At 35.5% G+C, this 144179-nt stretch overlaps 2 protein-coding genes and 1 non-coding gene across 10 annotated transcripts; 2 read left to right on the top strand and 1 right to left on the bottom strand.

Moving 5' to 3' along the window:
- Positions 1–3265: 3265 nt before the first annotated feature.
- Positions 3266–3453, bottom strand: LOC116879885. Its single transcript, XR_004385120.1, has one exon. It is a non-coding gene; the product is annotated as a U2 spliceosomal RNA (small nuclear RNA).
- A 13598-nt stretch (positions 3454–17051) lies between these two features.
- Positions 17052–63269, top strand: ZBTB41 (zinc finger and BTB domain containing 41). 6 transcript variants are annotated; one of them, XM_032878190.1, is made up of 12 exons: positions 17054–17166; positions 17806–19065; positions 26738–26945; positions 27657–27726; positions 29859–30006; positions 33537–33666; positions 39561–39656; positions 41045–41151; positions 42738–42843; positions 48191–48279; positions 57422–57527; positions 60995–61075. In XM_032878190.1, exons 2-12 carry the CDS (start codon positions 17943–17945, stop codon positions 60996–60998), a joined length of 2187 nt encoding a protein of 728 aa, XP_032734081.1. In that variant the 5' UTR covers positions 17054–17166; positions 17806–17942; the 3' UTR covers positions 60999–61075. The 6 variants fall into 6 exon arrangements, with proteins under 6 accessions (XP_032734084.1, XP_032734081.1, XP_032734083.1 ...); XM_032878193.1 differs by lacking the exons at positions 42738–42843; positions 57422–57527 and adding an exon at positions 50430–50537 and having other exon boundaries at positions 17052–17166; positions 60995–61073; XM_032878189.1 differs by lacking the exon at positions 42738–42843 and having other exon boundaries at positions 17055–17166; positions 60995–63269.
- Positions 63270–69593: 6324 nt separating this feature from the next.
- ASPM (assembly factor for spindle microtubules) lies at positions 69594–135759 on the top strand. 3 transcript variants are annotated; one of them, XM_032878186.1, is made up of 28 exons: positions 69594–70011; positions 71435–71578; positions 74549–76049; positions 85316–85420; positions 85823–85969; positions 87164–87409; positions 87936–88003; positions 91121–91262; positions 92026–92156; positions 92666–92841; positions 95336–95481; positions 95572–95657; positions 96129–96350; positions 97483–97690; positions 97788–97930; positions 98027–98155; positions 102740–102934; positions 113065–117816; positions 121252–121418; positions 122812–122908; positions 124446–124655; positions 126867–127016; positions 127705–127893; positions 128347–128539; positions 128681–128835; positions 130216–130392; positions 131344–131513; positions 135024–135759. In XM_032878186.1, the coding sequence occupies exons 1-28, from the start codon at positions 69718–69720 to the stop codon at positions 135124–135126; spliced, it is 10446 nt and encodes a 3481-aa protein (XP_032734077.1). In that variant the 5' UTR covers positions 69594–69717; the 3' UTR covers positions 135127–135759. The 3 variants fall into 3 exon arrangements, with proteins under 3 accessions (XP_032734077.1, XP_032734078.1, XP_032734076.1); XM_032878187.1 differs by having other exon boundaries at positions 97785–97930; positions 113065–115440; XM_032878185.1 differs by having other exon boundaries at positions 97785–97930.
- Positions 135760–144179: the final 8420 nt, after the last annotated feature.

Genomic DNA, 144179 nt, shown 5'->3' with positions numbered 1-144179 from the left:
ATCAAAAAGACAAGAGATAAATGCTGCTAAGACTGTGGAGAAAAGAAACACTTGCAAAGTGGTGGTGAAAATGTAAACAGGTATATCCACTGCAGTATGGAGGTTCCTCAAGAAATTCACAAAAGAACTACCATATAATCAAGCAGCCTCAATTCTGGGAATATAGCCAAAGGAAATACAACCATTGTCTTGAAGAAACATATGCTCTCCCACGTTTATTATAGCATTATTCACAATAGCCAAGGTTTGAAAACAACTTGAGGCATGTAGACAAAAGAATGGATAAAGAATATTACATATATGAATATAATTCACCCTAAAAAATAGGAAGTCCTGCCCTTTGCAACAACATGGAGGGCATTATGCTAAATGAAATAAGCCAGAAAAAGAAATACTGAATGCTGTCACCTACATGTGATATCTAAAACGAAGAAATAAAAAAACAAAACCCTTGAAGTTATAGAAACAGAGAGTAGAAACTTGGTTGGCAGGGGCTCAAAAGTTAGGGGAAATAGGGAGAGATTAGTAAAGGGTACAGATTTTCAGTTATTAGATGAATAAGTTCTGAGAATCAGATGTATAGCATGGTGACTAAGTTGGTAACACTGTATCGAATAATTGAAATTTGCTAAAAGGGTAGGACTTAAATATCCTCACATAAAAAAGGAAATACATGAGGTGATGGATGTGTCCATTAACTTGATGGTTGGAATCCTTCCCCAATGTACATGTATATCAAATCATCATGTTGTACACTTTCTTTATTTTTAAAGATTTCACTTATTTATTTGAGACAGAGAAAGGGAGAGATAGAGGGAAGGGTAGAGGGAGAAGGAGAAGCAGACACCCCTGACCAGGGGGCCCAGTGTGGGGCTCAATCTCAGGACCTTGGGGTCATGAACTGAGCCGAAAGGCAGATGCTTAACCAACTGAGCCACCCAGATACCCCTATGTTGTACACTTTAAATCTAAAATTTATCAATTATACCTCAATAAATTCGGAAGCAAAATTTTCCCTGTTATTTAGCAGAGAACTCCCTGACTATGTGAGGTTTTTAGAGTCATGATGTTTTCATGATAGGATGGGGGAAAAACCCCCAAAACCTTTCTTATTCCTTGCCCAACATATGTGACAAAGCTCTGACTTTGGAGTCTGAAGTCTGTATGAGACCACAAGTACTATGACATTATCTGACACTTATTCTTTATGGTGTTTTTTTTTTTTAATTATAAAAACACATGTTTTCCATAGAAGAGTTGAAACGGTTTTTTGTTTTTGTTTTTTTAATTAAAGAAAAGAAAATCTGAGATACCTGGGTGGCTTAGTCCGTTAAGTATCCAACTTTGATATGGGCACAGGTCATGATCTCAGGGTCATAGAGCCAAGCCCATGGTCAGGCTCCAAGATCCGTGGGGAGTTGCTTGAAATTCTCTCCCTCTCCTTCTGCTCCTCTGCCCACTCTTTCTCTCTCTCTCAAATAAATAAATAAATCTTAAGAGAGAGGAAGGAAGGAAAGGAGGGAGGGAGGGAGGGAGGGAAAGTCAATCTTACATCACCCCACCACTCAGAGAAGATTTCTATTCATATTTTGATGCAATGTCTTCCAGTCTTCATTCAGTATAATTCTTTTCTAAACATGTGACCATACCATACAAACAAAAAGTACTCTTTTTTACACATAAAAATGGTTACATACTATTACAATTACAAAAACAAATATACCATTTTTATTGAGGTATAATTTGTATACCATACGGTTTATCATTTTAAAGTGTATATTAAATAAATCTCAGGATATTTGCAAAGTTATACAACTGTTACCACAATCTAGTTTTAGAAGAGTTTCATGACCCCAAAAAGAAACCTGTACCCGTTAACAGTTATTCTCCATTGCCCCCTTCCTAGCCTTTAAAAACTACTAATCTTTGTCTTTGTGAACTGCCCTGTATATTTCATATAAACAGAATCATAGAATCATGTAAACAGAATCACTTCTTTCACGTAGCATAATTTTTCAAAGTTCATCCATCTTATAGGATATATCAATAGTTTATTCCTTTTTATGACAGAATAATATTTAATGTAAAACTATACCACATTGTGTTTATCCATTTTTGAGCTAATAGACATTGGGTTTTTACCACTTTGGGGTCACTATAAATAATGTAGCTATGAATATTCATGCACAAGTTTTTGTGTGAACATGAGTTTTCAGTTCTCCTATGAGTGGAACTGCTGAGTCATATGTTAATTTTATGTTTAACATTTTGAGGAACTGACATTTGAGAATGTTTTCCAAAGTGGGTGCCCCATTGTATGTTTCCATCAGCAATGTATGAGTGTTCCAACTTCACATCCTTGCCAATGCCTGTTGTTATCAGTCTTTTTAATTAAGGGCATCTAGTGGGTGTGAAGTGGTAAGTACCTAATTGTAATTTTGATTTACATTTCCATAAAGGCTATGATGTTGATCATCTTTTCATATGTTTCTTGGCCTTTACCTTCTTTACAGAAGTGTCTATTCAAATCCAGTGCTCATTTTTAAAGCTGCATTACTATACTTTGTTTTTGATTTATAAGTTTTACAAAATATATTCTTTATACCAGATCCTTAAATATACAAATATTTTCTCCTATTCTGGGGTCCTCTTTTAACTTTCTTGATAATGTCTTTTCTTTTTGGTACTTTTACAAGATGGAGGGCTTGAATGTCACTTTCCAACTATGTTTTTCTTGTTTCCTCTAAATCTTCACTATTGTTCTCTACTGATTGAGACTAAAGGGAGCCAGCCTGCAAAGCTGAGTTCTAGCCCCACATCACAATGCAGAGTATTGAAGGGTGGACTTGAAGTCAATAAACAACAGCTTAATAAGTGGCACACAGGAAAGTAATTCTTCTAATGGGTTTGTCAATTATATGTGGTTTTGGTTTTTTACCAGAAGAAATTTTTTTTTTCATTGAGCTTGTCTGTTAAATGGTTGTTTTCCATTTTATTGATATCAGTTCTTTGTTATTTCCAGCCTTGTAATCTCTTTGAAAATTTTTTTTTGGTAATTTCTTGAAATGTATAGATCAGTATTTTCAGGTTTTTTCATCTCTAGTATATGCATTTAAATTTAATATTGCAAAAGAAAGTTAAAATTGCCCTCTAAATATGATTTTAGCTGTATCTCACTTGTTTTGATATATTTTTTAAAGATTTTATTTATTTATTTGACAGAGAGGGAGAGAGATCACAAGTAGGCAGAGAGGCAAGCAGAGAGAGGGGGAAGCAGGCTCCCCGGTGAGCAGAGAGCCCTATGCAGGGCTTGATCCCAGAACCCTGAGATCATGACCTGAGCCAAAGGCAGAGGCTTAACCCACTGAGCCAGCCAAGTGCCCCTTGATACGTATTTTAAACTGATAAGAACAGATACTACACTTGATCTTAGCCAAAAGGCCAAGAGGTGATTGATACATATTTTAAAATTATTATTCAGTTCAAAATATTTCCTAATTTTCATTGTGATTATTTTCTTTTATCTATGAGCTATTTCCTCATGGGCTATGCATGTATTAATGCATTTCCAAATATTTGAGGTTTTTAAGTTACATTTTGCCATTAATAAGTATATAATGATGTTATATATAATTAATGTACAAAATATTATAGTATTGTATCTTCTTACATCAGGATGTAAAATATTAATTATATATATATACACACATATGGATAGATAAATAGAAATGTATAAATATATGAAATATATAGATAATTTCATATGGGCATACGTATTTGAAATTGCTGTATTTTCTTCATAGATTACAAATTGTATTATTATGAAATGTCCTATCACAAGTAACTCATCTTCTGTTAAATTTTACTTTGTCTGATATTAAAATAGGTACATCAGTCTATCTTGGTTAGTACTTATATATTGTATCATTTTCCAAATATTTACTTTTAACTTTTCTTTATATATGTTTGTCTATAGTAATCTTCATGTAGCAAGTGTTGGTGTTTATTAATCCTGTCTGTCAATTATTGTCTTTTTTTTTAAAGATTTTATTTATTTATTTGACAGACAAGGGATCACAAGTAGGCAGAGAGACAGGCAGAGAGAGGGAGGGGGAAGCAGGCTCCCTGCTGAGCAGAGAGCCGGATACAGGGCTTGATCCCAGGACCCTGAGATCATGACCTGAGCCAAAGGCAGAAGCTTAACCCATTGAGCCACCCAGGTGCCCCAATTATTGTCTTTTTAAATGAATAATTTGGTCAATTTACATTTAAATAGTTATCATATTTGGTTTTAAATCTACCATCTTACTATATTTCTCTATTTTTTCACCGGCTTTGTTTATTTTTCTCTCTTTCCGTCTTCTGGATTCTTTTTTCAATGTTCAATTTCCCTCCTCTATTAGCTTTTAATATTGATTTTAGTAGTTACCCGGAGATCATAACAAACATCTTTGAGTTATTTAAGTTATATATGAATTAGAACTTTTTAACATATGCTGGACAACACAGGATTTGAGAATCTCTTAATTCCATTCAGTATATCTTGCCTTTTATGTTATTATTTTGTTAATCCCAAATTATTATTATTACTGTTTTCAGAGTCAATATTTATTTACATGTACTCATGTTGTTATTTATTCTTTTTTTTATTACTTTAGTTCCTCTATGATCATTTTTTTCTTTGCCTTAAAGTCTCCATTTGGTATTTCTGTAACTATGAGTCTGTAGCTAATGAATTCTCTCAAGATTGGTTTACTCCAAACAGTTTTTATTTCCCTTCTTATGTGAAGGGTTTGTTCACGAGGTATATAATTCTAGCTTGCCAATTATTTTATTTTAGCATCATTAAGATATGAAGATGTCTTTTGGATTCTAAGTTTGCCATTGAGAAGTCAGCTTTTGGTCTAATTTTGCTCTGATAATGCCAATACCTTTTTTGTAGTTGTTGTTCTGGATTCTTTTGAGATTTCTCTTTTTCCTTATCTGATTTTCAGCACTTTCAATATGACATGTCCAATTTTCTTTTTTCTTTTTTTATTTTTTTACTTATCCTGCATGAATTCCTAGTGTTTCTTGAATGTCTCACTTGATCTTTTTCATTAGTGGGAATTTCTCACCCACTATCTTTTAAAATATTGACTCCTCGGGGCGCCTGGGTGGCTCAGTGGGTTAAAGCCTCTGCCTTCAGCTCAGGTCATGATCCCAGGGTCCTGGGATGGAGCCCTGCATCAGGCTCTCTGCTCAGCAGGGAGCCTGCTTCCCTTCCTCTCTCTCTGGCTGCCTCTCTGCCTACCTGTGATCTCTGTCTGTCAAATAAATAAATAAAATCTTTAAAAAAAAATATTGACTCCTCTTCATTCTCATTTTCCTCTCATTCTGTGGTTCTATTAAGATTTACATTAGGTCTATTCATGTTTCACTTTTATGTTCTCTTTTCTGTATTATCCATTCTTGGTCTCTGTGTTTTATTTTGGAGATTTCTTCTGATTTATCTTTAGCTCAATGGTTTCTCTTTAGCTCTTTTTACTCTCAAGTTAAATTCATTAATTGTTTTTAATTTCATCATTTGTCTTTTCCTATTCTAGAATTTCTATTTAATTTCCATTTCTTAGTTGGAATCTTCAACATTGTCTGTCAATTTCTTGAACATATTACTCACAGTTTCTTTGTTGTTGTTGTTTTGGTCCAATAAGTTCATTTTCTTGATCTCCTATGGAACTGTTTTGTCTACTTGCCTGTTTTGTCCCTTCCTTTCTTGGAAATACCCTTTTCTGTCTATGTGTTTGATTTGATGCTGGATATTGTATATTAAAAATTAACAAGTTAAGAGTGTAGAAGATGTCATTTTAATTGAAATAGGATTTAGTTTTGCTTCTGGTCAACAGCTAAGCTGAGAGAAGGAACAATTCCAGATTGCCTTTCTCAAATGAGGAACAAAAATATTAAGGACTTTAGTCTTGTGATTTTGACTATTTCAGGTACATTTTTTTACTCACAGGTCAGGTTTTTTAGGGTCCCAGCTGAAAACAAGAGATGTTTATTAAGGTCCTTCATTTTTTTGTGATCCTTAAATTTCAGTTTTTATCTCCTTGCTTCATGAGTCAAACTTCTCTCATCTTATCAGCTTTTCAGTTGTTTTTCAATAAGTGACTGCTTTGAGGGAGAAGCTCCCCCATGTGACAGGATCATCTCTAGGCTTCTTTTTCTTGCTGATCATGACGTCATAGTTCCCTACACACAACTTCAGTAGCTATCCCATGCATTCAAAACAGAAACTTTGGTTAAAACAGCATTTTGAGCTAAACTGTGGAAGGAGCTGAGATGCCCTTCAACAGATGAATGGATAAAGAAGATGTGGTCCATATATACAATTGAATATTACTCAGCCATCAGAAAGGATAGATACCCACTGTTTGCATCAACATGGATGCAACTGGATTGAACTGGAGGGGATTATGCTAAGTAAAGTAAGTCAAACAGAGAAAGACAATTATCATATGGTTTCATTCATATGTGGAACATAAGCAATAACACGAGTATCAAAGGAGAAGAGAGGGAAATCTGAAGGGGGAGAAACTGGAGAGGAAGCATGAGAGACTACGGATGCTGGGAAACAAACTGAGGATTTCAGAGGAGAGGGGGAAGAAAGGAGGAGGTAACAAGGTGATGGGTATTAAGGAGGTCACATGTTGTGATGAGCCCTGAGTGTTTCACGTAAGTAATGAATCACTGAACACTACATTAAAAACTAATGCTATACTATGCAGCAGTTAACCAAACATAATTAAAAAAAAGAAAGAAAGAAAACCCCCAGCGTTTTGACCTAGCAGTTCACAGCAGAACTGGTTTGAGCTACTTAATATATCATTACTAATACTAGAACAACTCCCTGCAAATTTTAAGTTTATATGGCTAATTTAATAATTTTATCCCTTAATTGCTTCTGAATTCTGATTCATGTTTAGAGTGACCCTTCCCATTTTGAAGTTATTAGAAGTTTGTGTTTTGTTATAGTACTTCTACGGTTTCAGTCTTTACATTGAAAATTTTGATCTATTTGGACTTTATTTTGATCTGCTGATCAAAATATATATACAACTTTTATTTTTGATGCCCACCTCTTTATCTGTTCTCATTTACTTGACAGTCTATCTTTTTTCATAGACTTGAAATTTTACATTTTTATATACTAAATTCACCTGTGAATCTGAACCTGTGGGCTTTCTGTTTTTCTATTGCTTATTTGTATATCTCTATTCATGTGTCTTCCTTGTTTTTTAATAATTTTATTTATGATTATCATTCAATACTCTGCATGCCTGTAAAGTGTATATTTTGGTCTGTTATAACATTTGTATACACTAGTGAAACCATCACTACAATCAAAATAATGAACAAAATTTTTCTTTTTGTCCTATTTTAATCTAGCACAAACTGACCCCATTTGCTGTAACCAAGCAACAAAGTGATTGGCTTTCTGTCTTTATAATTTACAGTTCCTAGAATTTTGAAAAATGGAATTCTACAGACTGTATTCATTTTGTCTTTTATTCAGTGTAGTTATTTTCAGACTCATCTATGTTAACTTTATCATAAAGTTATTGTAAAGTAATAGTATTCTATATTTTGAATATACAACTTGTTTATGAAGTCACCTATTGTTGGACATTTGGGTTAATTCCAGTTTTTGTTAAATTTTGATTCCACTGTAGTTGACATACAGTGTTATATTAGTTTCAGGTGTACAATACAGTGATTCAGTAATTATATATATTTCTCAGTGCTCATCATGGTAAGTGTACTGTTAATCCCCTTCATGTAATTCACCCGTCCTTTCACTCACCTCCCTTCTGGTAACCATCAGTTTATTCTTCGTAGTTAAGTGTCTGTCTCTTTTTTCTTTGTACATTTTTTTTTGTTTCTTAAATTCCACATAAGTGAAATCATACTACATTTGTCTTTTTTCTGACTGACTGACTTCACTTAGCATTATACTCTCTAGATCCATTCATGTTGTTGCAGATAGGAAGATCTCCTTCTTTTTTATGACTGAGTGAAGTTCCATTGTATTTACATACTATTACTTTATCCATTTATCAATGGACACTTGGGCTGTTTTCATAATTTGGCAATTGTAAATAATGCTGTAACAAATATAGGTGTGCATATACATTTTTGAATTAATGTTTCAATTTTCTTGGGGTAAACACCCTGTAGTAGAATTTACTGGATCATATGGTAGTTCTATTTTTAATTTTTTGAGGAACCTCCATACTGTGTTCCACAGTGGCTGCAGCATCCTACCAACAGTGAATGAGGGGTTTTTTTTTCCTCATCCTCACCAACATTTGCTTTTTCTTGTGTTTTTGAAATTAGCCATTCTGGGGCACCTGGGTGGCTCAGTGGATTAAAGCCTCTGCCTTCAGCTCAGGTCATGATCCCAGGGTTCTGGGATCAAGCCCCACATCGGGCTCTCTGCTTGGCAGGAAGCCTGCTTCCTCCTCTCTCTCTGCCTGCCTCTCTGCCTACTTGTGATCTCTCTCTGTCAAATAAATAAGTAAAATCTTAAAAAAAAAAAAAAAAGAAAGAAAGAAATTAGCCATTCTGACAGGCAGGTGTGAGGTGATATTTCATTGTGGTTTTGATTTGTATTTCCTTGAGGATGACTGATGTTGAACATTTTTTCATGTGTCTATTGACCTTCTGGATGGCTTTGAAGAAATGTTTAGTCATGCCTTCAGCCCACTTTTTAATTGGATTATTTATTTGTTGTCTTTTTTTTTGGTGTTCAGTTATATAACTTCTTTATATATTTTGCATACTAACCCTTTATCATATATGTTATTTGCAAATATCTTCTCCCATTCAGTAGATTCTCTTTTAGTTTTGTATTGTTTCTTTTGTTGTGCAGAAGCTTTTTATTTTGATGTAGTCTCAATATTTTACTTTTGCTTCTGTTTCCCTTGCTCAGGAGACATATCTAGAAAAATGTTTCTGTGGCCAGTGTCAGAGACCTTACTGCCTGTGCTCTCTTTTAGGAGTTTCATGGTTTCAGGTCTCAGTTTTAGGTCCTTAATCCATTTTGAGTTTAATTTTGTGTATGATATAATAAAGAGGTCCAGTTTCATTCTTTTGCGTGTAGCTATCCAGTTTTTCCAGCACCATTTGTTTGAAGAGATTGTCTTTTTCCCATTGTATATTCTTGCATCCTTTGTCAAAGAATTATTGACCATAAAAGTGAGGGTTTATTTCTGGGAGCTCTTTTCTATTTTATTGATATATTTGTCTACTTTTGTGCAAGTATCAGACTGTTTTGATTACTACAACTTTGTAGTATGTCTTGATATCTGGGATTGTGACACCTCTTGTTTTGTTCTTTCTCAAGATTACTTTGGCTATTTTAGGTCTTTTTGGTACCACACAAATTTTAGGATTATTTGTTTTGATTCTGTGAAAATTGCTGTTTGTGTGTTTTTTAAAAGATTTTATTTATTCATTTGAGAGAGAGAGAGAGAGACAGAGCACAAGCAAGGGGAGAGGCAGACGCAGAGGGAAAAGCAGAATCCACACTGAGCTGGGAGCCTGACATGGGACTCAATCCCAGGACCTGGAGATCATGACCTGAGGGGAAAGCAGAGCTTGACTATCTGAGCCACTCAGATGCCCCTCCTTGTTGGTATTTTGATAGAGATTGCATTAAGTCTGTAGATTGTTTTGGTTAGTATGCACATACTAACAATATTTGTTCTTTCAATTGATGAGCATAGAGTGGCTTTCTTTTTCTTTGTGTTTTCTTCATTTTCTTTCATCAATGTTTTATAGTTTTCAGAGTACAAATCTTTTACCTCTTTGGTTAACTTTATTCCTACATATTTCATTATTTTTGATATAATTATAATTGAGATTATTTTCTTAATTTCTCATTCTGCTACCTCATTATTTATGTATAGAAATGTAACAGATTTCTGTGTATTGATTTTGTATCCTGTGACCTTACTGAATTTGTTTATCAATGCTAGTACTTCTCTGGTAGAAACTTTAGGGTTTTCTGTGTAGTATCATGTCAACGGCAAATAGTGAAGAGTTTACTTCTTCCTTACCATTTGGATGCCTTTAGTTCTTTTTCTTGTCTGATTGCTATGGCCAGGACTTAAAGTACTATGTTGAAGAAAAGTGGTGAAACTGGATATCCTTGTCTTGTTTATGATCTTTGGGGGAAAACTCTCAGTTTTTCACCATTGAGGACAATGTTAACTGTGGGTTTTTCTCATATAGCCTTGATTATGTTAAGATATGTGTCCTCTAAACTTACTTTGTTGAGAGTTTTTAATCATGAATGGACATTATACTGTGTCCATTGCTTTTTCTGCATCTATTGAAATGATCACATGGGATTTATGCTTTTCCTTTTGATGTGATATATCTCATTGATTGATTTGCAAATATTGAACCCACCCTTGCATCTTGGGACTAAATCCCTCTTGATTGGGGTGAATGTGTTTTTTTAATGCAATGTTGTATAATTCCCATTTTTTCACTATTACAACTAGAGTTGCTATGAACTTTTATATATAAGACTTTATAGATAGAATGCTTTTGTTTTTCTCAGGTAAAGATGGAATAGCCAGCTTGTGTGGTTTGTGTAGGTTTAACATTGCTCAACTATTTCCAAAGAAAATGTTTTTATTTTCTTTAAATTTTACATTCCAATGAGAAGTGTATGGGATTTCTGGTTGATCCACATCATCACCAACACTTGGTACCATCAGTCTTTACAAGGTTAGTTATTCTAATGGATATATAGTGGTATCTCACCGTGATTTTATTTAGCATCCTCTCTAAGATGCAGTGTAAAGATAAAAATAATCTTTCATGTGCTTATCTTCTTTCATGAAGTGTTTGTTCAAAGATTTTGTTCGTTTGCTCATTTTATGTGTATTTCCCCTTCTCATTAGTTGCAAATGTTCTTTTTTTTTTTAATTTTGGATATAAGTCCTTAATCAGATATGTTTTTTAATATCTTCTAATCTGTGAATTGCCTTTTTATTTCCTTGTCTTTTGGGGGAAAAAAAGCATATAACATTGATGAAATCCAATTTAATGATGTCTTTAAATCTACACACAAATTTGTGGACAATTGACATCTTCACAATATTGATTCTTCCAATCTATGAATATGGCCTCTTTCTTCAATTATTAGGTTTTCTTTAATTTTTCTGAGGTATGTTTTAGGGGAAAGGCTCAGAAAACAATGGCCAATAGGTCAAATTCAGCTCATGGCTTGTTTCTGTATGGTCCATGAGATAAGATTAAATTTTACATTTTAAATAGTTGTCAAGAAAATAAGGAATAAAATGGGATAGAGATTATCTGTAGCTTACAAGCCTAAGATATTTAATACATGGCCCTATACAGAAGAAAATTTGTCAGCCGTGTTGTAGAGAATTGTGTATAATGGTCTTGAACATAACTCACTAGATTAATTCCCAGGTATTTTATATTTTTAATGTTGTTGAAAAACATCTTTTTATCATTAAGTTTACTTAAAATGTTACATTCTTGGTACACATTAGTTCAATGGATATCCAATGAATAAATGAACAAAAACATTTTCACTTTCTCACATAAACTTGTGAAACAGTCTGTTAAAGGATATTGATTTAAGACTATGACAGATGAGCAAAAGGAAAACAGAGGAAGAGATTCTGGAGGGTGTAGGTTTCATTTCTTTTGTGGTTTTCTACTTTTGCTCTTTCCTCATGGGCTCTTTTCCCAACATCTACTTCCTCTGAACTTCTGACACCTTGGAGAAGTGGCAGTTGGTGCTATATATTTGAGGAAATTTAAAAGGCATTATTTTTAAATTTTTTATTTATTTATTATTCACTGCTGGTATATTGGTCAGGGTTCTCCAGAGAAATAGAAGCAATAAGATAAATGTTTTAAGAAATTGGCTTATGGAAACAAAACAGAGGATTATAGGGGAAGAGAGGGGGGAAAATAAAACAAGATGAAATCAGAAAGGGAGAAAAACTGTAAGAGTCTCTTAATCATAGGAAACAATGTGGAGGGAGGAAGGACATTAATTAATGATGGACATTAAAAGGGCATGTGATAAAATGAGTACTGGGTATTATGTAACACTGATGAATCACTGACCTCTACCTCTCAAACCAGTAATATATGTTAATTAATTGAATTTAAATTTAAAAACAAAGTAATTGGCTTCATGTTTGATTGTGGGTTTTGTTAAGTTTGAAATCCACAGGGCAGGCCTGTGGACTAGAAGGTCAGGTAAGAGTTGATGTTCCACTTGAGTCCAAATACCTCAGGGCAGTAGGCTGGAAACTTGAGCAGAGTTTCTACGTTGAAATCTCAGGGAAAATTGCTTCCTTTGGGAAAGCTCAGTCTTTGCTCACAAAGCCTTCAACTGATTAGATGAGGTCTAACGAAGATTCTTTCTTTGACCGAACTTTAATGAGGCTCCTCTAAGCTGTCCCTCAACCAGGACCTGACTTTTGAGCTTCTGAGTTGGTTTCCTCATTGTTCAATTTTAGCAAGAACCCACTAACTCAGCTTAGCCAAAATCCCTCACTTTTACTGTCCACTATTTTTCTCATCCTCCATCACAGCCCAAGTGATGACTGAACATGATGGCTTGCATTCAGCAAGATCCTGTCAGGTCTGTTTTGCCAAAATCCCCCCACTTAACTCTGAGGTTTCCTCCTAATAATTTTCCATCCACTGACATGCCATCTCCCTTAGCCTATAAATTCCCGCTATTCTTTGTATGTGAAATTAAGGCCAATATCTGTTTCCCACCACAAAGCCCCATGGAGGCAGACCTCCTAAATAAAGTCTGCATTACTGTTCTTTAACAAGTGTCAGTAATAATATCTCTTTAACAGGCTTTAACGTTATGGAGGATATTTACTTTAAGTCTACTGAAATGAACATTAGTAATGTCTAAAAAATACCTGCACAACATCTAGAGGAGTATTTGACCAATTTGACTACACTGACAGATACGATCATCTCATATAGTATAATCTCTATACTCATCTCATACTCATATAGTATAATACTATTTTATTTTCATATTAACTTTTGTTGTATAATTTTTTGTATTAATTAATAATGTATCCATAGTTTTTTCCCTAAATGTCTAATCATGTCTTCAGTAAATAATAATTTTATTTTTCCATTCCAAGCCTTATATCTTTTATTTCTTATCCATGGTTATTTCTTCTGGGTAAAATCTCCATTAACATGTCAGATTATGGGCGCCAGGGTGGCTCAGTCATTAAGCATCTGCCTTCAGCTCAGGTCACGATTCCAGGGTCCTGAGATTGAGCCCCGCATAGAGCTCCCTGCTAAGCCGGAGGCCTGTTTCTCCGTCTCCCACTCTGTCACTGTGTCTCTGTCAAATAAATAAATAAAATCTTTTTTTTTTTTAATGTCAAAGTGAAGACAAAAGGCATTCTTCGTGCATTCTCAATCTCTGTGAAAATCTTGACTTTTTTCTTTTGGTCAAGGGTATTTGCTGACTTTCCACTTATCGTACTGAGAAGATATTTTTATTCTGAGATTTTTTTTAAGTCAGGACTACATGTTTAATTTATTAAATATTTTTCTGCATCGGTTGAGTTGGTTTTTCTTTTATTCAGTTTATAAGAATTACATTAGTTCATTTCCAAATTTAAACAATTCGTGCATTCCTGTATTAAATCCATTTTTTTAAAGATTTTATTTACTTGACAGACAGATCACAAGCAGGCAGAGGCAGGCAGAGAGAGGGAGGGGGAAGCAGGCTCCCTGCTGAGCAGAGAGCCCGATGTGGGTCTCAATCCCAGGACCCTGAGATCATGACCTGAGCTGAAGGCAGAGGCTCAACCCACTGAGCCACCCAGGTGCCCCCTAAATCCAATTTACTTGCATTGTAACCCTTTTTCCCTCCCTCTCACTCCCACTCCCCATACATATACACACAACACACATATAGAACACTTGGATTTGATTTTGTTTAAGACTTTTGCACCTAAATTTTGAGTGAGTTTCACTTGTAATTTTTACTTCCTGCAATGTTCTTCTCAGATTTTGATATTATGAATATGCTGGCCTCGTAATGTAAGGTATATATTGCTCCCTTCCTCTTTTTAAACACATTTTTTGGAAGTGTTGTATAACATTGGTAATATTTCTTCCGTAAGTGATAGAATTTATTATCTGGAGGACTTTTTATAATGAATTTACTAAAAAATAAGACAGTTAAACTTTTATTTGATTCAATTTTGATAACTTGTTTTCCTAGAAATTTGTCTATTTTATATAAATTTTGAAATTTGTTGTTGTAATTTGCTTATAGTACCTTCTTGTTATGTTTTTAATGTGACTAGAATCTGTAATAATACCTTTTTTTATACCTCATGTTGTTTGTTACTTCTTTTGGTGTTGACTATTCTTTCTGGTAAATATATATTAATTATATAAAGTTGAGTTTTAGTTTCTGAATAATTTGTTCATTTTATATTATTGAATTTATTGGAATAACATGCTTATTAACTTTTAATAGTTATAGGATGTGTAATGTCTTCCTCCTTTCTTTTTCTGGGGGAGGGGTATAGGAGGAGGGAGACAAACAGAATCCTAGCTGTACGGGAAGGCTGATGCAGGGCTTGATCCCAAGACCCTGAGATCATGACCTGAGCCGAAATCAAGAGTCCAGTGCTCAGCTGACTGAGCCACCCAGGTATCCCTCTCCTCCTCCTTTCTGATAAAGGTATATGTGTGTACACACACACACACACACACACACACACACACACAAGCGCATGCGTGGTCTGTTTATAGATTTTTTTTTTTCCAGAAAGAACTAACATTTGGCTTTGCTGATCTATAAGAATGCTTCCTTTCTTTTTCATTAATTCCTGTCTTATTCTTTTTCTTGCTTTTCTTTGAAATATGTTTATAATTCCTTTATGGCTTAATACCTGTTTTTTTTTTTTTTTACCTGATTGGTTTATATAAGTGCTCCATATGTATACTGTAACTGTTAGATGCACTATTTCATGTGGGTCATTTAGGTCAATTTTGTTAATAATTTTTAAAAAATGGTATAGCTCTTAGTAATTTTTATCTTCTGATCTAATTAGTTACTCTAAGTTAGTATACTAATCTAGATTTGCCTTTCTCATTTCAGTTCTGTCCATTTTTAAAGTACAGGTTGATATTTTGTTAGAGGATTACATCCATCATCTTAATTACTATTGCATTCAGTTATATTCTCTTTACGTTTCTAGGATTTGTCGATCCATCAAATAGATTTACAGCTCATTCAGTTAAGTGTGCAGGGAATAACAGGTTAAAGACTAGCAAATTACATCAGAACAGCTAAACTCTTTTACATATTTAGACATTATTAATAATGGAATGTTTGGAATTTTTAAGGTAAATTCTAAAGAACTCATCTAAATGTCACTTTGTTAACAGTGACGGTATGTGCATTCCACACAATTTACAAAACTATTAAAGAAAATAAACTCTTGGGTTTATATTTGTATTTTCTCTTTCTTTAATAACCATATCTTCCCAGAAATGTCTCAACTTTTCAAGTATTCTAATAGTCAGATTTTTGTTCTGTTGTTTCTCTTTCTTACATTTCAGTAAGGTTTTCTTTTTTCATTTCTTTGGCTATATTCATTTTCTACTTTGTTTTAACCTTTCTTCTGTTTTAATGTAAGAATTCATAATTATACATTTCTATCTATGTTCTAAGTACTAGTATAATGATAGCTTTCATATCTAAGTTGTTTTCTTAATCTGCTTGGTTATTTTTAATAATTTTTTGTTCATTTTCCTTTCACTTTTTTTATTTTTAAAAATATTTTAAATACACTTATTTTGTTTTCTGTTTTTGAAAAATACAGTATCTTAAGGCTTTGTATATCCGAAACCTGTGGACATTGTTTTTATAGTTCTTTTACTCTCTTATTTTTTTATTTACTCACTTACTCTCATTTTAGACGTCTGGTTTTTGTGGGAATGAGTCACCCAGGTGATAGGCATCCGTGTCTGGAATTCGTATGAGTGCTTTTGCTAGGAATTTTCATTAAAAGTTTTAACTATTTTCAAATCAAAGAAAATTTGAATCAGTGAAGTTTCCTCAAGTTTCCGTTTTCGTAGGAGAAATTTTCCACCCCCACAAGTTCTTCCACTGAGAGCGGTGGCCCTTCTAGATTCCCAGCTATACCTGTCGGGGAGAGGGGTGATGGCTGGAGTGGGTAACCAGTTTGGTTACCTATTCTATTTGGCCTCAGTCTCTTATTTGTCTTGCATCTGTAAAGTCACCTGATCACCTTGCTACTAAAAATGTGGTGCTTAGAGCAGCAATTATCAGCATCTCTTGGGACTCTGTTAGAAATGCAAAATCTTAGGTACCGGCTTCAAAAGTTGTTCTTGTGGATTTTTCTTTTTGTTTTGGCTGCCCTTCCTGTCCTAGCACGTACATTTCCCAATGTCTTCTGTGTACATTAAGAAGTTAAAAAACAATTTTAGGAGCAACCGCGTTAGCCATTTAACGTAGAAAAAAAAAAAAAAACGAAAGGACATCGACATCTGTTCTGTACACGCAGTGTGTTTGCTAAGACGGGCTTATGTCCGTTGGTGCGTGATCGATCACATGCTATTAAATAGATCAGCGAGGATGAAATCCATTCGTGCTTTCGTGCCTCTGCCAGGTTCTACTAAAGTCATAGGTCTCCCCACCCCACCCCCCGCCATTCCCCGGCGAGGTTTTCTGCAAAGGTTCGTCTAGTTCAATCTCAGTAGGCCACCAAACCACCGCGAAAACCCGGAGTAACGGATTTGGGGCGTAGCTAGGATCCCCTAGGGAGCACGGAGAACTTACAGAGCATGCGCAAAGACGGATGCGCACACATGCGCAGTGGTCCGCGCAGGGCCGCGCGCCGGTCTCTCCCGGAGGCTTGGAGCTTGCGCGCGGTTGACGTGTTCCGTGGCTGTGGAGGCGGCGAGGCTCTGGGAGGGGAAGGAGCAGAGGGAGGGAGGGTGAGGTGGGGGGCTGAACCCGGAAGTGGGTAGGCGCTGGAGCGAGCGCGCCGAGAGTGGAGCTCAGCGGCTGGGAGCCAGCGGGGGAGCCCTGGGTTCCCGGTAATGGATCTGTGGGGCGTTTGCCCTGGGAAACTGGGGTGGGAAGGGTAGCGGGTTCGCGTCGGCGAGTGCAGTCTTCGTTTGGGCAGGGCCCGGGAAGGCTCTTCTGCTTCCTTTCGTCGTCCCTGTGGTTGACCCTACTCCTCCTGCTCAGCGCCCCTCCTGGGGCCGTCTCCTGCGGGGTGGTTTTGGCCGTGGGACGCTCTGGGTCCCTGAGGAGGTGTGCCTTGCCCGCCCTGGGAAAAGGCATGTTAATGGAGAGACGTGGATTTCGCGGCCGCGACGGCCTTATTGTCACCAACCCAGCTCCCCTAAACATGAATGTAGCGCGCCTCAGCCTGCACCCTCAGCGATCTTGGAGGGGGTCCTTCCATTTTTTGCCCTCCTTTTTCTCACCCCGTTCGTGAATCGGGCCTGAAAGGTGTGCCCCGGCTTCCTTTAAAATTATTCTTTTGTTGGCTGTCTTTTATAACCCGGCCCTCCTTGTTCTCCACCCTAAAATCTTAGACACGAATGAGTAGAACGTGTGACTTTATCCAAATTTAGTTCTATTTTAGAAAGGGTTAGACGAATGCCGCGAATAATTTAGGATTGCTTTGCCATGGAGTTTTTTTTTACGTGGTTGTTACTCTTTTGCAGACCATGAAATCCTCGGGCACGCCCCTCCAGAAGCTGTTAACCTAGACAATCTAGTTTTTTGTTTTTTTGTTTTTTTTTTTTAAATAAATCCTTTAAGACACTTATGAAGTTTCTTGTTCTGAAATTGTTGTACTGCAATGAAGAAAAGGAGAAAGGTTACTTCAAATCTTGACGAGAAGATCCATCTAGGCTATCGCAAAGATTCTTCAGAAGGCAATGTTGCAGTGGAGTGTGACGAAGTAACCTATACTCATTCCACAGAGAGACCAACTCCTGAAGCTCTTCACTGTTACCAGGAACTTCCTCCCTCTCCAGATCAGAGAAAACTTTTGAGTTCTTTGCAGTATAACAAGAATTTGCTGAAGTACTTAAATGATGACAGGCAGAAGCAACCATCTTTCTGTGACTTACTTATCATAGTAGAAGGAAAGGAATTCAGTGCCCATAAAGTTGTTGTTGCTGTTGGCAGTAGCTATTTCCATGCCTGTTTGAGCAAAAATCCAAGCACTGATGTTGTCACCCTGGATCACGTAACACACTCAGTTTTTCAGCATTTGCTTGAATTTCTTTACACATCAGAATTTTTTGTGTACAAATATGAAATACCCCTTGTTTTAGAGGCAGCAAAATTTCTGGACATTATAGATGCAGTTAAGTTGCTAAATAATGAAAATGTTGCCACTTTTCAGTCTGAGCTGGCTGAAAAGTCATCACCAGAAGAAACACTCAGTGAATTAGCTGGAAGACTATCAAATAATCATCAGTGTAAATTCTGTAGTAGACATTTTTGTTATAAAAAGTCTTTAGAGAATCATTTAGCTAAAACTCATAGGTCCCTTTTATTAGGGAAAAAACATGGGTTAAAAATGCTGGAGAGGAGTTTTTCCACAAGAAGATCTAAAAGGAATCGCAAGTGTCCTATTAAGTTTGATGACACCAGTGATGATGAACAAGAAAGTGGTGATGGGTCAGACAATTTGAATCAAGAAAATTTTGATAAGGAAAAGTCAGACAGAAATGATTCTGAGGACCCTGGAAGTGAATATAATGCTGAAGAAGATGAACTAGAGGAGGAAATGTCAGATGAATACTCTGACATTGAAGAACAAAGTGAAAAAGAGCATAATGATGCAGAAGAAGAACCTGAAGCTGGTGATTCTGTAGGAAATATTCATGAGGGGTTAACTCCTGTAGTCATTCAGAACAGTAACAAAAAGATATTGCAATGTCCTAAATGTGATAAAACATTTGACCGCATAGGTAAGAAAAGAAAGCTTGTTTTCTGTCTCTCATAACTTCTCCTGATATTTTAAAGGTGATAATGAAAAACTAAATTTTGAGGGTAACTTTTGAAAGGAATGCTTAACTAGGGTAGGTATTTGATAGTCAATACATATTATATCCTGTTCTTTTAAAATTGTTTCGATTCAGGAATTTATTTTTTATTAGCTTTTATTTTCTCTACCCCATGTCCCATTAAAAGGTGGCAGATCGTTAGTTCAGGTATTTGGTATGAAAAAACTCCAGACTTAATAATTATGAATGTAATGTTTTGATTTATATGTTGATTTAATTTCATAGATAAGTGCTATTTTTGAGTGATAGAAAATTGAATTCGATTATATTACTCAGTTTAATAATTTGTGTACTATTTCCCCTTGAACCTGGCTATATTTGAATTAGAAACACAGTCACTTCTCTAGAATCTAGTACTATATAGAATTGGAATGTTTCAGTTTAGCCTTGTAGTTAAGAATAAAACTGATTTGAATATAATTCTGTAGGTAGAGACTAGGAAATGTCTTGACTAGTAGTCATTGGTTATTATAATAACTAATAAATCGACTTTTCCTTTATTAGAAAAGTATATGCAGGCGATGTGGTCTATAACCTTAAGTTAAAAATGTCAGTGAACATATAATTTCAAGAGGTCTAATATTTGCTAGTAAAATAATTTTTAGAGCTGTTTTATATGAGGAGTTCTAATGTGAACTTTTAAATTGCAGCAATTAAGCTGTTTCTGTATAAATCAAAATTATGAAATTATGAAATATATTTCACCACATATAATGTTAAAAGGAACATTTAAGCGCAGTTTGACCTTGTAACATTATTATGCAGTTTAATATATCCCCATGTATTTTGCAGTGTTGAGTTACTTATGTTACTTGGTTTAGGTAGAAATTGATTTAATAAGATACTGATAATCATTTGCTCTCAAAATATAGGACAGTACATACTACAGCATAAGTGGTAACCGCTTTTTGCTTTTTATTATGCCTTGGAATCTCCGAATTAGAATTTTTGACAGTCCAATTTAATAATTACTTATCACTGTTTTTACTGTGTTTGAGACTCAAACATGAATCAAATAACTTTTTATGAGTAATTCAATTGGAAGAGCATAGGAATACAAGGAACTTGCTAAATTCAGACTGGATAAATTATCTCTCATAGAGCTGAAACAAGTACTGTGAGAAGAGAATATTTTTGGATTCAGATACCTGAGAGCACATTATCTTTTCAGTAGGTTCTGCTTCTTCGACTTTATATTCCTAGTACATGCCTCCTCTGTTCTGCCTTAACTTGGCCTAATTTGACTTGAGATGAATGAACGGGTCAGGGCACAAATGGCATTGTAGGCCCAATACTTAGATTTCTGAACTGTCCTGTTGAACACTAGGGCTGTGAGATACTTTGAGAGGATTTCTTGTTCAAGTAAGATTGGAAAAAATGTATACTACAGTTCATAGTCTGTAATAACTGTCAAATTCTCTAGTAAAGAAACTTGGTAATTTCATTTAGTCTGGCATTTCCTCAAATAATTTGATCATAAGACCCTTCTGTGGTACTTCTTTAATGTCCAAAAAACCACTACAGTTCTTTGCACACAATTTAGGAAAACACTGTGCAAGATTAAGTTCCTGATATACTAAGAGGAAGGTGTTTTGCAGTATCTTTAACCAAGATTGTGAGAATCAATAGGTCACATTGTAGACTTACCTGCCGCCTACCTTTCTGAATGCATTGGATGTTATACCCCTCTTTTATCCACCCCCTCTTTTGCTTCAGTCTCACACAGGGCTGCTTGCTTTTCAAAACCCAGGACTGAAGAGAAAGAGAGGGGAAGATTGAAAGTGAGATTATATCATACTGGCTAAAAAACATGAGCTATAGTGATTTCAGACCATCTGCATTTTTTAATCCAGGTTTTGGGCAGGTTACTTAACCTGTCTGTATTTTTGTTTTCCTCATAGGTAGAGTGGGATGATGCTAATGTAATGCTAATAGTACCATCTCATGGAGGTTGTTATGAGAATTAAATGGGATAGTCTTCTGAAGCATTCAAAATACTGTGTGAAATTTAGGTGTTCAAGGAATATTAGCTGCTCTTATTGTTAATTAATTGAATAGTTATTGAGTCGCTCTAATACCAATAAATAGATGGGAAGTTATATTTTCTGTGTTCAAGTTCAGTGAGTACATGCAAAAACACAATCATATTGCAGTGAAGGTAATCTTACCAGGAAAAGTACAAAGGACTAAAGGAATCAGTAAAGATTTCATAGAGCAGGTAGCATTAGAGCTTAGAAATAAAGAATAGGGAAGAATTTATATGGCAAAAGGACCAACATGTGCAAAGACATCATCAAGGTATGTTGTGTTCTGGAAATTGCTGAGGGGTGATTTCAAGATGCATAAGGAGGTAAAATGAAAATGATAGATGAAGATTGGCACCTAAGCAGAGGTCAAATTTTGCATGTTTTTTATGCTGTATAGAATGTTTAGATTCTATCCAGTGAGTGATAGAAAAAACTTGGACAAAGGAAATGGCAGCCTATTGAAGTTTTAGGAAGGTCATGCTGGCTTCAGCACAGAGAATGAAATTGCAAAGGACCAGAAGGATATTGTTGGCTTGGACTAGTTAGATGAGTAGCACTGAGAATGGGCTGTGGGACGAGGGTAGATCAGAGAGTTGCACTGAATATAGACTAAGTGGACTGGGTGATGGATAGAATGTAAATGTGGAAGGAGAAGATCCATGTTTCTTAAATGTCCTCCTTTTTCATCTCCATCAGAAGTCCGTTTATTCTTTAAAAAACAAAAAACCAAAAAACAGTTCAAGGACCATTTTCCAGTAAGCCTTATAGCACCCATATTCCTGTCATATGATTTAAAAATGCCTACCTAGATTTTTGGTTATTTATTTCTCATTAGATTTTAAGCCTGAAAATTTTGTGTCTTCTGGTTACTGTCCTTTGTTGATACTCTAGGTCATTTCACATATTAAGTTTTCATTCAGCAAGCTCCTGTTCAAGTGAACAAAATTGAAAGGTTGGTATCTGACTTAACTTTGGACTTTTAAGAAGCCAGTTGGGCTTCTTTATGAGCTTCTAACTTTGGTATCTTGGAGTAGGTTATGAGAATTAATGAATAAGCTGTGAGACCTGCTGGAACCATTAGCTCGACAATTTGTAGTCGACTAATTTGATTCCATTACTTTGGATCTTTTATCCTTTCTGATGTTTTTAGTAGTTGCTAGGAGTGGGACTCCAGATCTAGTTATATTTTTCCTGAGGCTACCAGCTGTCTTCCTCTCTGTGTATTCTCATGCAAAAAAAGTCCTTTGACCTTTCCCCTTAAGGTTAAAGTGGGTGAAAAAACCTAGTGGGTGAAAAGGCAAAAATAGGGAAAAGATGACAGATGGGGTGAGAGAGAAAATTTGGATAATTTATCTTTTTTATTGTTCCTGCTGGGAACTAAAATCTTTCTTTGGATTAAATTTATAATCTCTTCTAGAGGTAGAAAATGCTTTATAGCTTTTTTAAAAATGTGACTCTCTAGACCAACCTGACAGAGATTCCACTTTGTTCTTAATAGAGAAGAGTTATAGCAGTGACACAATACTTTAAGGTTAAGTATTTTAGTTAAGTATTCTTTAGAGTATGCCATATGAATAAATTCAAGGAATAATAGAAGATTTAGCAATATCAAATAAATAACAAGCTAATTTGACAATGTTTCTCTTTGTAAAAACTGCTCATGAAATCTGACAATGGTAATTTTGCATAACCCACAGTGGGCGGGCGGATAATAAATTTTTAAGCACAAGGTCAAGTGTTTTCATGTGAAAATTTCTTTATTTTAGGATGCAATTCATATTGGGATTTATCTCAGAAAAATTCTGTGGATGAAATTTGTTAGTATTATGCATTTTCTTTTGGTGATCAAGAATGGTTGGATATAGTATATTATTCTCTGAAGGAATACTATTTTTTATTGAAAGTTTATTTCAAAATGCAAATTTAGCCTTATTGTTGAATCCACCTGCACCCCATAAAAAAAAAGAAGAAACAGATTTAGATGTTGACTGTATTTATGCTGAGTACCTCCCACACTGCTACCAATTTTTTTAAACATGAAATTTCTTTAGAGATTACAATTCTTCCCCACTAGCCCCAGGAGATCTACCTGACTCTTACGGGTTCAGTGTTTCCACAGAAGTTGTGTCTCTTCTGTTGTTAAGAAAATCAAATCCATATAGATAACTGGCCTTGCAATGCTTATGTGCATAAAACTGAATTAATAACTTAAAAGAGTTTTTTCACCTTAGAGATTCTTAATGTCATAATCAGTCATTCAGTTTTATGTTATTTTCATTCATCTCTTTGGATTCTGCTGAATTTATTGAATTTTTTAAAAATTTTGTCTCTTCTGATTAAAATTGTTTTTCTTGGTTGAATCTTAAGTCTACTTGTCTGTAGGAGAATAGAAGTTGAATAGTTAAAATTGCTTTTGACTTTTAATTTAACTGTCATTTTGATGGTTTTACTATTCAGCTACATGTATCTTAATTTGTATTTGCAACCAAGAAAAAATTTATTTAATTAAAGGGAAAATGTTACTAATGATTAACATCTTTTCAGCAAAGACATTTTCATAAAAATTACAAAATTTGGTGAAATATTTTTCTTACTTTTCTTATACTTTAAGATTTTATTAGGCTGCTGTTTTTGTTCACTTGGGTATAAAAATGAGATTTAAGCATTAGATGGTTGGTTTTCTTTTAACTAAACGTGCACAGTTAATGCCCAGTTAAGAGTGGGCCTAGTCTAAAAAAAAAAACTTCAAGTTAATCACTTAAAATCACACACTATATATATATATATATACTCTTGATTTGTTTATACTTTTTTTAACCATAAATATCTGTCACTTGCATAATTTGAAATTTAATAAAAATGAAATGTGAAAACTTTCACAATCAAAGAAAACTTTTTAATTGCATGCAAAGACCTCAATCTTTTTGAAGTTAAAATTGGGATTTTAATACATAATGATAATGTTTAAATTCTATACTTTATATTTAATTGATTTGTAATAAAGGTTAAGGAATCTAACACATACATGCCATATTATAATAATAGAAAATGAATAAAGTCAACTCCCAAAGAAATATTTTCCCAAAGAAAATATTTTCACTTGAGAAAGATTATTATAACAATAATGGTCTGGTTATACCCTGCAAAAAGTAATATAAATCAGTGTTTTGGATAGTTCAAGGTCAGAGATGCATATTTTATTATGTAACATACATATTTACACATGTGCTCATACATAAATTGAAGCAAAAAACTGCACAAAATTAATGTGAATACAAAATTAATGTGAATACAGGCTCCCCGCTGAGCAGAGAGCCCTATGCGGGACTCCATCTCAGGACCCTGAGATCATGACCTGAGCAGAAGGCAGAGACTTAACCCACTGAGCCACCCAGGAGCCCCGAAAAGTGAAGTTCTTACAGCATTCTCAGAGAGCTGAAACTCCACTTTTATCTATAACAATGTATATTCATTAATCAGTTTTATCCATGTTTATATTTGAAGTATACCTACATGTCTGCACTGTGACTAGTAACCACATAATAATAGTACTAAATGACTAATATTTCTTAGCGCTTACTCCGTGCTGGAGTGTCTTAAGCATTGTATGTATAATAACTCATGTACTTCTCACAACCCCATGCAGTATTACTAAATTCAGGGAGGTTAAATTGTTAGCTTAATTAAGATCACACAGCTAATTTAACAAGTGACCAAACATTGAGTTTTCTGACTATATGTATGTAAATAATGCATCAACCATCATCTCTGTGGTCTATACATAAATACCTAATGGATTTTTCATCATACTTCTGTTTTTCTTTGCCTGTAATTGTCAGCCTTCCCCCCTCCCTTGAAAATATTTTGTTTCCCTTTCTTGCCTATTCTTTATGTAAGTGTAGTGGAATTAATTTTTAGGTAATATACTATGTGTTTATTAAATTTAATCATACATAGATATATGTAATAGATTGGTGAACTCATTTATTTTAGTAAGTAGAAAAATAATTGTGATTATCTTTTTTCTTCAGTGGTCTGGAATATTTTGTTTTTTTCCTAATTTCCATGCTATATATAGAATTTTTTTCTAAGTGTATGAAATGCTGCTACACTTTTTACATTAGCTTTGGCCTGAAGAAAAACTTATACATTTATTTTGCAGAGCATAGCTAAGCTTTTAATTGAAAACTACTGTTCTTACTGATAATATTTTTTTCTTATTTTTATTGCTATTCGCTCAGAAGTATCCTTCGTTGAAATTTCTACTTTAAACTGCTAGATGTGCACGTTCACAGCTTTGATTCCAGAGTAATAATAACAAACATTAAGTGATAGTTTATAATGTGTCAGACACTGTTAGAAGTGTTTTTGGTTTTTTTTTTTAGAAGTGCTTTAATTTGTATTGATTCATTTATTCCTATGACAGTCCTATGAAGTACATATTTTCATTTCATATTTTCACTTGAGAAAGGTTTTAGGCCATAGAAAGGTTATTTGTCCAGGGTCCCACAGCCTGTTATTTTAAGTGCTAATATTTATATCTAGGTGCATGGACCCAGGGTCTGTGCCCTTACCTATTCACATCCTAAATAATGATGTGAAAAAATTTTAGTCTAAATAAGAAAATAAATAAAAATTAAGTCAATTTTTACTTAATTTTTTATTGTAACATTTTTCCCTGGAAAGTCCATGTTAAAATTTCTTTTTTTTTCCCCCTTGCTGGAGAAACCTGTAATATTTGTATAGGATTTAGATATGTATTCAGATTATAATACAAATATCACATTAATATAACTCTGGGTATCTATGCATTATACCACTTCATCTTTTCCTTTTCCTGCTTTCTTCGATACTGCCTGTATATGTTGGATTTAGCAGTGTAGTGTTAAGCATGCACCAAGTACAGGTGATTTACTTGTTTCCTAATATTTTATAAGTTGGGAGAGATTTTATATGAATATGCTGTAGTGAAGTATAGGTTTTGTTGAGTATTCTAGATGTGTGGTACCATTTCCAGATTACTTTCTTTGGGAAGATAGATAAAACATACATATAATATACATAATATATTATTTTGCCTTTTTAAGGTATTTTTGGAAGGACTATCAAATCTGAAAATTTCTTTCAATTCATGCATATACATAGTAAAAGTGAAGTATAAAAATAGTAAGTCTTAAGTGATGAGTAGAACTTTTAGTGAAGGTTAATTTTAAATTAAAAAGTATATATATTTTAAAGTTTTATTTACATTCGGAGAATTTGCCGACAGAATTTTAAGCAAATTTATCCAAAGTCTTGATTTTTAAAATGTGTAAACATGAATAATTGGATTTTTTTAATGCCCCAAGTTTTCAAGGAAAGCAGTGAGATCAAAATAATAAGTATTGAGGTTTATTAGAGATATATATTTAGATAAACTTTTTTCTACTTTTGTGTGTAGGTCGGTGTGTGTATTAAATATGTTATTAATCATGAGATTTTTATTCCACTGTCAAATTTTAGTCACTGTGTACTAAATGTACTGAATTTAATTTTATCTCTTTTTATAGGGAAATATGAGAGCCACACACGTGTTCACACAGGTGAGAAGCCCTTTGAGTGTGATATTTGTCACCAGCGCTATTCGACAAAGTCTAACCTAACTGTTCACAGAAAGAAGCACAGTAATGAAACAGAATTTCATAAGAAGGAGCACAAGTGCCCTTACTGTAATAAACTTCATGCAAGCAAGAAGACTTTAGCCAAGCATGTTAAGAGGCAAGTATTATCTTGCTTCCATAATATACTTTATTGTGCCTTCCAATTTAAATAGAGAGTAAGCTAAAAACATCTAAGGAGTGCTTGTCTCCAGTTCTTTCTTTGCTTAATATTTTGCAAACAATTTTGATTGCAAATATATTTCATCAAGAATTTATTAAGAACAGCAAATGTTAGTTTTTTTTTTAATGCTATTGAGATGGAGGATTTTTTATGTTGAAATGAGAATTACAGAAGTTTAAGGCAGCATTTTGGTTATCCTTTTTTATTTTGGGTTTTGACAAGTATATTTTCAGAGTACATGGTTTTAGAATCCTAGGAACCTTATTCCTCATGCTCAACTCTGTCTTTAGTGTATAAAAATTTGTGAAAGAAAGCATGTTTAGTACAGTATTGCATATTTAATTTTAAGAAAGGAAGTTTTTTGAAATGTGGGCCAAAAAAACCAAAAAGTCAAGTGATTATCTGTGAATAGCTAGGTTTCTGAATGTATGACTGAGTTCCTGAATTTCTTTGACTATTTCTGCATAAATTTAGACTTATACATTTTTAAAGTGTTAACAATACCTGTATTCTTAAGGTATTTACATGTGCCTGTCTCTTTATGAAAGAAACCAGCACCTGATTCTTATAATCACTGTTGACAGATCGTATGGAATATGGACTTAACTAATACATTCTTTTCCTAATATTCTTTTTTTTTTCTTGTAGATTTCATCCTGAAAATGCTCAAGAATTTATTTCCATTAAGAAGACCAAGAGTGAAAGTTGGAAATGTGATGTAAGAGCTTTTGATTTGTAGTAGAAAACCAAAATAAATGTAATGTTACCTTTGGGGAAGGTAATTAGATTTTAGAGTAATACAAAACCTAGCTTATCTCACTTTTTTAGAATCTTTCTTTTATACAAGGTTATCCTAATTTTTGTAAATTAAGCCCCATAGAGATTAGTTTTCAGATGGTGGACCTGATGGAAATCTTAATTTTTATTTTTAATATAAGTACCCTACTATGTGCTTATAGTTATATATGTATATAAACTGACATTACCATATAAGTAGGAGTTAAAATTTATGTTAGCACCCCCCCCCCCCACTTCTGGTTATCTATCTCAAAACTTAGTGGTCTTTAACAACCGTTTTATTATATCCCACCATTTTATGGGTCAGTAATCTAAATTTGGAGCACAGCTTTGCTGGGTAATTCTGTTCCACATGGTGTCAGCTGAAATCACTCAGTTGTTTTCAGCTGATACAGGTGGTTTGGTTTGGTGTGGAGCCACTTCCAAGTGGCTCACTCACATGGCTGGAACTTGGCGTTGGCTGACAACAAGGAGCTCGGCAAGGACAGTTGGCTAGGGACCTTGATTCTTCTCTACAAGTAGTCTACTCAAGAGGCTACTTAATCTTCTTTCTATCATGGTAGCTAAGCTCCAAGAAGCATAAGTAAAAACTATCAGACTTAAAAAAAAAAAGATTTATTTTTAGAATGAGAACACATACCAGTAGGGGGGAAAGAGCAGAGGGGGGAGGGAGAGAATCTCAAGCAGATTCCCCACCAAGCATGGAGCCTGATGTGGGGCTCAGTCCCACGACACGATAACCTGAGCCAAAATCAAGAGTCAGATGCTTAACCGGTTGAGGCACCGAAGCACCCCAAAACTATCAGATTTTTTTATGGCCTAGCTTCAGAAATCAGACAGCATCACTTTCAGCCCATTCTGTTGTTCAGACAAGTCACTATAGCCAGGTCAGATTTAAGGGGATGGGGATTAGTTTCTGTTTTTCCAGTAGTAGCAAAGAATTTTTAGATAATCTACCACACCCCCTAAAGTACTTTTTATAGGTACTAGTGTTTGAATATAGGTAAATATATAGGTATATAGGTAAATATTGTTTGAGAGAGTCACAAGCTCTCACTTGTCTTCCTTATTTTCAGGCTTCAGTTTATATATACAGCAAAATGACCACCATTTTTCTGATTTCAGCTTCTAGGGATTAAAGTTGATTATTAACTATTTGGATCTACATAAGTTGCTTTCTTCTCCTTGCTAAGCTTCATCATCCTCAGCTGTAAAATGATGATAATAATTATATCTACCTCATAGGATTATTGTGAGAATTAAGTAAAATAAACCAAGAATTATTTAGCATGGAGCCTGGTGTATAGTACATGCTCTATTACTGTTTTGTTGTTGCTGTCATTGTCATCCTAGCAGCCCCTTCTCCTCTCCCCCTTTTAATAAAAAAAAAATTAAGACTTTATTTTTTTAGAATATTAAGAGTTTTATAGCATATTTTTTGAGGAAAGTATAATGATTTTCCATATGCCCCCTGCCTCCACAAATACATAGCCTCCGCCCCCATTATCAGCATTCTCCCATCAGTATATCTGTTACAATGATGAACCTGCATTGACCTCCTCCTTTTAAAATCTCATGTCTGCCAGATTTCTTTAAAAAGCTGTATCTCTTACTTTTGACTACTTTAAGAGATAAATTCTAAAATTATTTTTATGTGGTTTTTTATTCCTATTGCTAATTAAATATATGGCAACAATAAAATAAACCATTTTATTCATGACATATAAGTGATTTAAAATATAAATGTAATGGATTTTAGAAACATTGACTAGAATTAAGATACTGAGATTACTGTGTAATCCTAGAAATTAGCCTGTTAGAAATGTAAGGAGTTGAAATTCAGCTACCTTTAGTACAAATTTAAAATAACCTCATACTATAATTCCTCCAAGGCATTTTTTTCTGCACAATGAGAATTTGATTATACATTTGGTAACTTTTCTGTTGGAAGCAATTTCTCTTTAATCCTTGAATTTATATGTTTATATCATGAGCGTGGTATTTTAATTTTTAATCCATGTTCCCTTACATTTTGTGTACATTTTATTTTAGATTTGTAAGAAATCTTTTACTCGAAGACCACACTTGGAGGAACATATGATTCTACATTCTCAAGATAAGCCTTTTAAGTGTACCTATTGCGAAGAACATTTCAAATCACGATTTGCAAGGTTAAAGCATCAAGAAAAGTTCCATCTGGGTAATATGCAAATTACTTTTCCTAAGAACAGTCATGGCAATTATTTTTTTTAATTTTCCAAGATTTTATTTATTTTGGGGGAGGGAGAGGCAGAGGGCAAAGGAGGACAATCTCAAGCAGACTCTGCACTGAGGGCAGAGCCTGACATGCGGCTCTATTTCATAAACCTGAGATCATGACCTGAGCCGAAATCAAGAGACAAGATCAAGATCAACCGACTAAGCCACCCAGGCACCCCAGTCATAGTAATTATTGATTATTACATAATGCTAGAGGAGCCTGCTGCTGTTGAACCACTTAGGAAAAGGAAGTCAGATAAATTGGGAGGAACACTGGTCTTGTTGCTGTTCCTGCAGACAACTAAATATGTTTAATTTCTGTTTTGGTAGCAGATGTGCCTGTGGTCATAAACTATTTTTATTCACAGTTGATTGTTGGATAGGTCTGTGAGTGCTTGAATAAGGCATTTTTGTTTTGGAAAAAACTCATTTCTCAGGGAATGAAATGAACCTAGTATATGCGGAATTCTGTATTGTGTTTGATGAAACCTTTGTCTAGTGCTTATGGCCACAGTGGAAACTTGTGTGCTAGATGGTAGTACAGTTAGGTACATTTATGACAGTTAATACTGATAAGGAATTACTCTAGTCCAAAGTAGAGGCTGTTTGCTCTGCAGCATTTGGTGGTATAGTGGTAAGCATAGCTGCCTTCCAAGCAGAAGGCAGCCTTTTGCCTGTCCTAGTCAATGTTTTTTATTGACAACTTAGATAAAAATATATACTTTGTGCTTATGAAAAATTTGTGGATGACATAAAGCTGGCAGGGGTAGTTGATATGGCAGGAAATAAAAATGTAAAAAAACATCTTTGTGCTATAGAAAAGGTTAAAATAAATTAAGTTAAAATTAATTAAGAGTAAATACAAAGTCATAAACATAGGAATTATCTGACTTTTAGTCATTGAGGATTGCGGAACTATAAAATGGTACAGAAGTCGAACTCCTGTATTTATAGATGGGCTTAAAAGCAGAACTTTTTAGGCACAATCTGAACCAAGAAAATTGCTGACAAAAACCACTATAGTTTTAAACTATATTAATAAAAATCTGTTGTTCAAAATCAGGGAGGTAATTATCTCACTGATTTTAATTTCATCTGGAATATTGCATTCATTTCTGAATACCACATTCAAGATGGATATTGAGAAGTACATTCTCAAGAGGTGGGTAATTACGGTGACGTAGGGTCTTAAACTTATTTGAAAGAACCTTGCAATAATTTATCTGGGAGAGGTAGAACAATTGTGCTATAAGGAACCTTTAGTCTTTGCAATTTTATTATATAAGACATGTATGCTGGAAGATTATTTTCTTAGTACTTTTTGAATGGCCTTTAGTAAGTTGTTCTATCAGAGTATTTCATCGTAGCATTTCTAAGAAGCCATCATATGAGGCAGTTTTTATACTAACTAGAACTGTACTTACAGACATATTCATGATCGCATGTTCCATGTGAGAAATTTCTTTATACATTAGTACAAGGAAAAAGAATTTCTTTTGGGTAATTGGGGGCTTCTTCCTTTTGAGATGAAACCATAGGTAATCTTTTTGTCCCTTGTTACAGAAACATGCAAAATATAGTAATTTTTATGGTTAACATAGTTGCTTCCACTTCCTTTTTCTGTTCCTGATTTTCTATTTCAACATTTGTTAAATGTATCATTTAGTAAATACATAGACATATAAGACTATCAAGTGAATATCCTAAGGTATAAGTTTAGTTTCAATTTAGAAATTTTATAAAGTATTGGAACTTATAAATTGAAGTAACTTGTCTTGCACAATAGTTATTTTCCCATCAGTAAAATTATACAAGCAGATCCTTGAACTGATAGCAGTTAGAATTACTGAAGAAAGCATTCCTGAAAAGGTGGTTGAACTAGAACTATGTGCATATGTCTTATATATGTATGCTATTTGTACATATATATATAATATGTAGTATATACATTTTATGTATACATATATCACACCTCTATGCTTCTGTTTACTTGAATCACTGTATATTAGGTGAGTGGTTCAAGTCTGAGAGGGGGCCGAAGAATCTGCATTTCTAACACGTTTGCAAGTGATGCTGATGCTGATGGTCGTGTATATTACTGTGTATTACAGACAGTGTAATTACTGCTGTGTGTATTACTGCTTTAGGTTATTCAAGGACATACATTCGGATTATATATTCTATAAATCAGAGGGAGAGATTTCTAAGAAATACAGTCTGAACAGTTAGGGTAGAAGAATATTTAATATATCTCTGTGTATAAGTATAAAAATCATAGTTGGCTTTAAAGTCAAATCTTCTAATTTTATCCTATTTAGAGGACGCGGAAACTGTTTTAGTAATCTCTGAGCATAGCTTCATAAATACAAGTTCAGGGAGGTTTAACTGCATGCAAAACTGGGTATCTAATATAGGGGAAAGAACATCGGTATTTCCTTTGATGAACTGGTAGATAACTGAACTTGAAAGAGAATGCTCCTTTCTTTCTTCACCCAGCTGGAGCCTTCAGGAATACATATAATTATTTCACTGTTTGCCTAACATACACTTGCCATAATATGCTCATCTCACTTTTATTTGCTTCATCTATTTATCTTTTAACTGTGCAAATACAGAATCTCTTTTTTTCCACCTTCTTGGAATTTTTTCTGGGGTGGGAGAGGGATGGAAGAGGAGGTAGAAGGATTTTCCGTAGCACTCACTACTTTACTTAACCCAGTGCTAGATATGAATTAAGAATCAATAAATACTTGTTGAATTAGTTAATAATGAATAAAAGGCTCACACCTCATGGAAGATGAAATATTAGAGATTTTAAATGAGAATATGTTAAAGATACTTAATATATTTTGAGGTCATCTCTCAAAAATAATGTTGAAACTCCCCCAAAACTACTGCGGCTACTGAACAATTCTGCTTATAGACATGTTTCTGAATTTCAGTGTCCAAATGCCATTTTTTTCCCGTTTTTCTGTTATGATTAATTTCTCATTAAAGTTCGCAGTAGAGTCTACAATATTTTCAGTCTAGGCAACATCATTAAAAATTTGTGTTTTTGAGGAACAGCAGTTCATTTCCAGTTTACGAACTCTCTAAAGTCCTTTGTTTATTCTTCCAAGTTTCTCAGTACCTTCTTTTCCCAGAAAACTGGTATGTAACGTTTTTTACTTTGTTCCAGTCTGATTTCAAACTGGGAATTGGCCATTTCAGGTTATTGACCCATTAGATTATACAGCATTTATTATTTTAGATGCCACACCCTAAACTCAGCTCTAGGCATACAGGGATGATTGTAACTTGGCTTCTAGGAATAAACAATCTAGAAGAGAAGAGAAAACTGTTAAGTGAATAACTTCATGTGTTATAATAGATGCATTTACAGTGGTAGATAAACATTCATAATATACCTATTAAATTTAATTTAGTATCTATTCTTTAAACTTTAAATATACACGCTTCTTTCCTTTTTAGGTCCTTTTCCATGTGATATATGTGGTCGCCAGTTTAATGACACTGGAAATTTGAAACGCCATATAGAATGTACCCACGGTGGAAAGAGAAAATGGACTTGCTTTATCTGTGGAAAATCAGTACGAGAAAGGTGAGGAATTATTTATACACCCAGAAAAATCCTGGTACCCGTTATATAGAAATAATTAATGAATATAGTTTATAAGATTAGGGTAATGCCAAATATACTTAAATTATACTTTAATTTGGAATTTAAGGACACAAGAAGAAATCAAATGCTATAGAAGTTGGTATGAAAGGATATGCAGGTTTAGATGGTAAATTTTTTCTTTTTTTAAAGATTTTATTAATTTATTTGACAGAGCGAGATCACAGGCAGAGAGGCAGGCAGAGACAGAGAGGGAAGCAGGTTCCCTGCTGAGCAGAGAGCTCGATGTAGGGCTCAATTCCAGGACCCTGAGATCATGACCTGAGTCAAAGGCAGAGGCTTAACCAACTGAGCCACCTAGGTGCCCCTAGGTGATAGATTTCACATAGATACCACTTTGTCTTTTTCTGAAACCCCACTAAAACTATGTTAAAGGTTATTGACTGGTAGACTCACTTAAAAGACAGTAAGCTATGAAGACAGGGAGAACAGTAGTGTGACAAGAGTAACACAGATTGGAAGCAAGAAAGCAGATTGATCAGTGGAAACTGACTTAGCAGATCTAAGAAAATAAATCCTAAGGTGGCAGTGGGGAAATCAAGAACATGGTTTACATCATAGAATCCACAAAAGGTATAGGAGTGGGCAATGTCAGGTACTTTTGGAACTAGGGCAAAGGAGAGGCAGAATAGGGAACACTAGAGTAAAAACTTCTTAGAAGTTAGATTATTTGGATTTTCTTCTGCTACCCATACAGGTCATTGCTGCTGGGCACCTACCCCTATCCCAACTTAAAAGATCTGGACTGAAGTATACAGTGTTGTTATATGATGAATGTATTCTGAATGCTGAAAGCAGCGAGTCCCAGGCCTTATCCCTGCTGAGATTTTGGATTTTAAGATGTTAGCCCCCAGGCAGTAGATTAGAGAGCAATTCCCTGAAAATCTGAAAAACCAAAGGGCAAATATATTCCCTAACAAATAGTATACTCAGGTCACCTACTGTGAAGCCTAGTCATCAAGGCCTACTCCTGCATGCTCTTTGATTGTGCCATCTGCATTTTAGTCTATCACACATAGTCACAGACAGATAGAAGAATTAAACACAGAAGGAAAACATTTAACATGGAAGCTAGGTTCTAACATAGGAAGAAGAAAAAAAAACCTTGAAGGAAACAGATTATTCAGAAAGAAGAAAACTTGCAAGAAAATAAGTAAACAACTGGGCGCTTCATGAGAAAAATATTCATATTATGAATAGCCTCAGTTGAAGATCTAGAATCTGTTTGACAAGAACAGGATGCTGTAACAGATCAGAGCTCTCAGAAATTCAAGGCATAATAGACAAAGTAAAGACCTTAATGGATTGAAGAACAAAGGATTAAAGAACAAAGTTGAGGGAATCTCCCAAAAGATAAAGAGCAAAAAGTTACACAAGTGTAAAATAAGGATTAGAACATTAGAGAACAGTCAAGAGGTCCAGAAAGAAAGAGCAAACAATGAAAACAGCAAGGGAAAAATCGTCACTGAATAATTCAAGATAATTTCCCAAAACTGAAGGACATGTGTTGCCAGACTAAAATTATCCATCAAATGCTTAGGACATCAGATGAAAATAAACCTACTCCCAGATACATCACTGTGATATTTCAGAACACTGGGGAAAGAGTGAAGCTTCTATATGCTTCTAATTGTTCCGGGAAAAAAGTTACATACACTGAGTTATGAATTAGAATTACTTGGACATCTCTCCGAACAGCAACACTAGAGATAAGATGATACAGTGGTACTTTGAAGATTTTTTTTTTAAGATTATATTTATTTATTTGGTAGAGAGAGATCACAGGTAGGCAGAGAGGCAGGCAGAGAGAGAGGGGGAAGCAGGCTCCCCGCTGAGCAGAGATTCAGATGAATGCGGGGCCTGATCCCAGGATCCTGGGATCGTGACCTGAGCCAAAGGCAGAGGCTTTAACCCACTGAGCCACCCAGGCGCCCCAACTTTGAAGATTCTTTTTTTTTTTTTAAGATTTTATTTATTTATTTGACAGAGAGATGACAAGTAGGCAGAGAGGCAGGCAGAGAAAGAGGGAGAAGCAGGCTCCCAGCTGAGCAGAGAGCCTAGTGTGGGGCTCGATCCCAGGACCTTGGGATCATGACGTGAGCTGAAGGCAGAGGCTTTAACCTGCTGAGCCACTCAGGCGCCCCGACTTTGAAGATTCTTTTTTTTTTTTTTTTAAGATTTTATTTATTTATTTGACAGAGATCACAAGTAGTCAGAGAGGCAGGGGGAGAGAGGGTGGGGGGTAGGAGCAGGCTCCCTGCTGAGCAGAGAGCCCGATGCAATGCGGGACTCGATCCCAGGACCCTGAGATCCTGACCTGAGCTGAAGGCAGAGGCTTTAACCCATGAGCCACCGAGGCACCCCCCCGAATTTGAAGATTCTTAAAGAAGCTTATTTCCAGCTAGAATTCTGTTATTAGTCAAACTGACAGTCAGGTCTGAGGATTATTAAGACATTTTTTGTAACATCAAAAAGTGGCCTTTGATGTATTCTTTCTCATGAAGCAGCTGAATTCTCATTCACCAGAATGAGAACATAAACCAATGAAGAGGAAGACAAGGGCTACAGGAGATAGAAATTCTAATCCTATAAAGAGGAAAAGGGAATTCATAGGAGGATGGTGCATGAAGTTTCCAAGTTGTCAGATGTGCAACATGTGTAACAATGGGTGTCAGTCCACACTAGTAGTAGTAATGCCATGGGACAGATTGAAGTTGTCATTGCTAAGATCCCTGCTGGCATGTTTCCTCTTTTAAATAGGGGACAAAATGCGAGAGTAGGTCTGATCCCAAAATTTATTTTTTATTTGCTGTGGTAAGAACATTTGACATGAGATCTACCCTCTTAACAAATATTTAAGTGTACAATACAGTATTGTTATTAAGTTATAATATAGTATTAAGTTACTAATACAGTATTATTATTGTGTTATGGCACAATGTTGTACAGCAGGCCTCTAGAATTTACCCATCTTGCACAACTGAAAATACCCAATGAATAGCAGTTCCCCATTTCCTTCTCCCTGATTCAAATTGTTATCTGTACTCTGCCACTGTATAGTACATGCATGCTAGTGAGGTTCCTACTATTGTATTTATTCCTTGCTACTTGATTTAACCATACTTGTTTCATTTCACAGAAATGTTCCTTTTCGATCTGTCTCTGAAAATTAGAGGTAGTTCATAGTAAGCTTAGAAGCAAAATATATACAGCAGCCTATTTACGTTGGCTGTACTTCTGTCAGACTTCTAGTACCTGATCCACTCTAGATTGTCAGATGCTCTAATTGTGATGTACCCTCTTTTCCAGTATTCATTTTTGACCTTACCTGCTGACATGTTGGAAAGGGCTCTTGCCAATGCTCAGGCAAGCTACAGCCAGACTTTGATACAGAGACACTGTTCATACTATTTTTGTAGGCTCTTTACCTAATAGTAGCAATATTGTTAGATTTGTGCTTACTATTGTTTTTCAAAAATACGTAGTATATGTATACCGCTAGGTAGTAAAACAAAGAAGAAAGGGAATGTTTAACATAAATGGTTATCCTGAGAAATCAAGGAGGAACATGTAGAGGCATTCTAAGGTATAACAATGTTCTAGGTCTCATCCTACATTGAAGTGTAATAATAGAATTCTTTTAAAAATATGTATACATTTTATAGCCTTCATTATATAAAAGTTCCATAATTTTAAAACATTAGAAGTGCCACGATCTTAAAATATCAAATTGATATGATGGTAAAATAGGAAAATCAGTATGCTATATTTACATGAAAACTTACAGATGGATATAGTTCATTTTATGCATTATACATTCTTTTTTCTTAAAAGTTTTTCTATAAAAACAAAAAGCAAACCCAAAACTAAAACTATCTTTTCACTTTTAATTACCTAATAGGTAGGGGTCTGGAATAGTTCTAGGGATAATTTCTACGAAGCAGAATATACCTGCGGATGCACCTGTCAAGTGTTGATGGGCCTTGTAGAAGAGCACCATCTACTGGCATAGATCTGCCTTCATTTCAGGTTCAGCCTTAATACTCACTAGATGTGGGATTAAAATAAATACAAGTAGTAGAAACAGTAAAAAGCCTGCCAAAGTCAGACACATTGCCTTTTACTGTCTTTCCTCCCAAAATAACTTTGCTGTCCTTACTCAGCACTTTACATATGTAGGAAATTTCTGAGTGTTAGAACTATAGGAAATGCTAGCTGTGTGTTTGGAGCAGCAATGGTTGTACAATACCCTGTTCAGAAGTAACAGAAGTAAAACCAATGCATCACCAAAGTAGTAATTAGAAAAGCTTATTGTGCATCTATAAAAAGAGAGTTTGCAAACCAGGAACACTCAAACCAAAACACAGAATGAGACTCAGGTATGTTGTTATATGAAGCTTATATAATGAGAAAGCAGTGACTGATTATTCTTTACAGTGGTTGGTTGTGACATTACGATTTTCTGAAGTGATAGGGAATTGGTTAATGGTTACCTCACATCAGCCTTGGGAAAGGGTTTAGGTTTTGCCTATGGTTTTCAGAGGCATAAACAAATGACCCAGCGCAAGTTATCCTTGCAAAATAAGCTACGTTAGGCTTTGTTTGTGGGACTTGTCTGCTCAGGGAATTTTCAAGGCTAATCTATGTTTGTTTGTTTTTTTTTATTAAAAGATTTTTTTTATTTATTTGACAGACAGATCACAAGTAGGCAGAGAGGCAGGCAGAGAGAGAGAGAGAGGCAGGCTCCCCACCGAGCAGAGAGCCCGATGTGAGGCTCGATCCCAGGACCCTGGGATCATGACCCGAGCCGAAGGCAGAGGCTTTAACCACTGAGCCACCCAGGCGCCCCAAGGCTAATCTATGTTTTTTATTTTAACAAGTCCATCCCAGGTTAGTAGGGCTGGAGGATTTAGGAATGACAGTAATTGTATTCTTTATATGGTTTTCCTTTTTCACATTGGCATCTGGAAGTTACAAGGACCTGTAAAGCTTTCTTTGCCCTAAAACATTCTTTTCACAGATTACTGAGCACATATTTGAAAGGAATGGTACTGATAAACTGGATTGTTTATATATTATTAAAAATTCTCTCTGTTAAAATTCACATCATCTTTACCTAATGCAGTAGTACAATTGAGCATTTTTTATTGTACTTTTTTTTTAATGATTTTATTCATTTATTTGACAGAGAGATCACAAGCAGGCAGAGAGGCAGGCAGAGAGAGAGGGGGAATCAGGCTCCCCGCAGAGCAGAGAGCCCGATACGGGGCTCGATGCCAGGACCCTGGGATCACGACCTGAGCCGAAGACAGAGGCTTAACCCACTGAGCCACCTAGGCACCCCTTTTGTTGTACTTCTTGATAGCTGCTTAAGCTGATGGCAAAGGAAGCCAAAGTTAATTTTGTGTATGTGTATGTGTTTTTAAAGGAGGGAGACAAAACAGGCATGATTGTGCACTGGTGAGACTAACCCAATAAAAAGCGAAAATACTGTAGGAGAAAGGGAAAATTATCATAAGATCTGTTAGCTTGAATACCTTTCTAGTAAGCTTTCTGAAAATCGTGCCCGAGAGAGAAAGAATGCAAGCAGGGGTAGGGGCAGAGAAAGAGGGAGAGAGAGAGAATCTTAAGGAAGCTCCACACTCAGCATGGAGCCAATGTAGGACTTGATCTCACAACCCTGAGATCATGACCTGAGCTGAAATCAGGAGTCCGATGCTTAACTGACTGAGCCACCCAGGCACCCCTGAAAACCTCCTTAATATAAATATTGACAATAGAAGTCTTTAGATAAATGTATATTTTTTTTAACACAGGACTACTTTGAAAGAACATTTGAGAATCCACAGTGGAGAAAAACCTCATCTTTGTAGTATCTGTGGGCAAAGTTTCCGTCACGGAAGTTCATACAGGTAAGTCAAGCCATTTTCCCCCTATATTAGGTAAGATAAATTATTTTAATTCCATTTTATCATTGCATTAGTTGTTTGTTGAATTAAAACATTTCTTAGCACTTACAATAAATAAAGTTATGCAAAAAAACTTTACTTACAGACCTTCCTCAACGTTACAACTTTTAATAGTCTTTATTCTATACTGCAAAATATTAAATTTTATTTCATCACCAAGTTTGCTAAATGCTTTACTGTCCAAGTAACTGTCATTTAAATGTTTATTGCATTACTTTTCTTTGAATCAAAGCTCATTAAAACTCTGATATTCTAACCTTAGTATATTTCATTACTCTTGATCATCTGAAAATATTTCGGTATGAAATATGGCAAAATTAAAAACTCTAGGACTCTAAATGTTGGAAAGTCTTCTGTGTATTAGTTGTAACCTGTCTAACTGTTTTTAATAGCTGAATACCTGACCACATTTCCAGTCTATGAAAAGTTGGCTTTTTCCTGAATAAATAATAAGTGACTACCTTCTGTGAAACATGTGTACATTTTACATGTTTACTAATGCTCTTGGGGCTTTTAATCTTAAGGCTTTAATGTTTGCACTTTCACTTATTATTTACCTCTTTTACCTCTTTTTAAAAAAATTTTAAACTGAATGTCACCTTTTTAGATGTAGTTCAGTCATTCACTGGCTTTTGTTGTGGAATCAATATCTGTTTTGGCAACTTGAATGAGAAAGCTATTCATTTCACTGGGATATATATAGGTGGAGGATTATGGTGCTAAAAATAACTCAAGTTAATTGAATTTTAATAATTTAAACCTTTTATAATCTGTCTTTGGGTGACTATAAAATGAACTACACATTGGTTAGTGTGAAAAAAGTAACAAAATGTAATTGTCAGAAAGTTGATTACTTATAAAATTTACTAAATTCTCATGTGTTGATTTGTAAGTGGTATCAGTTGTACGGAGAAGGGTTAATTCTTAATTATTTGCTATATCATTAGTGTAAGTCACTTACCCCATTTGTCTGATTCTGTTTCCTCCCGGCTCATTCCTACTTTTGCAATCTCTGAAACTCCACCAGTCAGATAGTGACCCTAGACATTTAGTATGTTCAGTGAAGTAGATTTAGGATCTAGGTCAGGAAGGAAGGTCTTGGAGACATAGTGTATGTGCAAATGTTGAGGTGTTTCTTTTTTTGAAAGAGATGAGTAGGAACCCCAGAGTTAGGTAGTAAGAGAGTGGGGAAAGATGAAAGTCATAGAAGTGGAGCAAATAATGTATGAAGGTGGGTGAGTAAACAACCCAGTTTCCCTTACTTAGAGTTAATCAAGATTTTTCCTTTGGTGTCACCAGTTTTTATGGTCTTCAACTTTTTTTCTTTATAGACTTCACTTACGAGTACATCACGATGATAAAAGATACGAATGTGATGAATGTGGGAAAACATTTATTCGTCATGACCATCTTACAAAGCACAAAAAAATACATTCAGGTACTTTGTAATGATGTTTACAAAATCCTTGAAAAAGCACCTACTAGAGGACATACTACATCATGTTTATGTTGGCTATAATTTTAATAATTTGGCATTGATAATGCTGATTCTGAAAACTTTTTTTTAAATATCTGAAAGGAACATAATTTTGTGACACGTTTTTGTTCACTGTAATTTTAATCATTTGGTTACTTGTTATGACTACAGACTATATTTTGATGTTTATTTTAATCAAATTCTCAAAATTTGCATTTTACATATTATGTGGATATCTGCAATAATTGGTTAGCAAAACATATTTGAAGAGAAATGATTATAATTGGGTTTTAAAGTTTATGTAATAGGAATTTTTAAAACCCTGTTTTTGAAGAAGAGTACCTTAATAATCCTGATCAGTTTCAGATCTTTATACCATATTTACAATTTTTATATTCTGGGCTTTCTTTCAATATTTTCCTCTTGGATTGATGTTCAGGAAGTGCTTAGAGAGTCAACTATATGAGCACAATAATGGGAAGGAGCCATCTATGAGCACAGTAGAACAGGTGATTATTACTATTATAAACATAATCTAAATATAAAATATGCAAATTATTTTTATTTATTATTATTTATTATTTTAATTGTTTTCTTAAATGATCTCAGTGAGGTTGCAGGGTGCAGTTGTTATCAATACTTTTAAGAGATGCTAACAGTCTGGTGACATTTTCACTGAAATTACACATTTTCATTCTCAGGAGGAGAATTCTAAATTCCTAATTCTAGAGATCACATACTTTAATTGCATACTGGATTAAGTTGAGACAGTGGTTTTTAAAGGCAAGCCTTTGTAACTGAATATAAGAATAGAGATGAGAAATGGGACTCATCTAGAATTTTACATCGTATTTGTATTTTGGCTCATTACAAATAAATGTGTGACATCCCCACAGATGAAAAATACTTTAAAAATAAAGTACAAAGAGGGGTGCCAGAGTGGCTCAGTTGGTTAAGTGTCTACGTTCAGCTTAGGTCGTGATCCCAGGGTACTGGGATCGAGCCCCTCGTCAGTCTCCCTGTTCAATGGGAAGTCTGCTTCTCTCTCTCCTCCTACTCCTCCATCCTGCTTGTGCTCTCTTGCTCACTGTCTCTCTCAAATAAATAAATGAAATCCTTAAAAATACAGCAAAGATCTGAAAATGTTCAGGTCCTTTTTATCAACAGTAAAACAGCCTCTTCTTGATTCACTATATTTTCATTTGAAGTGTTTGACATCTAGACCTACTCTACTCCCAGAAAGTTACTGAGGTTTGAAGTAATTTCATTTATTTTGCTGTGTTATGTTGAAAGGTAAGATTTGAAATCTACAGCAAAAATCCAAGTGGTTTCTTTTCCAAGTGAGGGAAAAGGGCTCACATCCATGAAAATAACCATAGATTCACTGAAGAAAGATACTTGATTAAGGAATATAAAGCAAATAGCCCAGAATAAAGGGTGGCTTTACTTTTCTGGTATATTTCCCACTATGTTATCTTACTGTTTGATAATATCTCTGGAGGTAAAAGTGAAGTGCATATTATAATCAAAATATTTGGGTCTTTAAGGTGAGAAGGCTCATCAGTGTGAAGAATGTGGAAAATGTTTTGGTCGTAGGGATCATCTCACTGTTCATTACAAAAGTGTACACCTGGGAGAGAAGGTGTGGCAAAAGTAAGTGAAAAAGCAGTTTGATTACTACATTGGATAAGTGTAAGTTAGAGGAAAGTTATAACTTGCCTCATAGTTTATTTTGTTTAGCTGGGGATAAGTTAACTAGCTCTGTTTTTCTGGCTTCTATTCCTTCTCTGCTGACCTAAAGAAACTGAATGAAACATTTTTGTTTTACTTGTTTTCATTTGACTTAAGGCTAAAGGTGGTAGACGTTGAAGTTAATGATTAATATAAAATCTTGAAATTCTTTGGGCATTTCATTTATCTTTGGTTGCTGTGGCTCTTACCTAAAAATATAAGTGTGCTGTCTATATATTATACTTAATAAAAGCAATTATTGGGACACTTTCTAGTCAGAATTTAATTTCTTTTTAAGCACACTGAGCATTTAAAATGAAGGAGGCATGTGCTGTCCTAAACACCAACTTTTTTTGTAATTCCAATATACTTAACATACAATATTATATTAGTTTCAGATATACGATCTAGTGATTCAGCAATTCTATACATTATTCAGTGATCATCATGATAAATGTACTTCTAAGTCCTCAGCCTGTTTCATTTATTCCCTCTGCCCATCTCTCTCTGATAACTATCAGTTTATTCTCTAAAAGTCTGTTTTTTTGGTCTCTCTTTTTATTTTGAACACCAATTTTTAATAAAGTTTAGTTGAAGTTTAACTGAGATGAGTTGTTGAGTGTACAATGTACAGAGAATCCATGTTCTTGGACTAGATGTTGGAACAAACGCTAAGTAATAGACATGGTCCAGGGTGCCAAGAAGCTTAGGTTAATATACTGAGCATGATCAACGAAATATACATAATATCTTTAAATGTAGTGTGTGATAGACCATTTTGAAGAAGAGTAGGAAAGTGCTGATTTGTATCTGTTTTTTATATTTCTAGATGCTGGTTTATATTTTCTTTCACTGATTTTATTCAGTGATTCACTCATTGAATCAGCGTATTCATGGTAGTCTTGAATTCTTGTATTCATGAGATACTAGGAATCCTGCTAAGTGCTAGGATAGAAAGATACATATGATGCTGTATCGAAAAGGAAGTAAGGGGGCCCCTGGGTGGCTCAGTCAGTTAAGCATCCAACTCTTGATTTTGGCTCAGGTCGTGATCTCGGGGTCACGGGATCAAGCCCAACGTCAGGTCCCCTGCTCAGTGCAGTCTGCTTGTTCCTCTTCCTCTGTTTCTGCTGTGGATCGGGTGCACGCTCTCAAATAAATAAATAAATAAATAAAATCTTTTTTTTTTTTTTTTAAAGGAAATGAGAAATTCTACATATTGTATGAATGGGTGGAAAGTAGACTGAACTGCAGACTCACTTGCTCCTGAGATTCTGTAACTTTCTCAACCCCTTTATACTTTTAAAAATTGTTCAGTATCTCAGGAGCTCTTATTATGTAAATTACAATATAAAAATTACATTATTTAAGTTATGTAAATGTATTAGAAATTCAGTTGAGAAGAAATTAAGTACTTATTTATTAATTCACTTAAAAATAGTAATATGCCCATATGTAAATCTGTCTGATGGCTTAATAGAAGACAGTTGGATTACCATATTTACTGCCATGCATTATTTTATTTGAAGTAAATGAAGAAAATCCAGCCTCTCTCTATACATAGTTGGTAAAAGGTAGAGTATTATGATAGCAGTCTTAGATAATTGTGGCTAATAGTCTTTGCTACTACACCAAAACTGTTTAAGTGCTGGTTTCTTCAAGGTAGTTGCAAGGTGCAATCTGAAATAAGATTAATGATATTGCATACTCTGTTACAGTCTCTTGGTCTTTTACTTGAATGAATTTTTTAACCTATGCATAAGTTGTAATATGCATTTGTCATTTGGAAAATATGTGTTCAGTAAGTTATGCCAGTTGTCTAAATGTTAGTACATTTCCCAGTAGCAGATCAACAAATCACGTTTGTTAATGTCGCCTCCAGTCTCTCAGAAAGGTGTATTGGGAAGCTGTCAATGTGACAAGGGCAGCCACAAGTTCTCCAAAATCTTTATACTAGCTCAAAAGCTCAAACTTTATCATTGATGACAGGTTTACTTCTTTTAATTTCAAGAAAGTGTCTGCCAAATACTCAAGTCTGTAACCATGGCTTGTCTTTTATTCTTTCAAGCAAAATTGTATTTCATAAAGAAAGTGGTTCCTTCAGCTCATCCCTCAGACGCATGTACTTCAGTGTGTAGAAGGGCTTCTTGTGTCCTTGCACCTTCATGACTGAGAACAGTACAAAGGCCACAGTCTGAAAGGTTGAAACTTAGTAAAATTAGTAATTTATCTCCTTTACCACATTTTTCTTTTCTTTTTGTGAGTGCCTGACAGTGAGGAGCACAATGATCATTAGTACATTTTGGTTCCACTGCCTTGTTTAGAGCTCAGATGCCAGCACCTTTACCTGCCATGTTTTTTTGTATATGTCATTAGTGTAAATGCCAACACAATGAGAAAGGCAAATAATGTTACAGTATTATTTTGAAAATAACTTTGATCTTGGAAACCTTATGAAAGAATTTTGGAATTCCCTCACTGCTACAGGAGCCTGTGGGTCTATCTCCTGGCCCACATAATTTTGGAACCAGAACCTGTAGGTTCCACTTCCTACAAGGGCTGGCTAATGGTGGATCTAAAATGTGAAGCCTTGCATATCATTTTATGGAACCAATACTTATTCCTGTGTGATACAAAGCCATTGAAGATTTTAAACAAGAGGGTGACACAGTTGGATTTCTTTTGGGGTAGATCACTCTTATTGGTGTAGGGAGGCTGGGTTTGTGGTAGATAAATTGAGGGAAATAAATCAACCAGTTAGAAAGTTCTTAGAATTTTGGAAAAAGGTAGTGGGCGCCTAGGGAGTAGCATTAGTAATAAAGAGTAGAAGGTGCTTATTTGAAAAATACTTAATTTTTTGAGAGAATGGGAGTAGTCATGGATAATTCCTGTTCTCAAGGAATTCCTCTTTTCAAATGGATGGTTGATAAATGAGCCACTGAGACAGAGAATACAGGAGATGGACCAAGTTTACAGAGGGAAATGATGAATTGTTTGGTGTGTATTGACTTTGAGATGCTTAATAGAAACTCAAACATAAAATGTGATAGGTAAATCTAAGTCTGAATCTCAGGAGTGAAGTCTGACCTGTGGATAAAGATTTATACATGAATATGTAAAAGCCCATTATCCAGGAAAAGAATGTGGAGTGATGAAGGTTAGCACCCCTCCTACTACCCTTTATTTTCTACGTTTCTTCTTCCCTTTTAAACATTTAAAAATGGTGTCTCTATTTCAGTATCCATATCTACTTCTCCACTTTCCATTCAGTGTAACAAGCTGTTGTGATGTGATCTCTGACTTTACTATACCTCTTAAATTGCTGTCAGCATAAGTTCCTTATTTCTAACTCAATAGACATTTTTAAAAAATAATTTTATTTACTTGAGAAAGAGAGAGAGAGCACAGGTTAGGGGAGGGCACAGGGAGAGGGAGAAGCAGGCTCCCCTTGAGCAGGGAGCCCAATGCAGGGTTCAATCCCAGGACCCAGAGATCATGACTTGAGCCGAAGGCAGACACTTCACCAACTGAGCCACCCATTTTTAAGTCCTTTTCACAATGGGCATCTCAACTTCATTTGGAACTTTTTATCACTCTATCCTGAAAATGTATACTCTAGCATCCATATGAGAAAGAAGAGTCCCAGGTACATGTATAGGGCCTGACCCATTGAGGTCTTTGTAGATTTTATCTTTATCCTGTGTTCACTGTGAGGCACTTAAAGTGTTTTGAGCTTATGTTTAATGTTTAAAACGTCACTCTGTTCATAGTATAGACCAAGATTTCTTAGTCACAGCAAAGACATTTTGGGCCAGCTAATTCTTTGTTGGGGAGCTGGCCAGTGCACTTTAGGTTTATTTATTGGTATTCCTGACTTCTGTCCACCAGATGGCAGTAGCACCTACCTAGCCCCAGTTGTGAAAACCAAAAATGTCTTCAGGCATTGCTAAATGTCCTATGCAGGGCAAAAAAGACCCCTGTGTCTTTCTATGTGTGCCCCTGTTTGCATCTCTATTTGTACTTACTGTGGATATGAACAGAATAAGACAAAACAAGTATACTAGTTACAAGTCTTCTGCTAAGTTCATCATGACACTCCCAAGTCCCTAAATCTAGATTATCTTTTTAAATGTTTCATCAAGTAGAAGTAAGTTTCTGAAAGACAGGACCTTGCATGGAGTTTTTGTAGCCGCTTTGTAAATGTTGAGTTGAATGGCTTGAAAAGTACGAGTGGCATTTGAAACCTTAGGCATACTATTGCTGTTGAATATTGGTAATGATATGCTAAACATTCCAGTAAGACTCAGTAGATAGGTTAAAAGCAAACTGTCTTACAGAACATTATAGTAACCTGTGTTTGAGTTAGTTTGGCATGTGCTCATCAGATATGAATTACTTCCAAGGTGAGATGATAGGTTTCCTAATAACCACCACTTAAATGCTAATCATTTTACAATGTCTTAATCCTCACAATGAAATTGGAGTCTAGGATTGTTAAAATCACAAACACATATTCTTAGGTACTGCACTTTACTGCCTGATAAGGTAGATTTGAGTACCTTGTAGCTTCTTATGTCTATTAATCTGTGATAAAAATAAAGGTCTGGTATTGTGTTCTTTTAAAATTTAAGTATAAAATTTAATTTCAAGTTTGTAATATTTATTATTTGTGTTATTAAGAGAACCAATTGGAGCAGCGTCACCTTTTTGATGGAGGCACATTTTGAGTTGCTGCAGTTTCTCTTCATTCAGCCCCAGCATCTATTTTTTAAATTTAACTAAGGTATACTCTACATACAGAGAAATTCCTTGTTTGTAGTGTATAGTTCTGCAGGTTTTGACAGATGCATGTAGTCATAGAACCATTACCACAGTCAAGATACAGAATAGTCCATCACCCCTAAATTTCCACCAGACCTCTTTGTTCAACTCCTTTTTTCTTCCTTGAACCCATAATTGGTTTGTTTCTGTCCCTATAATTTTTCCTTTGATATTTTTAATAACAAATAATAACAACACAGGAGTCCAGTGATTTAAATCTTAAAATTAAGTGGTTTAAAGTCTAAGGCATCTTTTTATAGATTTGCTTATTGAATGTAACTGGAGGAGGAAGAGCCAGAGGTAAGTTTGGTACTTTAAAATATTTCTACATTCCTTTGGAGTTCTGTGCTGTATTAATGTGAGAATTATATGTAAACTTTTTAAGTGTTATAACCTATTTTCATTATAAAAGTTATATTGAAAACTCAACCCTTTTTATGTTTCTTAGATACAAAGCAACCTTTCATCAATGCGATGTTTGTAAGAAAATTTTTAAAGGCAAATCAAGTCTGGAAATGCATTTTCGGACGCATTCAGGTAAAAGTTAATGGGTATTTTATTTATATCTTTGTGTAATTATTCAGGAGTAAAATATGGACTTTTAAACTTTGTTGTTTTTTGTTTAATTTTTTGTCTTTTCCCCATATGATTTTTACTTACTTTATTAAAATTGAGGCCATGGATGAGTAATATTCTGCCCTTCAGTTCTCTATAAGCTCCAATATTTTTGAATATTATTTTGTAAAATTCGGGCAAATTTTTCTCCATGGGGAATTTACTCACCTTTTAGCTCTAATACTCTCCCTTTTCTGGATGTTTATGTTGGTGCTATATCTGTGTAACTCTTTGAAGACATTCCTTTTTTTTCCTCTTTTGAAAGAATAAATCAGATAGGATTTGATTCTTACCAGGTTACTCTTTTTTTTTAAATTATTTTTATTAACATATAATGTATTATTTGCCTCTGGTGTACAGGTCTGTAAATCATCAGGCTTACACATTTCACAGCACTCACCATAGCACATACCCTCCCCAATGTCCATAACCCAACCACCCTCTCCACCTCCCCTCCCCCCAGCAGTCCTCAGTCTGTTTTGTGAGATTAGGAGTCTCTTATGGTTTGTCTCCCTCCTGATCCCATCTTGTTTCATTTTTCCCTTCCTTACCCACCAAGCCCCAACTCTCCCTCTCAATTCCTCATTATCAGTGAGATCATATGATAATCATCTTTCTCTGATCAACTTATTTCGCTCAGCATAATACCCTCTAGTTCCATCCACGTCGTTGCAAGTGGCAAGATTTCATTTCTTTTGATGGCTGCATAGTATTCCATTGTATATATATACAACATCTTCTTTATCCATTCATCTGGTGATGGACATATAGGTTCTTCCCATAGTTTGGCTGCTGTGGACATTGCTGCTGTAAATATTCGGGTGTATGTGCCCCTTCAAATCACTACATTTGTATCTTTAGGGTAAATACCCAGTAGTTTGATTGCTAGGTCATAGGGTAGCTCTATTTTCAACTTTTTGAGGAGCCTCCATGCTGTTTTCCAGAGTGGCTGTACCAGCTTGCATTCCCACCAACAGTGTAGGAGGGTTCCCCTTTCTTCACATTCTCTCCAACATCTTTCGTTTCCTAACTTGTTAATTTTAGCCATTCTGACTAGAGTGAGGTGGTATCAGTGTGGTTTTGATTTTTATTTCCCTTACCAGGTTACTCTTGTATACTTTCCTTTTCACATAGTGAGTTGTGATTTGTAGGTAGTTTATAATAGAATGATTTGTTTCAGCTGCTTTCCAGAAGATACCATTTTCTAAACCCTTCTTTGTTCCCCCTTGGTAATGCTACCATATTTTGAAATACACACTGTGTTGGATTCTTTCTTAGATGTTGTCATAGTCCTTATTTGACTTCCCATAGAAATTAAGAATTCTTTTTTTTCTCTTCATTTTTTTTTTATTAATTTCTTTTCAGCATAACAGAATTCATTGTTTATGCACCACACCCAGCACTCCATGCCATATGTGCCCTCCATAATACTCACTACCTGGCTCCCCACTCCTCTAACCCCCCGCCCCTTCAAAACCCTCAGATTGTTTTTCAGAAAATATAGTCTCTCACGGTTCATCTCCCCTTCCAATTTCCCTCAACTCCCTTCTTAAACCTAACCTTTCTTTCTTTAAAAAAAAATTATTTGTGCATTTATGGCTGTTTTGTTTTATATTTACTTGGACTTTCTCAAGCCACTGTTCTAGAAGAGAAAAATAATTGATTTCATAAATATCAGAATGGAAAAAAACTGGATTTGGGCAATTTCATTTATTACTTGTACAGTGCTGCTATTAAAAATAAAATACATCCCCACCAAGGAAAAAGTCATAATTTGGGGGTACATAAATAGGAATATAAAATGAAACCATATTAATGCTATCTTCCATATTATTTATGAATAATAAGCTTAATAAACTTATGGTTTGAAAGAGATGAACTTACAGGAAGTTAATTCAAGACCATTAATGATTTAAGAATTGTAAAGCTGCAGGAATTATTTAAGAGGAGAAACTTAATAAGAGCTGGCTTCATGATTATGTTAAGTTTTTGAAAACATTGACTTATAGCAATTAGTCAGTGACCAGTGACAATGTGGAATTTCCATCTCTGAATGTCTCAATTGGAATTAGGGACAAGTCACTCTGCCCATTGAAAACTGCAGAAATGAACTCAGTTACGGAATAAGATAAAGTTTATGGCAGTTAAGAAACGAGAGGGAGAAATCACCTAAAGCAGAGGTCAGTGAACTTTTTTGGTAAAGAGCTAGATAATAAATGTTTAAGACTGTGGGGCACCTGGGTGGCTCAGTGGGTTAAAGCCTTTGCCTTCGGCTTGGGTCATGATCTCAGGGTCCTGGGATGAGCCCCGCATTGGGCTCTCTGCTCAGCAGGGAGCCTGCTTCCCCCCCCCGCCCCGCCCCCATACTCTCTGCCTGCTTTTCTGCCTACTTGTGATCTCTGTCTGTCAAATAAAATCTTTAAAAAAAAATTTTTTTTTAATTTAAAAAATGTTTAAGACTTTGTGGCCCAGACAGTCTCTATCACTCAACTGTGCTTCTGTAGCATGAAAGCAACTGTGGATAATGTGTAATCAAATAAACATGGCTGTATTCAAATAAAACTTCATTTAGAGAAACAGGCAAGAGGCTGTATTCGGCTTTCGGGCTATAGTTTGCCAACTCCTAATCTTATTTTAATCATCAGGCTACCCAGACAGTGTGGCCCTTCCAAAAACTGGTTGCCATATTCCCAAGTCCATTCCTGAGATTTAACTCACTTTTATATCTGTACACTGAGAGTTATAAATACTCTTAGGAGTCTTCATAATAACCACTGGAAATAGATTCACGAGAATGTCAGCTTATTATTCACTTTCTAGAGAATGAATAGTGTACTAGCCAAGGTATCCTTTTTCTCGAATCAAGGAAGCAGAGTTGCTAAATTTATTAACTAGAAAAATTGCTAAATATAGTTATAGAGTAAAATTAAGTCGTAATTTTATGGAATAGTTTATCAAGGAAATGGTGAAGGATACTGAATCATCTTTAGTTTTGTAAAGCTAAACTTAGTACCTCTCTTGAGACCAGAATAATTTTGCTCCCCAGATTCCTTTTGCCTAGCCAGGATACCCTTAGTGCATTATCTGTACTGCTTTTTTCAAGAAACAGATTCAGATTTTTTTGGAATCCCCTTAACTAGATTCCATATAGACCTTTTCTTTTCTGTTAATGTATTCTTTCTCTAGGTGAGCTGTAACTAATGGGTTGGTTTCAGTTTTGGCCAGGTCAGTGTACTTAATAGTTCAGATGAGTAGATATGATCAGTGCCTAACCCAGCACTTGCAGATAGTAGGTGCTTAATAGTATTTGTTGAATGAATGAATTTATCATCATATTTACCTATGACTAACCTCTAATCTGATGTTTTCAAACCGCACAATTAGGGAAATAAGTTGGAATACAGATGACTTACTCTCATCTGTTACGTATTTTGCTTGTTGTAGTTCTCAGAATAGTGATTAGACCTATTCTCAGCAGTAGTCTTGTTGAAATGTAGTGCATTTATTTAAAACAGGCATTAAAGCTGATAAATTTAGGGCCTGACTTTAGACTTGGTAGAATTTTTTAAGCTGTACGTAAAGTACCCAAATCTTAATGAACAGTTCAATGAATTTTTATAAATGAATACATCTACGTAAATACCACTTAGATTAATATAAAGTATTAATATATTACTAGTACCAGAATTGCAGAAGGCATCCTCTCTGGTCCCTCCCAGTTAATAACCTCCTTGCAAGATAGTCATTATTATGACTTCTATCACCACTAATTAGTTTTGCCTGTTTGAACTTCATATAAACGGAATCATACAGTATGTACTTTTTTTTTTTTTGTCTGGTTTACTTCACTCAGTAGGATGTCTGCGATATTCATCCATGGAAATGGTTTATTTCTTTTAATTTTCATAATATACCACAGTTTATTTATCTATTGTACTTTGATGGACACTTGGTTTGTAATTACCTGGATGTATTATGAATAAAGCTGCTCTGAAAATTCTTGTTCATGATTTTTCATTATGCATACACATTTATTTCTTTTGTGTATATGCCTGGCCAGGATTGTTGGCTAATAAGATATGCATATATGTTCTACTTTAGTAGACGTGACTGAACAGTTTTCTAAGGTAATTATGCCAGTTTGTGTTTTTACCAGTGAGTATATGGTTTATGAGAATTCCAGTTGCTCCCTATTTTCACCAACACTTGATATTGCCTTTTTTCTACGCTATTCTGATGGATATGTAGCACTGTCTCAAAGTGGCTTTAATTTGCATCTCTGTGAAAGTAATGATACTGAGCACCTTCCCATATACTCATTTGAATATCCTCTTTCTTGGAATACCTTATTCATTCTTCTGTTGATTTTCTTAAACTGGATTGTTTGTCTTTTTCTAATTGATCTCTAGGAGTTATGTCTGTATTCTGGATGAGTCCATTGTTGGATATCTAAATTGCAGATTCATTCTACTCTGTGGCTTCCCTCTTCACTCTAGTAATGGTATCTTTCAGTGAATGAAGTTTTAGAATTTTATAGAAATCATGTATCAGGGTTTTTTTGCTAGTTAGTTTTTTACTGTATCCTCTTTAAGAAATTTTTGCCTATTCCAAGGTTGTTAATATATTTTTCTGTTACCTTCTAGAAGATCTGTTTTAACTTACATATTTAGATTATGAACCTTCTGTAATTTACTTTTGTGTTCATTATTAGGTAAAGATCAAATTTCCTTTTTACTTCTTTCTTTTTGCATGTAGCTCTCTAGTTACCCTAGTACCATTTATCAGAAAGACCATCCTTTCCTTACAGCATTTCATTGGCATATTTGTTTTAAATTAAGTGATAATATATGTGTGGTTTCTTTTTGGGCTTTGCTCAGTTCTTTTGTATTATTTGTATATCCTTGCACCATTGCTATATATGTAAATTACTATGACTTGATATCTGGTACTATAAATTGTCCAACTTTTTTTTTTGGTGTCTTTATTATTCTTGTTCCTTTATGTTTTTAGACAAATTTTGAAATATCTTATTAATTTCCAAACACAAACACCTGCTGGAATTTTATTAGAATGTCCTTGAATATTATAATATTACATTATAATTATACTATAATATAGGTCATATAATATGTAATAATTATATAACAATTATATATAATCATATAAATAAATGTATATATTTTATAATATATTGTTATATATTATATAGTATATTTAATATATGCTGATTATATAACATATCAATATTATATTCAATTTTCAATTATATAGTCAATTTTTCCTTAATTGATTATCTTTATAATATTGAATCATCCAATCCATGAACAGTCTGTACATTAACTTAAGTTCTTTTAAATGTTTTTCAAAGATGTTACGGTTTTGGGGAGTACCTGGTTCATTTGGTGGAGCATGTCTTGGTCTCAGAGTCATAAGTTCAAGTTTGCCCTTGGACATGGAGCCTACTTAAAAAAGAAGTTACAACTTTTTAGTGCAGATATCTCGCACATTTTCATTAGATTGATGCCTAGATATTTGATGTTTTTATACAAAATTGAAAACTGTGTTTTTATTTGTATTTGTTTCTGATGTATAAAAATGCAGTTGAGTTTGTATATTGACTTTCTATCCAATGACTTTCTATAAGTTATTTTTATAGTTTAGCTCTTTTTTGGATTTTTTTAGGCATATAAACTGGCCATCTGTGAATAGTGACAATTTAATTTATCCCTTTCTAAATCCTTTTCTCTCCCTCTTGGCCTTATTACTTTGGTTGACATCACTAGTGGTATATGATTAGAAATACTGAGTAGTGGACATCCTTGTCTTATTCTGAATCTCCAGGGAAAAGCTTTCAGTATTTCATAATTAAGTAAGATGTGTTCTGGGGCTCTTGGGTGGCTCAGTCAGTTAAGCTCCTGCCTTTGGCTCAGGTCATAATCCTGGGTCCTGGGATTGAGCCCTTCCATCGGGCTCTCTGCTCAGCGGGGAGTCTGCTTATCCCTCTGCCCTTCTCCCCTGCTCATGCTCTCTTTCTTCTCTCAAATAAATAAAATCTTAAAAAAGTATGATGTTTTCTATATACTGTTTATCAGATAAATTACCATCCATTCCTCATTTATTTAGAGTGTTATGAATAGGTGTTGAATTTTATCAGATTTTTTTCCTGCATTTATTGAGGTGATCATATCTTTTTCCCTTATTAATAAGATAAATGACATTGATTTTTTAATGTGAGATCTTGCATTCCTGATTGGTCTTTTTTTTTGGCCTATGTTGATTAGACATTCTCCTTTTTTTCCCCTCTTGTAATGTCCCTGACAGGTTTTGTTACTATGACTCTGCTGGCCTCAAAAATTATTTGGGAAATAATACATCTTTTTAAAAGAAATGGAGGAGTTTATGCAAAGTTGGCATTATTTCCTTATTAATATTTGGAGGAATTCACTGATAAATCCCTCTGAACTTATTTTCTTTAGAGAAAGACTTCAGTGAAATATTATTTAATATAGAGCTGTCAGATTTTTTATTTTTAAAGGACTCCATGAAATCTGTTCAGAATTAAAGTTACCATATTATGTATCTTTTCAGTGACTGTAGGAATTTGTTGATTTTTCCCTTCTTTATGCATTTTTTTTATTTCATTTCTGCTTTTTCTTCTTTTAATTTTGTTTGGGTTTAATTTTTGCTTTTCCCTAGCTTTTTATATCCATGCCTAACTTACTGAATTTAAGCATTTCTTTTTATTTTTTCTTGTATGTATTTTAAAGTTATAAGTTGCCCTCTAAACACTGCTTTAGTGAGATTCCACCCTTTGTTTTATGGTTCCTGTTTTCATCATAGTTCAGTTACAATATTTTCTCTTTTTTTTTTTAAGATTTTATTTATTTATTTGACAGAGAGATCACAAGTAGACAGAGAGGCAGGCGGAGAGAGAGGAGGGAGCAGGCTCCCTGCTGAGCAGAGAGCCTGACGCGGGACTCGATCCCAGGGCCCTGAGATCATGACCCCAGCCGAAGGCAGCGGCTTAACCCACTGAGCCACCCAGGCGCCCAGTTACAATATTTTCTAATGTCTATTCTGATTTATTCTCTTATTAACGGTTTATTTTTAATTGTAATGCTTAATTCCTAAATATTTGGAGCATTTTCTAAGTATTTTTATGTTACTGATATCAGTGGTATATTTTTTTCTGTCTTTACTTTCAGTTCTTCTGTGGGCCTCTATTTAAGATGTGTGTCTTTGGAGCATCGTTTTATTATCCATTATAATCTCTCTTAATTGGGATGTGTTTAGTCATTAAAATTTTACATGATATTTATTTGGGTTTAAATCTGTCTTCATGCTATTGGTCCCATGTGTTCCTTGATGCTTTCTCTCTCTTGTCCTCACTTCTCTATAATCATGAAAAATTTTTATTACACATTTTCCCTTCAGTTAGCTTGTCAGTTGAATGTTCTTGCATTGTTCTTTAGTACTCACCCTAAAGATTGCTATCTTGTTAGATAGCACCCTAAAGAGTCTATCTTGTTAGTTCTTTACCAGTTCGTAGACAATGCAAAGACCTTATAATACCTTTATCCTGACCTTTTATGCAGAATGTATTTTAATTCTACATATACTTTAAAACACAAAGACATTATTTTTTGGTTTGTTTTAAATAACCCATATTATTTATTTTTAACCATGTATTTGCCCTTTACTGTTTATTATTTCCTGCATTTGCATTCTTCCACCTGGGATTTTTTCCTTTTGCATGAAGAACTCCTTTGGTGAATATCTGCAGGATAGGCACCAAATTCTCTTAGGTTTTGATTAGCTGAAAATATTGTTTTTGGTTTTTTTTTTTAATGGAGAATATTTTTCCTGACTATAGAATTTACATTAGAAATTAATTTTCTTTCAACATTGTAAATATGTCATTTTTTTCCTCATTGAACTTATGTTGTTTTTGTTGAAAAGTATACTGTTGTTATTGTTGCTCATTTAAAGGAAATGTCTCTTTTTAATCGGTTGCTCTTTAAGATTTTTCTAGCTTTGATTTTTAGTAGTTTTATTATAGTGTGCTCAGATGTACTTTTTGGCTTTAGGGTTTTTTTTTTTTTAATTTTGTGAGGTTTGTAGAACTTACTGCATCTGTGACTTGAGATGTCTTTCTATTGTTTAGTAAGATTCTCAGCCATTTTTTCTTTCAAATACTGCCTTTCCTCTGTACTCTCTCCTTTTTCTGGGATTCTAATTTATGTATGTTAGATCTTTTACTTTGTCTTTTATAGCTATCTCTCATGCTCTTTCTGGTTTTTTTGTTTTGTTTACAGAGAGAGAAAGAACGTATGTGCTGGTTGGGAGGGGCAGAGGGAGATGGAAAGAGAGAATCTCAGGCAGGCTCCACGCCCAGCCCTGAGCCCAGCACAGGGCTTGATCTCATAACCCTGAGATCATGACTGGAGTTGAAATCAAGAATAAAATGCTTAACCAACTAAGTCACCCAGGCATATTTCTATATTTTCTATCCTATTTTTCTGTGTGGTTCCATATGGATAATTCCTATTGATCCATTTTTCAATATACTGATTATCCTTCTGTAGTGTCTAATTTGCTACCGCATCCATCTACTGAATTGCTCAGTTTTTTTTTTTACCTGTTCCAGAATTTCCTTTTTTCCCATAGATTCCAATTCTTGAACATGTTACTCATATTCATTTTAATATTCTAGTCTTAATGTAGTTTTTCTTCACCTTTAGGTATATCTGTTATCTTTTTTTTCCCTCCCTCTTTTGGCATTTGGTCATTTGATTCTGTTCTTGATAGGCCTGACAGCTTTGAATTGAACTTTAGATTTTGTGAATGAAAAATTATAGAAGTTCTTGAAGTTGTATTTTTTCCCAGATATATTTAATTTTCTCACAAGCAGATAGACTGAGATGGCATTGATCTCTTCTGGTCTGTTTCTACTCTACTTTTCTTCTAGTTCATCATCATTCTGGGGTCTCACCTGAAGTATGATGTTTATACCAAGAGTCTCCCCACTTTGATGAGACTTAAACTCTCATCTTTGTCTCCCTAGTACCCTTGGGATTGCTGCAGTATCTGTTCAAACATTCAGTATCCCAGCCTCTGGTTTTTAGCTATCTCATCCGGCAAATGGTCATCTTGGGAGTTGGAAAATACAGGTATTTTGTTCATTTCTTTGTTCTTTTTTCCAGGCTCTTGACCCCTTAAATCCTTGCTAGTTCCAAACTCCAACTTTTCCCTTCCAGCTGCCACTTGCCCTCTGTTTCCCCATACATTAAATCCGAAAGTGCGCTGAGGAAAGAAGACACCTCCATATCTTCTTGTGTCTCCAGAATCTTGGCTTCTCACGTCCTGGGTGCCTTGTTTGTACTTCAGTCCCTTAAAGAGTAGATTGAGTTTTTAAAAATTTTGTGTCTTTTCCCCTTCAGCAGCAAGAGACGTAGTGTGACATGAATTACTCCATTAAGTCTGAATGGAAGTTCTATTTTCATATACTAATTTTTTTTAAATTTATTTATTTGATAGGGAGAGATCACAAGTAGGCAGAGAGGCAGGCAGGGAGAGAAGGGGAAGCAGGCTCCCTGCTGAGCAGAGAGCCCAGTGCAGGGCTTGATCCCAGGACCCTGAGATCATGACCTGAGCCGAAGGCAGAGGCTTAAGCCACTGGGCCACTCAGGTGTCCCTCAAATACTGATTTTTAATATCTAAATATAACAGATCCACTGGAAGACTGTTTTTAGTTCTAAAGATTTTATTTTTTTTATTTAGAGAGAGCATGAGTGGGGGAGGGGCAAAGGGTGAGAGGAAGAGAGCATCTCAAGCAGACTCTGTGCTGAGCACGGAGCCTGATGTGGGGCTTGATTTCATGACTGAGATGATGACCTAAGCAGAAATCAAGAATGCTTAACCGAATGATTTACCCAGGTGCCCTAACAGTTTTTAATTCTAAAAACTCATAAGTTTCTGTGGTTTTAGCTGAGAAATAGATTAGATTTCTTTGAGCGTTATTTTATCTACTTCTATGCTTAAAAAATAAACTTCTTTCTATATATCTTGTAAGAGACCTTTCCTTTGTTTCCTTAGGTCTCTGATTTATGATCTTGAGATGCATCCAACTTGAATTAATTATTGTCAAATAGGTAATTTTGCTACAGAAGGACTTGCTGTAGAAAGTATGTTTCTTTGATATGTATTCTTCTTTTCATTAAATTCATAATTGTTGACCCTTTTCACTATGTTTCTTTAAGCACTCTAGGTTTGCTTTTTAAATATAATATCAACATTTCCTTTGTGGATCTTTATCTTTTTACAAACCTAAATTGATTTTTCTGTTGGCAAATGATACTTGTTTAAAATGATCATAAAAACTTCTCAAAGAACTTCTCAATATGCCTGTTTGGGTCCCAGTTTCTTAAAAGTATTTGTGGGACACTGGAACTGATTGACTGTGACTTTATTAAGTTCTTTAAGAAGGCTTTTTAAGGAATGTGCTTAAGAAACTATCATGGCTAGTGCTGTGCCAAAGGAGAACACTTAAAACCAATACTTTTATCTTTAAAAATAAATTCTGTGCATGGTGGTGGTGTTAATAATGCTGTGCTAGGGTTTTTATTTTTAAAAAAGCTCATAAAAGCTCCTGGTGTGACTGGTTTTGATGCCAGGAATTACAGAAAGAACTTTGTAGTTCTTCTTGCATTTTGGAAATATAATTTTGTTTTTCAGAACACTCTTTTATAACCTTTTTCATATTGTCCCTGATTCTGGGTATTGCAGGCGAGATCATATGTTGGATACAGTGTTTTCTATACACAGTTGCAAATAGTATCTCTTCAGGAATTTTAACTCTTTATATAATGTGTTACTTCAGGTCTTATTTCTTCTTTAGTGACATCAGTAATGATATCAGTCCAGAAATGAGTAGGAATCTAACAGTCTGTATAAATTTTCTTCACTGGGATTTGAAAGTTCTAATGGTCTACAAATTAACAATTAAGCAATAATATTTAACAAATAATTAATTGTTCGATATTAGTGGCTCAACTTGAAGATGCAGTTCTCTTAATTTTCTTAGAATTGGCCTTGTTTTAATGGAAGGATGAAGAAAATGGTGCTATCAATAAACCCATCTAACAATATAAAATCTTTTCATTTAGCTTTAAAAATATGTGCATTTATGTCTGTTATACAGTTGTATGTCTGGATTTATTTGTTTTGTATTGCTGCTGTAACAAACTACTACAACCTTAGTGGCTTAAACAATACAATGTGTATGATCTTATAGATCTTTTGGTGAGAAATCTGACACAGGCTAAAATCTGTATTTGGGTAGGGCTTCATTTCTTTGTGGCAGCTCTAGGGAAGAATCGGGTTCCTTCTCAATTGTCTTATTGGTAGAACTGATTCTTTGAGGTGTAGGACCAAGACCCAAGTTCTAGTTTTATTACTTACTGTAAGCTGAGAGTTTTTCCTAGCTTCTGAACGCCACCACATTTCTTGGTTCCTGGACCCTTTTTCCCTGTTAAAAGCCAGCGATGCAGGGGTTGAATTCTTCTTACTGCATCTCTCTGACCCATTCTTCATCGTTCGCCACTTTTGAAGACTTGTATGTTTAAACTGGGCCCACCTGGATAATCCAGTTAATCTCCCCGTTTCAAGATCTTTACTCTTAATCAGATCTGCACAGTCCCTATTGCCAATGGAAATCGCATATTTATAGCTCCCTAGAACATGTATGTCTCTGAGAGGCTGTTATTCTGCCTACCACTTGGCTAACCTAGAATTTATAATGTTTCATATTAAAAAAACAAACAAACCTAAAACTACAACATGGAAACCTGACTCAGGGAGAAGTGAAAACCAGTCCAGCTTCATGTTCTTTACCCCAATCAACTCTCCTTCTGTTGACCTCAGGCTAGACATCAATATCACTACTTCTTAGTATGAGTCTAAGAACCTGGTTAATTGGAGTTACTGTTTTATTTTCTACCTTTCTTGTGTGGGAGAAAATCAGATGTTTTGGTTTTACAACTCTTTTAGGGGTTGTAGTAGGAATAAAAGAAAGCAATATAATAGTTTGAGTCCGTTAAGTACTTATGCCAGGTACAGATATAAGCACTACTCATTTTCTTATTCATTCCATTTACCAATTCTGAGGTAGGCACAATCATTACTCCATATTACTGGCAAAAAAGCAATGCTTAGAAACTATTTTGCGGGGCGCCTGAGTGGCTCAGTGGGCTAAAGCCTCTGCCTTTGGCTCAGGTCATAATCCCAGGGTCTTGGGATGGATCCCTGCATCGGGCTCTCTGCTCAGCGGGTAGCCTGCTTCCTCCTCTCTCTGCCTGCCTCTCTGCCTACTTGTGATCTCTGTCTGTTAAATAAATAAAATCTTAAAAAAAAAAAAAAAAAAGAAACTATCTTGCTCGAGGTTTGGCTGGTAAGTGGTACAGATAGAATTCAAATCTGGATCTTTTTAATGTTTGAACCTGTTTTCTTTATTGTGATAACATAATATCACTGCTTTTATTAAGTTCTTATGAGTATTCATGCAGATAATTTATTACTTTAAATCATTGTCTTACCAAGCGAGTGCATTTTACACTTAATTTCATTTTTGTTCATACAGGTGAAAAACCATACAAGTGTCAAATTTGCAATCAATCTTTCAGAATTAAGAAAACTTTAACAAAACACTTGGTTATTCATTCTGATGCCCGGCCTTTCAACTGTCAGCACTGTAATGCAACATTTAAGCGGAAAGACAAGCTGAAATACCACATTGACCATGTTCATGGCATAAAATCTGACGATCCTCTCAATACTTCTGAGGAAAAACTTGTATCTTTGCCAGTAGAATACTCATCTGATGATAAAATCTTTCAAACAGAAACAAAACAATATATGGACCAGCCCAAAGTTTATCAGTCAGAAGCCAAGACTATGTTACAGAATGTGTCTGCTGAAGTGTGTGTTCCAGTAACACTGGTTCCAGTTCAGATGCCTGACACTCAGAGTGATCTGGTGCGTCATACAACCACACTCCCATCTTCTTCTCATGAGATCTTATCGCCACAGCCACAAGCAACTGATTATCCCCGAGCAGCTGATTTAGCTTTTCTGGAAAAGTATACTCTCACTCCTCAACCTGCAAATATAGTTCATCCAGTACGACCTGAACAAATGCTAGATCCTAGAGAACAGTCTTATCTTGGAACATTGCTAGGCCTTGATAATGCTACTGCTGTACAAAGTATTTCTAATAATGAGCATCATTCATGAGTAAATCTAAACATTCCACAGACTTTTTTGATGGTTTTGTGCTAATGGTAGCCTAGACTGATGGCTTTTAAGTTAGTAAGGCTGCTATTTTTCATTTTCTCTAGTTTCTCCAGTCCTCAGAACCATTTCAAATCAAGAAAAATATATGTATCTCTGTTTACTGAACATAATATTGGGACACATTTTGAGGTATAATATTTGAAATGAACATTTTTATGATTTTTAAAGATAACTTAGTGCTAACTTTTAATGGTTTCTCAAACTTTTCAAAATTATTAGCTGTTGACTTTGTGGTTTTGTTTTTGGGTTTGTTCTTAATTATCCATGGAAATTTTCATTCTTTAGTTTTAGTCTGTTTTTCTCCCTTGACCATCTTCTAAACAAGATTAAGGACTGACCATGTAGCCTTTAAGAAAGAATATAAGAGTACACTGATAATTGCAACTCTTCCTTATTAAGATTCATTATTATTTCTTCCACATTTTAAAAAGCTGAAATTAGGAATTTAAATTTATAGGGAACTCTTGGCTATTTCCGTGGTTTTTTTTTTTTTTAAATGTGGCCCTAATTTCAGGTTATTATTAATCCTTTGGTCTTTTCACAAAGTCAAAGCGAGGAAGCTAACTTAATGTAACAATAGTTTGTCAAATGAAACCTAGAAATGAAATAATTATCCAAATAATTGGTTTTTGCCTATGCTTCAGTTATTATGAATAAGAAATGCAAATTTTTAATGTATAGGCATTAAATTATACAAGTTGAAAATGTATTAAAGGCAAATTATTACAGTTTTAACTAGATAGCTTTAAAGGTAAGTTCATCTTTTAAATTTTATCATTTAAGAAACATCAGCAATACATCATAGCATGTATCTTCATCTCACTAAAGGAGGGGCAATTATAACTAATCAATGAAATTTAATTAACAAGCTACTTTTGGTCTCATTTACTTTAGCTAATAAAATTGTGGGAAATAGAACCTAGATATTTCATATATAATCATAAGGGAAGGTGCCAAAGTATAAAATTCATGTCTAACTAAACTTAATGTTTACTTTAATTAAAGGGAACCACTACTTGTATACAGATTTACATGTAATCTAGACTTTTGTCTTGCTTTTCACATAAGCCCAATATCTGTAATTATCCTTGATTTTTTATTTTTGTAGGAGATAAAAGTTGAGGACTTGGTGAAAAGAAATAGCAGTTAGAGCAAAAACCACACTGATAAAAATTAGTCGAGGAAAAAAGTCAGTTAAAATTATAAAATACCTTTAAAGATGTGCACTTTCCATGTTTTCAAGTCAATTTAAACTTAAACTAGGATAATGTTTCCTAGTAGAGCTGCTTGAAGGATTAGAATAGGCAGGGTTGATTTATTATTAGCATGTCATTTGTATGTAAACTACTGGAAAAGAGCAATTTTAAGAGTTTTCTAGTTCAGTTTTGTTTACACTCCTAATTGCTTTAAGCACTTTTTTTTGTGTAAACTGTAAAGTCTGGCCTAGCCCTTGTGAAAAAAATCACAAATAAAATAATGAAGTTTTAATGAATAAAATTTAACCACTTAATAATGGGGAAACTTGTTTGCTGAAGCACTTAAGAAATGAAGGTACTTGACAGGAACATGTGGAAATAAAAGAAAAAAAAATGTTGAGATTGAGGCAGTTAACCAAAGTAGCTCATATAAGTAACAAAACCAACCTGAGTTTTGCCTCAGTTATCAAGGTTTGGTTGTAATTAATCTAGGACCAGTAGATATAATTAATGCATTCTTCTTTTTAAAAGGTTCTTACTTTCGTGTGGAAATGTTATATCTGGGGTACTTACATGATTGAACTTGACTATATGAGGTACTATTAGTCTGTTAGTCTTTCAAATTGACTTTTAAAAGTGCAGATCTTTATGATTTTTATCATAAAGACCAGCAAGACTTTTAATTTAAAAACTTACTATAATGAGATGAAATAATACCTAAAAGTATACCCTGCCTTACATATAAACCATCGTAGAAAAGTTTGGACTTACAAAAAGGCAGATGGTATGTATGTGTCTGTGTATGGTATATTATATGCTTGGTAGCAAGAAAGAAAGAGGGTGTTGCATTTTCACATTGAAAAGAATACTTTGCTTTTTGAAGGTATTTACTTTAGGATTCTTTTAATAATAATTTCCTAATGCTTTAAATATGTAATTTGATTGTAGGAGTTGGTTTACAGTATAAAACTTTTCTGGAACACATTTCTTATATAAAGTGAAATAGAATGATATTTAGTTATTGTTGTAGATAAACTTGAATACTGGTTTAGTCTTTCATAAAATGCTTTCAGTTATCTCGTTTAACCTCATAACCAGCTCTAAAAGAGAAAGGACATGTTATATTCCCATTTTAGAGATGAAGAATCTGAGGTTAAGATAAAGGACTCAGTTAAGCTCACATCATTAATAAATGTCAGAGCTACTAATGGGGAAAGCAAGCTAGCATTAATAAATGCTTATTGTGTGCCAGGCACTATATTTTCTCATGTGATCGTAAACAGTCCGGGAATTAGATAGTATAATTCTTATGAAGAAATTACTCAGCGGGTAGATAAACACACACAAATCTGCTGCCTCTAATTTCCAAAATTAGAATATAGGAAATTTTAAAATTGTGAAAACCTCATGGATTTGGGCAAACTGAATGTATATAAGTTGTTGAAGTTGGCACAAAAAATATGTAATGAGGCCTACTCTTTTCAGTTAACCTTTTATAATATTTAATTTGGAGTATTTGGACAAATGTTCCATTAACTCTAAAATCCATTAATTTTGTAACTATACTTAAAATGTTGAATCTTGCAACTAAGCTTAGCCTCATTCAGAATTTTTATTTTACAAACATAATTTATTGTTTTAAATTAATTTTTTAGCTGATAGCAGTTAGCACTTAATATGTAAATTGAATAATTTATCAAGTGTAGAAATTTGTTAACCTAATCAGTTTTTACTTAAATGCACCAAAGATTTTTTAGTAGGTATTAAAATAGCTTAAGAGAATTAAAATTCTTTGTTGTTTGAATAAATATTTGTCCAAAGAAGCACAGTTGATGTCCTAGGATTATGGATTTTAAAAAAAAATCATTAGTTTGAATACTAAGATTAAGTGTTTGTGTTTATATGTATAAAAATAAAAACAGAAGAAAATACTCTGGGAATAGTCATACTGACAAACCAGTTACAAGTAAGAATACTCAGTTTTCCTCAGTTTAATTAATTGAATGTTATCTTTAAGTGGACACTATTAAATGCTAAATAATAAGCTTATTTTTTACACTACACTATTAAAATAATTTTGCCTTAGAATTTTTTTTTAAGACAAGTCAAAGTTATTTTTATAAGAAACCCCACCTATTTTTTGCAGCCTGTAATACCATTTAAGATTAACATTTGTTCTTCATGCCAGCAAGATTTAACTAACAACTGTAAAGGTAATTATCTTTGTATACTTTTAAGTAATTTAGTCATTTATTGCTGGAGAAAAGGAGTAGAATAAATAGGGTTTTAAACTGGTGCTTTATTAAGTGACTTCCTTTTAAGTGATTGTAGGTCATGAAATAGGTACACTAATAATATTCTGTCAACTTTAAAAGTTATCAAGACATCTTTGCAGAGTGACTATAAACTGTTAAGGGCTAATAAGTAATTAAATATCATTCATTGCTTTTCACTCTTTAATTGCAAACAAAAACATAATTAAACTGGTATGTTTGTAAGTTTGAGTTCTCTTCCTGCCAGATCATTTTAACATATTGATGAAAAGTCAGATTTAGAGCATTAGCTCTTTGACAGTGTCCTTTTTATACCCACTCTTTTCTGAATCGAATGTTTTGTGCCTTTTCACTGTGTTGTAGTTGCTTCAAATTGATTCTGCTGGCTAGATTGTACTGGTTAATAAATGATTTTGATTTTGTTGTTGTTATGGGTTTTATGTTTGTGCTACCTGCTGGTCAGGCAGCACTTTTTTTAGATTACTTTATGATTATTTAGGAAAATGGCACTAAGTACTAGTGTGAACATTTGTTGTTTTTTTTTTTAATCTCTTTTGTGGCCTTTATAGTTACTGTGAAGGCACTCCAGGGCCTGTCTCTAGATGCTTACTAGAGGAATCTGACAAATAAAATAAAATGAGTAGTGTGTCTGCCTCTCTGTCTTCTCCTCCCACTCACCCTCCTATTCCTTTTTAAAAATAATCTGTTCCCATAACTACACAGCTCTACATTGAATGGCTTCTCATTTCAGTTTGCCTAAAACTGAACTAGAGGTGATGGCTTGAGATGAGTTTCTCATTAGGAGCAGCAACATCCCAACCAACATGCAATTTGAGTTGATGAACTCAGGAAAAATCAGGACTTTTAAAGTCCTATTTGGATTATTCTAAGATTCAGTGCCAAATTTGAAGTGACTAAAAATGTATTCTTTAATAAGGAACAAGTAGCATTTCTAAGACTTTAAATAGTATTATGATAAATGTTACTTGTGATTAGGGTAAATAATGGATAATGTGAGAATAATTTTCTAAATGATTTCTAGGAACTATAGGCAATTCTTCCTTAGAGCTTCCCCCTTTCTTTTGCACATTCCTCTCTTGGTAAAGTCTGTAGTGTTCTTTTGGGGGACTTACCCCCTTGTTTCCTCTAATGTTATTTCAACTTAAAGATACTTTTATCCTAGAATATTAGCATGCTTTCTGCCCTTCTCTTTGGAAGTAGCATTAATAAGATAGAAGTAATAGGATTAGCTTGTGTGGAAGATGAGAGAAAGAAGGTCTTGGTAGAGAGAGTGACTATGTTTTGTTTACTCTTCATGTTTCATTCAACTTGCTATGTATTGATCTTAAATCTATGACTATTGAAGAATCCCAAGACAATTTAAATTTAGCCTCTGCAGCCATTTATACAAAGAGAAAATAAGAATTATATTCAGAGAATAGAGGTTATACAAAGATGGATGTATCTTTTTTTAAATCTTAAGTAAAAAAGTAATTTCAGTGCTTGCATTGTTGTTGGAGGTTCTAAAACATTTCTTGAATGAAGAGCATGTATACTTCTCATTGTTACTTTGCCTCTTTGCTTGGTATTCCTGCTTGTGTTAAAGTTGGACAGTGTACTGTGATGTAATTACAAAATTTTTATTCCAACAATTGGACTTTTCTTATCCCTATAGATACAACTGTATTACAATAGATTGAGTGTGGCTGCCAAAAAGAGTGAGTACAGAGGTGGGCATTTCGCTGCTCCATGTTGTATAGTTAAGTGTTATAATTTAGGGGATTTATGATGTACATTAAAGTGGAAAATGCTTTTGAACTTAGCCTTCAGTCTCAAATCATAAGTTTTGTTTTTAATCATTAAAGGACACTTAAAAGCAATTACAAAGAAATCTAAAATTTCAAAATTCATTATTTTGTCAACTGTGTGTGAAGTATCTTGTGAGTTACATAGATATTTTAGCCGTCTCATGTTTCAAAAGTACAAATGTCTTTATAGAAAAATTCAGTTCTCTGTGAAGACCAGGAAGTGTATTGTATATTGAACTAGTTCTTTGTGTTATTTTGATATTTAAAATAAATATAAAATTCTTTGGTCCTAATAAAGTATTAGGTTTTATTGAACACCTTTTAACTGCATGGGAATGCAGAATATGCTCTGCATGTCTCCTTAAAAATTGAATGCAAAGACCATAAGCAAATGTAAAATCTGGCTTTCCGTACAGTTCCATCCATAAACCAGGCTTTTCCTTCCTTTACGAAATGGTCAAAAGGAAATACCCAATTTTCCCAAGGTGCAGATTGAAAGAGAGGCTGCAAAATACAGTTGACTCTTGAATAATGTGGGTGTTGGGGGAACTGACCCCTGATGTAGTTGAAAATCTGTGGATAACTTTTGACTCCTCAAAAAGTTAATTACTAATAGCTTATTATTGACGCAAAGTCTTACCTATAACATAACACATTTTGCATGTTATATGTGCTATATACTATATTCCTAACAATATAGTAAGCTAGAGAAAATAAAATGTTATTAAGGAAATCATAAGAAAGAAAAACATTTACAGTACTGTAAAAAGTCATGTAGGTGGGCCAGTGCAGTTCAAAGCCATGTTTTTCTAAGGTCAACTGCATTTGCAAAGATGTGACTGGGATGTAGGGAAACAATCAATAATGCAATACCCTGGAACTATTAACAACTATGTTATTCCCTCCCCCAGATCCAAAGGGTTGAGGGGAAAGACCCACGGGGAGAGGGCACGTCTTCAGCTGTGTGTCGCTTTTAATGTTGAGATGTAGTCAGCCCAAGGTGGTAGAGGGGAGGAAGTAAGTACCCTCACCTCCCTCTTCTCCCTCAGTGACCTTCTTTGAAGCAAAACAGAAGCCACAGAGTAAAACTATTAATGTAACATATACAGAATACAGATCAGAATCCCACAGCAAAGAACGGTCTGGAAAATAGCGGGGAGTGGAAGTGGAGGTACAAATAAAATCTATCCAGCACAGTTCATTGTGCTTCTTAAAAAAAAAAAAAATTGAGTTAATAGCATTTCTTAATGAAAAACTATGAAGGGAAAACAAGCAAAATGTGCTATCACCATGTTAAAAGAGTTGAACTAAACTATTTCAGTGACTTCAGTTTTAAGAGGGTTTATATTTGCAATGTTAATTTGAGGAATAACATTAACAATATGAAATAAATTAAATGTACCTGAAAGTCACAATAATTCATATTAACATTTTTTGCTTAAACGGTAGTGTTCTTATTTTGCCTCAATCCTAAAGGCTTCCCCTGCCCCAGAAAACAAACAAACAAAACCTAAATAAACAGTTTTGTTTAAAAATTGTTAAGAGATTCAACTTCAGGTTATGTTGGGTGTCCGTGATTATAATTTAATATCTCCCCTTTCTCATTCTTCTACTCAGACTTTTCTTTCCATATAATTGTACCCGTACACACATCCATACCTTGTATTTTAGTTTCTTACTACCTTTAGAGGCAGTATAGTATAGTAACAGCAAGACTACAGACTGCCTGGGTACCTAGCCTAGATTTGCAACTTGCTGTCTGGTATGCCCTGTATTGTTCATCTGTAAAATGCAAATAATAGTAGTTATTTCACAGAGTTGAAGTGAAAGTTGAGGTAAATGTGTAAAGGACTTTAAACAATCCCTGGAATATAGTAATATGCAAGCCATGATCGTTATTATTAGACACCTACAGTTAAAAACCAAGAAGTTGTCGAGGGCACTGGCTGTCAAAACATTACTTACAAATTCATGGGAATCTCGGTTTTCTCCATCTACTTTTTCTCCCAGAATCCCAAGGTAAGAATCCGCATGTAAAATTACTGAGCACTTGCAGGGTCAGTCACTGAAATAAGCACGTTCACACAACTAGGAATTTAATTTTCTTCATTGTTTTCTCCCAACTCTCCACAGGAAACCGCAAAAGGAGAGAGAATTAATATAATTCTGGGTGGGGTATATTAGTTTTGCCTACCTAACGGTTTTACCTAGGTTTGTCTCGGGCACCCGCAATGATTGCTACATTTACTGTGGCAATGCTGTTACTCTCGCCCCTTTAAGCCAACCCTGTTTACACATAAAAAAGCTAATTGCGAGTCTAAACCACGGGTTTCGGGGTGTCGCCAAGATCCCCCCAAGGTTTTCGCCCCCTTCACGCGGCGAGCGGCGGCCCACGGAGTCGTTTAAATAAGGCGCTGTCGTCTCATTGGCCGGAGGCTGCTGCGCGCTGATTGGCCTTCTGAGGAAGCGGCGGCGCCCCGGCGCGCCCATTGGTGGAGGCGAGAAGTTTAAACCGAGGTGAGGGCCACACTTGTTTTGCTCCCTTTTGGAGTTTGCGAATCTGTGGCGTTTGTTTCTTTTTTTTCTGGCGTGTCGGCGACTGGAGACGGAAGGGGGGCGAATTCGCTGTCCGACCTCCACGGCCGCCTCCCAGGGGCCGCGGCCGGGGTCCCCGCTCCGCGGCAACCTTGTGGAAGTTGAGCCAGAACCTCCGGGCGGCGTCTCGAAGCTGCCATGGCGACCCGGCGTGTGGGGCGAAGCTGGGAGGTGAGCCCCACCGAGCGGAGGCCGCCAGCCGGGCTCCGGGGCCCTGGGGCAGAGGATGCGGCAGCTTCCCCTCCAGTCCTGTCTCTCAGCCACTTCTGCAGGTCGCCTTTCCTCTGCTTCGGAGATGTGCGCTTGGGAGCCTCGCGGACGCTGCCTCTGGTCCTGGACAACCCTAACGAAGAGGTCGCCGAAGTGAAGATCTCCCACCTCCCGGCCGCCGAGCAGGGCTTTAGCGTATCTCAACGCTGGTTCCAGCTGCAGGTAGGTGGAGGGCGGGGCGTGCCCGCGCCCCCGCCCCGGCTCGCGGCTCTCCTGTGCCCCCTGTGGTGGGGGGTCGCGGTTAGGACTACTTGGAAAAGAAACTCACAAACGAAGGACCCCTTAGCTCCTCCTCGCTGACTCTGGGATAGTCCTTATCCCACATGCTCTGTAGATGGGTAGGTAGGCGCTGATTTGGGCGGTGACAGCAATCACCGCGCGTGCACCGTGCATCTTTAGAAGAATTTCAATCTATCTATCTATTTATTTATTTATTTTGAGAATTGCTAGGAGTAACCTCGAGCAGCGTTTAAAAGATTATTGCTTTCTATCAGTCATCTTAATATGCATTTTAGTTTCCATATATATCGGGGAAACTGACTCCACATAGAGTCAGGTAACTACTTTTGCGGGTGAAATAGTGAGCTTTGTTTTGGCTGAATATGTCTACAGCAAAAAAAACAAAAACGAACAAACAAAAAACCAAGCATGGTCGGTGCATATGCTTTAATATCTTAATCTCCTCCCCCCTTTGCTACAGTGTAGCTTTAATGGTGAATTAAATTTAATTTTACAACTGTTGCTTCAAGAACAACCTGGCTAGCTTTTCTGCGTTGCATTGGCCATAGTAATGTTCCCATCCCTCTTACCAAAAGCTAGAGAATTTCTGTTCTTATTTTGACTGCTGTGGCCTTCCCATTGAGAACTCTGACAGTCTGAAAATAATCCATTAGCTGAGAGAGTCTGACTAATTGTCTGTACAACTGCTTCATAAGGTAGTGAGAAGAGGCTCTAATCTGAGGTCCGCGTAGCTTGTGTGCCAGCTGTGGCCCAGTTACACTTAAGAAGCGGTCTCTCTCCTCTTCTTCATGAATGCCTGCTTTTCTTTCTATGAGAAGATAGAATTTTTTCCATCTGTGTAATACTTTTTATTTTTGTTATGTGGCCTAGAGTTGTTTTATGGTTTTTCAATTTATTTTGTTAGAATTTACTGTTTTATAGAGTAAAAGTTCACTTTTTAAAAATGTTATCTTTTAAAAGCTAGCCGTTTATGATGTTTTAAGGGTTCTACTTTAAAACAAAACTTGTCTTTTTTCCCCTGAAAAACAGTGGATACAGAGTTTGTTTTGTCATTGTCAGGGTTTTGTATTTGACAAATTCCTGCCAGGCTGTGGGGTGTAGATGCAATTAAGATTTCATTGTAATTTTTATTTTCTTGTTGAACCTTATTATTGTGATTTTTTTCCTTAAAATGAAATTAGATAGGGTAGGAAAATATATTCAACTTGTTAAATGTTAATTAGAGTGTAGAGCATTGGTGACTAATAATTAGTAATCATCTCTTGTATTCTAAACTATATATAATGTTTTGATTATTATGCATCACTACTTTTATATTCATTCAAAATGTGTGCTTTGATTATAGCCTAAAGAAAAAATTGTTATTTCTGTTAACTGGACACCATTAAAAGAAGGCCGAGTAAGAGAGATTGTGATATTTCTTGTAAATGATGTTCTGAAACACCAAGCTATCTTACTAGGAAATGCAGAAGAGCAGAAAAAGAAAAAGGTAATAAGTTTTAACCATTCTGTGATTTACTCTAAGAAAGTAAGAACGTGTAAAAATTTTGAGAAGTCTTTTTTGTTTTTTTGTTGTTGTTGTTGTTTCAGATTTTTATTTGAATTCTAGTTAGTTAACATATAGTGTAATATTGGCTTCAGGAGTAGAATTTAACGATTCATCATTTACATATAATACCCAGTGCTCATCACAAGTACCCTCCGTAATACCCATCACACATTTCACCCATCCCTTACCCACCTTCTCTCCAGCAACCCTCAATTTGTTCTGTTAAGAGTCTCTTAAGGTTTATCTCCCTCTTTTTTCCCCCTTCCCCTATGTTCATCTGTTTGTTTTTTAAATTCCACATATGAGTGATACCATAATTTTTATCTTTTTGTCACTGACTTATTTCCCTTAGCATAATACCCTCAAGCTCCATCCACCTCATTGCGAATGGCAAGATATTCTTTTTGATGATGGAGTAATAGTCCATTGTGAACATATGCCCATCTTCTTTATCCCTTCATCGGTCCAAGGACATTTGAGCTCTTCCCATAATTTGGCTGTTGTTGATAACGCTGCTGTAAGCTTTGAGGTGCATGTGCCCCTTTGAATCAGTATTTTTGTATCCTTTGGGTAAATACCCAGTGGTACAATTGCTGGGTCGGAGGGAAGTTCTATTTTTAACTTTTTGGGGAACTTCTATACTGTTTTCCAGAGTGGCTGTACCAGTTTGCATTCCTACCAACAGTGTAACAAAGTTCCCCTTTCTCTGCACCCTTGCCATCATCTGTTGTTTCCTGTGCTAATTTTATCCATTCTGACAGGTGTGAGGTGGTGTCTCCTTGTGGTTTGGACTTGTATTTACCTGGTTATGAGTGATGTTGGGCATCTTTTCATGTGTCTGTTAGTCATCTAGATGTCTTCTTTGGAGAAATATCTGTTATGTCTGTTCTTGTTTTCTGCCCATTTCCTGGTTTGTTATTTGTTCTTTGGGTGTTGAGTTTGATAACCTTTTTATAGATTTTGGATACTAACCCTCTATCAGATAAGTTATTTGAAATATCTTCTTCCATTCCTTAGGTTACCTTTTTACTTTTGTTGATTGTTTCCTTCACTGTGCAGAAGACTTTTATCTTGATGAAGTCCCAATAGTTCCTTTTTGCTTTTCTTTCTCTTGCCTTCAGAGACCTGTCTAGTAAGAAGTTGCTACAGCTGGGGCCCCTGGGTGGCTCAGTGGATTAAGCCTCTGCCTTCGGCTCAGGTCATGATCTCAGGGTCCTGGGATCAAGCCCCACATCGGGCTCTCTGCTCAGCGGGGAGCCTGCGTCTCCCTCTCTGCCTGCCTCTCTGCCTACTTGTGATTTCTCTCTCTGTCAAATAAATAAAATAAAATCTTAAAAAAAAAAAAAGGTTTCTACAGCTGATGCCAAAGAGGTTTTTGCCTTTTTTAGGATTTTGATGGTTTCCTGTCTCACATTTAGATCTTTCATCCATTTTGAGTTCATTTTTGTGTATGGTATAAGAAAGTGCTCTAGTTTCCCTCATTCTGCATGTGCCTGTCCAATTTTCCCAATACCATTTGTTGAAGAGACTTTTTTCCATTGGATATTCTTTCCTTCTTTGTTGAAGATTTGTTGACCATATAGTTGTGGGTCCATTTCTGGGTTTTCTGTGCTGTTCTACTGATCTATGTGTCTGTTTTTGTCCAGTACCATGCTATCTTGACAACTACCATTTTCTAATATAACTTAAAATCTGGAATTGTGATGCTTCCAGCTTTGCTTTTCTTTTTCAAGATTGCTTTGGCTATTGAGGTTTTTTTGTGGTTCCATACGAATATTAGGATTGTTTGTTTTAGCTCTGAAAAATGCTGGTGGTATTTTGATAGGGATTGCTTTAAATGTGTAGATTGCTTTGGGTAGTGTAGCCATTTTAACAAAAATTGTTCTTCTAACCCGTGAGCATGGACTATTTTTCCATTTTTTGGTGTCCTCTTCAATTTCTTTCCTAAGTGTTCTGTAGTTTTCAGAGTACAGATCTTTTACCTCTTTGATTAGGTTTATTTCTAGATGTCTTATGGGTTTGGGTGCAATTGTAAATGGGATCAATTCCTTAATTTCTCCTTCAGCTTTTTTCTTTATCAGTATATAGAAATGCAGTCGATTTCTGTACATTGACTTTATATCCTGCACCTTTACTGAATCTACGGTTATAGCAACTTTTTGGTGAAGTCGTTCAGGTTTTCTACGTAGAGTATCATATCATCTGCGCATAGTGAAAGACTTCTTCCTTGCTGACTTGAATGCCTTTTATTTCTCTTTGTCATCTGACTGCTGAGGCTAGGATTTCTAGTACTATGTTAAATAACAATGATGAGAGTGGATATCCCTGTCTTGGGTCCGCAGAGGAAAGCTCTCAGTTTTTCTCCTTTGAGGATGATATTAGCTGTGGGTCTTTCGTATATGGCCTTTATCATATTTAGATGTGTTCTATCTATACCTACTTTGTTGAGGGTTTTATCAGAAATGGATGCTGTACTTTGTCAGATGCTTTCCCTGAATCTATTGAGAGGATCATATCATTCTGATCCTTTTATTAATGTGGTATATTACATTGATTGATTTGTGAATACTGAACCACCACCTGCTCCCCTCCACAGCACTTGTGATTCTTTTCTCCCCCAAATCACATGTCCACACCTCCTACCTTCCACTGTGTGACCTCTTTTATCCCTCCAGTTGTGCATTTTGTTTCTCAGTCTTCAGATCAATTTCTTGGGTGTTCAGAATGATTGTTTATCTAGCTGTGCTTGAGGGACAAGGCAAGCATAGGTTCCCCCTACTACTCCATCATCTTAACTCCTCTGCAAGATTATTTTGGTAAGTCTTAAGGTAACATACATAATGTTGCTAATTTAAAGGTAATATTCAGTAGCTATCAACTTAACCTGTATGTTTTGCTTATTTTTTGCAGAGGAGTCTTTGGGATACAATTAATAAGAAGAAAATGTCAGCCTCTTCAAGTAATAAGAGGATTTCCTGTATTCAAAATGTTAACAAAACATTTTGTGTTTCACAAAAAGCTGACAGAGTTAGAAACCCACTACAAGCTTGTGAAAATTTGGCTATGAATGAAGGCCATTCCCCAACAGAAAACAATTCTTTAATCCTTGAAGAAAATAAAATACCGATATCACCTATTAGTCCCATTTTCAAAGAATGCCATGGTGAGACTTCCTTGCCTCTTTCTGTACGTCGATCTACAACATACACATCTCTTCATGCATGTGAAAATGGGGAACTGTTGAAAGCAGAAGGTGCCAGCATTTTGGAAGATTTTAATTTTAGTGAGAAAGTTGTAAATGAAACTTCCTTTAACTCCACAAATAATATTAATGGCCAAACTGAAGAGAATAGTAAACTTACTCTTACCCCAACTTGTTCCTCCACTTTGAACATTACACAAAGCCAAGGAAATTTTCTAAGTCCAGATTCCTTTGTAAATAACAGCCGTGCAGCTAATAATGAACTAGAGGTAATGACATGTCTTTCATCAGATATGTTTATGAAAGATAATTCAAGGCCTGTGTATTTGGAATCAAAAACTGTACATGAAAATTACCGGACAATCTTAAGTCCTGATTCTTTCATAAATGATAATTATGGACTAAATCAGGATCTAGAATCAGAGTCAATTAATCCAATTCTATCCCCAAATCAATTTGTAAAAGATAATATGGCATATATATGTATATCTCAGCAAACTTGTAAATTATCACCATCATCAAATAAAAATTCTCAATTCTCACAGTCTCCTCAAGATCAGAGAACAAATGGAGTTTTACCTCTTATTCCTGAAGGTCAGGGTTCACAATCTCCCAAAGCTATTTTTGAAGAACCCAAAGCGTTAGAAATGAAGTCAAATCGTTACAATTCTACAAAAGATCGACCTAACAATTCTACAAAAGATCGACCTAAATTTTCTACAATTCAGGATGTTTCTAGTTACAGCCATGATAAGCTTATAAGACGCCCAATACTTTCTGCTACTGTTACTAAACGGAAACCCACTTGTACCAGAGAGAACCAAAAGGAGACTAATAAGCCAAAGGCAAAAAGATGTCTCAAGAGTGTAGCAGGTGACTTTGAAAAAGTAACAGATAATCAAAAAGAGAAAGATAATTTTCAGTCTTGTCTTCCAGTTATAGATCCAGTATTCAATAAATCTAAGAGTTCTAAAAATGTCATAACTCCTCCCTCAAAGACCACTTTAGTTGCCCATAAAAGAAAGAGTGAGGGAGACCGGGATGATGCAAATGTTAGAATTACAGAACATACAGAGGTACAAGAAATCAAAAGAATCCATATTTCTCCTGTGGAATCTAAAACATCAACTGTTAAAAAATCGAAAAAAGTGATAATATCCATCTCAAAACATATGAACAGAGAGAAATTAAACCTGAAGAAGAAAACAGGTGAGTCTTGTTTATAAAATCTTTAATGAAAGTATATCTACAGGGTGTGTACTTGCCGTTTCTTTAGGTTTAGTAAATTTCCTATTGATAAGCTTGAATTAAGTTGCACTTTTCATTTGCCAGTTTGCTTAGTAGAAGATGGGGCCGAATTCTAAACTAGTTTTGATTTGTTCTTATTGCAACTTTGATATTTTGTTCATTATCTTTTTGCATTAATTTCAATTTAAAAAACTGCATTAAAATATTTATCTTGATTAGAGAGTTATTTGGCACATCCTCAAGTTTTATACCTAGGGAAAGTACTTTACTTGCCTCATCTTAGTCCAGGCCCTGACTAGAATATCCAGTGATGTGCCTGGCCCTCATCATACCATCTGAGAAAATGCAGAAGAGGCTTTGCATACCCTGTGCACCTCCTGACATTATTCTCCCTCAGCCTTTACTTAGCTCTTAATTAAGACTGAAGATAGGGCCCTAGATTTCGTCCTACCTCGGGGAAAAACATCATTGTTCCTGTTACTCACAGCCTTACTGTCAAGGCTGCGTCAAAAACAGGACTAATTCCATCATGCCTTTTTAACCCAAATTACCTCATGACAGTCAAGGTCCAGGCAGGAAAACGAATCACACTCCTTATTTAGCAGATAATTTAAAAGAATCCTGTAACTCCCAGGAAGTATCACACATCTAATTTCTGTCATTTATTATCTCATTTCTCTTTGAACATCCCCTAATTTGAAACATTTTCTCTATCTCTCCAGCTCTTTAAAGTGTCTATGCCCTCTGAACTCACGGTCCTTTGTTAGCATTGTCTTTTATGAACATTCCCTCTTTCTGTTACCTTGCTGAAACCTGGCTTTCCCCTGAAAACCTCTGTGTTCACTGTAACCCTCTCAAGTTGTATCTGTTTTTCTTTCCTATTCCTTTAACCGTGGGCCTTTTTTTTTTTTTAAAGATTTTATTTATTTATTTGACAGAGAGAGATCACAAGTAGACAGAGAGGCAGGCAGAGAGAGAGAGAGAGAGAGGGAAGCAGGCTCCCTGCCGAGCAGAGAGCCCGATGCGGGACTCGATCCCAGGACCCTGAGATCATGACCTGAGCCAAAGGCAGTGGCCCAACCCACTGAGCCACCCAGGCGCCCCAACCGTGGGCCTTTTGATGGGATAGTGATCCACCTTCCTTCTCACATCTACTTCTAGACTGTTTTTTCTTCTTTTTCCTTGAAAACAAACAAAAAGAAACCAAACAGCAACAGAACAGCTGGAAGTTCATTTTTCATTCTCTTTCACCTATATTCCTCCTTGTTATAATGAAAGATTCCTCTCAAGATTTTTACATTTGGCTCATTTGTCTTCTCCAAAACTACCATCATTATTTTTTACCATTTAAAAATCCTTATAGGATCTTTCCAATATCCTGACCTTTTAGTTCCAACATACTTAGTCCTAAAAATATCTCCATCTCTAATCACCATCTATGATTTTAGCGTTTTCTCTACACACCCAACTCCCAACATTTTTTCTCCCCTTTCTATATATAATCCTTTAATCCTTCATGGTTTCGGCAGCCTTCACTCTGACATGTCCTTACTTTCCTACTTCTACAGCTTGGATTCCATAACTCACGTGATCGTTCCATTCATCTCTCTTCCCCTCATTGTATTTGTCCAGCAAATTCCAACCCTAACCCAACTCTACCTGCTCTGTGCCTGAATCTTGCTGGTTGGTCTTTAAATTAATGACCACAAATCTCTAGTAAGTCCTTAACTCTTTGGCTGTACTTTGGGATTTATTAACTTTTATCACTTTGCCACAGACTCTCTTCCCTCCCATCTTTTCTCCTGAAACCTCTAGCACTTTTCTTTCCTCCTCTCTGATGATTGAGAATGGTAGGTAATATTTACTGAACATGTCTTCTGTCAGATCCAGTTGTAAGTGCTTTACTATTACCCCCTCTAATACTCATGACAATCACACAAGATAATTGTTATCAATATAACATTTTCAAAATGAGGAAACCAGTGCATCCAGAAATTAAATAATTTGCCTAAGATTGCAGAGGTAGTAAATGATAAAGCTAGGGTTCTACCCCAAGCACTTAGGCTCCAGTTATAGTCCTCTGAAACTTGTCTAAGCTGATGATCTCCTTCCTACTTCATTGAGTCAGTAGAAGTATCGAAGAAAACCTTCACACACTCAACATTTACCTCCCTTACTTGTGTTTAGTCCACTACTTTCTTCCCACCTGCTAAAGCATGAAGTGTCTATGCACTTGATGTAGCTAGACTCTTCACTGGTACAACAGATCCTATGTCCTTCTACCCAGTGATTATCTTCTCTCTCCCATATCTTCCTACTGAGTCATTTCTGATACAAATATGCTGTTATTCCATCTTTTAAAAATACAAAATCATATTAATACCATTTATACCTCCTTCAGCCCCTGCCCCATTTTTCTGCTTTCTTTTGAGCAAGACTCCTTTGAAGAACCTAAGTCTTTACTTTGTCATTGTTCACTGAGATATATATACTTTTATGTGTAAACATGATACTTGAATTAAAAGGTGCTTTTTAATGTAAAAAAACTCATTTAGAAAGTTGCTTGAATTAGCTGTTCTACTCTGTCTCTTATTTTTTGAACCCACTTCAATCAGATTTTGACTACTGAAATTTTCTTGTCAAGGTTATTAATACCTCCACACTATTAAATCTGATAAATATTTGTCAATCTTCATCTTGAACTATTAGCAAACTGTTTGATACTTTGAACCTCTGTCTTCCTGGAATACCTGATTCTGCCATCCCCACTTTCTCCTGGTTCTTTCCCTACTTTACTGGTTGCTTCTCAGTTTTCCTTGCGGAGTGCTCTTTATCACCCAACTTCTTAAATCTTGGAGTAAGTGAAAGCTTAGTCACTGACTCTTTTTCATACTTTTCTTATTTGTTTTTTAAGATTTTTATTTATTTGTCAGCACAAGCAGGAGGAGCAGCAGGCAGAGGGAAAAGCAGGTTGCCTACTGAGCAAGGAGCCCTATGCAGGATTTGATTCCAAAACCCTGGGTTCATGACCAGAGCTGAAATCAGCCAGTTAACTGACTAAGCCACCCAGGCATCCCCCTTTATCATTTCATACCCTTACTCATTCCCTTAGTGATCTCATTCCATTTCTTAGTTTACAGTGCTACCCCTACCTGGAGACCTCCCAATTTTATATTTTAGGAAGGACCTCTAATTTATAGACTGATTTCTTCACTGTCTAATGAACATCTTTATTTAATTTGTCCAAAGTCAAACCTTTGCTGTCCCTTCTCCCATGATATACCTACCTGGTATGTCATTCCCATCACAATCCTTCCTGTTGGGACCTTTCATCTCAGGTCCAAACCTTGTAAATGTCCTTAAGTATATTTCTCTCCGACCTTTTCTTTGTAAGTGTAGTCTGTCTGATTCCAAATTCAGTCCATCAACAAATCCTATCTTCTCTTTCCTCTAAGTACAGCATCTGATCACTTCTCACCATTTCCAGTGGCACTTGATTTAGTCTGTGTCATTGCAGAGCCTACTAATAGATCTTACTTCACCTTTGGCTTCTATATAGTTTATTTTCCACATAGCAACCAGGGTAGTACTTTAGAAATTAGTTGGATTCTGACATTCTCCAGTTTTACCCTGTAGTGGCTTCCCATTTCACTGAAAGCCAAACTTTTTACAACGATGTACAAGGCCCTGTTAGATCTGTATTACCACCCATCTCCCCCCCCGACCCCTAACACTTATCTCTCTCCCCTTTGATCACTCTGCTCCTATCACCCTGGCTTCCTTGTTATCCTTGAATCATCAAACATGCTCTGTCCTCAGGGTATTTCAAGTTTATTGTCCCATCTATATAGAATAACTTCCTTCTCTAACTCCTTCATATCAGATTCAAAAAGGCCAATAATTTGCCCAAGGTCACAGAAGCCACTAAAATAGAGTTGTAATTTAAACTCAGGTCTCCCTAACTACAAAGTAAATATTCTTTCTACCATATTTTATTATACTGTTAGGGTTTAAGAGAAGGAACAGGTAAATATAAGGGTTTTATTTTGGGCATCGACCAATGATAGTGATTGGGATCCACCTGGCCTCAAATTTCTGATGTGCCAAAATAGGTGGGAGGCAATGAGTGGTATCCAATATCTGGATTTCCCACTCCCTTGCTCAGGAATCTTCAGTTGCTCTCTGCTGTTATCAGATTATTTACAGTCTTGTTATTCTACCATTTAAGGTTGTCTTCTTGTGACCTCTATGTAGCCAACCTGCTAGCTTATATTCTATAACTTTCTTTGCCATGCTAGTCCTGTCATTCCATCCATTTATCTTTTTTTTTTTTGCTGTTGTTAACCTCATACATAGTTATACAATTTTTTTCTTGTGATGAGGACTTTTAAGATTTACTTTCTTAACAACTTTCAAATAGGCAGTACAGTAGTATTAACTAATCATCATGCTGTCTATTACATCCCCATGACTTATTTATTTAGTAACTGGAAGTTTATACTTTGACCCCTCTCACCCCCACCACTCCCTACCTTAGGCAATCACAAACCTGTGCTCTGTATTTATGAGCTTGGTTTTTGTTTTTGTTTTAGATTTCACATATAAGTGAGATCATATGGTATTTCTCTTTCTCTGATTATTTCACTTTGCATAATCCGCTCAAGGTCTTTCCGTGTTGTCACAAGTGGCAAGATTCATCTGTTTTTATCGATCAATAATATTCCATATATATATATATATATATATATATATATATAGAATTTTCTTTATCCATTCACCCATTGAAGGGACTCTTAGCTTGTTTCCATATCTTTGTTATTGTAAGTAATACTGCGGTGAACATGGGAGTGCATGTGTCTTTTTGAGTTTGTGTTTCTGTTTTCTTCATAAAAATATCCAGAAGTGGAATTGCTGATATGGTAGTTCTAGTTGTAATTTTTTTTTAAAGATTTGATTTATTTATTTGCCAGACAGAGATCACAAGTAGGCAGAAAGGCAGGCACAGAGAGGGAGAGAGAGGAGGAAGCAGGCTTCCTGCTGAGCAGAGAGCCTAATGCGGGGCTCAATCCCAGGACCCTGGGATCATGACCTGAGCCAAAGGCAGAGGCTTTAACCCACTGAGCCACTTAGGCGCCCCTCTAGTTGTAATTTTTTGAGAAACTCCATACTGTTTTCCATTGGCTGTACCAATTTACATTCCTACCAACATTGCACCAGGGTTCCCTTTTCTCCTCATCCTCGCCAACACTATTTCTTGTCTTTTTGATTATAAACATTCTAACAGGTGTGAGATGATAACTTATTGTGGTTTTGATTTGCATGTGCCTAGTGATGATGAGTGATGTTGAGCATATTTTCATATGTCTGATGGCCATCTGTATGACTTCTTTGGAGAAATGTCTATTCAGATCTTTTGCCCACTTTTTATTTGGATTATTTAGGGAATTTTTTTTGTTATTGAGTTGTTTGAGTACTTTTTCTATATTTTGAATATTAACCCCCATCAGAGTTTTCTCCCATTCAGTATGTTACCTTTGATTTGGTTGATGATTTTCTTTGCTATGCAGAAGCTCGTAGTTTGATGTAGTCTCACTTGTTTGTTTTTGCTTTTGTTGCCTTTCCCTTTGGTGTCAATCCAAAAACTCATCACCTAGTCAAGGAGCTTACTGCCTGTATTTCTTTCTAGGAGTTTTATGGGTTTTGCTCACATTCTTTAGTCCATTTTGTGTTGATTTTTGTGCATAATATAACATAGTAGTAGAGTTTCATTATTTTGCATGTGGTTGTTCAGTTTTCCCAACATCATTTATTGAAGAGACTATATATTGTATATTCTTCCCTCCTTTGAATGTAAAACAATTGACCATGTATGTAGATTTATTTCTGGGCTCTCTATTCTGGTCCACTGATCTGTGTGCCTGTTTTTATGTCAATACCATACTGTTTTATTTACTATAGCTTTGTAATACAGTTTGAAATCAGGAAGTATGATGCCTCTAGCTTTGTTCTTCTTTCTCAAGATTGCTTTCCCTATTTGGGGGCTTTTGTGGTTCCACAGAAATCCTAAGACAATTTGTTCTATTGCTTTAAAAAAAACCATAGAAAATTTAATAGAGATTTCATTGAACCTATAGATTGCTTTGGGTAGTATGGACATTTTAACAACATTAATTCTTTAAATCCATGAGTCTGGAATATCTTTCCAATTATATGTGTCTTCAGTTTCTTTCTTCAATGTCTTATAGTTCTGTGTATTTATTTTGTGTCCTGCATCTTTACTGAATTAATTTACTCTAATGGTTTTGTGATGGAGTCTTCAGGGGTTTCTATATATAATATTTCATCTATGAATATGACAGTTTTACTTCTTTCTTTCTAATATGGATTTCTTTTATTTCTTCTTCTTGCCCAGTTGCTCTAGTGAGGACTTCCAATACTGTGCTGTATAAAAGTGGCAAGAGTGGGCATCCTTGTCTTATTCCTGACCATGTATCCTTTTGTTAACTTTCTTACCTATTGTTTTCTCACTAATTCAGATCTTCCAGTTATTTCAGGTACTATAGTCAACTTTTATTAACTCCCTGATGGCTTTCCCTTGAGGTATGTTCCCTAAGCAAATCTGAATTCAGTATATATAACATCTCCTATGTTAACACTATTTCTTTGCTTGTATTTCTTGTTTCCTATAGATATTATCTGACCAGATAACAAATTCTTTGAGTATAAGGAACATACCTATACCTGTTTTGAACTCCAACAAGTTGTACAATAAATGATGAATGATGAGTTTGTTTAAGGTGGCCACCTAGTTGAGCTTCTTTGCAAGGGTTTAAAGAAGATTGGACACATTGAGTATCTGACTGATGAGCTTATATGAGAGCTTGGTAACACTCACTAAGAATAACTGACTCTATTCTGGCAAACCCAGGAAAGCAAAGAAAGAAGTCCATTTTCCAAGATATATTTATTCAGTATTGGTAAGGTGCCTACTGTGTGCTATGCATTGTTTGAGATTCTATGGATACAAAGAGAAAAGGTATTGTTCCTATCTTCAGGCTGCTCTCAGTCCTCTGACTGAGCTATGCACAGGGAGTCATGGAAGCACAGAAAGGAACACACTTTACTTGGCCTTTCTGAGTGATGAGGAGCTGTGAGATGGTTCCAGGAAAGGATTCCCACAGAATAAAATGATTCCACACAGAGGTACTTCAGCTTCTCTGGTGTTTCAGAATGAGGATTTTTTCCTCTTATTTTTATTTTTAAATGTTCAAATACAAAGAAATTATAACCTCATAAATATGTCACAATGTGACTGTGTTCCTTATTTTCACAATTGGTGCAGATTTATAATTCCTCTAAATCAAAACTAAGCCAACTTTTCCTCTACAGGTTCAGATAATAAATATTTAGGTTTTGTAAGCCAAATGATCTCTATCACAACTACTGAACCTCCACCACTGTAGAAGAAAAAAGAGCCACAGACAATGTATAAATCAATAAATGTGACTGTTCCAGTATAATTTTATTTATGGACACTGAAATTTGAATTTTCATGTAATTTTCATGTATCATAAAATATAATCATTTGAATTTTATCCCCAATTATTTACAAATATAAAAACTAGTCTTAGATTATAGACCATATAAAAATAGTCAGTGGGCTGGATTTTGCCTGTGGATCATAGTTTGCTCTCTTCTGCCTTTTCTTAGCTCTTTGTTTATATTTAGTAAGTGTATCATGTGGTATGAAACCTGCATTTGAGGGAGTGAACTGCTGTTCTGATATAACTATATTAACCTATAAAGTATATCACTTTGCCACTGTCACCTTTATTGCAGTTTCCTTTGTAGTTACCACCTACTATCTCCTTCAGTCACCTGGGTTGGATACCTGGAAATCCTCCGAAGTTCTCATTCTTTCCCACTTGCCTAGCCAGTGGTTATTAAGGCTTGTAGGTTCTACTATTAAAATAAATCTTCTTTCTAATTTATCTCCACTGCTTCTGTTTTAATTTAAATTCTCATAATAGCTAAGTTGCGCCACTGTGATAGCTTCCTCTTAGCTTTCTATCTCTAGTCTTGATCCCTTTTATTCCATTGGCCACTGTTTTCTAAAATGTAAATGATAATGTTACTTCCTGGATTTAGATCTTTCACTAGCATACCAGAGACAGCAGACTGATTAGTAGTGCCGGCTCTGGGAGTATACTGCCTAGCTCTGCCACTTACTGGCTTGTGTGACACTGACCAAGTAGCTCAATTTTTCTAAGCCCCGGTAGCCTAATTATATAAAATATGGATATTAATAGTACATTTCTTAGAGGTTTGCTGGGGTGATCGCCTGAGGTATTCTACATTAAAAGACTGTGATAGTGCCTGCAACAAAGTATTCAAACATTAGCTGCCACTACCTTTATTATGATTCAACTCTTTTCTAATTTTTTCAACCTCTTCTATTGTTCTTCTGATAGGCATTTTTTATTCCAGTCATATTGCAATTCTGTCAAACAGACCACATGCCTCATGCCTAACTTCCACTTTAATAAGAGTCAGCTCAAGTGTATTTGCATTTAGGAAGGCTGTCCTACCCTTCTAGGTGAAGTTAACTCTCCCTTCTTGTTCTCACAGCTGCTTAAATGTACTTCTCCTTTATGCGGTATATTATAATTTCTTTTAAACTTCTGTACTAGACTGAGAACTTCCCAGGGCTGGGACCATAGCTGCAATTCTGTATTCTCAGTATATAACACAGAATCTGCAATATATACATAACAATAAATGGTGGTTTAGCTTCTGCAGACACAAGATAAAGTATAGCTTCTGATCTGTAACTTCCAGATGTAGGTTTTATTGACCCCCAAGTTCATAGCATAGTATCAGGCACATAATAGTTATTTGCTAAATGGATGTGATGTTGAAGAACTCAAATATAACTTTATTTATTTATTTATTTATTTATTTTTTAAAGATTTTATTTATTTATTTGACAGAGATCACAAGTAGGCAGAGAGGCAGGTGGAGAGAGAGAGGAGGAAGCAGGCTCCCTGCTGAGCAGAGAGCTCGATGCGGGACTCGATCCCAGGACCCTGAGATCACGACCTGAGCTGCAGGCTGAGGCTTTAACCCACTGAGCCACCCAGGCGCCCCCAAATATAACTTTAAAAGAGTTCATTCATGGAATTTATTTCATTTTTAATGCTATCATTCTGCTTTCTAATTTATTTTAGATTCATCAGTATACAGAACTCCTAATTCTAAAACAAACAAAAGAACAAAACCCATTGTTGCTGTGGCACAGTCTACTTTGACCTTCATAAAACCATTAAAAACAGGTAAGTGTTCATTATTTTTTAAAGTCACTGAAAAACTGACATGGAGTGAAGCATTAACTGCATTTCAAGTGGAAATGAATTTATACTTTTTGTTGAATTAAAGCCTTGGAGAATTGTAAATATGTGTATTCAAATAACAGGATCTTTTCTCAGACTTTGGTGAAATTAACTCATGGTGACTTGGGATTTTTAAATAACCAGGAAGTACAGTGGTGCTTTTTCCCTTCAAACTTTGATTACATTTTATACCTAAAATGTTTCCAGTGGTTATCTGCAAGTAGTGGAAAAGCAAATATTGTTCAGTGTTTTAGGTGGTTTTGCTAATAAAAATGGTATTTTGCTATATATTGCATAATAATTTAAAAGAGAATTTCTCATTTAATAAATCAACTGTATTCTTAGATATTCCTAGACACCCAATGCCGTTTGCTGCAAAAAACATGTTTTATGATGAACGTTGGAAGGAAAAGCAGGAGCAGGGCTTCACTTGGTGGCTAAATTTTATATTAACTCCTGAGGACTTCACTGTAAAAACAAATATTTCTGAAGGTAAACATTAATGATTAAATTAAATAATACTCTTGTTTTAACAGATAGTTCTTAACATAAATTGCCATTTTTAAATTATGCATATATATTATAGTTAATGGCATGGTTCACTAACTCATTGACATCATTGCTAAAGATTGTATAGGTAAGAATTTTTAGGGAATTCTTTACTGAAAGTACTAAACTTTGCTTTTTCCTTTTGCTTTCCATTCTTGTTCATCAGCCAATGCAATTCCAGCCTTTCAGGGGAATGAGTTTTATTTTAATATAGATTTAGTCTGAGTTAATAGTGAAACATGGCTACTAAGAAATCCAATTCAATCTTCACTGCATAAATGAAGTTTACTATCCTGGTGAATAAATCTAACAGTCTTGTATAGCAAACATCTCAGTGCATGTTCTGGAAAAGACTCACGTGTAGAATAAAATGGAAGCATGCTGTCCTTCAGACAAAGGCTTTTTTTCCTGAGAGAAAAGGAAACTTAACTTGTGATGCTCTGGAATAGAAATTATAGGAATCAATTCAACTCAAGATAAGGAAACATCTTTGTAAACATTTAACTTGCCAAGCCATTATGTAAGCTGTCTTTAAGATGATAGTTTCTCCATTGTTGCATGTTCAAAGAGAGGCCTGTCTGTATTTGTTAGAGAATAGTGTATAACATATTTACATTAAAATGCCCTTTGGCAAGACAGTCTCTAAAGGGAGCTTTTCTTTTTCCCCAGAAGTAAACAGAGCCTGATTTTTAGTTTTCTTCTTGAGAGGAAATGTGTTTTATAAAAATTCAAGTTGCATTTCAAAATTTAATTGATTTTTTAAAGTCACATTCTTTAGAGATCTTTTTTTAATTTATTAAAAAGAACGGAAGCAGAGAAACTAGTTGGGAGACTATTTCATAAGCATAGGTTAGAGATGATAGTGTGTGAACTTGGGTAATAATGGTGGAGGTTATGAGAAATGGTTAGACTTGAGATCCATTTTGTAGGTAGAGCCCCAAGTTGCAACGATAGAATGGTCTAAGGTACTGAGTGAACCAGATGACACCCATATTTTGAGAAAAGAAACGAACAAGCTTGGAAGGGGCGGAAAAAAGACCCTATTTTGGCCATCTTAAATTTGCACTTACTGCTAGATCTAAGGATATATGTATATATTGTTTAACCAGAAACATTCTTCCTTTTCTTTTTGCCCAGTAAATGCTGCTACTCTTCTTTTGGGATTGGAGAGTCAACATAAAATCAGCGTTCCTAGAGCTCCTACAAAAGACGAAATGTCTCTCAGAGCTTATACTGCTCGGTGCAGGCTGAATAGATTACGTCGTGCAGCATGTCGCTTATTTACTTCTGAAAAAATGGTTAAAGCTATTAAGAAGCTTGAAATTGAAATTGAAGCTAGGCGGTTAGTTGTTAGAAAAGATAGACACCTCTGGAAAGATGTTGGTAAGAAGATTATAGAAATCTTTATAAAGATTCTTTAAAGATGTGATTATATTTTTTAAAGATTTATTTTATTTATTCATTTGAGAGAGAGAGAGAGCATGGATATTCATGAGGGGGAGGAGGATGGGGGAGAGGGGAAGGGTGGAGGAGAGAATCCTCAAGCAGACCCCCCACTGAGTGCAGAGCCTGAGACAGGGCTGATCCCAGGATCCTGAGATCATGACCTGCACCAAAATCAAGAGTCAGATGTTTAACTGACTGAGCCACCCAGGCTCCACTTGAAATTAATTCCTTAAAAACACTCAACATTTTGTATTTCAGAGTCAAATATGTACATTATTTGACTTTGCTGCCTAAAATCTTGTGTACTTTAATAGTCATATATATAAGAATGCCATATATTTAAATTAACTGATTTCATATAAGTGATTATCCCTATTTTTTGATGATTTTCCTCCATAAAATTTTATTTATTGTCTCTATTTGAGTGGTGGTCTGAGCTTACTTGCTTTCACATACATTTCAGGAGAACGGCAGAAAGTCCTGAATTGGCTGTTGTCATATAATCCTTTATGGCTACGAATTGGCTTAGAGGTAAGTATATGCTTCAGTTTTTGAAATTTTATCCCTTTCATTATATACTTTTATTGTATACTTCTTTTGTTATATATACCTTTAGTAGGCTTTTTATTATGTATTTTTAATAAAATATGATTTCACTTATAAAGTCATTTAGTTAGCTTAATTGATTTTTCAGTATAAAATTTAAGGTCCTGGGGTGCCTGGGTGGCTCAGTGTGTTAAGCCTCTGCCTTCGGCTCGGGTCATGATCCTCAGGGTCCTGGGATCGAGCCCTGCATCAGGCTCTCTGCTCAGCAGGGAGCCTGCTTCCTCCTCTCTCTCTGCCTGCGTGTGATCTCTGTCTGTCAAATAAATAAATAAAATCTTTAAAAAGTAAATAAATAATAAAATTTAAGGTCCTTTAAAAAATGCTTAGTAGGTAATTAGATCATGCCAGTATATATATTATTGCCATATCATCACATAGCAAGTAATTTTCTTGTTTTCTTAAATATGTATAATTTGGTACTGGATACAATAACAAGTATTGTAAGCTCCTTCTTGAGCTTTTGCAAATGATATACTAGGCTGTTTGAAACATATTATCTAATTTAAACCTCTTCAAATCCCAGTGAGGTATGTCTTGTTTTTTTCACTTCATGACAATACTGAAGCTTAGATTTTAAATGACATGCTATATGCCAATTATTAGTCAGGATTTGAATCTATACTTGTCTGATACCAGAGCCCGAACTTGTAACCATTTTAATGCAACATTTCTTATAAAAATGTTGTCAAATTTGAGTTTTTCACTTGGTGCATGGCTCAATAATACATAGAATTTTTTTTTAAGATTTTTAAAATTTTTTTATTTGACAGAGAGAGATCACAAGTAGGCAAAGAGGCAGGCAGAGTGAGAGGGAGAAGCAGGCTCCCCGCCGAGCAGAGAGCCTTATGTGGGGCTCGATCTCAAGACCCTGAGACCAAGACCTGAGCTGAAGGCAGATGCTTAACCCACTGAGCCACCCATGTGCCCCAATACTTAGAATTTTAAAACTAACTGAATGTGGGAGACCTGGGAGGCTCAGTTGTTAAGTGTCTCCCTTAGGCTCAGGTCATGATCCCAGGGTCCTGTGATAGAGCCCTGCATTGGGCTCCATGCTCTATGAGAAACCTGCTTCTCCCTCTCCCTCTTCCCCAGCTTGTGTTTCCTCTGTAGCTGTCTCTCTCTCTCTCTCTCTCTCTCTCTCTCATAAATAAATAAATAATCTTAAAAAAAAAAAAAAAAAACTAAATGAAAAAGACAGTAATAGTTGACTATTAAAAATATGATTCTATTTTTAAAATGCTCCATGTTTCCAGTTTTCTTTTGTCTTTTACTGGTATACTTTTACATTTTCTTTAGGCTTTTTGCCATTGTCATTTGGGACATTCTATTCTTCAGTTTATTCCAGGTGTTAGAATACAATGGTCTTTGGGACTGAAAGGAATTATTAACAGTATTTGGCTTTTATTTATCAAGAAATTGAGGCCCAAAGAGAACAAATGATAAGCTTTCTGTGGTCACACAGTTTGATAGTATCTTTACTAAGTTTTCTTATTTCAATTTAGTATGCTTTTGTTAATCAGAAAATTACATATCAACTAGCTCTGCTTTCACAGTCAAATAATTCTGGAACCTTAATTGAAGTAGAACCCCTCTATTGGGCCAAGGTAAAAAACAAGAGAGTTAGACAGAAACTTGCAATGCCTTTTAAAACTTCTGCTTAGGAGCACCTGGGTGGTTCAGTTGTTTAAGTGTCTGCCTTCAGCTCAAGTCATGATCTGAAGACCCTGGGATTGAGTCCCGCATCAAGGTCCCTGCTCAGCGGGGAGTCTGCTTCTCCCTCTGCCTCTCCTTCCCTGGCTTGTGCTGTTTCTCTCATTCACCTGCTCTCAAATAAATAAATAAAATCTTTAAAAATAAATAAAAAATAAAACATCTGCTTAGATGTAGTAGGTATCCTTCCATCTGTATTCCACTGGCCAGAGCGCATTATTTGGCCAAACACAAATGAGGTAGGAATATTATCCTCCATGGACACAGCAAGTCCACGTCGGTTGGTGGGAATGTACAATCTTTTTTAGATAGAAAGGAGGTATGAGTACCTGTGAACACCTTAAGGTTCTAGTGGTGGGTATGATCTTTGAGGATTTTAAGAAAACATCAAAGGAAAAAAAGTAGGTAAATATGAAGTTTTTCTATTTTGACATATATTTACCATGCTTTTATCTCTACAATTGGTCAATGTAAGCTTATAAGATATAATCTGATATGGTTTTAGTTTTTTCTAATTGCTTTAAAAATCATTAATAATAAACATGTTGGTGTTAAGTTAATTTCATATGTAAATCAATTATGTTATACACAACTCATGAATCATTGAACACTACATCAAAAACTAATGTACTGGGGCGCCTGGGTGGCTCAGTGGGTTAAAGCCTCTGCCTTCAGCTCAGGTCATGATCCCAGGGTCCTGGGATCGAGGCCCGCATCAGGCTCTCTGCTCAGCGGGGAGCCTGCATCCTCCTCTCTCTCTGCCTGCCTGTCTGCCTACTTGTGATCTCTCTGTCAAATAAATAAATAAAAATCTTAAAAAAAAAAAAAAAAAAAACCTAATGTACTATATAGTGGCTAACAGGACATAATAAAAAACATTGTTAAAAATCAATTATAAACAGATCTGAACTTTCCAAATTATTATGTTAGATTATTTGCAGATGGATTTCCACCTGTTAACTATTAAAAAATTTTGAATATTTAAGTTTCTGTTGCCTTCATGATATACTTAGTAGGATAATTAAAATTGAATTTGAGCAAGATGCCTACATTTGATAGTTCTTTAAAGGAAAAAATTAAATGTAATATGGTTTGTCAGATGATTTTTAAGAATTTAACTTAGTCCTGAGCTTTTGCCTTTTTTCATCGTACATCATATACACTAAGGAATGCACAAAGCATATACAGTTTTTTTTTTAGCAAATATCCATGTTATTTCCATACTACTTAGAAAATAGAACATTGCCAAATCCTTAGAAGATTGTAGTCTGCTCGCCCCCTGTTGTATCCTTTTGCTTCTTGAAAGTCACATAGTCTTTAATTTCTTTTCAGACAATTTTTGGAGAACTCCTATCTTTGGAAGACAATAGTGATGTCATGGGGTTGGCTGTGTTCATTCTGAATCGCTTACTTTGGAATCCTGATATAGCCGCTGAGTACAGACACCCCACTGTTCCTCATCTGTATAGAGATGGTGAGTAGTTCTGCCTCCATTGCATTCTTTCCACGCTATGCAATAAGCTTCTGCTTATTATTCTTTCTGGTCTCTGTTTAAATTTTACCTTCTTAGAAATGCCAATATAAATAGTTCCTCTCTCCACTATCCTTTCTTTTCACCCATCATTCCCCATCACTTTCTCCATCACTATAATTATTTTTACCTTTTTGTTGTCTCTACCCACCCTCTCCTCACAAGTAGGCTGTAAGCCCTGTGATCATATTTCTTTTAGCTTGTTAACTATAAATGTGGCATCTAGGATGCTGCCTGCATAGAGTAGGTGCTTATTAAAAATTTGTTGCATGAGATAGACTAAATCACTTTTTTAAAGATTCTATTTGTTTATTTGACAGAGAGGGAGAACACAAGTAGGCAGAGAGGCCAGCAGAGAGAGGGGGAAGCAGGCTCCCTGCTGAGCAGAGAGCCCAATGTTGGACTCAAGCCCAGAACCCTGAGATCATGACCTGAGCTGAAAGCAGAGGCTTAACCCACTGAACCACCCAGGCGCCCCAGACTAAATCATTTGATATCTCTGTGCCTCTGCTTCCTCCTCTATGAGCTGGAAATATTGGGAACATAGAGTTTTATGAATATTACATGAATTCATACATTTAAAACACTAAGAAACAAATAATGTTCTATTTGTGCTTACTATTAATTTTCTTTATTAGTACGTTATCATATTTTAAGGTGAAGCTTTTCTTTCACAGATTAACTTGCTATGTTTTTTGTACTTAAGGTCATGAAGAAGCTTTGTCTAAGTTTACATTGAAAAAGTTATTGCTGTTGGTTTGTTTCCTTGATTATGCTAAAATATCCAAACTTATTGATCATGACCCTTGTCTCTTCTGTAAAGATGCTGAATTCAAGGTATAGTTTTCATTTTCTCTTTTAGAGTTCACATTTAAGACTTTTACTTGTTTTTATTGTATATTTTCTCTTTAAAAACTTCTAAGTTTCCCAAAGAAGAGTACTCCGGAGTAGAATAGGATCGGAATACTTATCTAGTCTGTCTTATTAATAGTTCTAACCCTGCCTAACTTATTGGTTGACTTTTTACCAACACAATACCCTATGAAGTTTTGTTGATTTGAGAATTCTGAGGAATTAACTGGGTAGAGGGATTAGGATTTCTTTCCTAATTTAGCGTACTATCAAATGAAGACTAATTTTTGGAGTCTGTTGTTAATTATGAGCAATTTTTTAAAAGGCCTTAAATTGGAAATAGATGTACATTATTACCATATGATATGAAACTGACTTTTTTTATTCTACCATTAATTTGACTTCATTTCTATATGCACAGAATAAGAATTTGTTGTTATTATAAACAAAATTATAATCTTGGGATTTAATACCTGCAACTTGTTTCTCCACAGACTAGTAAAGACATTCTTCTGGCTTTTTCACGAGACTTCCTAAGTGGTGAAGGTGATCTTTCCCGTCACCTTAGCTTATTGGGATTACCTGTTAACCATGTTCAAACACCATTTGATGAATTTGATTTTGCGGTTACAAATCTTGCTGTAGACTTGCAGTGTGGGGTGCGTCTTGTGTAAGTATGAGAAATAAGAATTATTTTACTTAATGGAATAGACTAAAATTTTCTGCTAAACACTTTTTTTTTAATTTACATAGTCTTTCTTGCTCTTCCTTTTTTTAAAAATTTATTTATTTTAGAGAGAGAGAGAGAGAGTTGGGGGAGGAGGTAGGGGAGAGGGAGAGAATACTCTTGCAGACTCTGCTGAGCACAGAGCCCAACATGGGGCTCAGTCTCACAACCCTCAGATCATAACCTGAACTGAAATCAAGAGTCAGACACTTAACCAACTGAGCCACTCAGGAGCCCCTCTTTCTTGCTCTTTCATATGATGCAGTAAATTTTTTTTAGGGTAAAAAGGATTGGGACAAGTATGTGCAGCACCTTTGTAAAATAGTGTCAATTTTAGGTCTAGAAACCTTGTCTCCTATGCACATTTTTTTTTTCATGCTGACAGTGACAAAGGTCTGTGAATAGTAACCAGTGATGCCCTAGAACAGAAGCTGAGACAAGCATGGAACCATTTAAAATATCAAACATTTAAGTAACACATTATGGTGACAGGGTTTCATAAAAACTGTTATTACTTGGGACCAATTCTAGTTGCATTATTAACCTTGTTTTACACAGCAGGAGAAGCAGGCTGGAGAAGTAAAAGAGTGTGCCCAAGTTTTATATCATGATATTGAGACATAAACTCAGGATGTCTGGCTTCAAATCATACGACACTTCTCAGTAACAAACCAGCATCGTCAAAATTGGCTTTTGTAGGAGTCCAGTGAATTAGCGGTTCCTGCTTTGGCAGGAGTGACCATGAGCACTGAACTACAGTTGGCCTCTTTGGGATATCTGCATTGGACACATTTGTCTTGTTTCTAGGAAAGTCTCCAATTTACATTACATTTGACATATGTATGAGGAAGGGATCTCTGGAACTTTATGAATCCCTAGTTCTTCAAAAACAACATACATGTCACTTGCTTCTTTCTAAATTAAATTTCCATGAATATTCTTTTCTGATTATATGTTCTCACGACAAAGTAATGGTCTTTTGAACTTTTCTGTAGTTATTTATCACTTGAGTAATTTCCATATAGTCTAGAGCACTTGCTGAAAATGTTTCACATGTTATTTTTATATTTGTTTAATTTGTTCATTTCATACATCCAAGCCACTACATGTGTTTTCTGGCCAATAGGAATTCATGTTTTTAGACTTTCTCCACTTTCCAGGAGGGCCACTGACTGGTTTTATGTTCACTGCTATTTTCCACAATGGAAGGCATTTTTTAGGTTTTTACGAGAGTTACTAAGGACTTAGCACTGTTGGATATTGATGCTTTTTTGTTGGTCAGGAATTATAACTAGTTAATAGACTTGATTTTGCATACCAGATTTCTACTTTCTTCAGTGTCAGCAAAATGATCATGAATCTTCAAGGTCATTTGAGAATGCTTGAGAATGGTTAATCTACTGATGCCATAAGTAATGGATTGGCCTACTGTTGCAGAAATACTTCATATGTTGATTAAGTGGTTAGCCTGGAATGATCTTGAGTAACTTTCTAACCTTTAGAAATTATTGTTATATAAATAGTTCTCCAAATTTCAGTTCTATAAACAATTCTGCCAAATTTTAGCTATCTGCAATAATCTGTTAGGGTTTGCTTTTTCTGCAGAAATACTGATTATTGTCTAGTAGATAAAATACTAGTGACATAGATGATATTAGAGGTTTGAATTTAAGTTGTAGTATCTATGTCTTTTTAAGGTAGGCACTCAAATAGTTTTACAATAATCTGGCGTAGATATAACGGAATGGCTTCTGAATCTGATAAGACTGAGTTTTAGTTCATATTACTAACTATATGACTATAGGCAGTTTACTAAATTCCTTTGGGCTTTGGTTTCTTCATCTGAAGAGAAAAAAAAACAACAATAATAATGCCTGATTATAGGACTTGCTATGAGGACTAAAATAAGAAAAGAAAGCACTTGCTTGATGTGTAGAATATAGTAGTCCCTCCACAAATATACTTTCTCCCTTACTTTCCCTTTCTTTTTTCCTATAGAACTCTATTATTTTGTTCATGTGTGCATTTGTGTATGTCTCATCTTTTTTTCTTACATTCTGTTCATAAATCTCAAACTGCAGGCTTAAAATGAGAAATGATTCTTATTTGCTAATTGTGGAGCAAGAGTTTTCAGTTAGTTTTTGGGGATCTTTCTCACTTAAAATCCTTCAGATTAGGGGGATTTATGTGGGTGATAGCTGTAATTAAATAAAGTTCATCTTGTATTTTTTATTTGTCTTTTAAAGGAAAGTTAAGTTTATTTCTTTACATGGTAAGAACAATCATACATTGATTCTTAGTGTCTCAGTGTGGGGAGGGTAACGGCAGGATATTTATGATATTTTGGGGTCTGGTTTGAGCCTCACCTTTTGATGCCAGGAGCTTTTAACATATGTTTTTATATGAGAGTGTCGTCTGAAAATTTCTTTATTGTTAGGCGAATCATGGAACTTCTCACACGAGACTGGAATCTCTCAAAGAAACTCAGGATTCCTGCAATAAGTCGTCTTCAGAAGATGCACAATGTTGATATTGTTCTTCAAATTCTTAGATCACAAGGAATTCAATTAAATGATGAGCATGGTAAAAATTGAGTAAAGATAAAAGTTTTTCTTCTCACCAAAAACTGTTATGTACATATATTGTGCTAATAGGCTGTCTTTTCATTTATAGGAAATACAATCCTATCTAAGGATATTGTGGATAGGCACAGAGAAAAAACTCTTGCATTACTTTGGAAAATAGCTTTTGCTTTTCAGGTATTGTACATTTGGTAAATGTCACACTTTTTATTAAATTTTTGTCAAATTTTTATACTTTTTATCAAATTTATCAACCAATAATATTGGTTTATAAAAGCATTTTCATCAAATAGACTAACAATAACTGTTACTTACTGGGGTTTATTCTGTCCCAGGAACTGGAATAATTGCAATTTAATCTTCACAACTCCCTTGTAAGGTAGGTGTTGTCACTGCTTCATAGATAAGGAAAGTGAAGCTAGATGTTAGAACATTGATAGGAAGAAGCGATGAGATTAAAATCCAGGCTTGTGTTACCCCAGATCTTACACATGACATACTATACATTAACCACTATGCATTCCATCACTTCTGCATAAATTATGTTTGTATTTAAAAAAAAATGAAGACGACAATGGCTAACTTCTGTGGGTTAAAATGGTATATGGAAAACATAGAGATATTTATCCTTTTTTGTGTGTGTTTCAGGTGGATATTTCCATTAATTTAGATCAGTTAAAAGAAGAAATTGACTTTTTAAAACACACACAGAGTATGAAGAAAACAATGTCTGCACGATCTTGTCATTCTGATGCTATTCTCAATAAGAAAAAAGACAAAAGAAATAGTGGTTCCTTTCAACAATATAGTGAAAGCATAAAGCTGTTGATGGAGTGGGTAAATGCTGTTTGTGCTTTCTATAATAAAAAAGTAAGTTTCTTTGTTTTTGTTTAAGCTCACTGTCTTTAAGTACATTTTGGTTAAAGTCAGACTTTATTCATAAAATATTTTGTTGCATTTCTTAAATAATGTAGTTTATATATAAGCAAACTTTTCCTCAAATGAGTGAGGGTGTTTTCACATACTGTATTTTATCTAATCTAAGATGTCACCAGTTGTATAATGCACAATTTTTTAATGTATTACTAAGAAAGAAAAAATGCCTTAGGCAGCAGTCGCAGTAGGAGACATTTGTCAGATCAGGGGCACCTAAGGATTACACCCCTATTTTAAAGGTAAATGCAAATAAACTCACCATGCTTCTAGAAGTGGATGATAGAGAACCTGACCACTGGCTACAAGGGAGAGGAAAAAAATCTAAGTTGAGTGTTTTGTAATCATTTATTAGATTAATACTATATTTCTGTACCCTTAATGAAGTATACTCTTAAATGTAAATATGTGAAAATGAATAAAATATCTGGTAAAGAATATGAAGCCAGAAAAATGATAGAGTTCATGTTACTAAATATAGTAAACTGTTATACCTTGAACAGTATGGTTAGTAGAAAATTTGTCAGATACATGGATAATCTTCTACGTTTTAACTAAATACTAGAGAGCTATGGAAGGCTTTAGGGGAGCATGTGTTCCATACCTTTGTCTTAACTTCTCATGTTGCTGGCAATCCTTGGCATTCCTGGGCTTGTGGATCCCTTACTCCAGTTTCTGCCTCTGTCCTCATATAGCATCTTCCTGTATGTTTGTCTCTGTGTGTCTCTCCATATAAGGATACCAGACATTGGATTTAGAATCTACCCTACTCCACTGTGAAAATTAAACCTGCAGTGGCCCTATATCCAAATAATGTGATATTTTGAGATTCTAGGAAGGACATGAATTTTTTGAGGGACTCTATTTCTCCTAGCACAATAAAATTCTATTTTTAAAAGAGTGTTTTATCATTGGTAATTTGGCTATAAATAAGGTATTAATTATTCTAGGCACTATTAGCCACTAATGTGATTTTCCTAAATATTAAAAGGAAATATACACTACAAAACCATTAATATCTATATTACTGTCCAATATAGTTAATCATTTTCCTGCTATTTCCAATCAGGTGGAGAATTTTACAGTATCTTTCTCAGATGGCCGTGTATTATGTTACCTGATCCATCACTACCATCCTTACTATGTGCCTTTTGATGCTATATGTCAGCGGACTACTCAGACTGTAGAATGCACACAGACTGGCTCAGTGGTGTTAAATTCATCATCTGAATCTGACGGAAGTTCTCTGGATTTGTCTTTTAAAGCATTTGATCATGGTTAGTCCCTTTTGGCTGATTGGCTTTTCAAGTTTTTTCTTTGTCACATCAGATTTTTGACTGGTGCTGTCTAATCTCTTTTTTATTTGCATAGTAGAAAACACTTCAGAACTGTACAAAGAACTTCTAGAAAATGAAAAGAAAAATTTTCAGTTGGTCAGGTCTGCAGTTAGAGACCTTGGTGGAATACCTGCTATGATTAATCACTCGGATATGTCCAATACAATTCCTGACGGAAAGGTAAGTGTTCTTCAACTAGCAAGAGTCTCAGCAGGTGACAGTAAGATGCGTATTCTCTGGCCAACTTCTGTTTCCATCTCTTCTGTTTTCCTTTAGGTGGTTATCACTTATTTGTCATTTCTTTGTGCAAGGCTTTTGGATCTTTGTAAAGAAGCAAGAGCTGCTAGACTTATACAGACAACTTGGAGAAAATACAGACTAAAAACAGATCTAAAACGCCATCAGGTACTCCCCCAAAATGAAAACACTGCAATGTGAATTGTACTTCACAAAATACCAGTTGATTGAGTTTCGTTATGATTTTTACAGTTTACTGATATGTGAAGTTATTGACCTAATTTTAATAATTGTTTGTGTTTTGAGTTAGGGATGGGTATTTCTCCCTAAGCCTTGGTGTTTCTTTTACTGGATGTCTTCCAGGCACTGTTCCCTCACTTGCTCTGGCGGAAGTAGAATAACTTACACCCTTTGTAAATTTACAAAAGTAAACTGAGGATACCTGACTCAGCTCTTTTCTCCTTCATGGAATCTAACCTAAACCTTCCTGGAATCTAAACTATCTCTGGGAGCAGTTTTCCATGAATTTTTTCATGTGGTGTTCTGGGAGTCTTGATCTTGGTCCTGGAGAGTGCCCCTGGAGTCTGGGTGTCTGTCTGATTTTGTAGTGCAGTTAGCCAGCTCATTTTGTTTGTCTGAAACTGTTTTCCAGTGTATCCTTTATTAGTTTAAAAGTGGAGGGACGCCTGGGTGGCGCAGTTGGTTAAGCATCTGCCTTTGGTTCAGGTCATGATCCTCGGGTCCTGGGATCAAACCTGCTCTGTGGGGGAGCCTGCTTCTCCCTCTCCCTCTGCCTGCCACTCCCCCTGCTTGTGCTCTTTCTCTCTCTGTCAAATAAAATCTTAAAAAAGAAAAAATTTTTAAGTGGAATTTGGTTTCTATTGTTTTATTTATTGTTTGGGATCTGGGCACAGGGATAGTGATGTTATTTGTCATTTCCCTTTTTGACCCCAACAGTACAAAATTTTATGTTAATGTAAGCTTTTTTTTTTTTTTTTAATTCTGAGAAAAATGTAATTTTTAACCAACTGTGAAATGATCTCCTTGGTCAAGTTAAACAAACTATTTTAATCCTTTTTTCTCCCTACCCCTTCCACTAATGATCTTATATTCACTTATTTGGAAAATCAAATAAAATAAGCAGCTATGTTTGATAAACTTATCATGTATTTCAGAAATAATTTTTTATACTGCTTTTTTATATACTTTATACTGCTCCTCAATTTTAAGTTACTGTGCATTTATGGTAGAGTTCTTAATAACTCTATAAAACAGCTACATTCTGGCAAGTCTTAAACATACCGTATTTTGTCGTAGTTTGTCAGACTCGGAAATAACACAGTAATTGAAATAATTTGCTGTTACCCCACTCAAACTCCTAGTAGTAACTTTTGGGAAACAGGCAGTGGCTTATACTCACAACTGGTCTTTTCTGCTACCATATCTATTCTTTGTGCCTTCTTTTGCCCCTTATCTTCTTAGAATCTGCCTCCTTGCCCACATATGCCTTAGAGGATAACTTTGTACTCTGGAAGCTTTTGGAGAATTGCTTTAGGAGAGTTTTCAGCAAAGACTCTTTCCTGGCTGGTCCTCAAATTATTTCACTCATTCTGTTTATATGACATTAAATGAGAGAGTAAAAATCCCATGAAACAGATATTTATCAGAATTGGGGGGCTGGTAAATGAAATCTGCTTTATTTTCTGCTCAAGATGACCTTATACTAATAAGATATAAACTACAAAGATTTCCTAGCTGTTTGCTGGTGAGATCCCTTTTCATAATTTACGAAGTAGAAAGTTCCCTGTTTTTTAAAGACAACTGCTTCTATCCTTTCTCCAGGTGACCAGGCTCCCTCTCTTATACAATTACACTAATATCCAATTACATGTTTTTGTTTGCTATTTGGAACATTAAGCAGTAGGTTCCCTATATATTGTCGTAGAAATATTATAATCTAATAAACATATAAAAATTACCATGGATAGCTAATTTTTCAGGTATTATATTTTACTTCCATCTCATTGTTATAATTCACATAAACTATCCATTGAGAAAAGACTGGCTCAAGTTTTTGTAGTGATAAGTGAAAATTGACTAATGGCCCAATTCCTAATGAATGAGGTAGGATTATCCAAGGGTACCCTGACACATTCGTTCTTCTGTCAAAGAGTAGGCATAAACTGTAAAGCAAAGTGAATCCCTGTATGTGGCCCATACACAAGGTAAAATAAAACAAGCTTGTTAGCTTAGCAATAGCATAAGATTAAAAATGATAACATGCAGTCTAATTTAGCAAAGAAGCAGTGACTTAACCAGCATTGGAATTTTTACCATCAGTTTATAAATTTTTCAAACCGTTGCTAGTTTGGATTTATCTATTTTCCATCTGTAGCTTCTCTATTGTCACATAAAATTGTTCCATTTTAGTTTGCTTGAGATTGAGATGATCTACAAACTTACCTTAGCCCACTGTATCTAGGAGTGCCCCTTGCCTTGGAACTTTTGACTGAAATGCAACTTTTGACTTTTTTTTTAAGCTAATAGGAAATGCTTATTTTTAACCCAGTTTTTGTTTAATTGTGGTAAAGAACACATCATAAAACTTACTATCTTAACTCTTTTTAAAGTGTACAGTTCAGTAGTGTGAACTATATTTACATCACTATGAAACAAATCTCCAGAAATTTTTTAACTTGTAGAACTGAAATTGTGCTCCTTAAATTGTGGCTGGGTGGAGGGATGGTTTTAATTTGGATATCTATAGTCTTTTTTTTTTTTTTAAGATTTTATTTATTCATTTGGTAGATAAGAGATCACAAGTAGGCAGAGAAGCAGGTAGAGAGAGAGAAAGAAGCAAGCTTTCTGCTGAGCAGAGAGCCCAATGCAGGGCTCGATCCCAGTACCCTAGGATCACGACCTGAGCTGAAGGCAGAGGCTTTAACCCACTGAGCCACCCAGGCGCCTGACAGATATCCATAGTCTTAAAGGCCATATGCTCTACAGGGGTACAGACAGTGGTTAGATCACTTAATCAATTTGTTGGACATAATTCTAGCCAAATTTTAGAATTGTCTAGTCTTTTTCCACTTAGGAGTGATGTAATATATGACTCTCACCATTTCTTAGTATTTGTTTCAATCCATTAACTACATTTTTCCTTTCTTAGAGTGGCTGTTTGATCCCTTCCATAGTTGAATGTGTTCCCATACTGTGCAGTTTCCACCCATAGATCTCAATGCCTGATTATAATTAATTAATAATTAGAATCTAATGTCTATATAGAGCCCATCCTTGGATAGTGAGCTGTTCCAGATAGCTACATAAAGTTATAAGTAACTATAAATTTATAGCTACATGCTATAAATTGTTCTTTCCACCACAGGGAATAATTTATATTCTAGTTTCCAATTCAGGTAATTGAAATGATAAATCTGGCCTTGAGGGTGTGGCAAAGTGATTGCTTCGTTCGAAGACTGGTTATCCGCCCAGTAGACTGACAGTCTACTTGACTTCTCTGTCTCAGTTTCCCCATAATCATAAAAGTGGTACCTGTTCATCTGTTCTTATGGTTGTGTGAGATTTACATGAAGCATTCATGAAGTGCTTAGAATGGTGCCTGATGCCTAGTAAGTATTTGACCTATGTTGTTTTTGCTAGTACTTCATCATTAGAAGTAACAGAAATAGAGGTATATAGGGTATCAGCCTGTGGTGCTCCCAGGGCAGGTAGTTCTTTTTCGGCCACTTAAGCTATCAAGCAGTCCTGCTAACACTTCCCATAACCTGATATTCTGTCATCTTGATTGTCTATGCCTTAAAACCATAAAGTATTCTGTGCTAAAAGTAAATATTTTGCTGCTTTTCCCTTTTTGTTAATTTCTTTGTTCGAGTTGTTACAAAGCAAGACTACCTTATACTGTAAGGCATTTTGTTTATTTTAGGACCTCCTTTTTTCTTTTTTATTTCCTTCTGTGGTCCACCGCTTTTTTCAAAATCAAACATGAATTCTCTGGGCTATAATCTGAGAAACATACTTCATTCATTCATTCATTCATTCATTCATTCATTTTAAAAGATTTTATTTCTTTATTTGACACAGAGAGACAGCGAGAGAGCGAACACAACCAGGGGGAGTAGGAGAGGGAAAAGTAGGCTTCCTGTTGATCCCTGGACCCCGGGACCATGACCTGAGCCGAAGGCAGGAACTTAATGACTGAGCCACCCAGGCACCCTGAAACATACCACATTTAAATAGCCTTTATATTGATTATTGAGATGATATATCAAACATGCCTGTGATCTTTATTTTAGGATTATAGCCTTGGGAACTTTTGTTCCATTATATAAATATATATATGCATTTCCACCTATCAGACCTTTCAATATTCCTGGAAGTATCTATTTTCCAAAGATGAGCATATCTTAAGTTGGGGGGATGTTTTATTTTCAGGATCAGTTTGATTAATATTTAATAGATGATTTTCTTACAAACTTAAGTAATTAAGCTTTTTTTTTTTTTTAAGATTTTTGTTTATTTATTTGACAGACAGAGATCACAAGTAGGCAGAGAGGCAGGCAGAGAGAGAGAGGAGGAAGCAGGCTCCCCGCTTGAGCAGAGAGCCCGATGTGGGGCTCGATTCCAGGACCCTGAGATCATGACCTGAGCCAAAGGCAGAGGCTTTAACCCACTGAGCCACCCAGGTGCCCCAGTAATTAAGCTTTTGATTCATCTTTGCTTTTTTTTTTTTAGGAGCGAGACAAAGCTGCAAGAATTATTCAATCAGCTGTAATCAATTTCCTGAGTAAACAACGATTGAAGAAGGAGATTAATGCAGCATCAACCATTCAGAAATACTGGCGAAGACTCTTAGCACAGAGAAAATTATTAATGTTAAAAAAGGAAAAACTAGAAAAAGTTCAAAATGAATCAGCATCAGTTATTCAGGTATAGTATCCTGGGTTTTGGAATTTAAAAAAGTTTTAATGACTTTTTTTTAAGATTTCATTTATTTATTTGACAGAGAGAGAGAGAGATCACAAGTAGGCAGAGAGACAGGCAGAGAGAGAGAGGGGGAAGCAGGCTCCCCACTGAGCAGAGAGCCTGATGTGGGGCTCGATTCCAGGACCCTGAGACCGTGATCTGAGCTGAAGGCAGAGGCTTAACCATTGAGCCACTCAGACACACCTTTTAATGACATTTTTAAGGAAGAAAGTAAAATATGATAAAGTTTTCAATTATATTTTAGGCTTTCAATTTTTTCTGGTACTTGAACAAATATTTAATATCTTCCTACTACCTCTAAAACTCTTTGCTATATTCAGCATAACTCTCAAACAAATTGAAATACCTCCTTTTCTCTGAAGTCTAATTCTTTACCTCTTCTGTCTTCTTTGTTTTATAGTAGGGATTTACAGTCTTATGCTCCATGGGACATGCTGACATACTGTATCATTTTACTTTGTATATCCACACACTCAACCAAGCTCTTCGTTTAATCTCCACTGTGGGTTCTGGAACTTATTTTGGGATAAATGTGTGCATGTTTTCTTCTGTAGCCCATTTAGTTGGCATATAACAAAATATCACCTATAATCTATAGAATACCTATGTTAGTTTTCTACTTAGTAAAAAAAATTGAACATCTCTACATAGCAGACAAATTCTTTATACGTTTTTGATATTAGGTTCTGTTTTAATAACAGCAGAGGTGTACTATTTAAATTTGCGCTATGTAAGTGTCATTGAAGCTTCACCTCATAATTTTATCTGTCTTATAAATTTAGAAATTTTTGTGTCTGGCTACTACTATTGATAAGTGAAAGATTCTGATTTAATAAATTCTTTTTTTTTTAACTTTTTTTAATGTGAAATATTACACATGGAAAATGGCACAGAACACAAATGTAAAGCCCAATAGTTTTTCACAAAGTTAATACCCACTTAACCACTACTAGGTCAAGAAATAGAATATTGTCAGCTTCTCAGAAGCCATTTCACAATCCATTAAGTCCTTTACCCCTGCCCATAACCATTATTCTAATATATGCCATTTTTCTAGACATCTTCTCTAAACACTATAATTTTGTCTTGCCTGTTATTTGAATTTTATGTAGGTGGGTTCAAACCATGTAAATTCTTTTATTCTACGTTATTAAATTTGTGAGAGTTATCAGCGTTGAGTGTCACTGTGATTTAACTTTCAGTCTATAATATTCTGTAATTTACTTATCTTTTCTATTGTTGATGGACATTTGGCTTTCCAGTTCTGAGTCATTATGAGTAATGAATGCTTCCATGAATGTTCCTTCTGGTGTGAAATGTATTCACTCTGTTTGATATATACATGAGTACTATTGTTTGGTTTTTGAGTGTATAGATTTCAGTTTTCGTAGATAGTGCCAAAAAGTTTATAAAGCGACTATAGCACACACCAGCTGTTTAAGAGCAATCATGTAACTCCATTTTCAGGTAAATAAATACTTGGAAATTGTCTTTTTAATTTTAGCCATTCTAGTGGTTGTGTAGTAGTATCCTGGAGTAGTTTTAATTTTCCTTTTCTTGATAATTAATGATATTGGACACCTTTTTAAACTGGAAATCTTCTCTTGTGAAGCGCTATTTCAAGTCTTTTCAGTTTTTCATTTTGATTGTTTGCCTTCTTATGGATTTGTAAGACATGTTGAATATTCTGGTTATTAGAATTTTGTTGGATTTGGGTGTTTAAATACCTTCTCCTTGACTGTGGTTTACTGTTTTATGAAATGAAAATTCTTAATTTTCTATGATGGTTAGTGTTTTTTTGTGTACCATCACCCAAGGCCTTTTGAAGATACTCTTCTACATTATATTCTAAAAGCTTTAGTGTATTATCTTTCACATTTAGATCTCTCCTGATTTGTGTTACAGAACTTTTTTTTTTAAATGGATATACAGTTGTTTCAGTCGTTTTACTGAAACAACCATCCTTGCCTTATTACTGTGCCACCTTTAGCATACATCAAAAATTCTTATATCTGTGCTTCTGTTCCTATCTGTGCTTTTTTTCTGTTCTCTTGGTTTATTTTTTCTTTCTTTGGGCCTTGTATTCTGACTTTATGTGAAATCTGGATATCTAGTAGATAAGTCCTCCTTCTTCATTTTTTTTTAAAGAAGTTTTTAGTTATTATTTTTTTAAGATTTTATTTATTTACTTATTTGACAGAGACAGACAGCGAGAGAGGGAATACAAGCAAGAGGAGTGGGAGAGGGAGAAGCAGGCTTCCCAGTGAGCAGGGAGCAGATGTAGGGCTTGATCCCAGGACCCTGAAATCATGACCTGAGCCGAAGGCAGATGCTTAATGACTGAGCCACCTGGATGCCCCAAGTTTTTAGTTATTTTAATTCTCTGCATTTTCATACATATTTAGAATCTGAAGTTGAAAAGTGTTAGAATTTGAGATTTAATAAATACTGAACGTGGTATCTATTCCCTATTTATTTTGTTCTTGTTTAAATGTCTCCTAACTTGGTTTTATGATTTGATGCAAGAGGTCTATCTATATGATACATTTTTAAAAATTTAGTTTAAAAAACATTAAATTTTTTTTTTAATTTTATTTATTCATTTGACAGACAGAGATCACAAGTAGGCAGAGAGACAGGCAGAGAGAGAGGAGGAAGCAGGCTCCCTGCTGAGCAGAGAGCCCGATGCGGGACTCGATCCCAGGACCCTGGGATCATGACCTGAGCCGAAGGCAGAGGCTTTAACCCACTGAGCCACCCAGGTGCCCCAAAAAACATTAAAATTTTAATTTTTAAATTAGCACTCAGTAAAATAGACCTTTTTTGATGTGCTGTTCCATAAAGTTAAACACATGTACATATTTGTGTAATCACTATCTCAGTCAGGTTACAGAACAGTTCATCACCCAGAAAAACTTTTGGGTGCTGTATGTTGTCATTCCTCCAGCTACACTCAGCTCCATGTGACCATAACTCTGTTCTCTGTTACCATAGTTTGACCTTTTTGAGAATGTCACCTAAATGGAGCCATATAGTATGTAACCTTTTGAGATTCACGTTTTTTCACTGAGTGTAGTAATGCCTTTGAGACTCCATTAAGTTGTTGCATATATGAATAGTTTGTTTTCATTGCTGAGTAGTATTCTGTTGTATGGAGGTACCACAATTTAATTTTTTTTTTAAATATTTTATTATTTATTTGACAGAGAGAGAGAGATCACAAGTAGGCAGAGAGGCAGGCAGAGAGATAGTGGGGAAGCAGCATTCCTGCCGAGCAGAGAGCCCGATGCGGGGCTTGATCCCAGGACCCTGAAACCATGACCTGAACTGAAGGTAGAGGCTTAGCCCACTGAGCCACCCAGGTGCCCCCCACAATTTGATTTTACATTAACCTGTTGAAAGATATTTGTGTTGTTCCCAGTTTTAGATAATTTCATTTCTTTTTTTTTTTTAAAGGTTTTATTTATTTATTTGACACAGAAAGAGAGATCACAAGTAAGCAGAGAGGCAGGCAGAGATAGAAGGGAAAGCAGACTCCCTGCTGAGCAGAGAGCCAGATGCTGTGCTTGATCCTAGGACCCTGAGATCATGACCTGAGCCAAAGGCAGAGGCTTAACCCACTGAACCACCCAGTGCCCCGGTAATTTCATTTCTTTAAGGTAAATATTTATGAGTGGGATTGCTGGGCATTTAGTAAGTGTATGTTTAACTTTATAAGATACTGGCAAACTGGTTTCTAGAGTGGCTCTACCACTTTTCATTCCAACCCTAGTGCATACGAGTTCTCATTGCACCACATCTTCCAACACTATGATGTCAATGTTTTTTAGCCATTGTTTTAGATGTGTAGTGGTATCTAATCTTGGTTTTATTTTTCATTTCCCTAATCACAAATGACGTATATGTTTTCAAGTGCTTGATTGTCTTCAGGATATCTTATTTGTGAAGTGTCTGTTGAAATCTTTTGCTTATTATTGTAATTGAATTGTTTATCTCATTGAGGTTTGAGAGTTTTGAGAGTTCGTTCCATATTCTGGAGACAAATTCTTTGTCAGTGTTTTGCAACTATTTTCTCCTAATCTTTTACAGGAAGTTTGCTGATCCCTAGTCTTGGTGAATGTTCTGCATACTTAAAAAGAATGTATATTCTGTTGTTGTTGGGTAAAGTGTTCTGTAAATGTTAAATCTGTTTGTTTGGTGTTATTTAGTTCTTTTATATCCTGACTAATTTTCTGTTTGCTCTCTCAGTAAAAGAATAGTGTGTAAATCTCTCAGCTGTAATGGAATATGTGTTTCTTCTTTCAGTTCTTTTCATTTTGTCATCATGTATATTGACACTCTGTAGTTAGGCACATTTGAGATGGTTCTATTTTTTTGGTGAGGTGGGTCTTTTATCATTATGTAATGTTCTTTTTTTATCTCTCATAGTTTTCTTTGCTCTGAAGTCTACCTCGCTGGCTGTAATTTAATTACCCCAGCTTGGTTGTGGACTTCACAACCATCTGCAGGATATTTTTTTTTCTTTCCTTTTACTTGTTAATTACTTACATGATTATGTATGACATGAAGTCTAGACAGCATTTCGTTGTTGTTTTTTTTTTTTTTCATGTATCTTTGTCTTTTGATTGGTGGTTTAGACTATATTTTAAACATTTATTGATATTTGTGAATTTAGGTCTATCCTTTTATTGTTTCTGAATGTTTCCATTCTTTCATTCTTCCCTTTCCCCTTTCCTGGCTTTTCAATTCTTTGAACGCTTGATAGTGTTACACTTTAGTCTATTTTCTTTCTGATTGTTTCCCTTTGGACAGGTTTTTATTGTTTGTTTTGTCTTTTGGTGATTGCTCTAGGGGTTATAGTATATGTAACTTTTAATATACTTAGAATTAATATTTTATTACTTTAAGTTGAATATAGAAAGCCTACCACTATCTAAGTCCCTCTGTGCCCTGTCTCCCACTTTATGTTTAGTTATCTTGTTTACTACATCTATATGCAATTAAAATCACATCAGAGAATGTTAATTTTTGCTTAATCATAATAAATATTTTAAACAATACATGAGAATAATATTCTATGCTGTTAATGCAGATGTTTATCATTTCTGTTGCTTGGCTTTATTTTTCTGTAGTACATTTTTTACAACTTATAAACCCACAGTGATACATTATTATTAACAAAGGTCCATAGTTCAATTAGGGTTCACTTTTTGTGTGGTGTCATTACATGTGTTTGATCAAAATCCTGCCCTGAAAATCCTGTGTACTCCACCTAATCATCCCTTACCCCTCCTCACAATTCCTGGCAAACCCTGATTTTTTTTTTACTGTCTCCGTAGTTGTTGTTTTGTTGTTGTTTTTTTTTTCCCCCAGAATGTCCTGTAGTTTGAATCCATCAGTATGTAGCCTTTTCAGATTGGTTTCTCTCCCTTAGCAATATACATTTAAGTTGCTTTAATGTGTTTTTTGGGCTTGATAACTTACTTGTTTTTATCATTGAATAACATTCCAATGTAGGATTTACTTCAGGATTTTTTTTTTTTTTATCCATTTACCTATTGAAGGTTATCTTGGTTGCTTCTGATTTTTGGCAGTTATGAAGAAAGGTATTATAAACATCTGTGTACAGATGTTTTTTTCTGTGGACTGTTTTCAGCCTCTTTGATAGGTACCTTGGCGTGGAATTGCCTGATCATATGATAAAACTAAGTTTGTGAGAAACTGTCAAACTGTCTTTCACAGTAGCTGTATCATTTTGCATTCCCACCAGCAATGAATGAGACTTCGTGTTGCTCTCCTTCCTGGCCAGCATTTGGTGTGCGGTGTTTTAGATTTTAGCCATTCTAATAGATGTATATTGGCATCACGTTGTTCTTGTTTGCAATTCCCTAATGCTGTATGATGTTGAGCATCTTTTCATATGCTTATTTACCATCTGTATATCTTCTTTTATGATGTGTTCAGATCTTTTGCCAATTTTTTAATTCTTACTGTCCATTTTTTATTTTCTTGTGGAGTTTTAAATGTTCTTTGTTTAAAGGATTTGGATACAAATCCTTTATCAGATATGTATTTTGCAAATATTTTCTCCTATTCTGTGGCTTATCTTTTTGTTCTGTTAACAGTTTTTCACAGAGCAGAATTTTTTAATTTTAATGAAACCGGAGATCAGTTTTTTTTCTTTCATGGATTATACTTTTGGCATTATATCTAAAAATCCATTGCCAAACCCAGAGTCCCTCAGATATTCTGTTGTTATCTTCTAGACGTTGTTCTGTGATTTTACATTGTACATTTAGATCTATGATTTATTTTGGTTAATTTTTGTGAAAGGTAAAGAGTCAGTGTTGAGATTCATTTTTTTCTTATGTTTGTCTGCTTATTCCAGTGTCATTTTTTGAAACCAAACAAAATTATCCTTTGTGTACTCACTTGGGTTGTTCTTTTGCTAAAGATCAATTGACTGTGTTGCATGGGTATACTTCTGGACTCCCTATTCTGTTCTAGTGACCTATTTGTCTATTAATTTGCCGATACCACACTGTCTCAAATAGTATAGTTTTTTTTTTTTAAGATTTTATTTATTTATTTGACAGAGAAAGAGATGACAAGTATATAGAGAGGCAGGCAGAGAGAGAGGGAAGCAGGCTCCCTGCTGAGCAGAGAGCCCGATGCGGGGCTGGACCCCAGGACCCTGAGACCATGACCTGAGCTGAAGGCAGAGACTTAACCCACTGAGCCACTCAGGCGCCCCTCGAATACTATAGTTTTATATTAAGTTTTGAAGTTGGATACTGTTGGTCCTCCAGCTTTCTTTCCCTTTAATATTATGTTTGCCAGTCTGGGTCTTTTGCCTCTCCATTTAACTTTAGAATCAGTTTGCTTGTATCCACAGAGTAACTAGGCAAGATTTTGATTGAGATTGCACTGAATTTATAGACTAAGTTGGGAATAACTGTCAGCATTGAGTCTTCTACCAATGAACGTGATCTCTCTCCATTTAATTAGATCTTCTTTGATTTCTTTCATTAGTTTCATAGTTTTCCTCAGACAAATCCTGTGTATATTTAGGTGTATTTTGAAGTGGGTTTTTTTGTTTGTTTTTTGTTTGTTTGTTTGTTTGTTGCTACTAATACTAATACTAATATGCTACAAATTTGCTCTTATTGTTTGTTAGTTCCAGGAGTTTTTTTGGTCCTTTCTTTGGATTGTCTACATAGATGATCAGGTCACCTGTGGACAAAGAAAGATTTATTATTTTTGTCTTTTGTATACCTTTTATATCCTTTTCTTACTACATTAGCCAGGACTTGTAGTAGATGTTGAATAGGAATGGTGTGGGTACCTCCTTTTGTTATTCCAGATCTTAAGGGAAAAGCATCTAGTTTCTCACCATTAAGTTTGATGTTAGCTGTAGGTTTGAATACATGTTCTTGATCATATTGAAAAAGTTCCTCTCTATTTTTAGTTTGTTGAGATATTTCTTTCTTAAATCATTTTTCTTTTTCAACCTAGATTCTTTGTATTGATCTTCAAGTATGTTGATTGTTTTATCATCTTTTTTCTGCTATTGAGCCATTCCAGTGAGTTTTTTTTTTTTATTTTGGTTATTGTGTTTTTCAGTTCTAATATTTTCATTTGGTTCTTATTTGTATCTTTGATGTTTTTACTGAGACTTTCTATTCTTCCATCAGTTTCAACTTTTGGAACATTTTTACATCTGCTGTTTTAAAGTCTTTGTCAGGTAATTCCAATGTCTAGGTCATCTCCATTGGCATCTATCGATCGTCTTTTCCCATGGAAGTTGACGTTTTCATTCTGTTTTTATGCCAAGTAATTTTTAATTACATCTTGAATATTTTGAATGTTATGTGAATGTTGCTATTTTAGTTTTATGAGATGATCTGCCATGCTGGGTTCAGGCCACAACTTCTTATCAGCCTTCCATGGGTACGGCTTCAACATGAGTTCCTTTTTTAAAGCGTTTACAGTGATACTTGTATCAGTCCCATGTGTATGTCATTGAGTGACCAGTTTGGGATCTAGATGGTAATGATCATTACTCAAAGGCTAGTCTGCTTAATGGTACACAGCTTAATGGTGAACCCAGGAATTCATAACATTAAGGGATTACTTTTCTGAACTATCCCTTCTCTTCAGTCTCCCTGGGACTTTCCAGGTGTTTTTCGGGCTACCCTGTTTAGTTCTCTGGCCAGAAACCTCTGTAGACCTCTGGTTACACTGGTATGCTGTGTTCTTTCTATGACTACCCTAGCCAAGATCAAGCAGAGACTCTGTGTCTTTAGTAAGAGGACAAAGGTTGTGGAGATAGGGAGAGATGAAGAATTGGAGTTTTGAAAGCAATCTACTACAGATACCTACAGTGGAGAAGAAAGAGCACCTTCTTTTATATGAAAATCTAGGCCCTAATATCAACTCTTGGTACTTGGTATGTGACTTTGGGAAGAGTTTTGCATTGTAAGTTTTCTTTGTTTTTGTGAGAATTAAATAAGTAAATTATACATAATGCTCTATAGTTAAAGCTACTTAGTTGTTTTGTTTTGTTTTGTTTTTAGATTTTTATTTATTTGACAGAGAGAGACACACAGAGAGAGAGAACACAGGCAGGGAGAGTGGGAGAGGGAGAAGCAGGCTTCCCTCTGAGCAGGGAGTCCAACTCGGGGCTCGATCCCAGGACCCTGGGATCATGACCTGAGCCAAAGGCAGACGCTTAATGACTGAGCCACCCAGGCACCCCAAAGCTACTTAGTATTAACAGACAGATGGCAGTGCTGCTCAGTCTCTACGGCGATGAGAGGGGAAGAACTTACCTTCCATGAGCTATATCAACACTGATTACCATTTCAGTAATGGAGACTGATAACAGTATTCAGAAGAAATGATTATCAAAGTATAATAAGCTATCCACACTCACTCTTTAATTTTTGAGTTTGAAGGTTTCACAAATGAACATCTAGAGGAAAGAAAAGAAAAAGAATGGCAACTGCAACTCTGAATAATAACTGCTTTACTTTTCCCTACTTTTTTGAGGCGGCTTAATAAAAATCCTTCACATTTGCATCAAACTTAGAGTTTTCAATGCCATTTTGCATGAATATGCTTAAATATAGTTGGATAAGTGTTTTAATTACTTATGCATCTCTTCATAGTAATGTGATGTTTCATTATTTCTTATCAGGCTCAAGAGTAGGAACAAAATCACAATTGACACAGAGTAAAGAATAAGGCAATATCTGTTGGGAAAACATAGAGCGGTCCTAACTCTCCTCTCCCATGGATAGGTGGGCTTGGAACAGGCACAGATGCATAACAGTGTTAGTACTTCTAGGAGACAGAAGTACTTAGGCCCTATACTGTTTAGCTTATATACGTAAGGTAAAGTAGGCTACAGTAGGTAATTCTCCCCTCAGTGTTGCCCCAATGAAGGAGTTAGGGAATGTGGGTGGTATGGGAAGAAAGCAACATTGGCTATTCAAGAAACAAATGGTTTTCACTTCTCTTATCTTTTCAGAATTCTACTTTTTGACTGTCCATAATTCCTAAACTTACGAAGAAGTAGTAATTTAATTCTTAATGAAAAAAATGACTAAGAATAACCTAACTCACTTGTTTCTAAGTGTAGGATCCCTCACACAAACAGTTTCCAATCATCACTAGATGGGCTTAGCAGCCTTGAGATTAAGGGGAGAAAACAAAATCCAAACTATATTCGTAGGAAATGACTTAGAATCAATAGATAGCAGAATATTACTATAGTTTATTCAGACTATTCTTTTAGAATATGAACTTGCTTTACATTTCTTTTGTCTTTGGAATACCAATGCAATATAAATACCACTAGGATTGAGACAAGGGTTTCTGAATTGGCTACAGCTCTATCAATATAGAAATTAAACTACAAACAAAAGAGACAAGTATTTTCCAAAAATAATATTGTTTTTTAATTTAATATATTTATTTTTAAACCAAATGTTAGGAAAATTAATACTTGCAGAGGTTGTAAGTATAGAAAGTTATGTGTTTTACTTTGTTTCCCTTCTTACCTTTTTCAGAGATATTGGAGAAGATATTCCACTAGAAAACAATTTCTGAAATTGAAATATTATTCTGTCATCCTGCAATCTAGGATAAGAATGATAATCGCTGTTACATCTTACAAACAATATCTTTGGGCTGCAGTTACAATTCAGAGACATTGGCGTGCTTATTTAAGAAGAAAACATGATCAACAGAGATATAAGATACTAAAGTCATCGTGTCTCATAATCCAGTCTATGTTCAGAAGATGGAAGCAACGTAAAATGCAATTACAGATAAAAGCTGCAATAACACTGCAAAGAGCTTTTAGAGAGTGGCATGTCAGGAAACGAGCTAAAGAAGAAAAATCTGCTGTTGTCATACAATCATGGTATAGAATGCACAAAGAATTACGGAAATACATTCACATTAGGTCTTGTGTTGTTAACATTCAGACAAGATTCCGAAGCCTTCAAGCCCAAAAGTTATATAAAAGAAAAAAAGAGGCTATACTAACCATTCAGAAGTACTACAAAGCATATCTGAAAGCAAAGACTGAGCGCACCAAGTATTTGCAGAAACGGGCTGCGGCCATTCGACTGCAGGCTGCTTTTAGGAGGATGAGAGCTCGTAATCTACACAGACAAACCAGAGCTGCTCGTGTTTTTCAGTCCTACTGGAGGATGAGACAAGACCGATTTCGATTTCTAAACCTTAAGAAAATTACTACCAAGTTGCAGGCACACGTAAGAAAAAATCAGCAATTACAGAAATATAGGAAGATAAAGAAAGCTGCCATTGTAATTCAGACTCATTTTCGAGCTTATGTTTCAGCGAAGCAGGTTCGAGCATCTTACCAGAAAACACGTTTTGCTGTCATCGTTCTCCAGTCGGCATATAGAGGGATGCAAGCCAGGAGAAAGTTTATTCACATCCTCACAGCCATTATAAAAATTCAGTCATGTTACAGAGCTTATATTTCCAGAAAAAAGTTCCTGAGCCTAAAAAGTGCTGCAGTAAAGTTACAGTCAATTGTCAAGATGAAGCAAAGCCGTCAACAGTATTCACGTTTGAGAGCAGCGACGCTGTTCGTCCAGCAGCGGTACCGCTCCACGAAAATGGCCGCACTACGGAGGCAAGAATACGTGCAGATGCGGGTGTCCTGTGTCAAACTGCAAGCTTCTGTTAGAGGTCACCTGGTTCGAAAGCAGATGCGGTTGCGAAGACAAGCTGCCGTCTCACTACAGTCGTATTTCAGAATGAGAAAGACGCGGCAGTACTACCTGGAAATTTATAAAGCAACTGTTGTCATTCAGAGTTACTACCGTGCATATAAAGCACAGGTCAATCAGAGGAAGAACTTCCTGCAAGTCAAGAGAGCAGTCACTTGTTTGCAGGCAGCTTATAGAGGTTATAAAGTTCGCCAGCTAATCAAACAACAGTCCATAGCTGCTCTTCAAATTCAGACCGCTTTTAGAGGCTATAGTAAAAGGAAGAAATATCAATATGTGCTTCAGTGTGCTATCAAGATTCAGAGATGGTACAGAACATACAGGACTGCCCGTGGTGTTAGAACGCAATTTCTGAAGACCAAGGCAGCTGTGGTTTCTCTCCAATCTGCTTATCATGGCTGGAAAGTGCGAAAGCAGATCAAAAGGGAACATCAAGCTGCAGCGCACATTCAGTCTGTTTTTAGAATGGCCAAAGCCCGGAAACAGTTCAGATTGCTCAAAGCAGCAGCATTAGTCATCCAGCGACACTGGAGAGCACGGAGTGCAGGAAAGAAGCAACGCATGGAGTACATTGAACTCCGAAAAGCAGCACTGATTCTTCAATCTACATGGAAGGGCAGAGCAGTGAGAAGGCGGATTCAAAAGCAGCACGAACGTGCGGTCGTCATACAGTCATACTATAGAATGTATGTGCAACGAAAGAAGTGGGAAATCATGAAAAAGGCTGCTTGTCTGATTCAAATGTATTATAGGGCTTACAGTGTTGGAAGGAAACAGCGTCAGTTGTACTTGAAAACCAAAGCAGCTACAGTCATTTTACAGTCAGCTTACCGAAGTACGAGAGTAAGAAAAAAAATAAAGGAGTGCAACAAAGCAGCCGTCACTATACAGTCCACATACAGAGCTTACAAAACCAGAAAAAACTATGCAACCTGCAGAGCTGCGGCTGTCAAAATTCAGAGATGGTATCGAGATATTAAAATTGCAAGCCATCAACGTAAGGAATATCTTAATTTGAGGAAGACAGCAGTTAAAATTCAAGCAGTTTATAGAGGTATTCGAGCAAGAAGACAAATCCAGCACATGCACATCGCAGCCACTATTATTCAAGCCATGTTTAAGATGCATCAGGCAACAGTGAGATACCATAAAATGAGAACAGCAGCTATCATAATTCAGGTAAGATACAGAGCATATTGTCAAGGTAAAATTCAGCGTGCAAAGTACTTGGCAATTCTGAAAGCTATTACTGTTCTTCAGGCAAGTTTTAGAGGAATGAGAGTTAGACAGACTCTCAGAAAGATGCAAAGTGCAGCCACACTCATTCAGTCGTATTATAGAAGACACAGAGAACAAACCTATTTTAGTAAGTTAAAGAAGGTAACAAAAACAGTACAGCAAAGGTACCGCGCAGTGAAGGAAAGAAACATACAATTTCAAAGGTATAACAAATTAAGGCATTCTGTCATATGCATTCAGGCTGGTTTTAGGGGGATGAAAGCTAGACAACATTTAAAAATTAGGCATTTAGCTGCAACTCTTATTCAGAGGAGATTTAGGACTCTCAGGATGAGAAGAAGATTCCTGTCTCTCAGGAAAACTGTTCTTTGGGTTCAGAGAAAATACCGTGCAACTGTTTGCGCGAAGCATTGCTTCCAACAATTCCTGCAGTTACAAAAGGCAGTCATTAAAGTCCAGTCATCATACAGAGGACAGGTGGTCAGGAAAAGGATGCAAGAGATGCACAGGGCGGCTACGGTCATCCAGGCAGCTTTCAGAATGCACAGAGCCAATGTGAGGTATCAGGCCTTGAAACATGCCTCAGTCGTAATCCAGCAGCAGTTCCGAGCAAACAGGGCTGCACAGCTACAGAAAGTATGGTATCTCCAACAAAGACATTCTGCTCTTGTCCTTCAGGCCGCGTTTAGGGGGATGAAAGCTAGAGGACGTCTGAAAAATATGCATTCCTCTGCAACCCTTATTCAAAGCAGGTTTAGATCTTCAGTGATGAGGAAAAGATTCATTTCCCTCAAAAAAGCTGCTGTTTTTGTTCAGAGGAAATATCGGGCCACTGTTCATGCCAAGCAGCACTTGCACCAATTCTTGAAATTAAAAAGGGCGGTCGTTACAATCCAGTCGTCTTACCGAAGGCTGACGGCAAAGAAGAAGTTACAGGAGATGCACCAGGCTGCAGTTCTCATCCAGGCCAGTTACAGAATGCACAGAACTTACGTTACATTTCAGGCTTGGAAACATGCCACAATTCTCATTCAGCAACGTTACCGAACATACAGGGCTGCGAAACTGCAAAGAGAAAATTATGTCCAACAAAGACATGCTGCTTTGGTCATTCAGGCCACATATAAAGGAATGAAAGCAAGACAGCTTTTCAGGGAAAAACACAGAGCTGCTATCATTATACAAAGCTCATATAGAATGTATAGGCAGTATCTTTTTTACCAAAAGATTCAGTGGGCTGCAAAAGTCATACAGGAAAGATACCGAGCAAATAAAAAGAAAGTCCTTCAACACGATGCCCTCAGGAAGGCAGCAACCTGTACTCGGGCAGATTTCCAGTTCACGATCATACGGAAAGAGATTCAGAAACAGCAGCAGGCTGCCACTATTATTCAGAAGCATTTTAAAGCCTCCAAAGCAAGGAAGCGTTTTCTCCACTTGAGAGCAAAAGTAGTTTTTGTTCAAAGACGATACAGAGCACTAACCGCAGCGCGCTCCCAAGCAGGCATTTGTGTCCAGTCTTCACACAGAGGTTTTCAGGTGCGAACGGATGTCCGGCAGATGCAGCTGGCGGCCACACTGATACAGTCAGTCTTCCGAATGCACAGGGCCAGACTTGATTATCAAGCAAAGAAAACTGCCGTTGTGGTTATACAGAATTACTATAGGTCATATGTCAGAGTAAAAACGGAAAGAAAACGATTTTTGGCAGTTCAGAAATCTGTACTAATTATCCTGGCTATTTTCAGAGGCGTAAAAGTTAGACGGAAGCTGAGCAACCTGTCGGAGGCGAGCACGGCCGCGGTGGCTCGGCTGTCCGCATCCCGCCCGCACAGAACGGAAACTCAGTGTGGGGCTGGGAGCGGCGCGGCCCCTGGGATTCCGAAGTGGCGCGGAGCTGCCCCAGGGGGGTGTTCACAGGAGGCAGAGCACCCTCAAAGAGAGGCTGCAGGAACAACTCAGAAAGCTTTTTGTGAAACGGTCACAAGGAAATCGGAAACGCAGATGCGAGCTGCCCTCCTGATTCAGTCCCTCCTCCAGATGGCGGTGCAGCGGAGAAGATTCGTTCAGCAGAAAACAGCTGCTCTGACACTCCAGCGGTATTTCAGGACGTGGCAAACAAGAAGGCAGTTCTTATCTTCTAGGAAGGCAGCAGTGGTTTTACAGAATCGCTACAGAGCCCTTTTGTCTGCACAGCGTCAAAGACTAGTGTATTTACAAATTAGAAGCAGCGTCATCATTATTCAAGCTAGAATGAGAGGATTTATACAGAAACGGAAGTTTCAGAAAATTAAAGATAGCACCGTAAAAATCCAGGTAGTTCTATATTTAAATGTAAAGCTTGCATTCTTTCTTTAACCAATATTTGTTAGAATTTGTAAAATTAACTTAAGCAGGTCATAAAGCATAATACTTCATTTATGTGACCATTTCATTTATCTTCTAAAACGGAACTTTTGAGAGCAGAGAAAGGGCGCTAATGATAATTCAGCCAATACAACACAGAACTGGGATTCTTCTGAACATGATCACTCTCTGCGTGATGCATTTCAATAGGTGTTAATTTTGAGAATATAGTTTGATAAATGGGAGTTCTCTGCTGAATAAAAACAAATTTTAAGTGAGAAATTTAAGCTAAGGTAAAATGAGATTTGGCAAAATTTAGACCAAATTGTATAACTTTATTCCCCTACCAATCTATTAATAAGACCACTTAAGCTAGGCATGTACTTTATTCAGAACATTTAGCACTTTTGATTTCCAAAACAATTTCATATAATTTTTTCATTATTATTGTTACACATAAATATGTATTCTATATAACGTATAGAAATATATCTGCTCTTCTCACACACATACATATATCCGTGGGAGAGAAGCGTAGAGTACTATTTTTCTTAAAATATGAAGGAACTGCAAAAGGTTAAATAACTTGCTTATGTCACATAGGGAGAGGCAGATCCAGGAATTGAATCGGGTACTTCAGCAACTTATTTTCTACCTGTTCATACCCTGGGCTTTGCACCTTGGTGTGGTATGTTGGTATCTTATTGGTTTGCCATTAAACTTAGATACGTTGTTTTCATTCAGCAAATAGATGTCCAGTGGTGACAATGTGCTTAAAAAGCTATTGTGTTTGACTGGCATAGACAGATATAATTAGTTGCTGTCCTTAAAGCACTTAATTGAGCAAGGAAGCTTGATTATAAAACAAAATGAGATTATAAAACAAAATGATTATAAAACAAAATGAGAGAGAGTGTATGTTGCTGGGAACATAAAGAAGGGAAACCTAAATTAGTCCCCCTGCTCAGAAAAAGCTTCCCAGAACAAATGGCATTTAAGTTGAGATGTTAAGCCAAAGGATGAGTTAAAAATAGCCCAATAAAATGTATTCAATGTATGCAGCTATAGGAGATAACACAGAGTTCAAAAATGAGAAAGTGTGTGTGGTGCAGTATAGAGAATGATAGGAGACCTTGGCAGTACAGGGAGTGAGGTTGTGCATAGCTTTGTAAGACACAGATACAAGTTTAGTCTTTTCTACTGGATTAAAAGAAGTTCTAGAAGAATTTAAAAAGGAGAAAAGCAGAATCATTATTTTTAAAATATTTACTCTGGCAGGAATGTGGAAGAGGGATTGGAAGGGGAGAAGGGGGACCAGCCGAGAGACTATTGGCATTAAGTCAGGTAAAAGATAGTTTAGTAAGGTGTAGTGACGATGGGATTGTGAAGATTAGTTTGAGTGGAAGGGGTATTATTTGCATTATTTAGAGCGTAAAGCAAGCATCCAAGCCATGTGCATGACTTAAGTAACTCAGATGTTACCGTTCGCTGACACAGGGAGTGAGGAGAGGAGCAGATTGGAAGATTAGTGATGAGTTCAGTTTGGGGTACCTGATGAAGTACCTAACAGATGTCTCAGTTGAGATGTTTAGCAAGGTGGTTGGCTTGAAGTTTGAAGTTTGAAGAGTAGCATGGATTTCAGAATTTGACTTCTACATTATTGGTATCCATTTAATAACTGAAGTCGTGGGAGTGATGGAATCATCCAGGAATAATGTAGAAAATGGGTAAAAGAAGAGATTCAGCCTGGGACTTCAACCTTGAAGAATATCAACATTTGAGAATACTGAAAGGAGGGGCACCTGGGTGGCTCAGTGGGTTAAAGCCTCTGCCTTCTGCTCGGGTCATGATCCCAGGGTCCTGGGATCAAGTCCCGCATCGGGCTCTCTGCTCAGCGAGGAGCCTGCTTCCTCCTCTCTCTGCCTACCTCTCTGCCTACTTGTGATCCCTGTCAAACAAATTAAAAAAAAAAAAAACTTAAAATGAATAAATTAATTAAATAAATAAATAATTTTAAAAAGAGAATACTGAAAGGAAAAGCTAAAACATGGTAGTAAGAGCGAAAAAGGAAAACTGAAAGATTTATGGTATGAAGAAGCCAAGGATTGAGGGAGGAAGAAAAGAACGCTCAAATTCCAAGCATGAATGCCGCCAAAAAGTTAGTGGTTGAAGTACGTTAATTGGATGTATTACTTAGGGTGATATTCAACTGAAATGACAGAAAAGCCAAAATAACAATCTTAGGAAATTTTGGCTATTTTTCTCATGTATAATTAAATTTAAAAGTTGTATTTTACCCATCTTGTTTTAAACATGTAATCAGTGATCTCAAACTTTAGTGCACATTGGAATCACTTGGAATTTTTAGAAATACTGATGCCTGGCTCCCAGTGTGAATACCAGTATGTTGGTATTCAGGTTTGTTTACATAAAGACCTCATATAATATACTTCGAGTAAGTTAAGGACATCACAAGAGTAATTTTGACATTCATATACTTCTTGCTTGTGAGCTAACTTTGAATCCTGATCCCCATGCAAGGCGTGGCTGCAGTATTTGTTTTAGGTATTTTGGAGTCCAACAGACTTGGGTTCAAATCTTGACTCTGTTGTCTTCTGGTATAACAGGTCTCTTCTTCCTCAGCATCAATTTCTGTTTTGTAAAACAGAGATCTTAATCATCTCATGAGATATTTGTAAAGAATAAATAAGACACCTTTTCCTCTTATTACTGTTGTATCAACAAGTTACTCAGTTTCTCCTGATTTACTCATCTCTAAATTAGATAATGATATTATCCATGCTTATTGTAAGGACCTACAGTGCTTAGTACAGTGCTAAGGGCTTAATAAGTCGTATTGTCACTTAAACATTTAGTCAGTCTCAAGGTCACAGAAATTGGAAATGCTGATAGTCCTCTGACAGAGAGTTGCTCTCAGAAGTTTGCTGCAGCCTGGACACCAAACCCAGGATATAAGCGAGGTGGGAGGCGTTAGGATTCCTTTCCTTCCCAGGAAGTAGAGTAGTCAGTGTTCCTTCTCCTTCTGTTCTTCCAAATGGATTGAGATAGTGAGGACAATGCACATATCTGGCTTTTCAGACACTGTACATATATTACAATTTAGAAAGATTGTTAGGGTTATATGAGTCTTAGCTCCCAACTGGCCACGGGTTATGTGTGATAAAGTATATAGGAGGTTTTCATCATGGTTAGCCCCAGGGTTTTCAGAGGGCTCATAGATGTCAGGAGTGAATGAGCCTAAACGAAAAGAGAGTTATTATATGACTATATTTCTGCAGTTGAGTTTTGGCTAACCATTCTTACACTAGCTGTTTGTAATACTGATTTTTTTTTCGATTTATAAGAAAATAGAGCTCATGTTTGTTATATTTATGTGTTTCATAGGCTGTGTGGAGGAGCTATAAAGCAAGGAATTATTTACATAAAGTGAAAGCTGCCTGCAAGATTCAAGCCTGGTATAGGTATCGGAAAGCACGTAAAGAGTATCTAGCTGTACTAAAAGCTGTTAAAATCATTCAAGGTTGCTTCTATACCAAACGGGAGAGAACACGGTAATATATGATGTTTGTGTTGGGGGAGTATGTGTGTGTAGTAGCCAAGTCTGTATATAAAATAATATTGCTTACTGATTTTTCTTTTAAATATTTGCTATGCCTAACTTGTATGGTTTGTTTTGTTGGTGTTATCTCCATTAAGGAAACAAAGTATACCTCTAAGACTGTCTTATTTTTTGAGATAGGGCCTTCCTATAATTCAGTAAAAAGTACTTAAAGTTGATTTGGTTTCATGGAGATGAAAGTGAGGGGAAGTGAATGAAATAATCTAGTAAAATCTTGGTTTCCTTATTCATGTAATCATCCATTTTGTTTGTCAATTTAGCTACTAGCAAATTTGTTTTCTCATTCATTTTTTTTTCTTTTTAACTTAGCTCCCACACTCTTACCTTGATGATGAAGACCTAATTATCAAATTATTTATCTTCATTGTATTTTCCTATTCCTTGTTCATTTCTTTGAAATAACTTTTCTAAAGCTCTTGTCAGTTTATTAATGCTATTTTTTATTTCATAGCATAAGAATTTTTCTTCAGTCACCAGAATTGATGAATTATTGTATCAGTGGTAGTTTTAAAGATTGTTTTAGGAGAACACTAGTGTTAGAAGAGTTTCTTGATAAATTCCATGGGTAGAAGCCCAGGGCTTACCACATAAAGATATGTTGCTGCTATCAGCTGTTAAGGACCATTATCTAAGTTTCTTGATCCAAAAAGCTAAATTTTTCTCATTAACATTCAGCTTTGTTTTCTAAGAAATGTGACAACATGATGTAAGTTAAATCTGTTCTTAATTTTTATGAATTACACCATGTTGATGCCTAAAGTTTAATATCTGACCCTCACTTTCTAAGTTTTTCTCCAGTTTTACTTACAGAATATTTCATTTTGGATCTTTGCATGATGCCTAGCTTTCCTTTCAAATAAGTGTCCATGCCTCATTTGCCTGATGCTATTCTAATCTCCCAAGTTCTCTTTGTGACCTCGTCCTGTCTGCTTAATGAATCAGTTGCAATATGGACTCGGACTTTATACTCTGCCATTATTTCTACCAGCACCTGCTTTATCTAGGCTTTGTCTAGGTCTGAGTAATTGTACTTTCTTTTGATCCTGCTCAGAATTCTTTCTCATTCTAGAAATTCATATTTCTTATCACTGGAATATTGCTAATTGCAGAACTTCTTTTTCATTGTGTCAGTTCAGGGTGTGTTTATGTATATGTATAGAATTCTGATTGCTACAATTTAAATATGAATTATACTTTTCCACTTTCTTTTATTCTCATTATCTTTCTTATATTTCCTTTCTCTAGTATTTGGGGGGGGATGTACATAAATTCTTATTGAGTAGATTAAAGACATTTGTAATTGCTTTCCACTAACTACTTTTTAGGTTTCTGAATGTGAGAGCATCAACAATTATCATTCAGAGAAAATGGAGAGCTACGCTTGCTGGAAGAATGGATCGTGAACACTTCTTAATGATGAAAGTAGGTGCAGAAAGAAAAAAAAGAGCTCATTTGCAAAGAACTATTTTATGAAACAAAACAAAAATTGTTTTTTGTTTTTTTTTAAAGATTTTATTTATTTATTTGACAGACAGAGATCACAAGTAGGCAGAGAGGCAGAGAGAGAGAGAGAGAGGAGGAAGCAGGCTCCCTGCTGAGCAGAGAGCCAGATGCGGGGCTCGATCCCAGGACCCTGAGATCATGACCTGAGCTGAAAGCAGAGGCTTTAACCCACTGAGCCACCCAGGGGCCCCAAAAATTGTTTTTTGTTAACTATACATTTTAAACATATCATTGCACTTAATTAAAAATTGTATTTACTCATAAAAATATTTTTCATGAATACTTGTGTTTGTATATTTATATTTACAAAATACTCTCAAATCCAAGTTTGAAGTAACTAATTTTAGAGTAAATAATTTATTTTGAGGAAGTCCTGATAGATATAGCAAATTTTGTCTATTATATTCTTTAATAATATATATATATTTTTTAAGATTTTATTTATTTATTTGACAGAGATCACAAGTAGGCAGAGAGGCAGGCAGAGAGGCAGAGGAGGAAGCAGGCTTCCTGCTGAGGAGAGAACCCGATGTGGGGCTCAATCCCAGGATCCTGGGATCATGACCTGAGCTGAAAGCAGGGGCTTTAACCCACTGAGCCACCCAGGCGCACCTTTAATAATATATTCTTTAAGCTATAATTGGTGATCTATTAACGATATTTAACATCAAAGTCTAGAATAGCTGCAGTACCTATAGCCTTTTTATTAAAGAAATCAAAACTAAAATTCTGCTTATAAATTTTAATATTCATATAATATTCACTATTATCGTATAGCCCTTATTATTATACCTACTAGTGTATATTTGCTGACTGGATCCTCATAATCACCCTCTGAAGTAGTTATTATTAGCATACCTGTTTTACAAACAAGTCTAGAGAGGTAAAGTGACTTGCCCAAGGTCATTCAGCCAGTTGATGAGGGTATCTATGTTTTAAAGCAAACCTCGTTCCCATTTTAATTTATATACTTCTTCAGGTGTCTTAGAATTTGGTTGTCAAGATGTTATTTATTGAAAAAACTAAGATATGCTGGTTCTAAGATGTACTTTATGGTTCTTGAAGGAACAGCTTCCCTGATAGCTGTTTACAATGCCCATTCTCTTCTTTACATTGCTAGCATTTTTATTAAGTGTATTTGTCCTGTGGTGATATTATTCCTTTTCTCCCTCACAATGAGAGGTATCAAGAAGATAAGAGGGAAACAGAACCAGATAACTATTGACCTTGGCTTGCACATTCATAAAAATTTAATGTTTAGCTGGAGACCTATATAGGTTTAGAAATTATACACCATCACCTTTCTTGTATATGAAATATGACATTCGTAAGCTAAAAATGTAAAGAAAAATCACAATTATACCATCTCATTTTACACTGAGAAATTAAAAAGCCTCCAGTGGGTTAAAATTATTAAACCTTTCTATTAATGCCACTTGCACATTTTTCCTTATAGAGACGTCGAGCTGCTTGTTTGATCCAAGCAAATTTTAGAAGATATAAAGGAAGGCAGGTCTTCCTTCGGCAAAAGTCTGCCGCTTTGACCATCCAGAGATATATACGAGCCAGGAGGGCTGGGGAGTATGAAAGGATAAAATACCTAGAATTAAAAAAATCTACAGTTGTTCTGCAAGCACTAGTGCGTGGTTGGTTAGTAAGAAAAAGAGTAAGTATTTTCAAGTGGAATATCTCAGTCATGTGAAATGAAAGTATTTGGTGTTAAATTGTGTCCAGAAATTTTAGATTTTGGACAATAATTTCAGAGCTAATATAACCAATAACTTGACTTTATTTAGCTTCTGCAGAGCCATGTAACAAGATCACTGGTTGCTATCAATTTTTGTTCTATGAGCCTGTTTTTCATAGATGCTCACCAAAAAGGCACACTAACTTTTCTCTTGTAATGAATCTTAGCAAAGGAACTGAAAGAGTGAGGGAAGAGCTCCACACATGAAGGAGGTTGTAATTCAGATAGCCCTTTGCTACCACCAAGCAACTCTGAGGTGCTGTGAGCTACCATTCCTGTCATAACTGCCACATCATCAGCAAGAGAGAAAATCCCTCTGAGAGAGTTCACGACATTTTTGGCATCCAATATATGAAGCACTGGCAAAGACAAAAATAATTAAATTTGAAATGAAAAAGAAAATCTTTTATGTTGTGTTCATTAAATATAAGTTGGAAGCCTAAAGGCCACTATGGAGAGGTTCTACTACAGGAGTCTTGTGCTAGATTTGTGCAAGACTGCCTAATAACTAGAGAAATCAGTTCAGATAATTTTGTCTGACTTACTGTGACCATCTTCAGCAGTTCTGCTTAGAATACTGTAATTTGAAAAAAAAGAATACTATAATTTGTTTTGAGTTTAGTATTCATATACTTCTCTCATTATAGTTAGTACATTCAAGGCTTTAATTAGCCTCTTTGTTTTCTTGACTGTTTCCTTTGCTGTGCAGAAGCTTTTGATTTTGATGAAGTCCCAAAAGTTTATTTTCGCTTTTGTTTCCTTTGCCTTTGGAGACATATCTTGAAACACAAACACAGTTGCTGTGGCTGATATCGAAGAGATTACTGCCTATGTTCTCCTTTAGGATTCTGATGGATTCTTGTCTTATGTTGAGGTCTTTTATCCATTTTGAGTTTATTTTTGTGTACGGTGTAAGAGAATGGTCGAGTTTCATTCTTCCACATATAGCTGTCCAGTTTTCCCAGCACCATTTATTGAAGAGACTTGTCCTTTTTCCACTGTATATTTTTTCCTGTTTTGTCAAAGATTATTTGACCGCAGAATTGAGGGTCCATATCTGGGCTCTCTGTTCCACTGGTCTCTGTGTCTGTTTTTATGCCAGTACCATGCTCTCTTGGTGATCACAGCTTTTTAGTAAAGCTTGAAATCAGGTAACGTGATGCCCCCAGTTTTATTTTTGTTTTTCAACATTTCCTTAGCGATTCGGGGTCTCTTCTGGTTCCATACAAATCTTAGGATTATTTGCTCCAGCTCTTTGAAGAATACCAGTGGAATTTTGATTGGAATGGCATTAAAAGTATAGATTGCTCTAGGCAGTATAGACATTTTAACAATGTTTATTCTTCTGATCCAAGAGCATGGAATGGTCTTCCATCTTTTTGTGTCTTCTTCAATTTCTTTCATGAGTGTTCTGTAGTTCCTCGAGTACAGATCCTTTACCTCTTTGGTTAGGTTTATTCCCAGGTATCTTATGGTTCTTGGTGCTATAGTAAATGGAATCGATTCTCTAATTTCCCTTTCTGTATTTTTATTGTTAGTGTATGAGAAAGCCACTGATTTCTGTACATTGACTTTGTATCCTGCCACGTTACTGAATTGTTGTATGAGTTCTAGTAGTTTGGGGGTGGAGTCTTTTGGGTTTTCCATATAAAGAATCATGTCATCTGCGAAGAGAGAGAGTTTGACTTCTTCATTGCCAAACTGGATACCTTTTATTTCTCTTTGTTGTCTGATTGCTGTTGCTAGGACTTCTAATACTATGTTGAACAAGAGTGGTGAGAGTGGGCATTCTTGTCCTGTTCCTGATCTCAACGGGAAGGCTGCAAGCTTTTTCCCATTGGGGACGATATTTAATTAGCTGTTTTTGTGTAGTCAGGTTAAACACTGTTCTTTAGTAAAGTGCCCAAAAAGAGTTTTGCTTCTTATAGCCCAAGTTAGGAGTTACACATGTAGAAATATTGTATAGTAAAGGATTATAATCACTTTGAGTTACAACGTAAATAATCTTAACAATTTAAAGTTAATTTATGGCTAATTTATATAATTTGGTATTGAGGATATACAAAAATAAACATTGATCAAGTTGTCTTAAGAGTCAAATATTTGGTTAATTTTTTATTTCTCTGTTAGATTTTAGAACAGAAAACAAAAACTAGGCTTCTTCACTTCACAGCGGCCGCATATTATCACCTGTCTGCTCTTAGAATTCAAAGAGCATATAAATTTCACGTGGCTTTGAAGAATGCTAACAAGCAGGTTAATTCAGTCATCTGTATTCAGGTTAGCCTTTCCTTTGCCATAAAACTATGTGGTATAATTTTTGTTAGAAATTTTCTATTTTAATAAATAATTTTCAAATACCTTATGCTAAAGTCATATAACATTAGCCTTTTGCTTATAAGATGATATATTTAGGATGACTTGATGGGTTAGAAATAGGTTGGTATTTTAAGGCACAGGAAGAAAGCTATAAATTATTTTCTGAAATAATTGTATTCATTTATACTCATCTCAAAGTCTGACGGTGCCTGTTTCTCCACAGTCTTGCCAACACATACCATTAAAGACTGATTTTTGCTATTTTGATGAATGGCAAATAGCATCTCATTTTTGCTTTGAATTTCCTTTGATTGCTAGCAGTTCTAAAAAGTGTTTCTGTTGGCTATTCAAATTATTTGTATATTGTGTGCTTTTTCTTAATGTATGCATGTATGGGGCTTTTTTTTTTTGACACAGGAGACTTGATAGTATTTGTTTAAGTTGTGAAACGAAGGCTATGTTGTATAGGGTTAAATTTACATACACACACACCCAGTGAGGACTAGAAGATTTGCACCAAGTGGAATAGCTGGAGAAGGTTGAAAGATATTCCATATATGTTGTTTATTTCATTTATGTATGTATGTGTATATATGTATTTATTTGTTTTTAAAACCTGAAGTAAAGAAAATCTCTATGTTTTAAACAGAGATGGTTTCAAGCAAAATTACAGCAAAAGAGATTTGCTCAGAAATATAGCATCATCAACAGTCAGCATCAAGTTCAAGAATGTATGGGTCAGCAAAATAGGGCTGCATCAGTAATACAGAAGGCAGTACGCCGTTTTCTCCTCCATAAAAAACAGGAAAAATTTAATAATGGAATCAGTAAAATTCAGGTAACTGGAAATATTGTGAAGTTGCTTCCAGATTTTGGTTTATAATTTACTTACATGCTATCTAACATTTTAAAAACACAGTAACGTACATTTTAAAAAAAGCTGATGTTCACCAGTTGAATAACTCATAAATACTGTATCATTATTAAGCCCTTCATTTTCAAATTTCCCTAGAGACATTTAGAATTGAGATGAAAAAGCATTTTAGCATTTTGTATAGATTTAGACATCTTTGGTCAATGAATTCAGGTTATATATAGGAATATTATATATATTTCTTTTCAGAAAAAATTGCTTTAGCTATTTATTAGAACATGAATTGAGGTTTTATTTGCAAAGTGCTTATATCCTATAAATTTACTGAAAATACTTATTTTGTAGAAATGGATGTAGATATAAGTTCAAAACATCATGGCTTGTAATCTTAAAATTACTATGTTTTGTCTCTTTAAGGCATTATGGAGAGGGTACTCTTGGAGGAAGAAAAATGATTGTACAAAAATTAAAGCTATACGACTAAGTCTTCAACTTGTTAACAGGGAGATTCGAGAAGAAAACAAACTCTACAAAAGAACTGCACTCGCACTTCATTATCTTTTGACCTACAAGCACCTTTCTGCTATTCTTGAGGCTTTAAAGCACCTAGGTTAGTTTGTTTTAACGATATCTTGTATAAGGTTAGGAATGCATGTTTACCTTTGAATGTACAAAGAATGTTATAATACAGTATTAGCTAAAACTTCATGTTGTTGCTGTGAATGTATCTCTCTCTTTTCCCTCTTTTCAGAGGTGGTTACTAGATTGTCTCCACTTTGTTGTGAGAACATGGCCCAGAGTGGAGCAGTTTCTAAAATATTTGTTTTGATCCGAAGTTGTAACCGCAGCGTTCCTTGTATGGAAGTCATCAGATATGCTGTCCAAGTCTTGCTTAATGTGGCTAAGGTAGTTTTCCCTTTTAATAAGGAATTGTTCATTGGTCATGAAATATGACCCAACAAATTAAGTTGATGCTTGCTCACCACTAGAACTTACTAGATCACCCAGTTAGAATTCATTTATATGCAAGAATCTTAGGGGGAAAAACGTTTACTCTGATAACATAATTGTACATAGAAACACTAATTGTTTATGATTTTTTCTGTCTTTGTGATATTAATAATAATTACTAACATTTATTGAGTATCTCCTACATGCTAGTGTTTTTCATGCATCATTTAATTTTTCTTAAAATAATAGTCTCAAGCAGTCCATGATATTATTCCAATTTTATAGAGAAGAAGTAATAATTCTTGCAGAAATTAAGTCTCCTGGCCTAAACCCTTGAGTGTGTAAGTGGTAGGACTGAATTCAGATCCTTTGTCCACCTCTAGAGCTGATGTTCTTTCCACCACATTGTATCAAAACAATAGAACCTCTTATAATCATGTCTGGCAAAACATGATTAAGATATTGCTATCACTTGGTTACCCTGTATTTAAGACTCTCTATGAGGATTAGCATTTAAGTTTTTTGGCTTTGGACTGGTAGCAGATATCTGTACTAAACCATAATGCATGCAGCCAAAAGTATTGAGATGACAAATTTATCTTCCCCACCTAACCCCTCAGCCACAACTCTTTACCTGATATTTTCTTACTGAGAAGTGGTGGTTAAGAACACAGACGGCTGCCAAACTGCCTGGGTTTGAATCCCTGCTCTGCAGCTTATTACAGGTTACTTAGCCTCTCTGTGCTTTACTTTCTTTAAATGGGTGTAATAGCAGTATCCACCTCACATTGTTATTGTGAGAAAGAAGTGAGTAAACGTACATATCATGTGCTTCATATGTAAAAGTGCCAAATAAATGTTAACTGTTAATATTATTTTGTTATTTTTATCTTAGTATCATTAGCATTATTTGTTTCCACGCAAATTTCCATATGAATCTAGTGATACAGTTAGGTATATGAGGCAGGAAAAATGTATCCTAATCTTAGTCTTTATCACTATTTTACCCTGTGGTTAACTACCACAGATAAGTTATCTTTTTCCTGCGAGGTTCTCAGTAAAATTGCCTTGTCTTTAAGCTTTTTATTTACTTCAGGGTGTTCATGTTCAAAGATTTTAGATTTGATTCCTATTTTGTGGAACTTTCAATTAAAATGCAGATATGCGTATAAAATGGATCAAAAAATGTTAGTAGTATCAAGAAATCATTTCACAAAGTCCTTTGCACTTGCTGTAGATAGTCCAAAAGTTTGGTCCTCAGCTTTCTTTTTGCTTGGGCTGTTTCTAAGGCTACGTGTGTGTTGTAACAGTTGCTTTCCTTCTGTCCTCTTCAAGTATGAGAAAACTACTGCAGCAGTTTATGATGTAGAAAATTGCATAGATACTCTGCTGGACCTTTTGCAAATGTACCGAGAAAAGCCTGGTGACAAAGTGGCAGACAAGGGTGGAAGCATTTTTACGAAAACCTGTTGTTTGTTAGCGGTTTTATTAAAAACAACAAATCGGGCCTCTGTAAGTATTCGTTATCGTCCTTTGAGGTTCTCTTTCCAGGTTTTTAGGTTTAAGACTTTTACACTTTTCCTTCAGTAGTTATCACAATTTAAATAGGGTTTTGTGTATTTTCAGACCTGCCTTTTGTGTTGATAAAGGAGGTGTTTGTGTGTTGTGTTGTGTACTGGGTGTGTTGTGTTGATAGTGGTTTCCTAATGTAGTAAACTGAATTTTAAAAAGAAAGCTTATTGCAGGTATGTAAGTAGCCATTTCCCATTTACTTGAGGAAAGTAACAAATTATTGAACAAGGTAGACTGCAACATATATGTGACTCCTCATTCTCCTCTTGTAACCATAAATACATTTCAAGCTTTTCCATGGTGAGAACTCTGTAGGTGTTACTTACAAGTCGATATGGGGGGCCCACAGGCTATGATGGGATTCTGGCCCTCATCCTGAGAACAAAACCACTAAATGATTATATACAAGGGAGTGTGTTCTAGTTTAAGTTCTAACATGAATTTGGCTCCTGAATGAAGAATGATTTTGGGAAAGAATGTGTGGATGTAGGTAGACCATTCAGGAAGGAGGGAAGCATAGATACGGTGGTGGTCTATGCAAAAGACTGTACTTGACCTAGGGTTGTGAGAGATATGTAGATAACTTTGGAAACTTAGAGAAAATTCATAGCACTTGGAAACCGGATATAATAGGCATATTGACTATAATATTTACCTGTATTCAGTATGGAGTAAGGTATACAGTCTTTAAATATTTACGTTTTTGTAATTGTCTTACAAATTAGTTTATAGCTAAAACCTGTCTAACTACTCAACTTGGAAAGCATGGCTTTTAGATTTTGTTAAAGACTCGTAAGTTTACTGTGTGGTGTTATTATGGTTGATTTTACTACCATATAAGGGATACAAAATTTGTTTTAGTCTTAATAATTTGTACATTTTCTTTTTTAGGATGTTCGAAGTAGATCCAAAGTTGTTGACCGTATTTATAGTCTCTACAAGCTTACAGCTCGTAAACATAAAATGAATACTGAAAGACTGCTTTATAAACAAAAGATTAATTCTTCTATAAGTACTCCCTTTATTCCAGAAACACCTGTAAGAACCAGAATAGTTTCAAGGTAAGCAGTAAATGTACTCTATAGTTTTAAGTCACTGTTCATTCATTCATTTAGCAAACATTCATGGAGGACCTACTATAAGCAAGATAATGTGCTTGACAATGGAGAAACAACATATGAGTAAAAATAGAATCTTTGGCAAATCTAAAGTAGACAGTCTCAGTAAAGAATAAAGTAATAACACTGTGGCTTTGGGTATTAATAGTTATTCGATAAATTCCTTGTATTAAATAGTTAAGTGCTAAGTCTAACAGTTAACTTTTTATAAGCTTTGCTGCATAAACTTTCTTTTCTCGCATGAAGAACAAGCTACCCTGTTGAAAAGCTGCCAAAAGTCCCCTCCTGGCTACAGTGTCAACTTCCAACTCTTCTCCTAATCATCCTGACACTTGAAATTTCTCCTACTAAAGAAGTCCTTTATGAGACCTTGTACTACTTTCCCTAGAGCTGCTGTAACAACTTACCACAAACTTGGTGGCCTTAAACGACAGTAACATTCTCTGAGAGTTCTTGAAACCAGAAGTTCAAAATCAGGGTGTCAGCAAGGCCTTACTTTCTCTGAGGGCTCTGGACCAGAATCCCTCCTTGACTCTTCCAGTTTCTGGTGACTATAGTGCTCCTTTGCTTGTGGCTGTCTAACTCCATTCACTGCCTCTGTCTTCACGGGTGTCTCTTCTCCTCCTCCCTCTTCCTCAAAAGGACGTGTGTTGGATTTAGGGCCAGTTCAGATAATATGGGATGATCTGATCTCAAGATACTTTGGTTAAATATATCTATGGAGACCACTTTTTCAAAATAAGGTAATATTACAGGTTCTGAGGATTAGGATGTGGATATATCCTAACATATCCCCACCATATCCTTTTGATGGGGGGGTGGCAGAAATTCACTCAACAGCAAACCTATACTGATAATAGTAGTTTAACTAGTTTAAGACATGTAACTTTAGAAGTTTTTAAAAAATGAGTATTAGCTTATCTGGTTAAGCAAGTAGACACCTGCATCAGTGTGAGAACAAGCATAGTATGCAGCTGCGCCCTATGCTTTACGGTGCTGAGCTTGTGATTATGGCGCAGCATGGAGCCACATAGTTCGGGAGAATGACCGTAAGTAAGCAAGTAAGTGAACAGAGTAATAAAGATTTTGGTAACTGCTAAGATAGAGAATAACTTAGAGGACGTGCTCAAATAATGTGGCTGGGAAACTGTCTCTGGGATGTAGTTACAAGAAGTAAAAGTCAGAAAGGATAGGAGATGATATAGCGGGAAGGGGCATTGAATCATGGGTTTTGTTTTGGAAAACCTGAGGTTTCTGTGACAAATTAGAGGAAGAGACAAACAAGCTATTAATCAGGGCTGTGGTTCTAGGCAGAAGTATCAGTCTAGAGGTTTAAATTCAATAATTCTTAGATTAAGGAATCATTAGATCACATTTATGGCTATGGTAATAGATACGGTCACCCCAGGGGAAGAGAATACCTAGAAAAGAAATTCTCAAACCAGACCTCAAGGTAGCCCCAATTTCTCCAGAAAGAACCAGCCAACAGCTCTGAAAAGGAATTGGTAATTGGTTAGAAGATAATCCACAGTGGTGTCCCATCAGCTGTGTGGAATGCTGCTGAGAGGTTGTGAGACGGGGTAAGAAAAATGCCCATTGGACTTGGCAAGATGGAGGTTAGTGGTTAAAGTAGTGACAGGGATAGATTATAGAGGATTGAAAAACAGATGGACCAGATCATATGAAAAATTCATCAGCTTATGATGATACTAAGGGAAAAAAAAATCATTGGTTACCCTTGAAGGATGCTAGAAAAACAACTCATGATGCTTACTATAGGTAGAAGGAAAAAAAATCAAGCATGTCCCATTTTTCTGATATATAGTGTATCTTAGGGTAACCCAATGGTTGATATAAGGGTTTTCTATTAAAAAAATTGTTTAATAAATGCGGAAAGAATATGAAACTATCATTATTTGTAGTCCCTAATAAAATAATAGGTCTATTCTAAGCCATGATCCGTGCAAGCCTGCTTCTCCCTCTCTCTCTACCCCTCACCTTGCTCAAGTTCTGCCTCTCTCTTTCTCTATCAATTAAATAAAATAAAATCTTTAAAACTATGATTAACATGAATTAATAGCTTCCCTTTTTTTCAACTGATACAAAATATTTCTGTCACACCAAAGTTCCCTGGTGCCCCTTTGCAATTAGTTATCTCCTTTTAACCCGTGGATTCTGGCAACTGCTGATCTTATTTCAATACTTTTGCTTTGTCTTTTTTTTACATTATTACACAAATGGAATCATACAGTATATAGCTTTTTGTGACTGGAATCTTTTTTTTAGCTTGATTTTTGAGATTTATTTACATTGATGTATGAATTAGAATTTCATTCCCTTTTATCACAGAGTACTAGTCCATTATATGGCTATCCCACACTTTGACCATTTACCAACCAATAGATATTTGGGTTTTTAACCAAATGGAGAGAATAAGGAGATGGAAATGCAACATAGTAGGGAGTTATATGAGAAAGATGTATGAGCTCCCCTCTGATGGATGTTATTTTCTTAAAGAAGATGAGATTATAAGCATCAGCTCAAAAGCAGACCAGGGAGGGTATGGTGAGTACATTTGAAAAGAAGAAAGGAATAAAATAAAATGGGGAAAGAGGAAGGGAGCATACAAGGCAATTTCAAGCACCCATTTCGTTTTGTAATTACTGACACAAAATCAGTCAGCCTGGTTCTGCAGTCTTTCTTTTCTTCCTGTTCAGCTGTACAGGAATAGAGAAGGTAGATATTTGGATTCAGTTTGGATTCATTTGAATTTAATAGGAGAGAGCAACAATAGCATTAATGAAATTGCCAGGAGATTTTATTGATGGAGCTAAGCTGGACAAGGAGGAGAGTGAGGTCAGCATTCTGATAGATGATGGGTCGGTGTTGAGGTCAGTGAATTAGAGATCTCAGTGGGGTGGAAGACTATGTGCAGTAGATGTATTAAATCGAAAGACATGGGTGAATCAGGAGTCGGGGGGAATGGCAGTCTCAAATTGAGATGTCAGTGGCGGGGTACTTTCTGATAATGATAAAGACTATTATGTGATCATGTAAGGAGTTGGTTGAAGTAGAACAGAAGGAAGGGAGGGCAGAACTGACAGATGAGATTGTAGGATTTTTTGCTAGCTACATGGATGTTGAAGTTACTGAGAATGGTGGCAGGAATTGAGAGAAGACCAAGAAAGGTTACAAAGAACAAAATATTGGGAGTTTGAAAGATGACTGGAAGGCAGTGGTGAGCTAAATAGCATAAGCCTCAAAGGAGGAAGGGTGGTGAGGAATAGCCCGACAGTGGTAAATGGCAATCATATGAAACCCTCACCTGTTTGAGAGGGTTCTAAGGGAAGTGATGTGTTCAGGAGGAGCCACATTGTTGTTAAGACAAAACAGAGAAGGTAGCTCTTTTAAGAGAAGAACTTCATTAATCCAAGGTTTTCATTCTTTTCACAGACTTAAACCAGACTGGGTTTTGAGAAGAGATAAAATGGAAGAAATCACAAATCCCCTACAAGCTATTCAAATGGTGATGGACACACTTGGCATTCCTTACTAATAAACATTTTCAGTATGTACAGTAAAAAGAAATATTAAAGTTAATCATGAATGTGTAAAGTGTTTTTGGCTTTCTTTTGTATAACTTCTAAAATCTGATTTTGTATTAAAATTTTAAAAAATGTGTAATAACAACTGAACTGTTTTCATATTCTTTATTGTTTCTTTTATTATTTTATGGGTTTATGCATGTAAGAAAATACTATGTCATAAAACAATTCTATTCTTCATGTCTTTATCTTAAAATAATAGTCTAAATAGAATCATATTCCAAAAGGAAAAGAATAGCTTATCACTCTCATTTTATAGATAAATTGAAGCATTTTTCTAAAACAAATTTGGAAATGTAAGATTCTGCCAACACACTTAGAAGTGACAAAAGGATAAAATAATCTCACAAATGCTAGAAACTCTCTGACTGGACCATCCAGATAGGCAAGTGAACTCCTCTAGGGAAATTAAATTCAGCCAGCCCATTATATACTAAGAACCCTTAACTTTGAACTGATTAGAGTAATAATTTGACCTGAAAAGAGCATGCTGTTACTTATAAGAGAAACTTGTCACTTAGTCACATACATAGACCTGATAATGATTAGGTGTTGAAATCTTTCAACAGCTTTGGGTCACTATTACCAGTACTAAACCAGTACTAAACCAGTGTGGTTTCAGGACTATAGAAGCGTGATTCCAGTGGCTGTTTGAAATTGGATAGCATCCAAAAGTCTGTTCATTTATGGGAGCCATAAAAGTTTTTAACTGTTTTAAATGATTTAATAGTAGCTAAAAATGTAGAGATCATTTAACTACTTAGTTCACTAATTTGTCAGAATAAGGATTAAACCTAATTAGTCTGAAATTGGCTGAGATTTGGTTAGGATAGCTCTAAAGACCATTTTTGGTGTATTAGAATATAGTGAAATTAACTGTAGAATTTTAAATATATCTTTGCCATATTTTTCTTCCAATAAAGTGTTTTATGAATTCTCAGCACTCAGTATTTTTCAAACATGATTTTTGTTGACTTTCCCAAGTGTTTTACTTTTCTCTTTCATTTAAGAAAATCTTAGTATAAGCAATCTATTTAACTGGTAAATTATACCTCTAGGATATAATGTTTCTTGGTATTAATTTCCTTTAAGATGGTTCTAACCAAAAAGTATTTCTATATAGTATACTATATATATGATAGTACTATACTATATACTATATGATATATGCTGTATATACTATATACTATAGTATACTATATGACTTCCAGATGTTAAAAAAATTTCCTATTGCTGAAACTCAGACTAAATTTTTTAAAGATTTATTTATTTGAGAGAGAAAGACATGCTCGTGCTCTGCAGGAGGGGAGGGGCGGGGCGGAAGGAGAGGAAGAGAGAAAAAATCTCAAGCAGACTCCCCACTGAGTGTGAACCTATTTCCCAGGCCCTGAGATCGTGACCTGAGCTTAAACCAAGTCCGATACTCAGCCAACCAAGCAAGCAAGGTGCCCCAGACTAAATTTTTATAAATTTTATGTAATATCCTATATTTATATGAAGAGCATTCCTCCTGAATTTATCTGATAAATCCATAACAGGATTCTAAGACCCAAAAGCTAAAAGGCTTGTCTGTGTCTGTGATTGTGATTGGGAGGACTGGTTGAGAAGTAACTAAACCTTTTTTACTTTAGAAGTAACATTTTCTGCAGAGATACTACGTTATATTAAAGAAGGAAAATAAATGTATTAACTGCAATCTAATTTTATTTTACATGATTTTATTGGTCATGAAGTCAGGTGAGTTTCAAATTAATCTTCCTGTTAACTGTTATTAACCCAAATGTCCAGTAGATGTCATTATGCCCATATAGTGTCATTTTTAATTTAGTTTTAAATGTATAAATAAATATATTGTTACATAGCTATGATTTTTGTAACTAAAATACGTACTTTTAGACCCATGGAAATTGTTATCTATATGACCCAATATATAGCTTGTTATTCCTGCTGCATTTTGGCTTCATGCTTGAGAGGAATAAATTCACATTAGGCATTCTATATTCAAAATTGTTGAATTTTTCTTGATATGTGATTTTTTTCCAGGTTTATTATCTTTGTAACTTACAAAATTTTTGCCTGTAGCAATGAAAACCTGGTACATTTACATTTTCTGAATAAGAAAATACTATCTTTTGGATTGCTTGTTGTTAGTAGCTAAATTTGCTAATAGGCTTGCTTGCTTTTTTTTTTTTTTTTTTTTTTAAATTAAACCCTACCCTCGACATTTGGCTTGAAATCCCAACACAAGATCAAGAGTAGTATGCCCTAGGGCACCTGGGTCGCTCAGTTGGTTAAGCCACTGCCTTCAGCTCAGGTCATGACCCTGGAGTTCCCAGATGGAGTCCCACATGGGACTCCCAACTCTGGGGAGTCTGCTTCTCCCTCTGACCTTCTCCCTTCTCATGCTCTCTCACTCTCTGTCTCAAATAAATAAAATCTTAAAAAAAAGAAGAAAAAGAAGAAGAATAGTATGCTCTACTGACTGAGCCATCAGGTCTCCCATTTAATAGGTTTGCTTTTAACTTCTATATTGTTCAGTTGTTAATTCTTATTATAAAGAAGGAGATAATCTTCTATAGTTCTAGTTCTATAATTCTCCCTCAACAGAGAGGGAGAATTCCAGTGAAAATACTTTAGTTATAACTTCTTTATTATTTCTCAAATAATATTTATTTCAATTTAAATTTGAGTGTGTATTAAAATTTCCAACCTATCGGAATGCCCGGCTCAGTCAGTTAAGAGTCTGTCCTCAGCTCAGGTCACCATCCTGGTCCTGGAATCGAGCCCCACATCAGGATCCCTACTCAGTGGGGAGTCCTCTTCTCCCTCTCCCCACTGCTCATGCTGTCTCTCTCTCAAATAAATAAATTTTTTTTTAACTCTCAAACCTATGTAAAGGAAGAAGGAAATATTCTAAAAACTTGAACATTTCAAGAAATGTTTATAGAGGGCCATCTAAAATAACTTCTGAAGCTTGTGTAAATTAAAGACACCTTTTTACCTAAAAAATTTATAGAAGCCTATTTCAGAATGTAGACTTTTATTCTATGAATAATACTTCATTATTCAGATAACTTTATTTATAAAAAATAGTAATAGTATTTTTTACAATTTTACAATTATGATCTAAATGAAAACAAAATGAATTCGATTGAAACTTTGCCCTTGCTTTGCCAAAGCATCATTAAGTTTCACACATGCTGAACATTGTTTGAATATTTGAGATAAATTCTTGCTGTCAGTCTTTGTGACTGATCTTTATCAACATACATCAAAAGAATAGTCCAATAGTATATTTACTTTCATGGAGTTACTGAAGACATAGGTTTACAGTGTTGCTCAGGGTCTTCCTCCTCCTTTGAGGCCATTTGAATTCCATTGCTAATCCCAATTCCATTGCCACTGCCATTTTCCTAAAAGACCTTTCAATTCCCTTTGTGTTCATATTTGCTCTAAAGAGAGTACTGACTACGGGTTAGAAGAAGCAAGCTCCTTCCCATCATACCCAGGCAGCTTTCCCAGAGAAAACCCATCTTGATTCACAGCCTCACTGTCAATATGAAGATGTCTGCCCTTTAACAACCTCCATATTGTGCAATTTGGGGATACTGTTAATTCAGGTTACCTGGAAACCAATCAAGGAAATTTGGACCACAAATGAGCCAAAAAGTGTCTCCAGGCAGATACTGGTGTTCAAATCACAGACAGTGTTGCGTCACGTCTCCAGTGTGTCCAAGTGGAGACTGGGCAGACTCATCAATCAGCTTGTGTCCAATTTTCCTTTTCTGGGAAAAAGGGGTCAAGTGACTTCTAGCATTAGTCATCAGACCACATTAATCTTTTCTTATCTTGGCTGAGAGAGACAGCCAAGAGGATTTTCAGGTAAAACCCTCTTATTTGCCAGATGTCCTGTTTCTTTTATTGCATACTGTTTTAACCTGGACCTCCCTTCCCTGGCTCAGCTTTTCTAATTACCCTTAACTTAAAGCAGACAGTAACATCAATCTTACCATGGCCTCCCATTTGTCCTTTTCCCAGGGAGATGTGTTAGACTTGACAGATAAAGAATTATAGGACTGCCCTTGCTGCTTAGTAATGGGACTGCATTCACCCCTAATTTGGCCACATCAGGGAAAGGTGTGATGACTCTGATGTTCCTTTAGGAGCACGTACTGTCAAATTTAATGGTGTGGATGTGATGTCTTGTGCATTGACAGTGTGCTCCACTAGTACACAGCAGTGCCATGCTGGTCTTGAGACAACTGAATCAGTCAACAGAAAAGAAAATGTTGTGAGGAACAAAAAAAGAAAAAGTGTTCTAACTCCATCTATCACCCTCATTCTCATTTTTACCTCTGGTTCTAAATGCTTTAGAGTCTCCTCTTGGCTCTTTATATCATATCGAATGTGTGAACAAGTTCACGTAATTGACTTTGTCAGCTCCTCACACCTTTTCTCCTCCTGGTTGATGAGACCAGTGTTCTGAGGGTGTGAAGCAATGCACTGTGTCTACCCAATATGTTTCTTTGCATATTTATACATTGGTAACATCTTCAGGAACACTTGCTATGGTCAAACATAATTTTAAAAATTCTATATGGATGAGTAGGGTCATTGTGTTTTCATTTACATGTCTCTAATTATAATGATGTTGAACATCTTTTCATCTGTTCTTTTGCCTTCCATATGTCTGATGAAGAGCCTGTTCAAGTGTTTGTCTACTTTTTTTTTGAAAGATTTATTATTATTTTAGAGAACGCCAGTAAGTGGAGGAAAGAGGGAGAGGAAGGGACTCTTTCAAGAACATCCCTGCTGAGCGCAGAGCCTGACCTGGGATTCCATCCCAGGATCCTTGAGATCATGATCTGAGCTGAAACCAACAGTCAGTCACTTAACCAACGGATCCACCCAGACACCCCAAGTCTTTGTTTATTTTAAAAACTGGGTTGTTTTCCTAAGTTTTGAGAATTCTTTATTCTGGATAGAAGTCCTTTACCAGATAAATGATTTGCAGATATTTTCTCTTTGTCTTACTTTTCTTTTTATTCTCATAACAGTCTTTTGAAGACCGGAACTTCTTAATTTTGGTGAAATTTAGTTTGCCAATTTTTTTCTTTTATTCATTATTCTTATAGTGTTGCACCTAAAAGCTCATTACTTAACTCAAGGTTACAAAGATTTTCCACTGTTTTTCTGCTAGAACTCGTGTCATCTTTGTTTGTTGTATGTTTTTTTGAGCCATTTCAAATTAATGTTTGCATGTGGTACAAAGTATGGATCAAAGCTTATTTTCTTACATCTGGATAACTAATCGTTCCTACATCACTTATAGAAATGACTATCCTTTCTCCACTGAATTAATTGCTTTTGCACATTTATCAAAAATCAGTTAACCATATACACATTGGTCTCTTTCTGAATTATTTTCTTTTCCACTGACCTGTTTATTCTATTGCCAATATTATGCTGTTGATTACTGTAGCCTTATAATAAAGCTTGAAATCAAGTAGTTTAAGTTCTCCAAGTTCTTTTTCAAAGTAGCTTTGACTATTCTAGATCCTTTGCATCTTCATATGAAATTTAGATCAGTTATTAATTTCTCCTGTTTACTTGCAATTTCATTTGGTCTTCATTTTCTAATTTTTTTTTAAAGATTTTATTTATTTATTTGAGAGAGAGAGAGACCACAGGCAGAGGGAGTAGCAGAGGGAGAAGATTCCCTGCTGAGTAAGGAGCCAGATGATGTGGGGCCTGATCCTAGGACTCTGAGATCATGACCTGGGCTGAAGGAAGACACTTAACTAACTGAGCCACCCAGGTGCCCCATTTTCTAGTTCTTGAAGTAGAAGGTGAGTCATTGTTTTGAAATCCTTATTTTCTAAGATAATAGTCAGTGCTTTTAGATTTACCTCTCAGTATTGCTTTTTCTGTGTCTCACAAATTTTGATACAATGTTTTTCATTTTCATTTACCTTAAAATACTTTCTCTTTTGATCTCTTGTTGTTTGACCCATGGATTATTTACAGATGTGTTTATTTTTTAAAAAAGATTTTATTTACTTATTTGAGAGAGTGAAAGTGAGAGAGATCACAGAGGTAGAGGGAGAAGCCTACTTGCCGCTAAGTGGATAGCCTGATGTGGGGTTCGATCCTAACAACCTGAGATCATGACTTGAACCCAAGGCAGAGGCTTAACCAACTGAGCCACCCAGGCATCCCTACAGATATGTTTAAATAACAAATACTTGCAAATTTTCTGGATATCATTGTTAGAGGTTAATAACTTAATCCCACTCTGGCATTTTTATGATTTGACTTCTTTTAAATTGATTGAGGCTTGTTTTACAGCCCAGAAAATGGTCTGTTTGATAAATATTTTATGTGCAAATGAAAAGAATGTCTATCCTGCTGTCATTTAGAGCTGCTGTAAATATCAAGTAAATCAAATTGGTTGGTAGTGTTGTTCAAGACTTTGGTATACTTACTGGTTTTCTGTCTACTTGTGTCAGTTATTGAGAGATGATTAGTAAAACCTTGGATTATAATTGTGGATTTGTCTATTTCCCCATGAGTCAAAAAACAAAAACTGATTAGACCACATGTATTTTCAAGCTCTCCTATTAGTTTAGAAATCTTTAGGATGATTATGTCATCTTGATAAATTGATTACTCTATAATTGTGGAATTAACTTCTTTAACCTTGGTAATATTCTTTGTTCTAAAATCCATTTTATTTGACTTAATATAGCAACTCCTGTTCTACCTCTCTCTCAAATTTTAAAAATATATGTGTTAAAATACACATATCATTAAATTTAACATTTTGATCATTTTTTTAAAGATTTTATTTATTTATTTGACAGACAGAGATCACAAGCAGGCAGAGAAGCAGGCAGAGAGAGAGGAGGAAGCAGGCTCCCTGCTGAGCAGAGAGCCTGATGCAGGGCTCTATCCCAGGACCCTGGGATCATGACCTGAGCCGAAGGCAGAGGCTTTAACCCACTGAGCCACCCAGGCACCCCCATTTTGATCATTTTAAGTTCATTGGAGTTGGCTACATTTACAATGTCCTACATTCCAGTTCTTTTTTGATCACCGCTAGCATGTATATTAGTTTCATAGAGCTTCTATAACAATTACTACAAAATTTCTGATTTAAAACAGCAGAAATGTATTCTTTCACAGTTTTGGAGACCATTCATCTGAAACCCAGGTGCTGGCAGGGCTGCACTCTTTCTTGAGGACTCTGGGAAAGAATCTATTCTTGATTTTTCCAGTTTCTGGGTGGTTGCAGAGGTACCTTGGCTTCTGGCCACATCATTCCAATCTCTGCAACCTTCGGGGTCACAGTGTCTTCTTTTCTGTATAATTTCCCTCTTCCCTGCTCTTACAGGACATTTGTCATTTGATTTAGGGCCTGCTGTGCTAATCCAGAAGGATCTCAAGATTCTCAACTTAATTATATCTGCAATGTAATTAGAAATTTTTTGGAAAAAAGGGTCACATTCATAAACTGCAGGGATTACACTATAGACACATCTTTTGGGGGCCACCATACAGCCCACTATGGTATGGTATATCTATCCATATTTTACTTTTAACCTATATGTATATATGTGTAAAATGGGTTTCTTGTTGAATGCATATAGTTGGGCCTTTATATTTTAATCCAATCAGCCCATCTGTGCCTTTTAATTTGGATATCTAGACTGTTTATAGTTATTGTGAGCACTGAGATGGCTGAGTTTAAATCTGTCCTCTTGCTGTTTATTTTTGATTCATCCCATCTGCTTCCCCCATAATCATCTTTTTCTTGTTTTCTGACCTGTTTTGGATTAATTAAATAGCTGTTGCTGCTGCTGCTTCTTTTTTTCTTCTTCTTCTTTTTCTTCTTCTTTTAATGATTCCAACTTATCCACTTTTTTTGGCTATTACCTGTAAGTCTTTGTTATATTTGTTTGGTTACTTCCAGGGTTTTAGTAAATATCTTCAACATATCACAGTCCATCTGTAGATATTATACCAGTTCACATAGTGTATAAAGAAAGACCTTATAATGTACTACATTTCTGCCTTCCTAACTTTTGTGTTATTGTCAACATTTCACTTTTAGTATGTTATAGACCTACAATAAATTGTTATTATTTTCATCATTTTTGCTTTAAACCATCAGATATCTTTTTAAAAGACTTAAATAATCTAAATATCTTTAAACTTACATAGGTGCTATTTTTTGCATTTGCATTTTGCATTTTTTATCATTTTTTTTAAATTTATTTTCAGCATAACAGTATTCATTGTTTTTGTACCACACCCAGTGCTCCATGCAATCTGTGCCCTCTCTAATACCCACCACCTGGTTCCCTCAACCTCCCACCCCCCACCTCTTCAAACCCTTCAGATTGTTTTTCAGAGTCCATAGTCTCTCATTGTTCACCTCCCCTTCCAATTTCCCCCGACTCCCTTCTCTCTAACTCCCCACGTCCTCCATGCTATTTGTTATGCTCCACAAATAAGTGAAACCATATGATAATTGACTCTCTCTGCTTGACTTATTTCACTCAGCATAATCTCTTCCAGTCCCGTCCATGTTGCTACAAAAGTTTGGTATTCATCCTTTCTGATGGAGGCATAATACTCCATAGTGTATATGGACATAGGTGCTATTTTAAGGTGATCTTCAGTTTTTATGTAGATCCAGATTTCCATCTGGCATCATTTTCCTTGTGCCTGAAGGAATTCCTTTAATATGGTTCAACATGCAGGCCTGTTAGTGAAGAATATCAGATTGTATATGTCTGAAAAAGTCTTTTTGTTTATCTATTCTTTCGTTCTCATTTTTTAAAAGTATTTTTACTGGGCATAGAGTTCTAGGTTGCAGATTTTCCTTACTCCTTTCTTCTTTTTCTTTTTTTTCTTTTCTTTTTTCTTATACTTGAAGAATTTGCTTCAACTGTTTTCTGGCTTGTAGTGTTTCTGACAAAAAGTTTACTCTCTTCTTGTT

Source organism: Lontra canadensis, unplaced genomic scaffold (genome assembly GCF_010015895.1).
Source record: "Lontra canadensis isolate GAN:19392208 unplaced genomic scaffold, GSC_riverotter_1.0 scaffold63, whole genome shotgun sequence".
NCBI lineage: Eukaryota > Metazoa > Chordata > Mammalia > Carnivora > Mustelidae > Lontra > Lontra canadensis.
The sequence above is the reverse complement of the archived record's forward strand: the minus strand, read 5'-3'. Positions and strand labels throughout refer to the sequence as shown.

What these genes read in the sequence shown, in the direction of transcription:
- ASPM (XM_032878185.1), top strand. Translation starts at nt 69,718, where the DNA reads ATGGCGACCCGGCGTGTGGGGCGAAGCTGGGAGGTGAGCCCCACCGAG. An exon ending in CATAAAACCATTAAAAACAG is followed by an intron (nt 85,421 to 85,822) that starts GTAAGTGTTCAT and finishes CTGTATTCTTAG; the next exon opens with ATATTCCTAGACACCCAATG. An exon ending in GTGCTTTCTATAATAAAAAA is followed by an intron (nt 96,351 to 97,482) that starts GTAAGTTTCTTT and finishes ATTTCCAATCAG; the next exon opens with GTGGAGAATTTTACAGTATC.
- ZBTB41 (XM_032878189.1), top strand. Translation starts at nt 17,943, where the DNA reads ATGAAGAAAAGGAGAAAGGTTACTTCAAATCTTGACGAGAAGATCCAT. An exon ending in GGAAAATCAGTACGAGAAAG is followed by an intron (nt 33,667 to 39,560) that starts GTGAGGAATTAT and finishes TTTTTAACACAG; the next exon opens with GACTACTTTGAAAGAACATT. An exon ending in TTGGGAGTTGGAAAATACAG is followed by an intron (nt 57,528 to 60,994) that starts GTATTTTGTTCA and finishes TTGTTCATACAG; the next exon opens with GTGAAAAACCATACAAGTGT.